The 121896-nt window shown below is 32.2% G+C and overlaps 4 protein-coding genes across 5 annotated transcripts; all 4 read right to left on the reverse strand.

The window, feature by feature from the left end:
• Window positions 1–28020: 28020 nt before the first annotated feature.
• LOC132759867 (neuronal acetylcholine receptor subunit beta-2-like) lies at window positions 28021–30022 on the reverse strand. The gene has a single exon (XM_060751726.1). The coding sequence runs from the start codon at window positions 29970–29972 to the stop codon at window positions 28710–28712; it is 1263 nt and encodes a 420-aa protein (XP_060607709.1). The 5' UTR covers window positions 29973–30022; the 3' UTR covers window positions 28021–28709.
• Window positions 30023–39640: 9618 nt separating this feature from the next.
• Window positions 39641–42591, reverse strand: LOC132759864 (neuronal acetylcholine receptor subunit alpha-7-like). The gene is made up of 3 exons (XM_060751722.1): window positions 42022–42591; window positions 41524–41583; window positions 39641–39769 (listed from the first exon to the last, which is right to left on the reverse strand). The coding sequence occupies exons 1-3, from the start codon at window positions 42589–42591 to the stop codon at window positions 39641–39643; spliced, it is 759 nt and encodes a 252-aa protein (XP_060607705.1).
• An 11829-nt stretch (window positions 42592–54420) lies between these two features.
• Window positions 54421–61705, reverse strand: LOC132759865 (protein mono-ADP-ribosyltransferase PARP14-like). The gene is made up of 6 exons (XM_060751724.1): window positions 61559–61705; window positions 56863–56977; window positions 56375–56602; window positions 55621–55842; window positions 54882–54933; window positions 54421–54764 (listed from the first exon to the last, which is right to left on the reverse strand). Exons 2-6 carry the CDS (start codon window positions 56935–56937, stop codon window positions 54421–54423), a joined length of 921 nt encoding a protein of 306 aa, XP_060607707.1. The 5' UTR covers window positions 56938–56977; window positions 61559–61705.
• Window positions 61706–63777: 2072 nt separating this feature from the next.
• Window positions 63778–111018, reverse strand: LOC132759856 (transcription termination factor 2-like). Of its 2 annotated transcripts, none has more exons than XM_060751715.1 (23): window positions 110953–111018; window positions 109385–109477; window positions 107579–108664; window positions 106853–106976; window positions 106206–106325; window positions 105252–105335; window positions 104397–104495; window positions 102291–102390; window positions 101320–101459; window positions 98840–98968; window positions 97853–98006; window positions 95025–95163; window positions 94345–94544; window positions 93187–93251; window positions 81016–81104; window positions 79299–79390; window positions 77685–77937; window positions 75897–76046; window positions 75500–75567; window positions 74680–74916; window positions 68546–68620; window positions 67940–68023; window positions 63778–67069 (listed from the first exon to the last, which is right to left on the reverse strand). In XM_060751715.1, the coding sequence occupies exons 2-23, from the start codon at window positions 109427–109429 to the stop codon at window positions 67009–67011; spliced, it is 3594 nt and encodes a 1197-aa protein (XP_060607698.1). In that variant the 5' UTR covers window positions 109430–109477; window positions 110953–111018; the 3' UTR covers window positions 63778–67008. The 2 variants fall into 2 exon arrangements, with proteins under 2 accessions (XP_060607698.1, XP_060607699.1); XM_060751716.1 differs by lacking the exon at window positions 110953–111018 and adding an exon at window positions 110524–110668.
• Window positions 111019–121896: the final 10878 nt, after the last annotated feature.

Below are 121896 nucleotides of genomic sequence, written 5' to 3' on the forward strand. Positions count from 1 at the left end.
TTATAGAGGGAAACAATGGTAGAGCTTTGTGGATCGTCATTTATGTGTATCGCCCTTACTAATAAAATAGATACGGATGTTATCACCACGGCAATTGTCAGTTGATAGCTTATATAAATTTGAAGATATGAAATATGTTTAGGAACTCTTGGCATGGACTCACTGAACAAATTCAGCAGCACAACAAAGGTGAGGAGCAAAGACATACTGTAACTTATTCGTTCTCCACTCCCTACTGGTAACTTGAAACACAACACGATCATAAACGACAACAGGAAAACGGGAACTATAATGTTAAGAACATAAAACAACGAGTGACGTTTAAGAGTCAAAGTTATATCAAGAAATGTTATATATATATGAATCACTCTTTTCTCAATAATTGATTTTTCCAAAGCCCATTCACCATTTTCCTTATATAAAACTCTTATAACTTGATCACGTAAAGCATCAATGAGAACTTCAGTGTCCGGAGTAGTTTTTGAAATCACGATTGTACAATGTTGAACGTCAAATGGGTATTTGGTGATGTCAATATCACAAGATGTACGGATATTTCCTCCTGTATACCATAGTGCATCACCGTTACTTTCAACTTTAATATGTGACATGTCCGCGCGATTTTCTGTCAGGACGTATAATGAGTCAATACTATTACCTGCAATAACATCGGGTATCCATGCATCTACAGGTGATATATACATTGTTTTAATATCACTAAATTCTGATTCATTCCAAACCAAAGTTTCATATTTCCAGTTACACGTTAGAACAATGGTAGACAGTAACACCTGTTCCTTTTCATCTAATTCTTGAATTGCCTGTAAGTTAACATCGATCCCTACAATAACTGACTTAGACTGATTAATAACTGGTCTAATGGTTTTGTCAAAGTTTTCCTCTAGATGTCCATAAAGTCTTTTATATTCCCAAAATGTATTACCCTGGCCATTTTCTATCATTATATGACAAACTACACAGAAGAAAATATATCCAACTTCCATGTTTTCACCAAAAGTAAGAAGCAGTTATAAATATTTGCTTTTAAAAAACATATAACATATTTCCTCTCCGTAAAATTTACTTTCCTTCTGACATTATTGTATAATGTTAATGGATATTCTACGTCACTTTTTCAAAGGATCCGCTTTTAATTATAACACTTTGATTTTCTGTTTTTCAAGAGTCCCCGCTGTGTATTTAATATTATCATCGACAATATAGCTAGTAAACGCTTTTAAAATGCTTTTAATCATACTTTAAATTTTATATTTTATTTTACTTCTGTCATCATCAGTCATTTTTATAAACAAGTCATGAAATTAAAGCATATATGTACATGTATAACCTTTCCGTTTTTGAAGATAATTATTGCTTTTACAATAAAAATCCTTTTCTGGTTTCTTTGGTGGCAAAGAGGTGACATTTGATATTATCTTATGGCCACAACTTACTGTTTGAAGCCGCGACTTGTTTTAGCCAATGAAAATGGTTGTATTATCTTTGGCGGAGACATCGACATAAACTAAGTTATATATTAGTGAAATGTTATTTATTTAGAAATAATCATATTAATTGACATTTTTCATATTCTAAACCTGCCAGAGCAATAAAGGTATATTTGGCAGATAACTGACTTGATTTCCATTAAAGAAAACCATGTTAAACAAAAGTAATTGGGTGTGGTCAATGATGACGTACAAAGGTTGTGATTTATTATAATGGTGTATTTTGTGCCGCGTGGCGGACATGGTTTTTATCATTGCATTCCTTTGACTTAAATTATGTATACATGTACTCATTTAAGATATCAGACTTGAAATATAAATAACCATGCTTTAAAAGTCATCTTAATTATTTTTTTTTAATTCTTTACACACACACACACACGCGCGCGCATGCACTCACGCAAGCACGCATGCACAAACAGGCAATCACGCGCACTCACACACAGACAAACACACATACTTTGAAACAAACGAGCGTTAGATTAAGTAATTAAGGCGACAACGGACACGTTTCGTTGTACTACCATAAATGTCATTTAAACCAACTTATTTTTGAGTAAAAATTGTTATTTATTTAAATTTTGTGCATTAAATATCTTTGATCTTCATAAAAAATATCATATTTGAAAAATGCCTTTGTAAATTATTGATAAAAATTAAATTCTATAATTTTAAATCGTCATATCAAAGTCATTTTTTATTTATTTATTTTTTTATCATCAAACTCTTGGAGTATAAACATAATTATTACAATATCTGGGGAACCCGTGTCCCAGGTTTTTTTTATTTTTTCTCAAAAAATATAACGTTACGTCAATTAATTTATGCGACTTTTTTCACCATACATACGAAAATTAAAGATAATTAAGTCGCTGATTGGGCGAACAAAATTCCCTGAGACGGTTCCCTCCGTAATTGAATTCCCTTTCATGTGCTTTAAACTGCATGTACATTGCTTGTTTATTAAAAAAAAGTTGTGCTGATTCAAAGTTAGTCCGACGCGCATCAAACGAAGTGTCATAAATCGGCTGTTCTCTCTCAGACCCCTACGTTTTCCGTTAAATTATTGTATAATTTAATCATCAAGTATGTATGTAATATTTCTTACTTTTATGTAAATATTACATACTTAACGATTAACGCAAATAAAAACATTTGTCGTGCTTTGAGGGTACCGATGTGTTCAAAAATGATAGGGTACCTGTGATATGAAAATTCAAATGAAGAGAGGTAGCCCGTGCCGCTGCAAAACCGAAAGTAGGGTGTTTTAATGAATTTTACATTTATTTTTGACACTATACTGCCATTTGTCCGAAGATGATATGTATATGAACATATTAAATATGTATGATGCATATATAATCAAGCCACAGGTTCATTTCAGCCCGAAACAATATGTCGAGGTGATGGGCGAGACAAGACATGTCGATTTTTGTAGCTATTGTGAAGTTGCGGTGCATGAAAATCGGGCACATGACAAATCAGCACATAAATAAAATATTCTAGTGTTCCGTGGTATACATCTTTTCTATGTGTCATACCTTGTTTCCTTTTTACAATGAAATTTTACTGTATTGTTATCCATCGCTGGTTTGTTTTTAGCAGAGAATAACCTGTGCATGTTCAAAGAGGGTACCGTTTGAGCAGATTTCGCAAAGAGGGTACCGATATGGATATGCACCGTGTATAAATGCTTGACATAATTTAATAGAAATAAAAGGTATTTTTATCGATCAATATGATCTGACGTTCTTGACTTTTATTATTCAAAATTCTATCTATGCAAGACATACATAGATTCAGTTTCTTCTTGGACATACAATAAATTGTGTTCGATTTACTAGTGAACAATATATTCAAACCGTTCACTGAAAATATATTTTCTTATCTTTTTCATTGATTCATAAAGAATAAATCATCCGAAGACTATCGTAATTTTTTTTTAGAAATTTGTAAGGGACACCTAATCACCTGTCATATATAGGCGTTCACATAAAAGTTTGACATTGTTAGAAAAAACGAGGTTGCATGCAAAGCAAGCTCTTGAATCCGTAGTTAAGTTCATAAACTCAATATAATGTCTCTCAGATTACGAGATAAATACATTTCATACATTATGGATAAAGGCAGCTACATTGTTTTAACCATCCCCATGGGCGTGCGATTTACGGCTATGCTAAATTATTTGTGACATCTTGGCCGACAATTTCTTAATTTATAAAATGACTACTTAAATGGTAGACGATACAATGTTGAAATATTCACGTTATTGATAATGGACAGGTTACGTGCATAGCGGATAAAAATGGTATAGGTATCGTTTTAAAACGTTTAAAAACATATTTTCTGGACTAACTGCTTCCAAAATTAAATCACGAAATTCAATGTATTCAGAAAAAGTTAATAAATCTACTTAGCAAAAAATCTCAGTTTAGGTATTTTTAGTGATAATTGACTCCGTTTTCACCTTAAGGTGACAACGGAGTCAATTATCACTGAAAATACCTAAAATGAGATTTTTTGCTTACTAGATTTATCAATCTTTTCTGAACACATTCGTGATTTAATTTTGGAAGCAGTTAGTCCAAAAAATGTGTTTTTAAACATTTAAAAACGGTACATGTACCATTTTTATCTGCTATTCGCGTAACCTGTCAATTATCGATAACGCTCCGCCCCCTGTTGAGGCATCAATGAGGGAAATCGGTAGTTCCATATATCCGTAAATTTCCGGTCCATACTGGTCCATACTACTCGTAATTCATGTATTGTACAAATACCGTACATCTTTTATGAATATCGTCTACCTTTTATTTAGCATTTTTTATAAAATAAGAAATTGTCGACCAATGTACGTAACAAAATGTATGAAACATAAATAATTAAGCATAGCGGCAAATCGCACGACCACGGGGTTGATTAAAAATATAGTTGCTAAAATATCCATAATGTGTGAAAATAATTTGTCTGTCCCGTTAATCTGATAGATATTACATTGAGTTTATGGACTTTTGTACGGATTCAACGGCATGCTTTACATTCAACCCCGTTTTCTAACAATGTCAAGTAAAACAACAACAAAAACAGACAAACATTTTTTATGTGAACGCCTATATGACTTGTTGTAAGGTGTCCCTGACAAATTTCTAAACCATTTTAGATTGTGTAAGGATGATTATTTCTCTATGAATCAATAAAAAAAGATATTAATATATATTATCAGTGAATGCTTTGAATAAATTGTTCGCCAGTAAATCGAACACAGTACTAATAAACCTGGGACAAAGTATGGGATTTATTGTATATCCCAGTAGAAACTGGATGTAGATGATTTTCATGATAATAGAAGTCAAGAAGGTCAGATCATAATGATCGAGTGATACCTTTTATATCTATTAAAATATGTCAAGCATTTATATCAATTTGGAAATAAAATATATAATATCTCGTTCTTATTTGTACATCTACCATGGACTTTAAAAAGACCGTCTGAAGCTCAGTTTTTTGTTATTTTAATTTATATTTTAACGGAATTTCATACACGAATACACAGACAGAGTGACACTGTTATAATATAATAATAATGCTGATGATAATAATAATAAACTTCAAAAGTGAAACAATTAAATACCCCGCTAGCGGTGCGCAAATACGTTCCATTTCCCCCCCACCGAGTGCCTCAAATTTTACCGAAAGTCACGTGACATGTGCGACCGATACCAGACGGACAGTAAATCACGTTAAGATTTGAATAAATTTCTGTTATAAACTGATATTAATCAGCAACTTTTAATTGGTCAGATGTCACTGGGTCATAAAATGTTGTTAGAGTAAGTTACCGCAACTTGTGACCCTCTCTGTTGCGATATTTGTGTATTATGCAATTATTAAGCCTGAAACGTAGGGGTCCGAGAGAGAACAGCCGATTTATGACACTTCGTTTGATGCGGGTCGGACTAACTTTGAATCGGCATAACTTTTTTAATAATCAAACAATTAACATGCGGTTTAAAGCACATGAAAGGGAATTTATTTACGGAGGGAACCGTGTCAGGGATTTTTGTTTGCTCAATCAGCGACTTAATTATCTTTAATTACGTAATATGTATGGTGAAAAAAGTCGCACAAAATGTTTGACGTTACGTAATATTTTTTTTAGAAAAGATAGAAAAAAATTTGAGACACGGTTCCCCAGATATTATAAGTATGTTTATTTTCCAAAAGTTTGATGACAAAAAAAATAAAAAATGACTTTGATATGACGATTTAAAATTTTAGGATTTTTATTAAAAACCAATCATTTACAAAGGCATTTTTTCAAATATGTTATTTTTTATGATGATCAACGACATTTAATGCACAAAGATTAAATAAATAACAATTACTACTAAAATAAGTTGGTTTAAATGACATTTATGTGAGTACCACGGAAAGTGTCTGTTGTCACCTTAAGTAATTTAATGCTCATTTTATTCCGATTAAACTATAGCATGATTCTATAGCACCATTCTTGATGCCTTTCATTATGTACCATGTAATGAAAAAACAACGTCATTTGTCCTGGAAAAATGAATATCTTCCTGTACGAGGATTGATCAAAAAGTTCTCGGGCCGATGTACTTCCGGTAGTCAGAAAACCCACCTTATTGTCTTACTTTCAATATAATCGCCCTCTAGATCAATGCACTTTGCCTACCAGTACTCCAAATTGTTTAACCTTTCAAAATAGAACTCTCTATTTGGGTCCTCAAAGAACTCATTGACTGCCTCTATGACACGTTCATTGCTTAAAAACGTATACCACGAAGCATGGTTTTCAGTTTCGGAAACAGGTCAGAGAGTGCCAAATCCGGAGAATATGGGGGAAGGGGAATAACTCTTTTGTTCACGAATCGTTATCACTGAAAAAACTTCATATCGTATAAATATTTTTTTCTTCAGAAACTTTATTATCAAGCAAAGTGGCAAACCTTGACTGAATTCACACAAAATATAACTAAAACATGGTAACTAATATCGTACAGCTCCAATGACTCAAATTTGGCCCACTTTCTAATGGGTTGTTGTTCATGTCCTATCATTTGAAAAAATTAAGCTGATAAAGCTGTTATATTGTTATGATGGCTCAAGTAAATCTTGTGTTCTCTGCAAGTCAATAGCATCCCTTTATTATCCCCTCCAATTCGAATTGTTCCATGAGCGGTTCGTGCATGGTACTGTATTATTGTTTTGTGGGCACCTCTCTTTCCCCGTCTTAGTCGATTTTTCTAGATTTATTTTCAGTTATCTTGTCTGACTGAACGTTATTTTAGGATGAGTTCCGAAAACTATGCAGTGATTTGTTGTATTCTGCACAATTACCGGTATTAGATTGGAAATGAACTTAAAGTGACAATAGGCCAATGTATTCAGTTATTCATATATTTGTAAATTTACATTACTTTACATAAAATAAGATTTAATTTCCTTGCATGTTGTATATAAAACTGTGCATTATTATATTTATTAAAGAGAACATTTCTCATAACAATGTCAGCCGGAATCTCAAAGAAGAAAACTTGCGAAAGAATCACATCAGCAGTACTCAATTATATATCCATGTTAAAACTATGATAAACGTTTTACAGAATACTTTTATTATTAAGCTTAATTTGCTTACAAGAAAACTAAGTGCAATATTGGTAATTGTGGGTTCTATTTCCCGTGGTAAATTTTGAAATAATGTATATAATTTTCTGATACAAATGAATGAAAGCTGGCCATTTAGTGCTAACATCAATCTAATGGCAGTATCAAAATAAATTGATATCGTATTCGACGTATTAGAACAAGAATATATCGTATTTCATATCTCATTAACAGTACAAACTTCGTCAGTGTTGTTTAGAATGATAATTGAAATGTAGTAATTCTGTAATACTGCATGTATTTAACGTTGCTTTTAATTGTATAAGCGTAGCGTTTATATAAACTCTATAAACGACTGCTGTCAATTTATGAAGAAATTGCATTTTGATAATCCATAAAAGTTTGAAGTATTAAAGATCCTTTATTAAGATTCTAGATAGGTTATATAGTCGTGTATAAACATTTATATTCAATATGTTCATATAAGGTCATATAACTTGTCAATAAAAACAACAACTTTGTAACTAATACAGCATTCGGTTTGAAATGCTAAATGAACTATAATTGATTATGTAACCAAATTCGATCGGTGTTGTTTAAACTGGTGATGAAATACAGTAAAATACATAACCACGTCGTTCAGTGTTGCTGAAAATGCTTATTGAAATATGAACAAATATATAACTACATAAGGTCAGTTTTTTAAAAAAAACAATTAATGAAATGAAATTAAGTACCTTATATGGCCACGTAGGTTAGTGTTGTTTAAAATGCATAATGACAACTTACTCAATACATAACAGTAAATTATAGTCAGCTAAATTATGTTTTGTTGAAAATGTTGATACATGTATGTGACTAATAATTTGATCCTACGTTTAATTTAAGGTACTTCGCAGCAACAGTGGGTCATTGCATGCTATGTAACACTAACAATTAGATTGATACAAAAAATAGCTGAGATCTTTTAGATACAAAGCGTGTCAGATTCGCGTCATAGTTTCTCCGAATGTGAAAGCCACCAGTGAAGAGAAAGTAAAAAAAAGATTTAAAAAAAATAAAACGCGTGTCTCAATCGACTTACTCAGGAATTAGAAATATATTTGGTTTTTTTCCCAGGTAATCCGTAGGTACAAACAAACTTTAAAAGTTAAGCTCAACAGGTTAAGTAATCTATTGTGACCGATAGTGCATTGTAAAGCTGTATCGGTAAAAGTTTGTTTGTTCTGGGGCATTAGCAAGGGAAAAAAACCTAAGTTGCCGAGTTTAGGATAATATCTACTGATGATTACGAATAATCATGATCATACTTTATTTTTACATATCAAACATTAAAATACAGTGCACACTGTCTTATGAGAGCTAGTCATTTGTCTGTCGTGCAGTATCAAAGTTCATAGGTAACGTATAAACATTAAGAACATATTTCATATAGTGTACATCATTAACTGTACAATCTGAAGTGATTTCTTTAAGGTGATCTGTTTCTAAGAAGTGATTTCTTTAAGGTGATCTTTTTCTAAGAAAAAAAATCGTATTATGACAAAGGCTTATATAGCTTTTTCTGAAAACATTGCATTTTGTTGGGTCGTTGATCGGTCAAGTGAAAATTGACAAGTATAGATATATTTCTATTTATCGAACAATGCCAGTCAGCTAATCTTATTTCATTGAAGCAGTTGATTGAACAAATATGAACAGCTTTGTCATGGAAAAACCATGGTTATCGACACCCAAAAAAATCGGCTAAATTTATCCAGTCATCACACAATCTAAAACTCTTGTCAACTTTTTTTATTTATATAAAATTTATTCACTTACAATGATTAGTAAATATTTTAAGGGGATTTAACTGTTAAATATTTTACGACTCAAAGAAGTGATAAATTAGATATCACAAGCTTTAACTTTAGACATGTGACTAAATTTATAAATTTGTGATACATCAATCATGTATACTAAAGTGTAAGGTTATCATATATCAATCATATTGATTTTGTTTATCACATGTAGCATTACTACCAACCTAATAATATACTAAGAATAAAACAAAAAGGAGTTGTGATAATTGTCTCAAAGTATTCAATATCCTGACAATAATACAAAGTAGTTAATTTTAATGCATTTTAGAAGGGAACGCCCTTATAACACGTTTAAAGAGAAATGCAAGAAATAGGAACACATCGCTGACATGAAATCTAATGAATGATTACAATACATTATAGTATTAAATATCATGTTAATAATTGGAATTTATATCACTTTTTCATATAAAAGCTGATCTAAATTAGCAACAAACTGGTAAAAACTTTCATTCTCGGGCTTTTAGTGCTGGAAAGCTTATTTGAATGTGCATGTGTTTTGTTTTTATTATTTTGAGTAGCACGTAGTATTAAAATCACGTTAGTTAATTTGTTTTATGAATGCAAAGAATTTCACTGATTCAAACTGATATTACTCTTTTTAATAGTATGGACGGATTGGCACCAGATAAAATGTCGTTGTTAAAGCGACGTTTTTGCTAAAGATAAAAACAATCAGATGATGTATTGGGATTTTTGGTTTCATAGAAATGAAATAGCACTGTTATGAGGAAACGATAAAATACCAAAGATTATAAAATGAAGTTTTTGGTAAAAGTTTGACAAAGAGGATACATGTTATGGCCTTTTTCACAAATCTTATTACAATGTATAGGATAAATATTTTATTTTCTATACTTTTTGATGATTAATTAGATGATTAATTTAAATATGTTCTATATGTGTGTATATTAACAGAATGATTAAAAGGTCTTTTTCGCGAAAAGAAAGTAGAGATGTAATTACAATGCATAAATTTATCACACATTTTTTCTGTTCTGATATACATAGTGCATTGTTATAAAAATTTAAATAATATATTTGATTATGTACATGTATGGATTTTGTCTTATAAATTTCAAATATTGTATTACCTTTATGTAATATGGCATACGTTTCATGGATATGTAATACTTTCCAAACTTTATCGACTTAACATATGGAACAAAAGTCCCCATTGATTTTTTTTTTTTTTTTTTGCTTTGAATAAGAAATCACTTCTTTCTCCATTTGACTTTAAAGCAAAGATAATGCCATATGAATGAGTTATGTTTCAATGTCTGAAAACAACATCCAAGCTCTAATAACAAACGACAAATCTTAGATAAATTTATTGAAACTCTACGCAACCATCAAATAAAAATAAGATTTAAATTTAAAATGCCAGTATCATTGGGAATAACGAAAACAAAACATTAGTGGCTAAAATCAGTCGTATGACTTCATGTACATGTTGCGTAAACTCAGTTTGCATTGTTAAAAGCTTAACAAGAAGGTTAAAACAGACTTACGGTACATGAAGGTTTTTCTAGTCAAAATGAGGCATAAAGGTTTTACAAGCATAACATTTGTATGGAAAACTGTAAAGGTAATACATTTAAGTTCAGCGGTGAGCAACATAATGAAGCATATACATGTATAAGGGCATAACACACACGGTTTTATTGTATGAAAGATAAAGACGATTAAATCATTTCACAACACATATCACTGGTTTAAGCAGTTACATGTAGTTCAATGAAGAGATTCAATGTTCCTCACTAATGTAACAAAACCGAATTAACGCAAGTGACGATCTTTACAGAGTAAGTTCTGCTGTTGTGAGCAGAGACTGTATAGAGAGCTTTATCCCATAATAACTTTTTTTTATCTTACGCCCCATACCACCGCCTTTTATCTCATTCCCCATATCACCGACTTAAATATCATACCCCATACTTCCGATTTCATTTTATGCCTCATACCACATACATGTACTTCTATCTCATTTCCCATACCACCGGCTTTTATCTCATGCCATATACCATCGACTTTATCTCATGCCATATACCACCGACTTTATGTCATGCCCTATACCACCGACTTTATCTCATGCCCCATACCATCGACTTTATATCATGCAATATACCACCGTCTTTATATCATGCCATATACCACCGACTTTATCTGCCATATACCACCGACTTCATCTCATGCCCCATAACATCAACTTTCTCTCATGCCCCATAACACCGACAATGCATTGAAATCACAAGCTTTATTATATAAGTGATGACAGTATTGAAGTTTGTTAAAAGTATGGTTAAAAGCATTTTAAAAGCATTTGTGTTTCTATTTGTATTGTAATTTGCTATGAAAGGCATACACTAGATAACGGATGTTCATAACAAGGACCATCGTCACACTATTAACTATATCAGTAATTTTAATTGCCCACCATTTATAGTTAGTCTTAAACATTCAAACAGACAAAAAATCGATCTATTTGCATTGCTTTTGAAAAGAATGAAAATACAATCTGATTATGTAAGTTACTTTAAAAGAAAGAAAATCAATTGTGTTACATGTTTTATCTATGAATATCTTAATAACTGCTTCTAAAAAGTTTGAATATTTAAGTGTATGTAGTTTGTCATAAAATGATGGGAAAGGGCCAGGGTAATACATTTTGGGAATATAAAAAAACTTTATAGACATCTAGAGGTAAACTTTGACAAAACAATTAGACCAGTCATTTATCAGTCTTAGTCAATTATTGTAGGAATCGACTTTAGCCTACAGGCAATTCAAGGATTAGATGAAAAGGAACAGGTATTACAGTCTACCATTGCTCTAACGTGTTACTGGAAATATGAAACTTAGGTTTGGAATGAATCAGAATTTAGTGAGATTAAAACAATGTATGTATCACCTGTTGATGCATGGATACCCGATTTTATAGCGAGAAATAGTATTAACTCTTTTTTTTTTGACAGAAAATCGGGCGGAAATGTTACAAGTAACGGGGATGCACTATGGTATACAGGAGGAAATATCCGTACATCCTGTAACATTGAAATCAAGTGACCAAATGGAAGGACTTTTATATAGGGAAAATGGTGATTGGGTTTTGGAAAATACAATTATTGAGAAAAGAGTAATATATAGATATGTTACATTTCTTGATATAACTTTGACTCTTAAACGTCGCTCGTTGCTTAATGTTCTTAACATTATAATTCCTGTTTTCCTTTCGTCGTTTATGATCGTGTTGTGTTTCAATATACCAGTAGCGAGTGGGGAACGAATAAGTTACAGTATGTCTTTGCTCCTCACCTTTGTTGTGCTGCTGAATTTGGTCAGTGAGTCCATGCCTAGAGTTCCTAAATATATATCATATCTTCAAATATATATATAAAACTTTTTAATCAATGTTATAACCTTAGAAAAAGAAGGAATCATAATGAGTCTACACCTCTTCAAGAACAGGAAGTAAATGAAAACGAACGACAAAACGATATCCGAAATCATGAGCACTCTAATACACAGTCAAAGTCCGACATAAAACCTGGTTTCCCGACACGGCGACCATCTGTAGCTGGTTCCCGACACGGCGACCAGCTTTAGCTTTTTATTGGTAAGATAATCAAGTTCCTTTATATTTCAACTGGCTTGAATGTTAAAGTGTTGTTTCTCTCTATGAAGAATATATGTTTAAAACTCATTTGTTTTTGTTTCCTGTAGTCAGTCAATTAATCAATTAATTAATCAATCAAATATTCATCAATTTATCAACTAAAGGATGTGTAACAAATACAAACTATACAATTGATGATTTGTTTGACACGCCTTAAGTTTTTTTAAGCTTAATATCAATCTGCAAATACATTAGTGGTTATATGATAACCTTTTAGTTGACTGTAAAGTTGAAAGATATGTAAATTTTAAGCTCAAATACTTTATGCAATTGTTTTAAAAGTTACAAAGGTCTGAACTCCATAGGATTTAGAACCGTTTTTGCATAAGCTAATTTGATAAATATAACTTTTCTTTCAATAAAATGGTTAATAATTGTGTAAAACATACAACTTTGGTTTCAAATGTTTTTTTATTAATAATATTACTTATTAGTGAATTAATTTTAAAATATTTAAATTAAAACTAAAATTTCATAAAATATTCCTTTTTCTCAAGATAATGTTAAATAACGTTAGGAACCATCTTGCACTAACCCCTTCATTATTATCTATAAATACATGCATTTGAATGTTTTACATATAAGATAAAATTGGAGCATTATACCTTTTTTAAGAAATTGTTACAATTGTAATAGTGTGTGTTTAGTTAAGACTTGTATTTTTGACTAAATTACGCATTGGGGATTTTCTGTGCGCAAATGGCACAAATTTTTCTCAAGTTTGATATTCTTCAAACTTTGTGGTTGGAGGCATGCCGATTTAAATACAGTTTATTCCAATCAAATGGTATAAAGTTTTTTAATGTAAATCTGGGACTTAAAATTGTTTGATTAACATACTTATTGCCTGTTTTGAAAAATCTTTGTTCCAGAAGAAATTGTACTTACCAGAACATTCACCAAAAATTTTTCATCATTGAATTTTATAAGGAACTTAAATTTTGATACTACTTTTTAATATATAACATTTATTTTAAATTTAGTTAGATAACATATTATAAATTGTTCCCTTGGTAGAGAAAGTATCCCTGATGTGCCAAAAAATGTCCATTTTTCCGGCATAAAATCTTTTAAAGCATAAAATTGATTTATAAACATTCATTGTGCTTTTATGCAAATATATCTCCAAATATTTTCGAATGAAACAAATCTCCCACAGCTCGCATGATTCTTTTTAAAGAAGCAAACTTGTTTTATACACAGATCAGGTTTATATCAGAATCAAAATATCCCTTACTCATCTCAACTCGATTCATATTTTACACAGACCACACTTTCTTAACACGTCCATTTATATATATTGATAATTGAAACATACATTTACATACCACAAAGCCATGCCTTAATTGGAACTACAGAATACTACTTCATATCTTAAAATTATACATGATTAGTAAAAAGTTAACTCATATTCAGTTACTTTAGCCAAGATAATAAGAATAACTTATAAATCATTGCAAGAAATTTGATATTGGAAAATAAATCATACATGTCTTTGCTTTGCTCAATATAGTTTCTAAAGGAAAACTTATTCCCCTTGCAATCAAAGGCATATTAATTTCATGCATAGAAAATTATGGTAAATGAATTTAACCGGAGAGGTTGTATTCAATCATACAACTTCAACGTTATCTACCCAAGTTTTAAAGATGATACATGTATGTCTATCAAATGCACGGTTCGACTCAATTTTATGCGTATTATCTATTCTGTCGACCTTTTGTTCTAGATTTTGATATTAACCATTAATGTTTTCATTTTATTTACTTTCTGATCAGTTGCCGATAAACTTTTTAATATCTTTATCCGTTGTTGGATATTACTTACGTACCTTCCACGTATTGCTTGAACGACGCTTGCATTTGCATAATTATTGTACAAGACTTGAAATTATATAGAAGTGATAACATCTTAGATATTTTACTTCTGTTTACCTAGTTTCTTCAAATAACATATGTTACACTGGTTTTTCTAGCGAATAGATCACTGTACGATAAAATCTATTTAGTTATAAATGACTTAAACGGTTATTAAAAGAGGTTATGACCCAATTATTCTAAGGCATACCGCATGCTTGGTGTTCAACCCTTTTACAGTTGGACGCTACGCTTTCCTCTTTTAAATACATCTGACGGACTAAGTGGGAGAATCTATGATGGGCAGTTCAGTTCAGCCCTTTGGGACTGAATTGTCTTAATGTTCGTCTTCTATCTTGCTTCGTCGGGCCCTTGTAGGTGATTTTCTTGTTGCTCTGCCTTCCTTTAAGGCATCGAGTACTTTGGTAATGGTCATTAGGCTGTACCTTTTTCTACATATTTACACTGTTTTATGTGTTTTATAAATTTCGTCTTATGTAACCATGACAATTGTTAGAATTTCACTTGGCGGGGATTAATTTCATTTACATTTTCGTGTCATTCAGGAACATATTGGGGCTAAAAGTGAGGTTCGGCGCGCCTTAAACCGGTTTAAACTCCCCAGTGGTTTAACTACCACTGACCGTTCCAAGGCGGTACCCCTCTGTGTTTTTCATGTCTGTATTGTTACCTGTTTTGGATGTTTACATTTTTTGTGATGTCTGTCTTGTTGGATTGTCGTTGACGATAGGTATTTTCTCACACACACCTTCTCCCATTTTTACCCCCCCCCCCCCCTTTCACCCGTACAGCCCTTATCCCTTTAATTCCCGTTTTAGTTAATATTATTTCACATGACATGCCCCACTCCTTTCTCCCTTATGTCTACTCCAGGTTTATGTTTGGTGCCTTCTGGGTGCCCTCCTTGGGTGTGTCTGGGGGCTGCGTCCTGTGAACGTTGCCTTTGCCTTGTTGATCCTTTTTTTGTTTTTTATTATAATTATGTAAGAAAACACTTCCAGCAGCGTTCACAATCATCATAACCCACGTGCATGAAAATACCGAAAGAACTTTTCTTGTACCCTCAGTAGACTGTTCTCTAACTCTCAGTAGATTATCATGTAAAACGCACTTCTAGTTAAATAATATCTTATTGTAAAAATATACACACAATGTACAGTTTTTTTCTGTATTTTTCTATTTTATAACTTTACAGACATAATGAAGTGTACATACAAAAGGGTTGGGCCAAAAGTTCTAACAACATTATCGTAGGCCCTTCCTTGCATTCCTTCTCTTCCGAACGTCTTTCAGTATTTCAATTCTAAATATATCGGCAAAACGTTATCTACATACTATTTAAAAACGAATTATGTTACATGTGTACCATCTGATTTGGCATTCATCATCTAAAACAATAAACATTAAGGTTAAAATGAATTCAAGCAAGTACGAATTATATTTGGTACGTGTTGGCGATTTCGTTATTCGCTACATAGGCTTTTATTCATAGAATTGTACTGATAACCTTATTTTCAGATACGTAAATAAATCAAATCCATTCATTGATAATACAGATTTTAGCCAATTTTGTAAAAATTCAATGACTTTACTCTAAAGGTCAATGTTCTTCAAAGGTCATTATCAAACCTGAAAACTTCCTCCACTTGAAATTTTATCCTATGTTTAGTAAGTTCAAATACGAATCAAGTAAGTCAGTCTGGCAAATTTAGTAAAATTAAATACTATCAAGGGCATTTAATGTTGAAACTATACATGACAATATGAGTTTTTCCAAGTACTATTGTAACCCGTAATTGTTGATTTTAGAAAAGTTTAAACGATTTTTACGATTTTTATTTTAGCCAATGATCATACTAGCCATAGCTTTTGTAGAGTCGATAAGTCAAACGCTACAGCAGTGGAGCATTCGTCAAAAAAGCAGTGGAAAAAACTAGCATTAGCTTTTGTAGAGTCGATGAGTCAAACGCTACACCGAACGTCTTTCAGTATTTCAGTTCTAAATATATTGGCAAAACGTTATCTACATACTATTTAAAAACGAATTATGTTACCATCTTATTTGGCATTCATCATCTAAAACAATAAACATTAAGGTTAAAATGAATTCAAGCAAGTACGAATTATTTTTGGTACGTGTTGGCGATTTCGTTATTCGCTACATAGGCTTTTATTCATAGAATTGTACTGATAACCTTATTTTCAGATACGTAAATAAATCAAATCCATTCATTGATAATACAGATTTGGCCAATTTTGTAAAAATTCAATGACTTTACTCTAAAGGTCAATGTTCTTCAAAGGTCATTATCAAACCTGAAAACTTCCTCCACTTGAAATTTTATCCTAGGTATAGTAAGTTCAAATACGAATCAAGTAAGTACAAAGTCTGGCAAATTTAGTAAAATTAAATACTATCAAGGGCATTTAATGTTGAAACTATACATGACAATATGAGTTTTTCCAAGTACTATTGTAACCCGTAATTGTTGATTTTAGAAAAGTTTAAACGATTTTTACCAGATGTAAATGTCAATGTCAGCTTATTTTAGCCAATGATCATACTAGCCATAGCTTTTGTAGAGTCGATAAGTCAAACGCTACAGCAGTGGAGCATTCGTCAAAAAAGCAGTGGAAAAAACTAGCCATAGCTTTTGTAGAGTCGATGAGTCAAACGCTACAGCAGTGGAGCATTCGTCAAAAAAAGCAGTGGAAAAATATAGCTTCCAGTTCAATCCGTTAGTGTCTGAAGATAATTATTATTGAAGATATATAATGATGTCACACTGACGGATACCTGATTCAAAGACAACTGTCCATTCTTTAAAGATATTTTATTCTTTGATTCTGTTTGTTAATACTCCAGAAGTACAGCTGTGACCTCTTGTAAAGTAAGATAAAGATGAAATATGAAGAAGTTTTGCGCGCGCGTGTGTGTATGTAAGTGTGCACGCGCGAGTGCGTGCGTGCGCGCGCGTGTGTGTGTGTGTATTTGTGCGTGTGTGTGTGTGGGTGTGCGTGTGCGTATGCGTGATTGGGTTTTACGTCGCACCAACACAGTATAGGTCATATGGCGACTTTCAAGCTTTACTGATGGAGGAAAACCTCTGGTCTCGTTTCGTGCATTATTTTGCACCAAACAGCCTTATCATATACGGGAAAATGGACGTTTTTAATAGATTTTTTTTAATTAATCCACTAAATTGAGAGTTAGATTATAAGCAAGAGACTGTACGGCAAATTGCTGGAAATTATGGAGGTATTTTTGTCAATTGTGACATCTAAATAAATCATTTGATACGGAAAAAGATCCATCTTGTTCATGTTGTTTGTGATTATCATTGTTCTAAATTGTCAAACAAATTACTAGCTACGTCTTTGCCAATGTAATGCTGTGTGAAACATTTGAACATTTGCTGGGGATTTCTGTAGAATAATTGACCCAATACGTACATTGAATGTATTTTTTACCTCAATCTGCTTTACCAAAAAATAACAAGAATAAAGATCAACAAGGCAAAGGCAACGTTCACAGGACGCTGACCCCAGACACACCCAAGTAGGGCATCCAGAAGGCACCAAACAAAAACCTGGAGTTGACACAAGGGCGAATGGAGTGTGATAAAGTTCGATAGAGTGTGTCCATGTTTTAATCTTAGCACATTTCCGCCTCTTATAGTTCCTTTTTATTTATAGTTGTCGGAGATTTTTTTTTCATATATCTTTCTTTTGTTCCATTAGTATGACCGATTTAGAAATAAAATGTGATTTGTTTTGCTTAGCTCATGCTGATAGTAAAACGAAGAATCCACAATGGTGAAAGAATGAAAGTACGACGGTGAAAACAAGAAATTATAGCTATATTTAAATGCTGCAGAAATTATAATCATAAGAATAAGAGTAATGCACAAAGATTTATAATTGCGTATTTCTTTTGAATTTGGAAATACGTCTTACACACAATCGTTTTTAATTTGATAATTACAATTTATAAGTTAATTATTCGAAGTGTATTTTAAAATTAATTGGTCATTTAAATAATTTCCGTATGATTAGCCTACATTAAATATAATTTGAACGTACCAGTCATGTGAGTCGTTAGACTGAAAACAAATGACATAACTAGAATACAAGAACAGTATCACATACGGGTTGTTCCAGACCAAGATTTTTTAGGCTATAGAGGACTGCTCATTTTAACCGATTGTTTATCTGTTGTAAAAGTAAGAGCGGCATTAACAGATTCTGTGAAATATTTGTAGAACAGATAAAAAGTGTGTGCATTATGTGTTTTATTCAAAATATAATTTGTAATAATTAAAGATATTTAGCAGATTTTTGTGCCCCAAAATATGTATAATAATAGAAGTTTTTGCATCAGTATCTTCTCAGTAAACTAATTGCAACTACTGTACAACTAAAATAGATAAATACAGAATCCCTAAAGAAAGCCCAACACGGCAAAATTGAAAATGTTGCAGGCTCGGTTTGATTGAGCCTGTTCATGGACGGTACTGGAAAGTGCAAGTTACCGTCCACGCCCCCTAGCACCGGCTAAAGCAGAATTCAACATTTAAACATGAAATAGTAATTTTGAATTTAGAAACATCCGCACATCGACTTCACGATTGCTACGAGTGCTACGTACATGTTCGGTTTGTTAATAATTTGCTACATGAACTCTATTACTTTGAATTGACTTCAGATTTTTATTTTAATTGTTATTATTTTCTAAGGATAGGGCGGTATTTAATGGATCAGATACCCAGATCAAATTCAGTGATCATTTTTCAGTTCAGGTAAAGTGTTGGCATTTTGCTGATTTGTTTCTTTCTTGTGGTGCGGGGGTATTGTGATCAGGAACCGAAATATTCTATATCTCAGAGATTAGAGGTCCCATAAAGTTATTCTATACTTTACATAACTCTTTCTTTATCTTTATAACTGTCCATTGGCCTTTAAATAAAAACATTATATCCACGATGACGTAAGCAAGCACTATTACGTTTTTGTCAAAACGCTCAAATTTAGCGGCTTTAACCGCTAGGAATATTTTACATTATCTGGAAGCATTAAAGACAGCAAAATTACATGAAAATTGTATTACTTCCAATTGTGGTACTCAATTCTCAACACTTAAAAGTGCTGAAGTCAGTACATTTTGTTATTTAAACAATCTGAATTCCTTCCTCGTTAAACGTTTACTGATATCGTGTGGTATGATACAAAAAATATCACAAAGTGCTTCGGACATCAGTGACGTTACAGTCAGCCTCGAACTTACATTTAATACCTAAGCATTAGGTATCTGTCTATTCAATGTTTGCGTGCTGACTGATCGTTCACTATAATATTACATCAAATGTATCAATTTAAACAAAAAAAATAGCATTATAAACAATAAAATGTTAATTGTGACAATCACAGGAGATGACAATATATAAGATAGATAACTTAAACATCGAATAAAATAGAAAACCCTTTAATACAATAAAAGTTGAAAATAAAGAGATGTTAAATTCATTAATAATGTATTCTCAAAGGATTATATCAAACAGAAACAAATAATCATTTACACAATGAAATTGAAAAATGATCAATGGCTTAAGTTGTGTCGGGGGCTTGCGTTCTGTAAACGTTGCTGTGCCTTATTGATATTTGTTTTTGTTTTTTTATCTTAGGTTGAATAGAGAATGAAATATGAAAAAAGGAATTGAATTTTTGAAAAAGCAAAGAAATATTCACTTAAGGAAGTTATCAAACGGAACAAAAGGCAATCCATTGAGAACTTGAATAAGAACATTTTTAGCGAAGAAACAATACAAGTATCTCAGGAATTAATAATTGTATAATAAAAATAAACAGTAGTAAATTTGTGTTTAGAGGTTACAAACAAACATTTATATGAACTTTTTATTCATATTTCCAGGAAAAACTTTATTTCACGAATAACAAGAAACAAACATTCAAACCTTCTAAGCATTAAAAAAGGCTGAAATCTTTGCGAACGAGAATTTATCATGTCCATGGAAGGTATTGGAATGTGAAAATTAAAGTCCACGTTCTCTAGCACTGGCTTAAGCAGTATTCAACATTTTATGATTTAAATATGTAAATGATGATATTTTGTATTTAAAACATCCGCAGATGTTAAGTTTGATCCGGAGGGATGGGCGGTCATCTAGCAGGTTCGGCGTATGGTTATCTTTGAACTTTATGTTGCATAATTTAACATAATCCAGTTTCCATTAAAAATGATGACATAAAGGTACATGCAGTTATCGCATGTTTTTTATTCTAGATGGGTAGAAAGTACAGAAATAGAAACATGTATTTCTATTTTATCTACCTACTAAGCAACCTAGTTATTTTTGGCAATCTAAATTAATCGATTTACGAGTCGTTCTCCGATTTTTGGTAGGACACTAAATTGAATCATTTCATTCATCTGTATGAAGGAAATTGTGCTCTTTATCATGCAACTGCTATGGTAACTGCCCGATAACACTTGCCTGATAATTATTTTTGATATAAGGTCAGTAACCTGATATCAAAAATAAGCCCCGCCCATTTTAACGGACTTTTTTCAACTGCTTATAATCTCATTTTTATCAGCATGTGAATTCTACAATTTTATCTCATATCCTTACACGTCTTGAATCAAGGTGCGATATTTATTTATTGTTTATTTCTATTTCGATTTCAATTACGAATAAATTAGATAGCTAGATAGTTAAGTACCAACTAAATAAAGTGACGTCATAATTTATATTGCAAATCACATCATCGATGTCCAGGCCATATTATACATGTCAACATAACAAACTGGCTGGACGATTTTCTTTGAGAACTTGTAATTAATGTTTTCTTTATTTCGCCGGATTATTATTTCATACGTAAAAAAATTGTTTCGTTAAAAAAATAAGCCGCATGTTTGTGTAGCTTGTATTTGATTACCGATTCGGCCGGAAAAAAAACCCTATTCTCACACCGGTTAACATGTAGCAAGTAGGACAGCCTGATGCAGGTAGAACTAACTATAGAAATGTCAGTTTTAATTCAGTTTAAACTGGATAACCGAGAATTTTATAGAAAGAATTGTCTATGATATATTGTGCAGCAATTGATTGCAAGATAAAAAAAACTTTCCAAGCGCACAATTGTACGGATCAACTTGCAACAAGTTAACTCGGTGTATTTTATTAGCAGTATTACTTCCACTCTAGCAAGGATCTTGACAGGCTTTGCTCTTTTATGATAAAGATCAACAATGGAGAGCTAAAATCAGTCTCTAACCAGAATTGAGGATATATCACCATATACCAAAATATACTAAATAAAAATTGTCTTTAATCCTATGCTAAGGATAAAGGGATGTGTGATGATATCATACCAACAATATTTCTATAAATATACACGAGTGTGGACGATTATTGTAGCGATGGAGGAAGTTTATTTAAAGTGTTTCTCCGTACATGTCCACGTATTCTGCGGTTTCTCTTACATAAAAAAATTAATGAGTTGTTTTTACATAGACGGGACATTATCCCTTAGAAAAAGTTACGATCGAGTCTGTTACAAAATAAGTTTTTGTCTCATCCTTTATTTTGAAATGTCTTGGACATTGGATGACTGTTTTGATCGTTTAATGCTTCATACATATTAATAATGTTTATGTATGTTTATTGTTATGAATCATAATTTATCTCGTAATAAAAATTCTGCTAAAATATACCGCGTATTTGTTCTTGTTTATTATAAGTTTTTAGAAAGACTTATTTACAATTTTTAATCAACCGTACAACACAAACATAAATACAACACAAGCATGAATATTTTACTCAAAAATATTTATTTCTTTGTTATTGTCGCGTTCGTATGCGAGATAACGTTCTTGAGGCATTCATTTTTGAACAGTCCGTTATACAATTGATTACAGTTATATCTTACACATTGTACATACCAATCATGTGAGCAACAAGCACACTTTTAAAAGTAAAATAGTGACCTTTTCTATTTCTCTCCGTTCTATTGTTTTTCTATTAGTAGATAAGTGTTATTATTTATTGAAAGTCCAGCAATTATGATCAACTCTGAACTATTTATATCGACTTTTATCGTTTTACTGTGTCAGATGAGATCGTTTTTATTTCAATGCAAATGTCAAGCATAGCGCGTGCCTTTATTTGAACTAGACTGAATATCCAAAACAAAATTTGATAGCCGATATGTACGAGGGGTGATCCAAAAATTCGTGGACAATGTGTATATCTCCATAACGTGACGTCCTACCGAGGTGAACACATGTAAAACCAGTGCAAACAAAGAAAATTGCGGGAAACGTTATAATAACGTTGTTTTGATGTGTATGATGTCATTCTGTCAGTATCAGAAGACATTTTAAAGTTGCGGTTATTTTACACTCATGCTTTAAAGAACATGTGCCTAAAACAGCTTAACCAAAAATGAACGTCACGGATCCAGCAAAACTTCGGACAGTTATATAGTTCTGTGTAAATTTTGGGAAGACGCCTGGCGAGACAAAGACCTGCTCATCGTGTCCGGGACACACAGCTGACCATTCAAATCCAGCTTGGAGCAGAAGTACTCAGTCATCCACCATATTCGCCTGATCTTTCCCCGTGTGACTTCGCCTTGTTTCAGAGTTAATAGGGAGACGTTTTGACAATCTGGAAGAGTTGAGAGGAGCCATCCAATGCATACTGTCATCATTCAGCCAGGAATGGTATGCAAATACATTTAGAGACTGGGTCCGCCGCCTTGAAAATGTGTGCGGGTTATAGGGGAATACTTTGAAAAGTTATAAGGCAAAACGGTAACGTAGATTACTTCCTATGATAGCATAACGTCGTTTGTGACGTCGTGAGCTGCGCTGCGTTTTGTCATGTCTATGTGTATAAACTGGTGCAGAATCGTTAATTCTTGTACAATTTTTACAATATTTTGAGAATTTGCCGACATATGCGCACTTAATAAGATACTAGAATTTCATGTGATTTGCTTTATTACTTTTTGTTTTATGCACGGTGTCCACGAATTTTTGGATCACCCCTCGTATTTCTTAATTATTTGTAGATTTGAATGGAATAAAATCTCAAAAGTACACAAGTAACAAAAATATTTGATTACTTTAGTTGCAAATCAAATTAATTGATGTTATAGGTAAATTTGTTTAATATATTCTATTATTTAATTTATTATTAAATGAATAGTCTCTGTCGGTTGAAATGAAATAATCTACGGTGTACAATACAGAAATACTTTGACAAATAACATATAACATTAACACATCAAAATGACCTTGCAACATCCTCCCCCTCATAGGGAAAATGTCGTCCACCAATTCCAAGAAATCTTACAATGTAAATGCTTCTGTTAGATAGGCACTTACACATAGAGTTCATGAAAGATTTATAAAACATTAATCAAAACAGACATGTATGGAAAGCCACAGCTGTCTTTTGTTCACGCATTTCGTGGTAACTTGTCAGTGGGACATGTGAACATTTTTCAGCATGTTAACATGTCAAGACATAATGTTGACTCGTCTAGCTACCATTTGAATATGTCAATGTGCCATGTGATATCGTTAAATAACGACTTATTATGTAAAAAGAACATGCGAATTTCTCAGGACTCCCTATTAATATGTTAAACGGCAATGTTGACTTGTCTAACTACCATTTCAATGTGTCATGTGATATTGTTAAAATAACTTCTTATTATGTTAAAAGAACATGCGAACTTCTCAGGACTCCGTATTAATATGTTAAATGGCAATGCTTATTTGTCTAACTTCCATTTGAATATGTCAATGTGTCATGTGATATTGTTAAAATAACGTCTTATTATGTTAAAAGAACATGTGAACTTCTCAGGACTCCTTATTAATATGTTAAACGGCAATGCTTATTTGTCTAACTTCCATTTGAATATGTCAATATGCAATGAGATATTGTTAAAATAACGTCTTATTATGTTAAAAGAACATGTGAACTTCTCAAGATTTCGTAATAATATGTTTAAGGACAATGCTGATTTGTTTAACTTCCATTTAAATATGTCAATGTGCCATATGATATTGTTTACGTATCGTTTTGTTATGTTTAAAGAACAAGTGAACTTCTCAGGACTTCATATTAATATGTTAAATGACACTTTTGACGCTTTTGACGTGTCTAACTACGTATGATTATGTTAAAAGAACAAGTGGATTTCTCAAGGCTTCGTATTAATATGTTAAATGACAATGTTAACTTGTTAAAATATAATTTGAATATGTTTTTAAGTCATGAGATATTGTTTAAATGACGGCTTATTATGTTAAAAGTACAAGTGAACTTCTTACGACTTCCAGGGCGAATGAGGTCATCGTCTCGCATTGATTCAATTATGGCTGCGTCTTTTTTTCAGATTTAAATCTCGACAATAATGTTGACATGTCTACCCTTACTAAAATTGCCTCTAGGTTATCCGAAGAGGAGATGTCCTCCATGATTTAAAATAAGCACGCGCAGCGAAAAACTAACGTTATACGTCAGACAAGTACGGAATCCTATTATGGACCTCACGCCCTCGCCCCACGCCCTTTTGAAACACCGTTGGAAAACAAAACGCGAGATTCGTTGGTCACATTCAGTTTTTTAAAACAAGGCGCGGGGCGAGGACACGAGGTCCCTAGTAGGATTCCGTAGACAAGTACTTGCAGACAACAACACACTTACATGTTGAGAAGTTCACATGCCTTATCGACATAATAAAACCATGTTAACAGAATTGCACGCTATTGTGAGAAGTTAAGATGGCCTTTTAACACAATAAAATGGTATTTAACAATTCAACGAGTCATGTAGACATCATCAGTGAAGTTTTAACAATTTAACAATGCTGTTTCACATATAAACCGAAAATTTGAGAATCTCATATATTCATGTAACATATTAATACGAAGTCTGGGGAAGTTCACATGTTTATTTAACATAATTAGACATAATGTAAACAATATCATATGAATAGACATATTCAAACTGTAGTTAAAAAAATCAGCATTGTCGTTTAACATATAAATAGGAAGTATTGAGAAGTTCACATGTTCTTTTAACATGATAAGATGTTATGTTAACAATATAACATGGCAAAAGACATGTTCAAACTGTAGTTTGACAAGTCAACAGTGTCGTTTAACATATTAATACGGAGTCTTGCGAAGTTCTAATGTTATTTAAACATAATAAGATGTTATGTTAACTATATCACATGGCAAAAAGACATGGTCAAACTGTAATTTGACAAGTCAACATTGTCGTTTAAGGTATTAGGACCCTAATGGGCACTATCAGGAACTAAAAAAAATGACATCATAGGTCAGATGTTTACCTTAAGGTACACCTGTTTTCAAAATTTAAACAAAGTTTACCGTACGGAAATCAAGTTATGGCCACTTTTCTGAACTCAAGCTAGGATGTTATGAGGGCCCTTTTTTAGAAATGAGGAACCTTTCAATAATCTGCAATAACATTCTTATGAAAAATGTTTTCCCATTAATTTTTGGTAAGAAACAAATAGTACCATACAGCTAACAATCAACATAAGCAAAATTATGGTTTCTACTTAAAATTTATGAAATCTGTATAAAAATGTTACCCTACCCCACCCATTTTTACCACGTGTCTGACCATTTTTCTACTTAGGGAGCCTAATTTAAAAAATTCTTAAAATTTACCCAAGTGAGTGCCTGTTTTCAAAGTTTCCCTAAATTTTTAAAAAAAAGTATATTCGTTGATCTTGTAAAATATGAAATACTTTTACCGTCTAGTTTTGATTATATTACACTTTGAAAATACCAGGTACCATATTTATTACTAGATTTAGCATAATTTAGCCAATAAATACCTATATAAATTTAAATATCAAAATTAAACACATTTTTCTTTCCAAATGGGACATGAGAGATATATAAATAATGTTTAAAGAAAAAAAGAAAGAAAAAAAAAGTTGACCCTTCTGGGGATTGAACCCATGGCCCACATTTTCAATGTAGTTAACAGTAGTTCTAGCCTATTTGAATACTCTTCAAAGCGTAGGTAATGCATTAGGATGCTAATACCTTTACATATCAATACGGAGTCTTGAGAAGTTCACATGTTCTTTTTACATAATGAAACATAGTGTTAACAACATCACATGACACATAGTCATTTACCAATGGTAGTTAGGCAAGTCAACATTGTCGTTTAACATATAGGTATGAAGCATTGAGAACTTTCGTTTAACATATAGGTATGAAGCATTGAGAATTTATCTTCTTCTTTTAACATAATAAGACATTATGTTAACAATATCATATGAAACTTAGACCTTTTCAAATTGAACCTAAACACGTCAACATTGTCATTTAACATATAAATGTGAAGTCTTGAGAAGTTCATTTGTTCTCTAAACACAATAAAACGATACGTTGACAATATCACATGACACACAATAAGACGTTATTTTAACAATATCACATGGCACATTGACATATTGAAATGGTAGCTAAACAAGTCAACATTGCCGTTTAACATATCATTACGGAGACCTGAGAAGTTGACATGTTCTTTTAACATAATAAGACATTATTTTAACAATAACACATGGCTGTGGCGTTCCATAGACATGGCATTCTAAACGTGTTCAGCATAACATTAAATCATTATATTAGTGAGTCCAATTTTGTTTGCTTTGTTTTTCAATTCATTGTATATCTTAATGGTGGAAATGATATAAGAGGTATCCAAGTCTTTCCTGATATTGTTGAAGTATTTTTACTTATGTTTGCATAGATACTATTGTCAGTCTACAGAAACAATTAAACTTGCTACAAAAATGTTGTATTAATAGTAAACTTTGGAAAAAAAACTGAGGTGCTTGCATTTAAAAGAAGTGGTCATTTATCTAGAAGAGGAACATGGAAGTATAATGGTAACCGAGTAGAATTTGTAAGCGGTTTCACATATGTTGGTAAATATTTTGGTGACATATTATCTTCATACATAATGGCTGAGGCTATGATCACTAAAGCGTAAAAGGTACTTATGTGTGTTACATGTGCTTAAATTTTTATAGATAATATAAATAAAATCCTGAAGCAGTATTTTGACTTGCATTTGATTTTCTCCTCCAATATATCATTCAATCATTAAAGCATCTTTGAAGCTGTAATTAGACTATGTAGCTGTAGGCCGTAGCATAGTATATAGGATGCCGTTTCAGGTAACATTCTATTTATCTATCTCTCTAACTCTGCACTTTACACCATATTCTCGTGTTATACTAAATAAATTTGACTGTATCGGCTAATCGAAGTGTACAATACCGATGAGACTACAATGTAATCATTGAAGTGTATATTCGATTGGGAATACATTTGAATAATTGCAAAATATAAATTGTTTTATATGTATGTCGCAGTCCACTCTAATTATAAGGGAAAGGTGCTGCTAAGAGGTTCTTGGCTTGAGGGTTGCTGTAAAAAAATAGAGACGCGCTCTCAGAAAATATTTATTATCAAACAATATGAAGTCTGGCTCGCGTCATGAAAATCTTCAGTACAAGTGCGCATGCGTGAAGGTAATACAATATTTAGATTTGAGGCCCGTACCAGTGTTCAGTACATATTTGGTAATAAATGAATGAATGAAGAAATGAATGGATGAGTAAATGAATAAAAGGATGAGTGGATGAAATATAGGAAAAGGGACACAAATATTAGGATTTCACAAGATATATATATACAGTAACAGATACAACAGCTTTGATATGGATATGTAAATAACATAATCTACGGTCTACAATACGGACATACATGGACAAATAGCATATAACATTAACACATCAATATGACCCTGTGACATGTATTTTCTAGGTAATTTTTATAGCCACGTGTTTGATAAACATGTTTCGACAATATTGTATGTTAATATATTAATCTGCTTTGTAAACAATGCATTTGAAGATGTTTTTCTATTATTCTTTGTGCATACTATATATGTCGTTAAAGTTATATAATAAATCATGCCATTTTATCTGATCATTTCACTATAATGTTGTCATTGGTTTAGAAAACATATTTCAAAAGTCTCTTTCAATTAATTATTAGTTATAGTAAGACAAGAACCATAAACAAAAGCGTGGAGATTACAAACAAAGACACGAAAACAAAGAATAGAAGATTATCGATATGGTGAACAAAAAACTTCCTACGCTCGGGGGAACCAGGTCTTGTGACCGTCTTTGACTTTGTATCAGTGTTGCTATGTTTTGGGCTTTCGGTTTTTCGTATGTCTTCATTTACCTCTATTGCTTCAACAGGTCTAGAGGTAACAAGTTTTCGCCTCTTGCTAAGATTATAGCACTGGCTGTAGACAGAAACAAGGCTAGAGCTTAGTGAATCGTCGTGAATATGTGTCGCCCTTATTAGTAAAATAGATACGGATGTTATTACCACGGCAACTGTCAGTTGATAGCTTATATATATTTGAAGATAAGATATATGCTTAGGAACCCGAGGCATGGAGTCACTGACCAAATTCAGCAGCACAACAAAGGTGAGGAGCAAAGAGATACTGTAACTTATTCGTTCCCCACTCGCTACTGGTATCTTGAAACACAATACGATCATAAATGACAAAAGGAAAACGGGAACTATAATGTTAAGAACATAAAACAACGAGTGACGTTTAAGAGTCAAAGTTATATCAAGAAATGTTGTATATCCAAAAATCACTCTTTTCTCAATAATTGATTTTTCCAAAGCCCATTCACCATTTTCCTTATATAAAACTCTTATTACTTGATCACGTAAAGCATCAATGTGAACTTCAGTGTCCGGAGTTGTTTTTGAAATCACAATTGTACAATGTTGAACATCAAATGGGTATTTGGTGATGCCAACATTACAAGATGTACGGATATTTCCTCCTGTATACCATTGTGCGTCACCGTTACTTTCAACTTTAATTTGTAACATGTCCGCGCGATTTTCTGTCAGGACGTATAATGAGTCAATACTATTGCCTGCAATAAGATCGGGTATCCATGCGTCTACAGGTGATATATACATTGTTTTAATCTCACTAAATTCTGATTCATTCCAAACTAAAGTTTCATATTTCCAGTTACACGTTAGAGCAATTGAAGACTGTAAGACCTGTTCCTTTTCATCTAATCCTTGAATTGCCTGTAAGTTAAAGTCGATTCCTACAATAATTGATTTAGACTGATTAATGACTGGTCTAATTGTTTTGTCAAAGTTTTCCTCTAGATGTCTATAAAGTCTTTTATATTCCCAAAATGTATTACCCTGGCCATTTTCTATCATTAAAAGACAAACTACACAGAATAAGATATATGTCACTTCCATGTTTTCACCAAACGTAAGAAGCAGTTATAAATATCTGCTTTTATCAAACATATAACAGATATCCTTTCCGTAACATTTACTTTTATACAGACATTATAATCATATAACGTTAATGGATATTCTACGTCATTCTTTCAAAGATAACACTTTGATTTTCTGTTTTTCAATGTTCATACGTTACTGATATTTTCAATTTACTGATATTTTCAATTAACATGATTATGTCAGGATAGCTTTTATTGTGATGCCCGTACATTTGTAAAGAGTCCCCGCTGTGTATTTGATATCATCGTCGAAAGAAGTACTTTATATAGCTAGTAATTAAAAGGTAAAATGCTTTTAAAATGCCTTTAATCATACTTTTTTTACTTTTGTCATCATCAGTAATTCTACGATGTGATTTTGTTAACAGACATTTAATGGAAGCATGTATGAACATATATTACCTTTGCGTATTTTTTCTAAAATCACAATTACGGATTACATTAGTACTTGGATAAACTCAAATTGTCATGTATAGTCTCAATATGAAATACCCTTGATAGATAATGCCAAATTATTGAATTTTACTTAATTTGACAATGACCTTTCTTTGACTAAAGTCATTGAATTTTCATAAAATTGGCCAAATTTGTATTATAAATGAATGGATTTGATTTATTTACGCATCCGAAAATAAGGTTATCTGAACATTTTTTTAATAAAAGCCTGTGTAGCGAATAACGCAATCCCCAGCACGTACCAAAAAAAAATGATTCGTACTTGCTTCAATTCGTTTTTTCCCTAAATGTTTATTGTTTTAGATGATGAATGCCAAATAAGATGAAAACAGAATTCGTGTTTTCAATAGTATATAATAACGTTTTGCGATATATATTAGGTAGACGTTTAACATCATCTACCGAGAACAGTCTACTGAGGGTAGTAGAAAAGTTCTTTCGGTATTTTCATGCACAAGGGTTATAGGGATTGTGAACGCTGCTGGAAGTTTCGTTATGTTTTTTTTGATATACTTATAATCAGTCATTTATAACTAAGAACATTTTAATATAGAGTGGTCTATTCACTAGAAAATCTAAGAAAGTTCTAAAACAATTGTAACATATTTCTATAGGAGAAAGCTAGGTAAACAGAAGTAAAGTATCTAATGATGTTATAATTACTACATAATGTTAAGTCTTGAACAATATGCAAATGCAAACTTCGTTCAAGCAATACGTGGGAGAAACGTAAGAAATCTCCAACAACGAACTGAATAACATTTGTAAGTTGTTCAGAAAGTAAATGTAATGAGCACATTAATAGTTAATATCCAAAATCTAGAGCAAAAGGTAGAAAGACTTGATAATACATGTAAAATTGAGTCGAAAAAAACATTAATTGCATTTGATAGAATAAACATCTTTAAACATTTAATAATCATTCGAAACAGATATCGTTGAAATATTAAATACAACTATAACGGCTATAAATTCCTGAACATGTACTTTAATGTGTCTTTGATTTCATGAGGAAACTATATGAGCAAAGCAAGGGCATGTATGTAAAATATCAAATGCCTCAGTGATCTTAATAATCTAGGCTAAAGTAACTGAATATGAGTTAACTTTTTACTAATCATTTATAATTTTAAGATGTTAAGTTATTATCCTATATATAAATTGACATGTTAACAAATTGTGAACCTTGATAAACTACTATTCGAGTTGATTGAGAAGATCTATTTTAATTCTGATATAACTTTGATCTGTGTATAAAATAACGTCCGACATATTATAAGAAACTACGAGTTAGTATTATTACTCATTGTATAACACATTGTAGAGATTTTTAGGTTTTATAAACTTGATGAAAAACATATATTTCATAGAATGTAAAAATTATAATAGACTTTATAAGGGACAATTGATTTATCTATTAGTGTGAAATATTAATTAATTTAGAAATAATAATATTCATATTAATTTACAATTTTCATATGTGAACTTCCCAGAGCAATAAAGGTATATATGGCAGATAACAGACTTGACTAAGACTTTTTGAGAAGAAAAAAATGATTTCCATTGAAAATATCATGTTAAACGAAAGTAATTGGTTATGGTCAATGATGACGTACAAAAGTTGTGATTTAATGTACAATGGTGTATTTTGTGGCGCATGGCGGTAATGGCTCACATCATTGCATTCCTCTGATTAAAATTATGTATACATGTACTCATTTAAGATATCCGACTTGAAATATAAATAACAATGCTTTAAAAGTCATCTTAATCATTTAACTTAAATTCGTCACACACACACACACGCGCGCGCGCGCGTGCGCGCACACACATACGCTCACACATACCAACACACACTAGCACACACTCACGCACGCGCAAAACTTCTTCATATTTCATCTTAATCTTTAACTTTACAAGAGGACACAGCTGTACTTTTGGAGTATTAACAAAAAGAATCAAATAATTAAATATCTTTAAGAATTGACAGGTGTCTTTGAATTAGGTATCCGTCAGTGTGACATCGTAATATATCTTCAATAATAATTATCTACAGACCCAAGTCTCTAATGAGAGGGATGTCGGTATTGAACTGGAAGCTATATTTTTCCACTGCTTTTGTGACGAATGCTCCGCTGTAAGAAAACTTCAACTTGAAGACCCTTGTATCAGTGTCATTTTATTGGCCAAGGAAAATGATAGCATCCCTACTAAAGATGATATTAAGAATTTTGATTCAGAAACTAAAACATTTTGTTTACATTGGGAATTGTTAACCCTACATGATGGAGTTCTTTATAAACAAATATTTTCTGATTTTAGTGCATATCATGCTTTAATATTACCACAAGTTCTAAGAAAAGATGTTTTTGATCAATTACATGTTAAAAGAATCTAGGGACATTTTGGTAGAGATCGCACGTTAGAGGCTGTTAAAAAACGTTTCTATTGGCCGAATATGTCCGATAGTATAAAAAGATGGTGCGTAGAATGTGACCTATGTGCAAGATGTAAACCTGGTCCTGGGTTCGGAAAATGCCCGCTGCAACAATTTTCAGTTTGTAGACGATTTCAGGTAGTAGCTATTGACATTTGCTTTCCTTTGCCAATTTCAGATAACAATAACGAGTATATCATGGTTGTCGGTGATTACTTCATAAAATGGAAAGAAGCGTTTGCAATACCTGATCAAACGGCATTTACAGTAGCAGATAAGCTAGTTACTGAAGTAATATGCCGATTTGGTTGTCAGGAACAAATACATACTGACCGAGGTCGAAATTTTACTTCCAAATTATTTACGGAGGTATGTAAGTTCTTAGAAATAGACAAAACCAGAACCTGTCCTTACAGACCCCAAAGTGATGGCCTTATAGAGCGATTCATGCGTACGCTTAAACAAATGTTGTCCACATTTTGCTATGAGAACCAGAACAATTGGGACGAATATTTACCTTACCACATGATGGCATATAGGGCAACAGAGCACTCTAGTACCAAATGTACTCCAAATATGTTAATGTTTGGTCAAGAAACCAAGATGCCCCTTGATTTGATGTATGGTTCTCCACCAAATCAACCAGAATTTGTATGTTCAGTACGTTATGTAGAGTGGTTACAGGCTGCAAACATTAAAGCTTATGAAACGGCTCATAGAAATATATTAGGTGCTGCAAAACATCAAAGAAATGACCATGATAAAACCTCCAAAATAAGAGAGTTCAAAAAAGGTGAGTATGTATGGCGCTGGTACCCACCTCATAACAACCAAAAGCTGGAATTAGGTTGGATCGGTCTATATAAGATAATCATCAGGAGATCAACTGTAGTTTATGCTATACAAGAAGATCCAAACTCTAGAATTATACATGTACATGTGGATCATTTGAAGCTGTATTCAGGAGCCGAAGCACCCAGTACTTGGCAAATTGAGAATTGCTCAGCTACTAATAGTGATGAAAACCATATTGATAACATTGAGAGTGATGCTGAGGACATTGCTCCCCTAACTCCTGTGAAATCTCGTTTTGGTCGCTTGATTAGACCTAGACAGATTTACAGTCCTTAAATAAGTAGTATAGTGCAGGCACAGATAGTAACCAAATTGCACTATTGTTCATTACAACATAACATTTTTGTTGTTATGATGCTTTTACTCAATTTTTTATAGATACCATATAGATACTGTATATATATTTTAAGAGATACCTTATGTAGGTATAAATGTGATTTTGAGTTAATGTTCGTCCACGCTTGACTGATGTCTGGATGCTTGCGTGACGTGGCCATAATGAATGTATATTACTATATATGTGTATACATATATGTGATTATATATAATGGGTAAAATAAGACATAAAAATGTCTAGGTACAATGTATTTGTAATTATTTTTATATCCATAATAAGGAAAAAATAGTGATATTATATTTCTAAATCATTCTTTTTATATGATTTGTATATCCAACTTACTTTAACGTTGTTTTAACGTATTAATATAACAAAGTGACTTCAAATATGGTAGTGGTTAAACATGCTATATGTCAAACATGTCTATTTATGTATTTATGTATGCATACTGTTCATGTAATTTCTACTGAACTTATCATCAGTTGTTTGTTTTTTGTTAGATATAAACATGGACGAAATAGTCTTAGATGAAGACACGTCAATTCCTGGAACTCCATTCCCAAAGCTAGGAATGTGCTGTGAGGTTGCAGCATGCAACAATCTGAAAGTATTTTGAACATTTTGCCAGTACAGGAACCATTTTAATGCATATCATGTGCCTCTAGTGAAATTATGGATATGTCCAGGATGTAAAAAACCTTTGCTTATAAACGTAATCTACAGGCTCACACAAGCCATAAACAGACAAATTGTTTCAAAAAGCCTATTACTATTAAGTCTGTAAGAAATGAAAAAATATATCTTGAGGGAATTTCCATGCCAGCTTACAACACTTATGACAATTCCAGGGTAACTAAGCAAGAAAGAATCGACCACGACAAAAAGTGTGGAAAGCTCAAAAGGGATGCCTGTAAAGAATATGCAGAAAATAAAACAAAATGGCAAAGACTTGCAAGACAAATTGGCCACTGTTGACAGTAATGTTGATCAATATATGCAATTTAATATGTTGCATACATTTGAGACTTATTAATTGATGTTGGTTATAATTGTATATTGTGAGGGCATTTACATTTTTGTTATAAAAAAAAAATTAATATCATTTTTTTTATTTTTCATAAGGGGGGAGGTGTGTAATAGTTTTGTAGTTTGATATTTCTTAACATGTAAAATATATAAAGGGAAATAATAACTTCAAAATATAATTGTTGAGTATTTACATTGTACATTAAAATAAAGGGCAATAATAATAAACGTTTCATTTTAAAATTAAACATAGCTTTGGGGGTTGCGTTCATTGAACGCCGCCTTTCCTTGTTGATCTTGTTTTTCATATTTGATATTAAATTGTTTTTGTAATTGTTAAAACAGTATGTTATTATGAAATTCTGATAATTGGTTAAAAATTTGGTACACTTTGAGAAATTTTAAAACCATGTTAAACATTATATTGTGAGTTAAATATAAACTCTTGTTTGCATTGCTGTAATGGGTGGATTTCTAATCGGATTGGACATAAGTATATTGTTACTGGTCCTAAGTTTGTGGTAAGGTAATGGTAAGAAGCCTGAGGAAAGTTAATAGTAACACCTCAATAGGCTACACTGCCACTGGTGAAGTTGTGCTAATTAACACTTCAGACATTATATTTGATGAAATCATATTGAGATAAATTAAACATTGGGAATATTTTTGTATTAAGAATGAAATTTAATCTTATTGCACAAAATTAAATGTCATCAATTTGATCTGTTTTGTTGTTACTGTTGCTAAATTAGGCCCAGTGCTCGAACCATTTGGGGCTGTAGTCACCCCGCAAATTAATCCGGCTACAAATGCAAAAGTACTATGAATTATATATATGACATACTACACAGGATAAAAATCATTATTTCCGGTATATCTAAATTATTCGATATTACAACAAAACTGCCTTTATATCCCAATTCACTTGCATCTAATGTAAAATTAAAAAAAAATAATGAAAGAAAAAAAGTGTGACAACTTGTGAGACTCGAACTCATGATAAAAATTTAAATTGTATGGCATCCTATTAACTTTACCAACTTTGCCATCGAGACATTTCAAATTGTTTTTCTTATCTTGAATGATATTCGCTTCTAAATACCCTGTTTTACCTATTCAGACAAAGGTTGTAAACTTTTGTGTACACAAAAAATGCAACGTCACTCTCACATTATCATAGCGGCACGGTACATATAAATAATATATGTATGTTTATTGTTATAAATCATCATTTATCTCGTAATAAAAATCCTGCTTAAATATATAACGTATTTGTGTGTTTATTGTAAGTTTTAGAAAGATTTATTTACAATTGAAAATTCACCCTACAACACAAGCATAAAAAACAACATAAGCATGAACATTTTACTCAATCTATATTTTTCGTTATTTTCGCGTTCTTACGCGAGATGATGTTCTTGGGGCATTCATTTGTGAATAGTCCGTTATACAACTGACTAAAGTTATATTAATCACGTGAGAAACAAGCAACTTCTAACGGTAAAATGGGGACCCCGTTCTATAGTTATTCTGTCAGTAGATTAACTGTTATTATTTATTGAAACTACAGCAATTGTGATCAACTCTGAACTATTTATATCGACTTTTAGTCAGACGTGTTATCAAATCAAAAGACGATGTACATCTGTATAAGTCTGTAAATAAAATTCTGTTCTGTTCTGTGTCAAATGAGATCGTTTTTATTTCAATGGAAATGTCAAGAATAGCAAGTGCCTTTGTTTAAATTAGACAGAATATCCAAAACAAGTTTAATAGCCAATATGTATTTCTTGATAATTTGTAGATGTGAATGGAATAAAATCTCAAAAGTGCGCAAGTAACAAAAATATTTAATTACTTTACTTGCAAATCAAATTAATTGATGTTATAGGTATTGTAAATTTGTTTTATATATTCTATTCTTTAATGCATTAAAAAGATCATGAAAGATTTATAAAGCATTAAGGGGATTCCGCTTTGTCAGCCATGTTTGTTTTCACCAAGTCTGTCCAAAGTGAAAGTAGGCCAAAATTCATATAATAACAAAGCTTACAATGTAAAATGATGAGCCATTTGCATGTACACTTCCAGTTCTATGATTTATAGACTATTTTAAACAAAAATAAAAATGATAACAATAAGAAAATTTACCTTGAATGTGCTAAATTTCTGAAAACCAAGTACAATATGTTGTTAAGTTTTATGCACATTTCATGAATGGCAAAATCCAGTTTAAAGTCAGTTTTAGTGCAGACAAATGCTATTTTTTGCAGAAAACACAAAAAAAAACTTGCAAAAACTTAAATCTTAGGAAAGTAGATCATCTGACCTTGAAAAAACATGGCCTCCATGCCATGCGTAAAAAGTAGAACCATGAAAATAAACATCATTTACCTATTTCTTGTGTACATGACAAACAGACACACTTCACTGTTACACGATATAAAGGTTAGATTTGAAAGTCTGATTGTGTTTTCATTTTAATTGTAGTTCATAAGGCTATAAACGGTGATTGTCTTCTTGCACTACTTTTTTACAAAAAATAATGGAGATCATGTGCTTAGAAGGACATGAGATACTGATTTATTTGGAATTAAGTTTTGAACGATTTTTGTATTTGCTGCAAAAAAATAGCAATTGTTGGCACTAAAACAGACTTTAAAATGGATTTTGCCATTCATGAAATGTGTATAAAACTTTGCAACATAATGTTCTTGGTCTTCAGAAATGTAGCACTTTCAAGGTAAATATTCTTATTGTTATCATTTTTATTTTGGTTTAACTGTGCTTAAAACATAAACCTGGAAATGTTCTTTCAAATGGTTCATCATTTTACATCGTGAGCTTTGTTATTGTTTGAATTTTGTCCTACTTTCACTTTGGACAGACTTAGTGAAAACAAACATGGCTGACAAAGCGGAATCACCTTAATCAGAACTGACATGGTATACTAAACGTGTTCAGCATACCATGAAATCATTAAATCATTGAGTCCAATTTTGTTTGTTTTGTTTATAAATGAATTGTATATTTTAATGGTGGAAATGATATAAGAGGTATCCAACTTTGTCCTGATATTGTTGAAGTATTTTACTTATGTTTGCAGATGATATAGCATTACTGTAGAGACATAGAGACTATTGTCGTCATACAGAAACAATTAAACTTTTTTTACAAAAAATTTGCATTAGTAGTAAACTTGTTGTTGATATTGAAAAAAAACTAAAGTACTTGTATTTAAAAAGTGGTCATTTATCTAGAAGTGAAACACGGAAGTATAATGGTAACAAACAGGAAATTGAAGAATCCTAAATAATTTATAGTGTTATATGAACAGTGTCTAACAGACCAGTTAGAAAATGTAATATTAAATCATTATAATTATTATGTATAAGACTACCTTTAAAACGGAACAATATATTTCTGTTACAGATATTGACAAGTACAGAAAGTGCTTTGCTAGTTTTAGAAGCTCATTACTTTGTTATGGTTGAAAAGGGTAGACATATATTGATAGAGAACACGTTGATTGTATCTACTATGAATCAATGTTAGAAGATGAATATCACTTTCTTATCGTATGTTCTTTATATGTAAATTTACGTTGAAAAGTTCTATTCTTTGATGGCTACTAAAGACGAGTCATTGATAATAATGTTGCTATGTATATTTATTATGCATTTAAAGAAAGAGATAATTTCCTCAAATGTTTTGAATAATGTAAATTCAGATTGTACTGTATAATTATATTAGAAATTTAACCATTACTATATATCCAGTAATGCTAATTTGTATTGTATATTGTATGTACTGTGTATGGGCCGGAGGCCTCTTTTACAATGAAGCTATTGAATTGAATTAAATCTCTGATTCATTTAATGGTCTATAGTAAACTTGTTTTATAATTTGGGGACATTTCTGTTAAAAAATTGTCAAAGTTATATCGTATACATAAACATGCAAAATGCGTTATCTGGAGTGCAGGTATTAGTTACCCGCACTCCAATGCATACCCATTGATTGGCTCATATTTTCTGTTTACTTACTGTGACGTCAGAGAAAGGGATAGCGATAGAAATATTATATTCAGATACTCGTTTATTGGTAACTTTTTTTCTGGGGTTTCATAAAAACACCCGACAATGTGATTTATACTCGGGGGCTACGCCCCCTCGTACAAATCAGATAGCCTCGTTTTTCGATGCTCTTTCTATTACTTTACGTTGAAAGAAAATTTTATTACAGTATATTATGGTGTATAAAAAACGTTATGTCGGACTCGAATTTAAATAAGGTAATGTAATAAATTTTGGTAAATTTGGCACGCTACTGGCAGACATGTTTCGTAAGACTTTTAATTCAGGGCCTTGAGGGATGTTGCACTTATTCATTATCCCTCATGTACAGACTCAATTAAATCGAGTCTGCAATTCTCTTGTAATTTTGCTGTGATTAATGCTTCCGAGGGATCACTTTGTTTCCAGAATGTTATAATTTTTCTGGTCATTCGAGATCAGATGTCATTGATTTCATTGATTGTAGCACTGGGAAGCTGAAATTCAGATATAGCATCATTTACTAGAACACAGCTTTTAATGTCTGAATATCTGACAACTATTGTTCTGACAAAGTGCTCATTAGCCTATAAGTCGAAAAGCTTAACAAACATATCTGAAAAGCTTATCTTTTCTCTTCTTTTTTCTTTTATCGTTATAACACTATGGGACTCCCATACATAAAGAATAAGAAATTAAAATGTATGATATAGTTTATTGCTTTTATATTAATGACATAATGTCTAAATATAATCACATTTGTGTAAGAATCTCATTACATTTGAATAATTTTAATAACACATGAAATTTACCATCTAACCGATGACTACTTACAAATTTAGGGTCTGCACATTTCATGGTGAACGGGTAAATTTTCGTACGCTTTTTTCAGTAAGGCTGACTACAATTATCTCTTTAAGTAAAGGATTTTAAAATCGATAAGGATAAGCTTAAACAAAGCGGGACAATTTTCAAACTTATCAGTCAAATCAATGGTGTATGATAAGTGAATGAATTCGAATTTAATAGTATAATTAAGTCTATGAATTGTACATGAAATGAATGTGAGTTAGACGTTTTGCAATTGAGCAGTGTAGCCTATTGAAAAAATGTATTATATTTAAAACAAGCAAATAACATATCGCGTAGTAGCATTTATCCCAGTATGATAATTATAAAACTTTTATCAAAACTCTCTTATCCCATCTAGTATCCGTTCTTGGAACACACTCCCTCAGAATACCAAATAATCAGATTCTGTACAACAATTTAAGCGAATTCTTTCTAATCTACGTAAACCCTCTAATTACTATAACATAGGACCACGAAAACTTCAAATCTTGCACACTCGCTTAACACTTGGATGTGTTTCCTGAAATGATGATAGTTTCCGGAAAATACATTTCCAAATCAAATATTTGCGCTTGTGGTCCAACAGAGACAGTATTATCCTTTGTATCAGCACCTCTATAGGAACATAATACAGCTGGATAGATCCCTGATCATAACTCACACTCTGCTTTTGCATGGTTCTAATTGTCTTTCAAATAACCAAAAACGAAGAGCTTTTCAAGATTGTTCACTTTTATATTGATTCTACGTAAAGATTTATATAATGTCTGACTGGCACTGTTATGCTGCATGTATACATCTTTGTTTGTTTTGTTTTGGGTCTTTTGGTGTTATTCTTATTTAATTTTTTTTCTTCATCAAAACTTTCTAAAATTGTCCTTAATATTTTTGTTTTCAATTTTGCATAATCAAATGTGATTTTCTCCTGGTAACTTGTTAATTACAACCACCACTGACATTAAAGACTGTTATTGTTTCAGTCAAAATCTATCATTATTGTAAGGTTGGTACTTACATATGTACAAATATTCTGAATACAAATATGTTTAAACCAATACTTAAACTAAATATGTGTAATATCGAAAATGGTTGCGACTCTGATAGACGTTTAAATATACCATAGTTGTTAAGTTACCCTAACATCTTAAAAGAAATGCACACCATTTCCAGTAAATTATCAAACAATCTTTAAAGTTATATAATTAATCATCCCAATTTATCTGATCATTTCACTATAATGTTATAATTGGTTTAGAAAACCTATTTCAAATTTTTTCTTTCAATTAATTATTAGTTATAATGAGACAAGAACCAAAAACAAAAGTGTGGAGATAACAAACAAAGACACGAAAACAAAAAATAGAAGATCATCGATATTGTGAACAATAAACTTCCTTCGCTCGGGGGAATCAGGTCTTGTGACGGTTTTTGACTTTGTATCAGTGTTGCTATGTTGTGGGCTTTCGGTTTTTCGTATGTCTTCATTTACCTCAATTTCTTCAACAGGTCTAGAGGTAACACGTTTTCCTCTCTTACTACGATTAAAGCACTGGTTATAGAGGGAAACAATGCTAGAGCTTAGTGAATCGTCGTGAATGTGTGTCGCCCTTATTAGTAAAATAGATACGGATGTTATCACCACGGCAATTGTCAGTTGATAGCTTATATATATTTGAAGATATGATATATGTTTAGGAACTCTTGGCATGGACTCACTGACCAAATTCAGTAGCACAACAAAGGTGAGGAGCAAAGAGATACTGTAACTTATTCGTTCTCCACTCGCTACTGGTATCTTGAAACACAACACGATCATAAACGACAAAAGGAAAACAGGTATTATAATGTTAAGAACATAAAGCAACGAGTGACGTTTAAGAGTCAAAGTTATATCAAGAAATGTTATATATCTATGAATCAATCTTTTCTCAATAATTGATTTTTCCAAAGACCATTCACTATTTTCCTCATATAAAACTCTTATTACTTGATCACGTAAAACATCAATGAGTACTTCAGTGTCCGGGGTTGTTTTTGAAATCACAATTGTACAATGTTGTACGTCAAATGGGTATTTGGTGATATCAATATTACAAGATGTACGGATATTTCCTCCAGTATACCATTGTGCGTCACCGTTACTTTCAACTTTAATTTGTAACATGTCCGCGCGATTTTCTGTCAGGACGTATAATGAGTCAATACTATTAATTGCAATAAGATCGGGTATCCATGCGTCTACAGGTGGTATATACATTGTTTTGATCTCACTAAATTCTGATTCATTCCAAACCAAAGTTTCATATTTCCAGTTACACGTTAGAGCAATGGAAGACTGTAAGACCTGTTCCTTTTCATCTAATCCTTGAATTGCCTGTAGGTTAAAGTCGATTCCTACAATAACTGACTTAGACTGATTAATAACTGGTCTAATGGTTTTGTCAAAGTTTTCCTCTAGATGTCTATAAAGCTTTTTATATTCCCAAAATGTATTACCATGACCTTTTTCAATCATTATATGACAAACTACACAGAATAAAATATATGTCACTTCCATGTTTAACCAAACGTAAGAAGCAACTTTAAATATCTACTTTTATCAAACATAATTTTTTATAACAGATTTCCTTTCCGTAAAATTTACTTTCATACTGACATTATTGTATAATGTTAATGGATATTCTACGTCACTCTTTCAAAGAATCCGCCGTTCATGATAACACTTTGATTTTCTGTTTTTCAATGTTCATAAAAACTGATATTTTCAATTGACAGAATGTTATCGATTAACATGATAATGTGAAGATAGCTTTTATTGTGATGTCCGTACATTTGTAAAGAGTCCCCGCTGTGCATTTGATATCATCATCGACAATATAGCTAGTAAACGCTTTTAAAATGCTTTTAATCATACTTAAAAGTTATTCTTTACTTCTGTCAACATCAGTGATTGAACGATGTAATTTTTATAAACATGTCATTGAATAAAAGCATATGTGTACATGTATAACCTTTCAGTTTTTAAAGGTAATTGTTGATTTTACAATTAAAATCCTTTTTTGGTTTCTTTGGTGGCAAAGAGGTGACATTTGATATTATCTTATGGTCCCAATTTATTTCTTGAAGCCGCGACTTGTTTTAGCCAATGAAAGTGGTTGTTTTATCTTCGGCGGAGACATCGACATAAACTAAGTTATATAATAGTGAAATTAATTTAGAAATAACATTTTTCATCTTCTAAACTTGCCAGAGCAAAATAAAAGTATATTTGGCAGCTAACAGACTTAAGACTTTTTGAGAAGGAAACAATGATTTCCATTAAAGAAAACCATGTTAAACAAAAGTAATTGGTTATGGTCAATGATGACGTACAAAAGTTGTGATTTAATGTATAATGGTGTATTTTGTGGCGCATGGCGATCATGGTTCACATCATTGCATTCCTTTGACTTAAATTATGTATCCATGTACTCATCTAAAATATCAGACTTGAAATATAAATAACCATGTTTTAAAAGTCATCTTAATCATTTAACTTAAATTCTTCACATACACACACACGCGCGCGCGCACACACACACACGCGCGCGCGCGCGCTCACACACACTAACACACACACGCGCGCGCGCGCAAAACTTCTTAATATTTCATCTTTATCTAACTTTACAAGAGGACACAGCTGTAATTTTTAAAGTATTAACAAACAGAATCACAGAATTGACAGGTGTCTTTGAATCAGGTATCTGTCAGTGTTACATCGTTATATATCTTCAATAATAATTATCTACAGACACAAGTCTCTAACGAGAGGGATGTTGGGATTGAACTGGAAGCTATATTTTTCCACTGCTTTTGTGACGAATGCTCCACTGCTGTAGCGTTTGACTCATCGACTCTACAAAAGCTATGGCTAAAATGATCATTGGCTGACATTGACCTTTACATGTCATCGACATTTCTGGTAAAAATCGTTTGAACTTTTCTAAAATCAACAATTACGGGTTACAATAGTACTTGGGTAAACTCATTTTGTCATGTATAGTTTCAACATTAAACATAAGGTAAGGCCAAATTATTGAATTTTACTAAATTTGCCAGACTTTTGTAAATTTATAGACTTACTTGATTCTTATTTGAACTAAGAACCACCTAAGATAAAATTTCAAGTGGAGGAAGTTTTAAGGTTTGACAATGGTCTTGAAAGGACCTTGACCTTTAAAGTAAAGTCATTAAATTTTCATAAAATTGGCCAAATCTGTATTATTAATAAATGGATTTGAGTTATTTACGTATCCGAAAATACGATTATCTGTACAATTCTATTAATAAAAATCTGTGTAGCGAATAACGAAATCGCCAACACGTACCAAAAATAATTCGTTATCGCTTGAATTCATTTTAACCTTAATGTTTATTGTTTTAGATGATGAATGCCAAATAACATGAAAACAGAATTCGTTTTAAATAGTATATAGATAACGTTTTGCCGGTATATTTAACTGAAATACCGAAGGACGTTTGGAATGTAAGGAAGACAGGGAAGGGCCCACGATAATGTTGTTTGAACTTTTGGCCCAACCCTTTTGTATGTACACTTCATTATGTCTGTAAAGTTATGAAACTGTACATTGTGTGTATATTTATACAATAAAATATCATTAAACTTGAAGGACGTTTTACATGATAATCTACCGAGAGTTCGAGAACAGTATACTTAGAGTATACGAAAAGTTATTTCGGTATTTTGATGCACATAGGTTATAGTGATAGTGAACGCTGCTGGTAGTTTCGGGGGTTTTACATACTTATGTTCAGAAAGTAAATGTAATGAACACATTTATAGTAAATATCCAAATCTAGAGCAAAAAAGGTAGACAGAATAGATAATACGCGTAAGATTGTGTCGAAAAAAAAACAATATATTGCATTTGATAGAATTATCATCTTTAAAACATGGGTAATCATTCGAGGGAGATATCGTTGAAATATTGAATGCAGCTATTACGGTTAAATTTCTTGACTATAAATTCCGGAACATGTAATTTTATGTGTCTTTGATTTCCTGAGAAAACTATATGAGCAAAGCAAGGGCATGTATGATTTATTTTACAATATCAAATTCCTCAGTGATCTTAATTATCTAGGCTAACGTAACTGAATATGAGTTAACTTTTTACTAATCATTTATACTCGTAATTTTAAGATGTTAAGTTAGTATCCTAATATATAAATTGACATGTTAACAAATTGTGACCTTGATAAACTACGATTCGAGTTGAGTTGAGAAGATCTATTTTAATTCTGATATAACTTTGATCTGTGTATAAAATAACGTACGACATATAATAAGAAACTACGAGTTAGTATTGTTTCTCATTGTATAACAAATTGTAGATATTTTTATGTTTAATAAACTTAATGAAAAAATATATTTCATAGAATGTAAAAATTATAATAGACTTTACAAGGGACAATTGTTTTATCTATTTCATTTTTGATTTTCCTTTTCAAATTTCTATTTATATCATTAACGATATCGTTAGATCTGCATTGCGATTTCTCATAGCAAACCACATGGCGATTTCTCATTGCCAACAATTTGTTTACATATAACGGATGAATATTAAACATCTGAATAACCGAAGGTTTATCGCTGTTTGTTTTTCCTGGAAGATATTTAGCGGTATTAACTAAAACATATAAATTCGTTTAACGAAATGATGTTATAAATAATTATTAGTAAGTAACATGACAAATCCTTCATCTATCTGTATGTTATTTTAGAATAAAGTGTTGATGTATACATGTGTACTTATACTATTTCTTTAGGGGCCAGTTACACTGACGGTCAGTCCCCAATCGGTCATATATTTTTAAATTTACTCGCTGTTATGATCGGTTGTCATGCGTGATTTTATTTCTGGTTTTCTGTGTAAACGGCCATCGGTGACAGAAAGCAAACTCAAGCGGGAATGGGTCGATGATTAAATGCTGAAATACTTTTGGTTTTTTATCTTTTGTAAATCGGAGCTAAATCGGGCGTAATGCTGATTGATCGGTGTTTGATAGCTAGTCATCAGTGGTTAAACACTTTCCGTCAGATATGGCCGGTGATTCATATTTGGTTATCTTTGTCTGATCGGCGATATCGGTGATTAAGAGCTTGCATATCTCGTGATATAGGTTGCCGTCGGTTATTTTTAAAATATTTTCACCGATCGAGAATTTTAAACGTGTTTAAAAATCCCAATCGGTAATTTTTCACCGATGAAACTTATCTTTCCCCAATAGCAGTTGATAGGTGGAAAACAGGTGATCAATAGGTGATATCGGTGTTAAATACGTTGTCATCGGTTCACTCCATAATTTGGCTAAAAAAACTACCGATCAATCACCGATGGCTCTGTGTAACTGGGGTGTTACTTATATTATTTCAGAAGTACAGGCATACCCGAAAGTTTATTCTCATGAATTTCAAAAAGTAAAGATTTTAGCCGAAAAAGTTCATCTAACAAAGTGTTGTTTTTTCAAAAATTGTGAGACCCTGTTTTAGTTACAATATAATTCTATATATTAATTTACACTAAAACAAGGGGAATGTAACATGAACTCGGGATAGACCGTGGCAGAATAATACTAATCTTTTTATTATACGTTACCTGAATTATATCTTTTGTTGACCACAAAACAATAAATTAAGAAATATAAATGTTAATGCAGTTACTATATTGGTAAATGTTAAGTATATTGGTTTAACTTTTTACCAAAGCTACAAAGTAAATAAATAATATACATACATTGCGCATTAACAATCACACATTGACATTAAGTCCATTCGTACTGTTAGATGTTTTGTTCATTTAGTAAAAACCTATATATTCATAACATATAGAAGATATACCGATATCTAAACTTGTCACCGTAACCGAGAAATAATCAATGCACTAAAATGCATAAAAGGTGACATTAAAGCACACAATGTCACATGTCAAAAGGATTAAACAATAGCAACATACGAGCCTTAACTAAACACACACTATTACAATTGTAACAATTTCTTATAAAAAGGAATAATGTTCCAATTCTATCTTATATGTATAACATTCAAATACATGTTTTTATAGATTATTTTATAATAAATTCATTAGACAATTTTATGTCATCATAGAATGAAGCAAAGATATCTTAGGTTACATTTGTCTCAAATGTTGTTTAAAAGGAGTATCTTATATTGCAATAAGAACCAGTAATAAAAATGTCGAAATAAGAAACAAAAACATGAATACTATGAAAAGAAAATCATCAATCTGCTGCACAACAGCTGGTCGCCGTGTCGGGAAACCAGCTACAGATGGTCGCCGTGTCGGGGAACCAGCTTCAGATGGGCGCCGTGTCGGGGAACCAGCTACAGATGGTATCCGTGTCGGGGAACCAGCTACAGCTGGTCGCCGTGTCGGGAAACCAGCTACAGATGGTCGCCTTGTCGGGGAACCAGCTTCAGATTGGCGCCGTGTCGGGGAACCAGCTACAGATGGTGCCCGTGTCGGGGAACCAGCTACAGATGGTCTCCGTGTCGGGGAACCAGCTACAGATGGTCGCCGTGTCGGGGAACCAGCTACAGATGGTCGCCGTGTCGGGGAACCAGCTACAGATGGTCGCCGTGTCGGGGAACCAGCTACAGATGGTCGCTGTGTCGGGAAACCAGCTACAGATGGACGCCGTGTCGGGGAACCAGGTTTTATGTCGGACTTTAACTGTGTATTGGAGTGCTCATGATGTCGGATATCGTTTTGTCGTTCGTTTTCATTTACTTCCTGTACTTGGAGAGGTGTAGACCTATTATGATTCCTCCTTTTTCTAAGGTTATAACATTGATTAAAAAATTTTATAACATTGGAGCTTTTTGACTCGTGACAAGACTTTGCTCTTACCAATAAAATAGATACGGATGTTATCACCACGGCAACTGTCAGTTGATAGCTTACATATATTTGAAGATATGATATATGTTTAGGAACTCTAGGCATGGACTCACTGACCAAATTCAGTAGCACAACAAAGGTGAGGAGCAAAGACATACTGTAACTTATTCGTTCTCCACTCGCTACTGGTATCTTGAAACACAACACGATCATAAACGACAAAAGGAAAACAGGAATTATAATGTTAAGAACATAAAACAACGAGTGACGTTTAAGAGACAAAGTTATATCAAGAAATGTTATATATCCATAAATCACTCTTTTCTCAATAATTGAGTTTTCCAAAGACCATTCACCATTTTCCCTATATACAACTCTTCTAACTTGATCACGTATAGTATCAATGAGTACTTCAGTGTCCGGGGTTGATTTTGAAATCACAATTGTACAATGTTGAACGTCAAATGGGTATTTCGTGATGTCAATTTTACAAGATGTACGGATATTTCCTCCTGTATACCATATTGCATTCCCGTTACTTTCAACTTTTATTTGTAACATGTCCGCGCGATTTTCTGTCAGGACGTATAATGAGTCAATACTATTACTTGCAATAAGATCGGGTATCCATGCATCTACAGGTGATACGTACATTGTTTTAATCTCATTAAATTCTGATTCATTCCAAACCAAAGTTTCATATTTCCAGTTACACGTTAGAGCAATGTTAGACTGTAAGACCTGTTCCTTTTCATCTAATCCTTGAATTGCCTGTAAGTTAACGTCGATTCCTACAATAACTGACTTAGACTGATTAATAACTGGTCTAATTGTTTTGTCAAAGTTTTCTTCTAGATGTCTATAAAGCTTTTTATATTCCCAAAATGTATTACCATGGCCTTTTTCTATCATTATATGACAAACTACACAGACTAAAATATATGCAGCTTCCATGTTTTTACCAATTTTTTAGAAGCAGTTATAAAGATATTTTATAGATAAAACATGTACAGTGTAACACAATTGATTTTTTTCTATTAAAATCACTTACAAATATACTGATACAAAAATATATTGCATAGTAGTTCTAGATTTTCATTCTTTTCAAAAGCAGTGCAAATACTTCGATTCGTTGTCTGTTAGAATGTTTAAGACTAACTATAAATGGTGGGCACTTAAAATTACTGATATAGTTAATAGTGTGACGATGGTCCATGTTATGAACATTCGTTATCTAGTGTAATGCCTTTCATAGCAAATTACAATACAAATAGAAACACAAAATGCTTTTAAAAATGCTTTTAACCATACTTTTAACAAACTTCAATACTGTCATCACTTATATAATAAATCTTGTGATTTCAATGCATTCAAACGAATCAATGTTAACATGTTGCTGTGTCAGTGACTATTCATAGGTTATGTTTCATCTTGTAATGGTTAATCTAACAAAATACATTATTTTCTCTTTTCACTATAAAGTCTTTCATGTTTTTATGTACAATGTAATTTAATCGAGACGCAAACTTTTAAAGATCTTGAATTAACTCTTTACATTGAAAAGTAACTTTGTGTTGGTGAGAACGTGTTTAAATTTTTTTTGGTGTTTCTTTCTTATAACATTTAAATTAGTTTACAATAAAAAGACGTACATTTCACAATCACACCAAGTCGATAGTATGGGACATGACATAAAGCCGGTGGTATGGGGCATGACATAAAGTCGGTGGTATGGGGCAGGAGATAAGATTAGGTGTAATAGGACGTCACATAAAAGTAGGTGTTACGGGGCATGAGATGAAACCAGTAGTATGGGGCATGAGATAAAACTATGTGGAATGGGGCATGATATTAAATTCAGTGGTATGGGGCATGAAATAAAAGCCGATGGTATGGGTCGTAAGATAAAAGTAGTTGTTTTGGGATATAACTCTGTTCACAATCTCTGCTCTCAGCAGGGATTAATCTGTCAATATCACCACTTGCTTTGTTTTATAATATAACAAAGCAAGTGGTGATCTTGACAGATTAAGATGAGAAGCATCGTAATGAGCTAACCGCTTAAGCTGATGATAGGTGTTGTGAAATGATTTTATGGTCTTTATCTTTCATGAACAAACACAATATAACCGTGTTTGCAATTACCTACTACATGTATATGCTTCTTTTTGTTGCTCCCCAGTGATCTTACGTTTAAAGATTTCCATATTTATAACAATGCACTGTTTTTAATGGAACAGAAAAAAATATGTAATAACTTTATGCATTGTAATAAGTTAAAAATAAATAGAATAACGGCATGAAATTCTTTAAAACTGGCTTTGTTTGGTATACCAGAAAAACATTTTAAACTAACAAACGTTCTACTCATCAAGAGATTACACGAAGAGACACGATTTATAGCTTAAAATCACACTCAACTTTAACATTCATGAATGTGCAGCTAAAAATATGAATGTTTCCAAATAAATATCTGATTTCTGAAGAACACATTCTACAAATAGTTCACTTTTATTTATTATACATGTACTTTAATGTCATTGATGGTGTAACGTTTTTAAGGCACACAAACCCTGTCGGTGAAAAGCTAGCTCACCACCGAGAGTGGTCTGTGTCCTTATATACGGGAACTATTCCCTTCTGTTAATTCAACAACTTATGTATTTGCATATTATCGTGCTCATTATGACGTTCTACCAACGTCGTTACATTACTTTCCCCTCCGAGAAGTCTCGTCCCGAGACTTGGCCTGGGAAATCTGTGGGTAGGGCAACTCCGGTCTGGCAGTTGTCTACATCCCCCCACACTGGCCACCAAATGTAACGTTTTTAAGGCACACAAACCCTGTCGGTGAAAAGCTAGCTCACCACCGAGAGTGGTCTGTGTCCTTATATACGGGAACTATTCCCTTCTGTTAATTCAACAACTTAAGTATTTGCATATTATCGTGCTCATTATGACGTTCTACCAACGTCGTTACAATGGCAGCAAGAAGTTCACAGGTATGGGTTAGTTATTTGCATTGGGAACAAGTCATGAAGGTAGTGGTTAAGTTATGTGGTTTATAGGCGGTATTCTACGCGCATCATCTAAATTCATTAACACACCCACATTATCATCATCACTTAATTATGAATATGAAGATAGTTGCGGTATTTATAATTTATTGTGGCTAAAATAAAGCACACTTTATCATTTCATACACAGAACGTTGTAAAGGTGACCTATGATAGGATGAAAATAAAAACAAACATACAATATAACATACTCTCCTATGAAAAATTTGCCATTTGGCACAAGTTAATATGTATCGAAAGCCATTTCCTATCTGAACGTTTTTGTTTGGAAAACGCTTAATGTTGATATATGGCATGTGCAGGCGATTATTATTATTTTCAAGATATTGAACAAGTTGATGACTGATAACATTTGTAGATATTTGTGTAACACTGATGTAAATGAAATTACGAGGTTGTCTTATACCGGTATGTATTGAAAACTTGAGAATAAGAATGTTCAAAGCCAACTTATTTGTAGAACGTCTACCAAAACTTGTATCCCAAGTTTTTATGACAATTCAGGAAAATTAGGGCCTCCACATTCTATAAGAAAACAATATAATGAATATATACTCGTATAATAAATTTTCAATCATCCCAAGGAATATTTCTAATTATTTTTATGTCAAATCTGTTTCGTATTCATCGATCGGAGAGCTGCTTTACCGGCTAACTCGGGCCCTTCATGCAAATATTTACTTGAATACGCTTCTAATTGTTATTAGCAAAACTGAAACAAATATTATAGTTTATTATAAATAATTTTATTTTTATATTAGAAACTATAAAATGGTTTTTACAAACCAAATTTAACCCGCACGGAAAACGATGATTTCCCTTACAGTTTTTCCCAAAAAATTTTTTACAAATTTAACCCAAATAAAAGACAAACATTTATACAGTCTGTCATTTGTTAGGGCATTAATTTTTTTATTATTTATTTAAAGGTTTATTATTTTATTTTTATTAAATTTTTCCTTTTTATTTTTAAACCCTTTTAATTTTTTTTTAAAAATTTTTTTTCCCCACTGGTAACTTTCTTTTTGGGGGGTGGTACTGGAAATTTTTTTTCGAAAATTTTTCTCATAAAAATTTTTTTAAAAAAATCTTTAAAACTTTTAAAAAAATTAATTGACAATCAACGTTAAATGGCGATGATTATTTATTTCATTTTATTAAAAAAATTATGAATGATCGCTTGTTTTAATAATAAAAACAAACAATTATAGTAGGAGAAAAGTCCCAACCCATCCATCCATATTTCTGTTACTTACTTCGAATTTTTATTTTAAATTAAGCGGCCAGCCATTTATAAAGGTGTTGTATTTCCACGGGGAGGAAAATAAATTGGTGTTCGAAATTTAAGAGGGATATCATTTGGATTTGTTAGTCATACACCTTTTTTAAAAAGAAAGAAAACTCATTTGAGGATTGTAACATACACAGAAGTGTGAACATTCTAAAAAACGGCTAGGAAATTGGAAAAATCTTGGTAAAAGTTGAAAGGCTGCCTAAGCGAAAACGCTGGGTTGTTTTTTCTTATTCTTCGGGCTGACGGCTGTCATTGCTTTTCACGTTTTCATAAAGCATATGCAGTTATTGCTCGTAGGATACTTAAATATGCCCAAATGTCATCAAGAGCAGTTTTGCATGTGGAAGGAATGTATTTTTTTCAGACTGTTAAAATGAAACAAACAAAAAATAGAGACGCTATTAGGTGATTGGTAATTTGAATGCATAGAAATAAGTTTTCTTCTTTTTATTACTTTTGACATTTAAGTTATTTATCAATTTCAGCTTTGCTTTTCTCTGAACAGCCTGACATTGTCAGAATTGTCAGCAAAAATGAAATTGAGGTACCACATGGGGAAAATCTTAAGAAAGTAGTTTCGGCATTGAAACGTATGAAATTATATCTTGATAATTTCCACTGTGAAATTATCAAATATAATTTTCACGGATAAATCAGTAATCCACTGAAAAGCATACAATAAATGCAAATATTGCCATTTTAAAACGAAACTATTGAAACTAGGTTGGATATTATATAAATTATTAATTCAAATTAGCAACATTTGAGTCTTGTATCTTATGAACAATGGCATTGTGTCAGGATTTGATTTAATCAAGATGGCGGCATATTAATATCAGCACACATTTTACATAAGGTATAAGAAGTGGTTTTCTGATGAATTATGTCACTCTCATTTATTTTATTTTGTACCTCTACTGTCATGAGTGTTGTATGCGACAATTTTAAACGGTTTAAAAAAATATGTAGTTATTATATTCTTAGTTAAAATGATACAACCAATACGTATGTTACCGAAATTACTATTAAGAGTCATATCAGATTTACAGCTGGTTAATGTCTTAGAAAAATAATGAAATGTACCTTATTTGAATTATTCACGTTACTTAAAAAAACATGAAAATTACAATAACATTATTAATTTCTTACACAATTTTTTACTTTGACATTACATGTAAGTAAAACTAATATATATAAATACATTTTTGGGTTAACTAAAACCCAAAAAAAGGGTTTTTTAATAATTAAATTTATAGTTTTTGGCATTTTGGAAAACTTTTCCATATTTTAATTTTTTTTGTGTATATTTTAGTTTGTTTTCATTTGGTTTTAAATTTTTTTTTGATATTTTTTTAATAAGGTACTCCCGGATAAAACTTAGGGGCTGTTTAAATTTTTGACAAATTTTTTTAAAATTTCCAGTAAGGGGATTGCAACCCATTGAATCACCCCCTATGGGTTTTACCCCCGCAAAAAAACAGCCCTTTTTTTGGGCACTCTGTGGACGGGGGATCCCCGCAAACTTTTCCCCGCAGCTTTTGGGTAGGGTTTTTAAATTTCCCCAGACAAACAAAGAAAAAAGAAACCCTTTTTTTTTTCTCCTTTTATTTTTTTCGTTTTTTTTTTGGGAAACTTGGAAAAAAATTTAAAATTGAAAATTACTTTTTTTTAATTATTTAAAGTTTTAAAGAAAAATTTTTTAAGCATTATTTTAAAATTTAAAATAAAAGTGCTGAAAGGGCTGGGGGATTTAATATCAATTTTAGTACGGGAAAAGCTTAGAAAAATTATAAGTCATTATAATTTGGAGGGAGAAAACGAAGACATACCAGCATATTGGTCTGCTTTAGTTGAACTTTCAGCAGTATAAATACCTCTACCAAACATTGATGTTGCATTGCCCACTCTCAATCCATTCTTAATAAAGGGGAATTTAACATTTTCCATTTTTGGGTTTCCGGGGAAACAAATAGTTTTTTTAATATCTTTTGCATATATTCCCACTGGGTTTAAAACTGGGAAACATTATTTTTGTTTCATTTTACGGGCTTTTTTAGGGTTCTTTCCCCCCATCCTGCAAAGTTCTTAACACTTCAAGCGGGTGCTCGTTTTATTTCCTTTTGTTTTCCCTTTGCAACACTTGTTTTTTTCCTAGCGTAATTTTTTATACAGATGTATTTTTTTTCTTTTTTCTTTTCAACATTTTGGGCAACCCTTTTTTCTGACTGGGAATTTTCATAGACCTTTTCTCCCTCAGAAACCCTGCCCCACAAATTGGGCTTAAACCCCGTAAGCCAAATGTTTGGGAAAGTCAAATTTTTAAGGTTTTTTTGTCCAAAGTAAACACGAAGAGAACCTCTTGAATTAGATCTTTGTGACCAGTAGCTAGGTGCATCACTGTTGTTGTCGCATTCCAATGTTCTTGGTACCGAAAATACTGAAAGTAAACACTGGAATTACTTTGTTATATATCTTCAATATCCAATGAAAAGGAGGCAAGTATTCACAATACTTAACTTACGAGCAAAATACAAAACTGCCAAAATGAACTTACGTCTTGCTCTTCTCCTGTCGGGGGCTCTTGATTTAGCTTCTCTCTCGAAACACTAAAATAATGTATACATGAGACACTTTAAACAAAATGAATTATTTACCAGTAGTTTAAAATACAATAAAGACAATCTTAATGAAAATTATAGTTATATTATGGAATAATTTCGTTGACAAATTGTATAAAACAAATAAAATGGTCTAAAAGCACCATTCAATACAAAGACTTTCAACTAGTTTTTTTTAGATTTTTGTTGGGGAAAGTGAACAAGTTAAACTGAAAATAAAGATATGAATACGAGATGTGGTTCCGTTAAAGATATATCATGCTCAAATTTGATATTTGAAAAACTGATAATTACTATGCAGTCCCTATTGAAATGTTAAATAAACATCTTTTGAATATACACATAGAAAATATGTTATGTTTAAAGTCTTCACACTACAGGTAATCACAATATGATTTAAAAAAAACTGGCCTTTTTTAAATGAATAGACCAAATGAATTTGACAAATAATAGGGCGTGCAACTTTCCAAACATAGTTTATACATTCACTTATTCAAATTAGACATATTCAGGAACAATTAAGTAGAATTCAATAATTTTTTTGGAATAAAAGTATTTTACCCAAAGATGAGCATAGTATATCTTTAAGCAAATGTTAAGAAATAAAGTTTTAGGTACTAGTATATGTAAGTCAAACATAATTATGTAATGTTGTAAATGATGTGAAAGACTTACTGAATATGTACGATGATCCTTATAGTATATTATAATGTTTACAAACTTCAAAGATGTAGATGTGTTTCGATTACTAAAGTCTTCAATGCATTGGAATGTGGTTTGTGCCACATTAACGGCGGGATATTTCAACAACCCAGTACCTAGTGCAGGGAACGCTATCGAACTATATCCTCTATCACAAGCCAACTGTAAACACTTCTCAATAATCGTCTCCAGATCCTTCAATACATTTATATTCAGTCACTCAGATCGCATTTATAGGTGTACAATATTATAGTTTTCAGATTGGTAACGGAAATTGTTATCTTAAGAGACGATGCCGACAGGAAAGAATCAGTCATTGAAATCTGTTAACAATTTAATATGAAAATAGGCAAAACCAATGAACGGCGAAGTCGGTTAAAAATCGTTCATTTTTCCGTATTAAAGGAGTCATTCGGTAATTCATACACCACTTCCGTTTTCACTCGGAACACTCGAAGATTATTATTCTTCCGGAAAGTTGCGACTGTTCTGTTATCAGAATAGCCCGCCTATCATCATTGAGTTGAATTGAAAATGGCGGCGCCCGAATAGAACAGACACTGAAAATTGATAGGTATAGAATTCTTTATATTCCTTAATTGCTTTTTATTTGATTTCCTTTAAATGTACACGTGTACTCTATAGCCGGGCAAGCCAAAGTCCGGGCCCGCTTCGCGGACCCGGCCATTGACTTCCCCGTATAAAGATTTATTCATATTATACTCACCTGTAAAGGATTTCCCTTTCCCCATGGTTGAAGAGCAACAAAGACAAGTTGTTGACATGGAAGTTGTCCCGCGTTCACAACGGCTATATCATTATGTTGTATACCATCAGGATAATCATCGTTACAATCTTGCTGAACCTGACTCCCTGCAGCTCTCATTAAGTCACGTGCCACTCTTCCTTTTGAAAGGTTAAGGTCAGGACTTGCAGCGCATACTATAATATCAGACTGAAATATAAAAGTGTCTCTTATGTAATAATTAGCGGCATGGCATAAATTTGACTAAAATACATGAGATAATATGCTCGCTATGTATTGTAAATCAGCTTGAGGAAAGTCACTTGTAACAGAACGACCTTTATGTATTATTACTGTTGTTATAGCAATTATTATCCTTTAGATCAAAAGATGTTTTATGTGTTGTTGCCAACAAGTTATTTAAACAGAACTTCGTTTATCTATTATAAATCAAACAGAACTGTTTTTACCTTCTCTAATTTTAGATCTCCTTTAAGCACACATGCATTTATTTCTAACCTTCCGAGAGGCACCTTTTTACGCATGTTTCTATATTTCTTTATTGTTTTGCTCTAGTTGATGTGTCTGAAAATATTAAGATTATGTATCTAATCGTGGAATTTCGAAAAAGACCAATATACAAATGACCCCCTAACATAAATGTACCATATACCACGCATGCAAAGTAAATCAGACATCACTGCGTACATGTGTGCACCATACACCCGTGACTTTACTTCAAACATTGCGAATATCAATATTCAAGAAAATTGCTAGCCGGTGTGCTTTGCCAATCGCATCTTCTCGGCCCTTTCCGTCAAACTTCGGATAAGATCGACCACAGGACAAAGCACCATACGGCGCGTTGCCGGACTTTCGTCTTGTCGTCCTGTCGCTAACGATTGACGCTAATGGAGCGTCGTCGTGCGGCGTGTTGTCGCGGGGTCACATTGTCGCTCGGTTCAAATCGAAGGATTGGCTTATAAGCCAAGCAACACGGCGACATCGCAACAACGCGTCGCGCGACAATGCGCCGTTTGGCGTGCCTCGCTAGAGACAGGACGAAAAGGCGATAACGATATAGGAAGCGTTGTCGCTATCGACAACGCAACGCGCAGTGTACCAAATCAGCCACCATACAGAACAACCTACGCTTAGAAACTGAAGGGCCCTATCGGGTATATTTAACCTTTAGAAAAGCTGAAATAATATTATTATAAGTATTTTATGTAAGAACACTGCTTTAAATAATTTAAAAGTTATTTACCATTTGAAAAACAAAACATAGTCAGGTATCTCTATTGTAATCAAGATGTTTAACTTTTTCAGCAAGAGATTAAATCAAGGAAATTTATCACTTTATCTGTATGACGATAAAACAAACGCAATAATAAGTCTACACCCAAAATTTAGTATTGCACGATCATTTAGGTCCCTTAAAATATAATAATTTTTGAAGTGCGCTTTATGTCAATATTAGAGAATATTTTTTTTTACAATAATGAATTATTCCTGAACTTTACTCTTTCAAATTGAATCCGATTTATTTAAGTTATATCATTAAACAGTTAGAATAATGCCTTACAAGTCCGGCTCGATTTGACTAGCATAGAAAATGTTTTTAGTGTTTAAGTAGATGAAATGATGTAGAAATGATGACTGGTGGATTTCACCATGTTGCCCATGAACAAAGTCCGAGAAAACAAGATGGCGCCCAAGATGGCGGAAGTTGGTGAAAATAGCTTAAGATTTTGAGGCTAAACATTGTGTTTACTAAGTTTTAAAGGTTTATCCTTAATAAAATCCACATGTGGTGGTTTTAATTGAAATTTTAAGGTAATTCAAACCTTGACTTTTTAAAAAAAAATGAAGATCGTAAGATCTTTTTTGAAAATGTCTGCAGGTCAAGATACTCATAATTTATGATAAATCTATTTAAATTCACATTAAATAAAATGTAAAATGTGAACTTCCGGCGTTTGCAGCATGTGATCTCCCAATTTAAGGCATTATTGGATACAATTTTATCACTCTTTCAGTTGAAAAAAAACAACATATAAAATCGCTGTAATTAAACTCCATCTAGCCTCGTTTCATTTTTCGAATACAAAAAAATCCATATCAATTTCCTATAGTGCTCTTTATGTTCAGCGTCCAAAAATTCCATATCAAATCTTTTTTGTACTCAAAGTAACAAAGTTCTGTCTAGATGTCAAAAAATGGTGTTGTGAAATCTTATGTATGACATTTTGTAGCCAAAATTTTAATAATGTCATCTCTTGACATTGTTTTCAATCACATCATATTTGAAATACCCGGGGTGTGCTCAACTTATTTCCAGGTGTGTACATGAATAGAAATAATTGTCATGATAAATACGACTACTCAATCAGGCCTCGACACTATCTTTTTTATCAGGTGGTAAGCCGGACCACTAGATTTGAAATTAAGGTGGTCCTTCCAGAAGTCAAGTGGTCAATTATTATTATTATTATATCAGTTTAAAAAAGTATGCTTAAAATTGATGACAAAGATGTATTATTAACCTTTAAAGAAAACAGACATTTTAGATATAATATTTTTATCTAAAAAATTAAGGACAGCAAGTTAGTAAGTATTCTGTCGTGAAGTTATTTTTTTTTTCATAGCTCATTCAAAAATACACAACAGGGCTCTTATTCGAGTTAACTTTTCTCCCTCAACTCAAGTTAGGGAATAGTGAAACCATTTGTGTCTGGGTTTTTTTCTTACTGATATTCAATTATTCATTATGATATCATACGTGGTATGTCTTATAATCATGATAATTACATGTATCTTTTATAGATTAACATTTTTAATAAAAACTAATAAATTAATATGTAAATGATAAAAAATAAAAACAACTTTATATATAACTATAGTTTAGCTTATTTTTCTCACAGATTTATTATGAATACAGTATTTTTACCGCCCTGTTGCTTGTTGGTTGATATTTAATTTTTACAATGAGTATTTTTAACCTTTAATTTAAAAAAAAAGTAATTTTAACTCTGAAAGAAATGGATCTCTTATCGTTAAACAGTTAAAATGAAGATAACTTAAGCAAAGAATTACTAGATGTATTTTTTCCAGTTCCTTTAGTTTGCTGCCATTATTCATGTATATTCGACAATCAAATTAATCCGATTTTAAAATTTATTACACCAATGAAAAGCTTTGGATCTTAGCTTCATTACAGTATATACTTAAACATATTTTTGGCACAATTAACTAAAACCTACCGTATGTCAGATCATTTTACATACGATTTATACAGTGAGATACACAACCGGTTATCTACTGTGGTCTGCTATTTTGGAAAGTGCTTGTAGGTGTATTTCAAATCCATGAGAAAAATTGTTGTACCCTTGTTTGTTCACTTAAAATATTTATAAATTTGATACTCGTACTTGTGATGCATGTACCTTGACGCCATATTTGTATATATGTATATGTTTTGCAACATGGGTAAACTTGTAAAACTTGTATGAAATTTAAAGTTCATACGGTATCCCATACAATATCATAATTACCATCGTCGGATACCCACGTGTGATTAACATGTAACATAACATAAATGTTAAAGGTTCCACCGTGGTAATCCGACGATGCATCATTACTAGCATTATTTGAATGCAATTTGTACCTAGCTTAATTATCACAAATTCTTAACTCTTTTAACTTGCAAAGACAAAATTTAAGCGATTTAAAATGAAAGTTATTGATGATTTAAGACCTTCTAATCAGATTAATCTATTAATGAACCATATACATGTTCATAGGACAAATGGTTTTAAACAAAATGTATATAACATGTTTTGACCAAATCGCCATTCTCCCAAATGAGCCTTGCACAAACCAGAAAATTCAAGTGGTCCGACGGACCAGTGCATTTTAAAATTAGGTGGTCCTTGCCAAAATCAACGGACCACCGCTAATGTCGAGGTCTGTCAATGTGGTTACACCTTTTCACAAGTTTGATTATCTAGAAAATGTTTGATTTAATCAATGAAATTTCAATTTTACTGAAGAGATATAAATCTATCTAAATTATAACATGTCTATGTACATATCATATTATGAATATTACCTAAATAAAAATATTGAGAATAAACTAAACAACATTTTTATATATGAGCCGTGTCACGACAAAACCAACATAATGGGTTTGCGACCAGCATGGATCCAGACCAGCCTGCGCGGAAGCCTGCGCGGATGGTCTGATCAGGATCCATGCTGTTCGCTATCAGTTTCTCTACGTGTGATAGTGTTGGTAAGCGAACAGCATGGATCCTGATCAGACTGCCCGGATGCGCAGGCTGGTCTGGTTCCATGCTGGTCGCCAACGCACTATGTTGGTTTTGTCGTGACGCGGCTCATATAATCTATAATGTTATTTATGTCAACATTTCAATTTGTTGCATCTTTGCCTGAAGAAGTTTTCTCTGTTTGATAATTTTCAAGAATAACAACTACACTTTGAAATTGAAATGGCCATTTAATAATAAATGACGGAAAAACATATAATACAATGTTGATATGAAAGTGACCATAAAAACATTTATTTTGCAATAAATTAAATTTTATGTTGAATTGTTGAAATACCTGTTGTACGTGTAAAGTGACTTCGTTTTCGGGAAATATGCTCAATATTATTCTCCGTTATAGAATTGTGGAGTTTTATAAGTACACCTTCTATAATATAGTTATCTAAGTTATCTAATAATCAAGTCTTCACATCCTTCTATGGAAATGCTGAAAAAATATACTCACACGAGAAATATCCTTTTTATGTCAATGTATTACTTGTTTCTATATATAGCAACAGGTTTCCCCGTGACAATTGCATCATAAATGGTGAAAGGGAATTCCAGAAAACGCCAGGACCGGTCGATACTTATACATCTTTAATGAGTTTAGCGAGACACGTATTAGTGGAAAAGAATTTAAAATAGCGATTATAAATACATTATATTTTTAATTAGGTGTCGTCTTTTGTCACATGTTTAAATGTGGAGTGTTTAAACTTAGTAAATCATATATTCGAAACATTCAACACATTTTCTATATAAATTGAACGCCATGCTCGCTATTTCTTTTTTGTTGTTGTTGTTAATTATATATGTACAAAAGTAGAATATATACCTCAATATATACATCCGACTTTGCAATAAATCGTACTGTAGGGATTATGGTATTTTCACAGGGAAGTTTAAAACCAGTCATGTGATAACCTAGTATATCTTATATCATCATATATACATGTATATGTCAATGTTGATCTTCTCATGTGTATAGTGCAACAGCTTTCATTTCATTGTTAAACAAGCTAGCTTCTGAAACTATTGCTATGACAATGTAAATGTCATTTTTAACTCTGTAGTTGTTGAGGCTGCTAAAAATGACGGCGAGGTCGGCAATTTTTTTATTATTAAGTGACTCCATCGCAGGGACCTTTCACGTGGCCTGCTTCCCAATTTTGAAAAGGTAAGTTATGACTTATACCGGTATTTTGACGTCAGTTGGTACTAGCTTTCTCCTGTTACCGGTACGTTGAACCTGATGTTCATTTCTTCCCTCCCATATACCTTTTGTATATCAGTATAGTCCTAATAGAAATAAATGAAAGTGACATTATGCCTATCTAGGTGTAAATATGAAAATAAAAGTAACTTTGCATTTTGACATTTTATGATTTACTTACAAAGAATAACACACATGACAAACGGACAGTTATACTCGTATAATTATAGTTCAGAATGTATACGTAACGTTCAAAGGGAGGGGCAGTCTTTTCATAACATGGGTTGTTTTATATTGTATCATAAACATGTTTCATTATCAATTATTTGTCAATTATTAAAATATTTATTAAAATTATAACTAATACAACTCACAATGACAGCGAAAAATAATGAGCATAATGTCACTTTAACTCATTTTCTTCTTTTTTTATCAAATGCAAACTACACGTAAATATATTTAATCATGTTTAAATTTAATCTACTAGTAATACGATCATAACATGAAACGTCGTCTAATGGGTAGTACTTTTGTTTTATCATTGACCTTATAATTACTACGACACATATTATGATGGTTATTATGATAATATACATATTTAATACAATTATATAACAGTTATGTATTGTATGTTATTTATCTCTACATGTAGATCAGTGACAGTTTTTAAACTTTATCATGTAGATTATCTATGAGGTAAATTGATATAGAGCGTTTAATGGGTGATAATATTTTCATTTAAACTGTCAAGTTGTCATCAGATTCAAATGTCAGGGACATTATCTTAGAAAATAAACTCTCTTAATCTGAAGTAAATCCAGTCATCGAAAATAAATTCTAATTGTGTGTTTATGTAATAACTTAAGTACTTATTCTGATTATAACCCATGGTCCGATCACTTCACTTCTAACTTAACAAATCTAGTTTTGTAACATCCGCTACACCGCAAACTATTCAGCTCCACAAAACTGCTAAAAACTAGTATTAGATGATATCTAAAATTAGTTAATCAAACTGACAGTAACTTCTCTCGTACATTTAACTGACAATCAGCGTGTGTAATTTCTCCCATGGAGCATTTAACGCACATCCACAGCTAACTGAAACAAGGGTGTGTATTCACTCCTATGGAGAGCACAAAGCTATACAGTCGCATCTCCAAATCATTTAACTGAAACCAGGATGGGCTTTCTCTCCATGGAGCATTTAGCGCACAGCCAAAGCTATACGGTCAGCGTTGGACTGTGAAACAGACGGCCCAGGTTCGATTCCCGGTCGGTTCAGGTCATTTACGTTGTGATTGATCATGAAATCCTTTCAACGGTCATTCGCATTGTACCTCAGCTCTAGCATGTGCAGAAGTTATCCATGCGAAAGTGAAGGCAACAAGTACTGGTAAACTGATTGACAATCTTCCCAGGAATGATGCACTTACTGAACTGTATTCTGTCAAATTCAAATCTTTTTATACAACTCGACTTTTGCTAAGCATCGATAGTTGCTCACTGTTTTATGAAAGTATAAAATGGATTCAATACTATAGAAGTTGGATTCAGCAAGGGTTTGCAACCTGAATGCAAGATGTTTTGTCATCATGTGGCCACAGAAAGTATGCACTCCTTGTTTTCTTTAAGAGATTACTGTTATTATAAACAGATATATCAAATGTTTGATCATTCAAGTCAGACTTTTTTCCCCTTTTTAACAAGCAGAGATTGGTGGGTTGTAGGAGCAGGGGAGCACACAATATGAGGATGGTGAGACGCTTGGTGTACACTTCACCAGTAGTAATTCATCTACACTCCCTTCAAACAATACCATACATGAAATAAGTTATACATGTAGTTTGTTGTGCTGTACAAACAACACCGTTTATTTCACTAGATATATACATGATATAAATATATAAATAATGATATAAAAATTTCACCAAACATATACACATGTAGACAAATAGACAACATAATTTTTGCATAAGCCATATCAACACTGACATCAACATTGTTATTTTATGTGGTTTATTATATCAGGCATGGGCTAACGTGTCAACATTGTTGTGCTGCATTTCTTATTGGACACCTGCATGCAAAACAAAATTTGCCGTGCGGTTTTTGACTTATGAACACTATTTTGAATATAAAAATAAAACATTACATGAGCCCTTTTTCAGAAATAAGAAAACTTTAAAATAATCTTTAATATCATCCTTATAAAACATGTTATTCCTATTCAATGTTGTAACAAAAGCTAACAAGAGCACCGCTAGGCAGAGAATTATATGCCCGAAAGTGTGTAATTTTTTTTAGTAAGGATGAAGTAATTTTAAGACATGGGAATTAAATAAAGTATTACCTCCTTCAAATAGCAATCCTCCTATGAAGTTTGAATATTGTGGGCCAAATGGAACATAAGTTATGCTCTGGAAACTGTTTTCAGTTTTAAGGTAACAGTGACCTTGACCTTTGACTCCAAAATCAATAGAGGTGTTCTACCCAATATGGACAATCATCCTATGAAGTTTGAAAACTGTGGGCCAAATGGAACTTAAGTTATGCTCCGGCAATTGTTTTCAGCTTTAAAGTAGTGACCTTGACCTTTGACCTTGTGACCCCAAAATCAATAGGGGTGTTCTACTCAATATGGACAATCATCCTATGAAGTTTGAACACTGTTGGCCAAATGGAACTTAAGCTATGCTCCGGAAACTGTTTTCAGTTTTAAGGTAATAGTGACCCCAAAATCAATAGGGGTCTTCTACCCAAAATGGACAAACATCCTATGAAGTTTGAACTCTGTGGGCCAAATGGAACTTAAGTTATGCTCCAGAAACCAAATTGCTAACAGACGGACGCCAGGGGGTATAACATAATATGCCCGAAATTCTTTCAGGCATATAAAAATATGAAATTCGAAATTCTTGCATAGATAAAGAGATTCACTTAAAAATTGGAAAACCTTCAAACATTATAATATACTCAGAGTTAAAATTGATATTTTGCACAATTTTTAACCTGGTCCTGATTGGGTAAAAGTGATGCAATGCTTTCATGTTTTGGACATTTTGCACAATATGAATACATTGTAATTATTCTGTGAAAACTATGATATGAAATTTTGCACAAAAGTTATTATACCAGAGTGAGACCTAAATCAAATGATACACTAGTGTCAAAAAATATTTCCATTCCCTTTAAGAAAAACAAAATAAAGCTAAGTCAACAAACCACATAAGCTAAATGATTGTTTCTAGTCATAATGTTTGAAACCTGTATAATACAGTAACACACATTTTAAACGCTTGGTTTAAAATTTTCTTGCTAACATTGCCTCATTAAAAATGTCCCTTAATTGAAATCTATAGGCTGAAAAAATAAAGAAAATAAGTTGGCCCTACTCGGGTTTGAGCCTAATACCCTTAGTTTCAATGCAGTTGACAGTTATTGTAGTGTTTCTAAAAACCCTTCAAAGTATAGGCAGTGCATTAAAAGAATGCTTCCTAAATAGTATAATGTCCATTGTGGGATTTAAACTAACAACTTATAAGATCAAAGTGATTCACTCAGCCTGGGTACAAACACATACTTCAACATTGTTAAAATAAAGTTGCAAACTTCATTACAAAATCTTGAACTATATAACTAATGACTTGTTACTGTACACATGTGTTGTTCAACAAATACTGGCATACAATGATTATACAATAACATGAAATAGTTGTTAACAACTCTATCAATCAAAATGATATCTTTAAGATTGGTATCAAGAAAGTGTCACCAATATCACATCTATGTTTAAATATTAAACATTACATGATACAATAGATGATACAATACATTATCACATAAACGGTGCGCGGGAGTGTAATAAAGCCATGTAATAAAAACGATATTAGACTATAGTGTAATAACATTTTGATGTGACGTCATTTGCGCTATATATAAACATAGCGTTAAATAAAGCGCGCTAATGTTAGCATTATACTATAAGCATGTCAATGAAAAATGACTCTTTTTAACAGTTTACCGTTCTTATCTTATATATGTGATAAATAGAATATTATCTTCGTGTCAATTCAATACTAAATTTATTGAACTCGAATTAAACAATATTATGCTCGCCAGAGGCTCACATAATATGATTTTATTCAACTTGTTCAATACATTTAGTATTAAACCTACACTCATTGAATATCTTCTATTTATGTTGATTAAAATCACATTTTTGTTATCAACATCATAGTAACATATGACATATGTAATCTAGATCTCTATTAAAGGTGCATGCCTCCAGACGAGCCAAAATATTTCAAGAAAAACAAACTCAAGAAAAATGAACTGAGCTTTAAAGAAAAGTAAAAAGATTCAAGATAAAAGTAAAAAATTTCCATATTTTTCACCATATTTCTACTGCAAAAGGGCTATTTTTGCACATTTTGACTAATTTTTTTTGGTAATTTACATTGGTTGTAAGTGCCATTTGCAATGTGCAAATTATTTTTATGTTCACTACACAATATTTTATTTTTTAAATATATTTTCAAAATTTTAATGAAAATTAGCATGAATCTGGAAGCGCGCTCCTTTAACAATAACATTAAATATTTATTGATTTCTTCAAATTCATGGTTTGAAATCAATTGCAATAATCTTTTACAATGAGTATGGAAAGTTCACTGATATATCAAAAACACATCACAACATAGTTTACAACAAGACATGTATATATTATATGAGCCGTGCCATGACAAAACCAACATAGTGCGTTTGCCACCAGCATGGATCCAGACCAGACTGCGCATCCGCACAGTCTGATCAGGATCCATGCTGTTCGCTTACAAACTCTATAACAAGTAGAGAAACTGATAGCGAACAGCATGGATCCTGATCAGACTGCACGGATGCGCAGTCTGGTCTGGATCCATGCTGGTCGCAAATGCATTATGTTGGTTTTGTCATGATGCAGCTCAAATTAGGACTGAATAAACGCTGGTCTAATTTCATTTTTATATTGTCAATATAAGAGAAGATAATTTCACTCTGTGGTTATCCAATACAGTTGATTTGTTGTTGAATCAAACTCCAAATAACATCCTCAGATCTGCTAATGTAAGTTTGTTCTTGTTCATTGCTCCCCTGAAAACAACACCAATAGATATGTATAGGGTAAATGATAAACTGGTTTATGTATATATGTTTGTTAAAGGAAAGTGTTTGTTTTGTTGGGTATTAAAGTCACAGTGACACTGTTAAAGCCACATGCCTCTAGATGAGTCAAATATTTCAATAAAATCAATATTGAGAAAAATGTACTCAGATGTAAGGAAAAATAAAAAGATGCAAGTAATATTTTACATATAATTTGCGATTAATGACTGATTTTTGCAGTATTTATAACTATATGTCTACTGCGTAATCAACGCAGTAAAGACTTTTTATGAATATTTTGACCACTTTTTGGTAATTTATTTCGTTTGTAAGTGCCATTGATGATTGTGACTTCCTTCCTTTTGGGGACTTCACAATATTACACATGCAAATGCATTTTCAAAATTTTAATGAAAATTAGCATGAATCTGGAGGCGTGCTGCTTTTAGGTGTTATAGTGACTTTCTGGCTTTACTGGTAGAGGAAGACCTCAGGTATCCCTGCCTGTTTTATATCAGACACAAACTAGCAACTGAGTAGAATCATCAATCTGTTGTAAGTGTCTAAATAGCTTCCTTACAGGAAAGAATCCTAATTCCTAAATGTGACAGACGGACAGACAGACAGAGTATCCAATTGTGATCTTTATAAGTCGTGGCTACTTTGTAGCATGTATCAGCTATTGTGTAGCAGGCGTCACAAAAATCCTTTGTTACTAATCATTCCTGTAAAGTTTGGATGAAATTGCACCAGTAGTTTCTGAGTAGTATCGATAAATCTTAAGAGAGACAGAAATATAACAGACATATGACGCAGGCAACACAAAAATCAAGTTTAAGAAAAGTAAGTTATGTATACCCAGTAAGAACACTTTTAGCTAAATCTGTTTTCCTTTTCTGTAATTGCTGTATCTTTTCTTCCACAGTTTCTTTACATAAAAATCTTTAAATAGATAAACATATAAAAATCTTCAAATAGATAGATAAACACATAAAAATCTTAGCAACAGATGAACACATTATTTTTGTAAAGTGACTTTACTCGTGTAGTGTTAAATTGTGTGTTACTATGGTAACAGTAACTGTCCCAGCTGTGATAATGACCGTATAGTTAGATATTGTTGTATATCACCAGATAAACAACAGAATAATAGCTTTATATAATTACAGAGACAATCTAAAACTCTTACTCTATTACAATTAGCTAATTTCAATTTAGAAAACTCCATTTTTTTGTAGATATTGACATTCAGCATGTGTATCAGCGGGAGAATATTTATTTTCTAGTTAATTGCCTTTATCACATTAACCAAACATTGCCCTATATTCTCTACAGAACACACCTTGTTTTGTTATTTCACTGAAACATATTTATTTATTTCAGATTTGGTATAACAATTACAACAGCTATTTTCAGATCTATGGTATTGTATTTGTATTGTTACATGAAGTGTATGTATTTTACCTGTGAATGTAGACATTTTTCTTTTGTCCTACTCGATAGATTCTGTCACAGGCCTGGTCCTCCAGAGCCGGGTTCCTGTAAAATATAAGGTCTAATATATAATATATCACAATATATAACAGCATTAATAACAATTAAATATCATACAATAATAATAATAACAATAATAAATAATCAACACAAAGAAATACTAGAAATGTGTCCATAGGACACGGATGCCCCCACTCTTCACTGTTTTTTCAATCTTATGACTCTAGGTCAAATATTTTTTGGGCTACATGTGCCACAAGTTGAAAAATAATATTTTACCAAGTCAAGGGCAGCAAATTTAGAAATACTAGATAAATCCCAGGTGCACAACTACACATGCTGACCCACATCCAACATTCCTATTAAGTTTCATGACTCTATGTTAAATACATTTTGAGCTCATACAACACTAATTGAAAATTGCAAAATTTTCACTAAGTCAAGGGCAGAAACTCTTACAAAACAGAAAAAATCATCAAGTGAAACCCAGGTGCACAACTTCACATGCTGAGCAACATTCCTGTAAAGTTTCATGACTCTAGGTCAAATACTTTTCGAGCTACATGCGACACAAAATGAGAATTTTTGCAACAGAGCTATTTCATGTTTGGAGGCAAAGACTTATTTTTTGTTTGTTTTTTTTTATTAATTTTACCGAGGATGCTGAAGGCATTGCATTTTCTTACTAACTACTAGCATATTTTTTTGTTGTTGCTAATTTGCTAAACAGCCTGCTTATAAATTTTGTCAAAAACCACATTAAATAACAGGAAAATAATGTGAGTGTTCCAATAGTGCTGTCTCTTGATATTCAAATGTGAATTTAATTAACTTACTAACATTAATTTAATAAATTATATATTTAAAATAAAAATTCTACAAAAAAACATTCAAGTTTTAACTTGCTCAACGTCTGGTCATTTCTGTGAATTTGATTTTTTTTCTGTTTGTATAATTATTCATTAAAAAAAATAATGCCATATTTGAAATTGAAAATCATAATTCATTTTTTTGTTTTTTTAAATGACTCAGAATATGTTTTAAATTGATTCAAGAGAAATCTGCACGTAAAAATGTACATGGCTGTTTAAATCTAACATGATTTTACAAGCTAAAATTATGTTTTTTACACATTTATTTTTTGTGATATCCCAACAAAAATATATAACAAGATGTTTGAAAGTAAATCTCTATTCCTGTTTACAAGTATTACATTTCTTACATTACTTTTATCTGTATCACAGTATGTCCCAAAAGGTAACAACCAAACTATCATAGAGCTGTCATTGATTCATAGCAAAGCATATTGACGATACATCGATATCAGATGATAAATATCACCAATACACGATATATCGATATATACTCAAATTTCTTGAATTACTTGTTTAAATGATTTTAGTAAAATATATGTTCATAATATTGTTGTATAGTATGTTGTGTCCTGTTTATAAATGTCCTTGGAATGATTTTTACCTAACCATTTTTTGTCATTACTTGTATGAAATGTGTCCATTATGTTTAGTGTTTCACATGGCCTACTACTTTTGTATATGTTTAAGGTGAATTTTCATAATTCATTGACATTATAATAATTAATCAAAATTATCGATTTTTAAAAACGTGTATGGATTATTGATCGACAGAAAAATATCAACGATGCATTGATATCGTCTCAATCGATGACAGCTCTTAACTATCATTTTGTAGGGGTCCTGCAGGATTTTTTGGTCTGATAAATCTCACCAGTGTAACAATAAAAGTTTTACTTTTTATGACAAGAAATAGCTAAAAGAGATATTGATGTATTAAAGATATTATGTTAAAACTTGCTAGTTACCAATAAAACATTTTACATTGATTGATCAATATATGACAACAAAGAATCAAATTTACATGAAATGGTTGTTAGGCTTCAACAACACCTATGTTAGTGGGTGATTGCAGCATTTTTACGTATTTTATTCAAAAACATCAACAGTCCTATATTTGATTATCTAGTTTTAAAATATGTGTCAACTTTGTAGATATCTATCAGTTCATTGAACTGCTATAAGTTATTTAGTTATTGATGTAGGCCAGTGTAACTATGCTAATTTCAGTGATCATATCACATAGTATAGATTAATAGCTGCTATAAATTTGAACCAGTTTTCAATTTTCAACAATACAATACAATAATTTAGTAGTAAATTAAGTTTCACTATCTAAATAGTGGTATATCAATTAAACAATCTAAATGTACAGCATATTTGTCTATTATCTTGACTATAACAGTCAATCAAGTACCTGATTCATCTCCAATATGACTTTCCCCGTTCTATTCTAGATAAAATTTATTTCAATGTTTGCCATATAAATACTTTTAGAGATTGTACTTTAATGATAATGTTGCATGTAAAACACAATAAAAGTGATTTAGAGAACTGGTAACATTGACAGATGAGTAATGTTAGTGTATTTTAGAAGTTAATATTCCAACTTGAAAACCACAAAAATCTAAATGCCTTCGTATCACATGAAAGTATGAGCCCTCTGTTTGTAATAAAACTGACAATAAAACCAGTCAACATTGAACTTCACCTCCAATATCTGCTGAAATCATTTCCTAAACTAGATGGAAAAAACCTCCTGAAACTCACTAATCATCAAATTAGATACATGTAATTGTAATTTTGCTGCAGTAATTATGCCCAGTTGTGTTATTAACTGAATAATTTATCTAACATAGCATGATAGTTCACAATAAATCACGTTAAAATTCTCAGCATGGAATTACATCTTATTCTGCTATGTGTTTTAATCTAGAACATTTCTCTTTCTTTCCCCTAACGTTTATAACATTATATAATTGTTAATACAATAATGTTACAGATAAGGTGTTTTTATTGGCTTTCCGCTCATTCTCAATAAAACACAGCATTTCATGTTCCACTGGGTAGCTCTTATACAAAGGTTTTTCTTGAGGTCAAAATGTCGTTAGAAAGGTGGCTGCCACTTTGTCTAATAGGGACACTCTCAGTTTTACATATCTATCTGTTATTTTTCTTTTACAAGTACCATTAATGCCCTAAAGTGTAACATACGTTACTGTCGCCACCTAGAATTTTCAACTTTGAAATTGTGTTTTAGAAAATAATATCCAGAATAAACGAAACATGTGCAATTAGTCATTGCTGTGTGTATATGAACTTTGATTATTGGTAAAAATTATATTTGACTGTTAAAATCTCATTGATATAATGGATGATCAAATGTCGCCAAATGCATATAAATAAATAGTGACAAACCTAAAACAATAATAAGTGGAACCGAAATTACATAATTGAATCGATGCATGCTTAATAATATAGCATATATATAATTAAAAGTAAAAATAAGCTTGCAGCCTCTAAAATATCATTATATTTTCGGAGATTTTCATTTTTTATTCAAATTTTTTCAACAGCATTTTAAAAAGAAACATACGTTACCATTATTTAAGAGCCAATCCATTCAAAGAAGAATCCAAACAAGAAAGAAAACAAGAAACATGGCAATGCCATGAAACCAGGTTTTCAATTATCACCATTGTAGATAAATATGTTGTATTTGAAATACAAATACAAGCAACAAACAATGTAACTATGTGCAATGTAATACATGAATAATGTAGGAGGAATTGCCACAGAGGAAGTGTTCACTATAATTATATTCTGTATAAGGAAAAAAAAACAAAGGGCCATAATTAAATAAAAAATTATTCAATCACAAAACCCCGACAATATGCACCAGGGCACTGGATGACAAAGCCTTTGTGAAAGTTTGGTCAAAATCTGTTGAGAAATGTAGAAGAAGTTGCGCATAGTAAAAATTGTTCACTATATAATCTGTATAAGGAAAAAAAACAAAGGGCCATAATTAGGTCAAATATTATACAATGACAAAACCCTGACAATATGCCCTAAGGCACTTGATGACAAAGCCTCTGTGAAAGTTTGGTCAAATTCCGTTGAGAAATGTAGGAGGAGTTGCGCACAGAAAATTGTTCACTATATATCCTATATTGGGAAAAAAAACAAAGGGCCATAATTAGGTCAAATATTATTCAATCACAAAACCCCGACATTATGCACCAGGCCACTAGATGACAAAGCCTCTGTGAAAGTTTGGTCAAAATCCATTGATAAATGTAGGAACAGTTGGGCACAGAAGAAATTATTCACTATATATTCTATATAAGGAAAAAAAAACAAAGGGCCATAATTAGGTCAAATTTTATCCAATCACAAAACCCCGACAATATGCGCCAGGTCACTTGATGACAAAGCTTCTGTGAAAGTTTGGTCAAAATCCGTTGAAAAATGTAGGAGGAGTTGCGCACAGAAGAAATTGTTTACGTCCGCCCGTCCGCCCGCCCGCCGACATACCTCAATCTAATAACCAGTTTTTTCCTTCGGAAAACCTGGTTAATTAACATGTGTGTAACTCTGATATATTAACCACAAATTATGGCGGGTTAAACGGTCTTGCGTCATTTATTAACCCACTTTCAATGTAAAAATGAAACATACGTTACAGAAACATACGTTATTCAACTTTTAAAGTAAGTTTATCAAAAAGGAAATTGAAGTCAGAAAGCACGTTATAACAGCAACATTAACTTCTATTTGACATTATTTAGTAAATTTTTGATAACTTTGGTCGAGTTTAACTTGTTTAAGTAACCACAGTGAAACAACGTTACTTTTATCAAACAGCCTTTATATTGTTTACACATGCATATATAAAAACATAAAATCACATTTTTATGACAATAGAATGATGTACATTTGATTCCTAAATAAAAAAGTCGATTTTACATGTAAGTTTCAATTCAGTGATCAAGTTCATAAATAAGCGAGTGTGAAACATACGTTACTCCAACTTACAATTCAACAATTTTTGAAAATTAAAGATAAAGTTGGGATTATCATGCTTGTTATTAACGGTTACCTTGTATTAGATGTAAGAATATACAAAATTGTTTTTACAAAGGAAAGCTATTTAATAATATGTTGATGTTCCAGCTGAAATGTTAAAAATATTTTACAAGAGATTGATGTTCTCAGCAACAACTAATTCGTTTCTGCAAAGAGCTTACTGGCCGTATTTCATTCTATATATAATAATGTTAAAATAATATCCATAAATATAATTTATTTTACAAAAAATAAAATTGTTTTCTCAACCTTTACTTGCATTTGAATAAAATGAAACATACGTGACATTCTGTATGGGGTTGAATATAGAACTGCGTAGCAATAAATTTTCCAAATATTAAGAAAGTTGAAAAGTTGAATGCTTTGAAAAAAAAAAATGCTACTACAAACATTTGTGTATGCATTCGACCTCTCATATATTATATATGATATATATCCTTTGAATGAAAGACATAAAATAATCATTTCCAAAATTGACTATTTTTGCTTTCTACGAAATATTTTTAACTTTGAAGAAATTAAACTGAAAATTAGCAAGGTACCCCAACTTCCTTGAATTTTCCTGGGTTAGAAAGTCCCTCTAGATAGAGAATTTTCAGATTTTGATATATTGTACAGACATTTGTTGTTAATATGCAGCCAATATGTTAAATTATTAGATCTGAAATCTACGTTACCGAAGCAATACAGTGTTATTACCGAAATAAATGCCATCCTGTTATATCATAGTTTCTTGTTCAAAATATTTCTGGCAAACTTGCATAATACCATAAACTTTTACTTCAGCGATAAAAAATGACACAATGACAACATCAAATTTTTAATATTTTTCAACCTCAAATGCTTTATTTTATTGAGAATGGGCGTTTCAAGGGCAGCAGTATGTATTTAGATACTAAGTATATGTGTTAATGAAACATTGTGTATATGTTTATGATACTATGTTTTTATGTGTTCATGTTGATGATAATATGTTTATGTGTTCATAACACTAGGTTTATATGTGTTCATGGTACTATATTTATATGTGTTCTTAATATTATGTTTGTATGTGTTCACAATACTTTGTATGTGTTTATTTGTACCTATGAAACATTGTTTAAAAACAAGATACATCATATATAACATATATATTTTAATTACCAGTGACTATCTAACAGAAAGAGATGATTTCCACCAATCAGGTTAAGACCACACCCTCCAGCACGTAGCGACACGAGCATCACCTCGGGACCGTCCGCATCATTGTTGAACCGATCTACAGCCTCCATTCTTTTCTTGGCTGGTATATTACCTTGTATAACTGAACATCGTATCTTTAGTTTCTGTAGATGAACAGCTACAATATCCAACATCTTTGTCCATTGTGATACCACCACACTGTAATGTATATAATCTGTTTGTGTTGATTACAGCCAATTAAACCTTACATTATAGACAAATTCTATAACATAATTAGATAGCAACTCAATTATTGCTTATAATGGTTGATATGTACCTATCAGAGTAGATATGGATGTATTTGTAAGATCACATAAGATAATACCTAAACTGTTGATATATTATTTCAATGTTCGCTACTTTCCAGGATTCTAATTGAAATATTTTTACATGTAATCTGTAATAATTATCCTGCTACAATGTATGTTAATATATTTCCAGTGAGAGTGAAGAACAAATTATAACAAGCACGGAGATACTGATAAAATATCAACATATTTAACTTCACGGCCCTCATTTTTATGATTTTTGGGGACAAAATCATGCCCCTTCCAATTAACATATATATCTCCTACCTAAGGGACTGATTCACCTTGAGTTAATTAGGGACCTGAACATTGAAATAGAAAATACTTTAATTTTTTAGCTTAAGTCATTTAATGCTGACTTTCTTTGTTCCCTGGTTGCCATAGTTACAGGAAATTCACTTGAAAAAAGTTCATAAATGATTGAAGCTATTCACCTTTTACATTTATCTTTTGACTTTGTTGGTCTGTGAATTTCCTTCAGCTCGTTCATCAATGCCTGCATCTAATGAAATATTGAAAATATCAAAATAAAACAACAGTCACTACATCAATGCCTGCAGTAAGTGAAATATAGAAAATATTACAATAAAAATAAAACAGTCAAAAGATCAATGTTCATTGATATTTTGTTAAGATGGTTCCTTCAAGAAATCTATATTTACAAATATATTAGAACAATGATGCAGTTTGGTGATTATATTTGTCATAACAAACTGTAAATCCAACAGCATTCATGAGAAATCTCAAGCTGCCATTAAATTTAGACACACAAAAATACAAAAATTCTAAGGTGAGACATACAGATAAATGTAAAATTGCAAGTGATTATACCTTAGTACTGAGTGCCTCTTTTTCAAATAATTGTGATGATTTTTTCACAGTTGGTTGTTTGTCTGTATCATCATTCAGCATTAGGTCCATCATTTGTTCCTCTAATGTCATCTCTAGTCCCTCATTCTCCTGTGTCTCTTCATCTACAGCCTTATATATAATAAACACATGCTATATAGAGGATATTTGTTTAGTTCAGAATAAGATCGCAATATATTTCACCTAGTGAGCACCAAAAGGTATATTTCATGAGTGGCGCAGCCTTGAGTGAAATATGAACTTTTAGTGTTCACAAGGTGAAATATATTCCAAATAATAATACAATGTGAAGTCAATTACGATGTCACATCATTAAGTTGGTTTCCAGGACTGTGCACACTGGTATTTTACTGAAACAACGTAAGGGGCTTAAATTCAAAACAGTGAAATTATCAAATTGATAACTTCACTGTTTCAAACTGTGAAATTATCAGTTTTATATTTCACTGATATATTTCTATAAACCACCGGAAAACATGTAATAAAGATACAGTTTAATATACACAGCCTATACATAATATACACATTGCTAAACACATGGTATGAAGTCAGCAAACTTTAACAAATTTCTTTCTTAAACAGAAAGTTCTGTATTTAAAAGAATTTCTGTCAATATTAAACATCATGCCCATGGATTAATAAAAGTTAAATGACACTATAATATACACATTGTTCTAATTTTAAACACAGAATTTCACATGAAATACCACCACTGTGTAAGACAAAAAACAAATGTTGAAATCAGCTGAAATTTGTGCATGATGGATCAGGGGGCAAAGCACATGTATACTCTGAAAGTTTAACTGTTTTAAAAGGGCTCAACTTCATTTCTTTTAATATCTGGATATCATTTGTTAAATTCCTATTGAAATTTGAGAAATACCAGCAAGTTTAGTTTGCAAATATAAAATAGTAGCCACTTACATGTTTACATTACTATTAATATAAGTACACTTATTATATTGGGCACAGTATAAAGTTGCTCAACTTTTTATAGGTAGGTCACTGTTCACTAAATTAATTTTTCATCAGATTAACATTGATCTTAACAACTGTCCCCAAAATCATCAAACCTTCAGATGTTACACAAATCTACAGTAAATTTTAATGCATTATATAAAAAGTAACATCTGTTATATTGGGCAAATAAGAAACAAAATATCGGGAATTTAAATTTTTGACCCCGCTATAGTGAAATCATGTATATGCAAAAAAATTAGGGAATGCGGTTTTCGTGAAATAAAGATTTCACGAATATGAAGTGATTTACAGTAATGTGTATAGTATAATGTGGTATATAAATTGTTAACAGATTACAATGAAGGTATGAAATATGAACATGTATCAAAATGTACAGTATTTTTTTTTTACTTCTGCATCTTACGTTCTGAGTGAAATTAATTTGCCGTGGACACAAAGTTGCAAAAAATATATGTATTGTGGACAAATGCCTTCTCTTAGTTTGTAGTCCTGTCTCACAGGATAGAGGCCAAAAATACCAAACTGTGCGCAAAGTTTGTAGTTTACATAGGGCAGTCATTCTACTGACAGTTTTTTGCTGATTTTTTACACTGTAGATTGTTAGGAAATTGTCGAAAACATTTTTATAATTTTATACTTTCTGCATTAAAGAAAAAGACTTAATAAGTCTTAGGACCTGTTATGACAATTTTTTTTTAAAAATCACTGTATATTATATGTTAATAGATTACAATGAAATATTCAAGTTATCAAGTTATATTTACTTACATCTTTCATAAGACTAAGATGACAACAACACTGTCGTAACCGTAGCAACATGACTAGAATATGCTGTGCTGTTGGCTTGACACCAGTACTGGTTTCCCCAACAACTGACTGGGTTCCTGACGTACTAGAACCAGGTACCAGGCTAGATGGAGATTTCTTATCCATAAAAGGATTTGAAGATTTTGGTGAGACATAATCATCCTTTAACATTTCCTTATCTTCATGTCTCTTTAAATATTCCTTCAAAACAGACCTGGAAAAATATAGTTTATATAGTTTACAATAACAACATTTATCACATAAACCATGAAGCTAGATTGTAATAAAGCAATTTTCTAAAAAGGATATTACACTAGTGTAATAACACTTTGACGTGACATCATTTGCTTTATATACAAACATAGTATTAAAGCGTGCTAATGTTAGCTTTATCCTATAGGCATGTCAATGAAAAATGACTCTTTTTAACTGTGAATCATTCTTATTTTGGATATGTGATATAAAGAATATTATATTCGTGTAGATTCAATACTAAATCTATTGAACTCAATGAATTAAACAATATTATGCTCGCAGATAATTTTATTCAACTCGTTCAATAAATATAGTATTAAATCTACACTCATTCAATATGTTCTATATACAGGCATTCTCACTGATAATTGATATCAATGTATATGAAAGGGGAGTCTGTGGCTACATGGACTTCAAACCACTAGCCTAAATATAGATGCTTCTTAATAACCTACAGTCATGGCTATAAAGAAATTTAGGAAGATTCAAATGCTTTTTAGTGATTCAAAACTTACAAGGGCCACAAATTGAACAAGATGAAATATAACAAGTTATGAGACATAATTCTGTCTGTAAGTATAATCATTATAAATTAACAATATGATGTTTGAATCTTATAGATAAATTGTTTATTAAAATATAGCCCTGCCAGTCCTAACATGCAAAACATTAGTGAAAATTCTGAAATATCAAAACCAACTACATCAGGCCTGGTAGAATAGCCTTCAATATACTTTCATAAGTCAAGCAAAGAAAACACATTTTCAATAAAGTTGTAAAATTTTATTACAAAAAATTGATACTTAAGCTAAATTAAAAGGAATAAAATATTAATAACATCATTTTTACAGTTCAATATCACAAATTTCCACACACTTTAATCAGAACCAGTAACTGTATAATGGTATAAGAAACATAAACTGTGCAACAAGATACATTATATGTCCTGATTATTAGAATATACTGGTATATAAACTGTATCATTTACTGGTATTAACCCTTTACCTCAAATATATGTAAAATATACATACAACACACTTTGGATAACCCCCCAGGACTCAATTAGTGACCAAGTGTCCTATTAAGGCCCCAAACACTTTTCTTTGAGAAATGTTGTAAAAAAGTAATAACTTTTTTCGTCGCCAACCCTATCAGGAAATGTAAGATTGAGCATGCTGTTATAAAGGCTATGGTCTACTTAACATTAAATTTGTGCCAAGTTTCCTGACTACTGAAGCATCTTTATAGTTTCATCGCAATTTGAACTTGTAACAGGAGGCTTTTCAATGAAATGGGTTAAAATATACTGGTATAAGTTACCTTGACTGTGCAAACACTTTATCATATACTTGTCTCTCCTGCTCGGATAATTCTAGTTCATGTATTGTAGACATCTTCTCTGGTAAGGGAACCTACAATTGTATCATATTATATATGTTCCATTCATTCTATCATAATTAAATGCTTAATTTTTGCTACAATATCAATATACAGTATCATGTGAGTAACCAAGCACTTGCATGTGTGTTTGTAAAGGTTTGACATTTTAAACTATTTTTTATTTTGGTTGGGATTTACCACCATATTATTATAGTATGTCAACTTTCCAGCTTTACTGGTGGAGGAAGTCCTTTTGGTATCTATATAAAGAGGATATTTGTTTGTTTGTGTGTAAGATGAAATTTTATTTCATCAAGTGGGCTTTAAAAACAGTATTCTGTTTTTAAACTTCACGAGATGAAATAAAATTATATCTTACACAACAAACAAACAAATTTTCTTTTTATTTTATGCTAAAAAACAAGTTAAAACGAAATTTCCATAATATTAATGTAAATATTAAAATCTGTTTTCCCCATTGAGAGCCCCATTTAGTCGGAATTTCTCATTAAAAACAAGAAGTCTTGAGCTGAAAAATAAGTCCCACAATCAACGTTAAATGACAGTGATATTATTTATTTTGTTAAAAAAATATGAATGATCATTTGTTTTAATAATAAAAACAAACAATCCTTGTAGGAGAAAAATTCCAACCATCCATCCATATTTCTGTTACTTACTGCGAATTTATATTAGACCTGGCTTTGTTAAATGTAAGCGGCAGCCATTTTTTAAAGTTGTGTATTTTACGGGAGGAAAATAATTGTGTTTGATTCAGAGGGATATCATTTGGATTTGTCAGTCATACACCTTTTTAAAAGAAAGAAAAGATATTTGAGGATTGAAACAGACAAAAAATAAGTGTTGACATATGTGAAAACATGAAAAAAGCAGCTATGAAAATGAAAAACTAGGAACTTGCTCGGAAGTCTGGGTGGTTTACTTGTTCTACGAGCTGATAGCTGTCATTGCTTTTCAATTTTTCATAAAGCATACGGCAGTTATTGCTCGTAGGATACTTTAATATGCTCAAATGTCATCAAGAGCAGTTTGCATGTGGAAGGAATGTATTTTTCAGACTGTAAAAATGAAACAAACAATTTAGAGATGAAACTTGGTGATTGGAATTTGAATGAATAGAAGTAAGTTTTCTTCTTTTTATTACTTTTGAATTTAAGTTATTTATCAATTTCAGCTTTGCGTTTTCTTCAAACAGCCTGACATTGTCAGAATTGTTAACAAAAATAAAATTGAGGTACCCCATGGGAAAAATCTTAAAAAAAGTAGTTTCGGCATTGAAAAGTGTGAAATTATATTTTGATAATTTTCACTGTGAAATTATCAAATATAATTTTCACGGATAAATCAGTAATCCACTGAAAAGCATAATATAAAAAAGTTTATCTTCCATGTGTCATAACTCTAGAAATACTGATCACTTAGTTATGTCCCTTGTCCTACAGATGTGCCACAACAGCTCAACTTTTTCTTTGAAATGGAGCAGCTAAGCTAAAGTATTTTAAGTTGAAAAATATATATAACATTATTTGGATAATGGACATCGTATTTGATATCAAAATAAGGTTAACACTTGATTACTTTTCTTTAAACAATTACCAAATTAATATGATGTTAAGAATATATAAATATGACTAACCAGTGGTTTACCCTCGGCACAAGTTTGAGCTTTTGTCCTTCTCAGTAATAAACTTTTCACCAGTACATTCAGTCTGTTCTGTCCTGTAGCTGAAAGTTGTTAATAAGTAGAGTTAGTTACTACCGACACAAATTGAAATGAGTTTTATTAGCTACTAATTGTCTGAAGTTATGAAAACAGCTATATGTTGATAAAGACAAATAATACTGAATAAATTAAAATGTTAACCACCAGTCTGAAGTTTGTATTAATACGCTTGTTACTATATATAGTAACAAAATTGCCTATGATTTCAACTGATTATGAGTGTCACGTGACCTATAATGAGTTTGCGGCCCGGGGCCGAGAACTAGTTATCACCCCGCAGAATATGTGTATGTGCACAAACTGAAACAATGACGTCATATTTTACGTCATGAAACAGTTAACTGAAAAAGTGAAAGTAGGTTGACAGCACATCGTATTTAGTACAAACGCATTTTTGTTACTGTTGAAATTTGAAGAAATAATACGACAAATTCAATCCGAAAAAAAAATGAAAATAAAACTTGCTTCTTTCAACACACAAACAGTAAACATCTCCGTACAGAACACAAGAATTTCAACCAAAGAACTTCAAAGTAGATTTCTATTTGTTGTTGTTGTTGTTTTTTTGTTTTTTTTTTAAAAATGCTACTATTAGATCTACCAAGTGTATTAAAGACATTAATAACACGTCAGAGTAGGGCCGGAAGGTGATAATCGGCCCCTGAATGAATAATGGCCCTCGGGTCCATTATTCATTTTGCTGGCCGATTATCACCTTCCGGCCCTCTCCTGCGGTGTATTAACCTCTTATTATAATGATGCTGAAAATGTGAATCAAAGTTTTTTTGACAATTTGATCTTGTATCAATTTTGTTTTAGGTTGTTACTTTGACTTTGCATCCAAAATACCCACTTTCTAATCACATGTGTCAAAGTAGATTGGTACATAACAAAAATCAAATTTGCTAATCCCATACTACAAGCTATCTTATTAATTTCTCCTTATTACTTAAAACAAGAGGGCCATGATGGCCCTGAGTCGCTCACCAGAAACAACTGCTTTTCAGAGTTGGAAATTATCCATTGTCAATATTTTCTGATATTTAATTTGAGCATAGAACAAGTTTAAACAATAATTTGAAGAAATGCCATGACCTGGGGCATTTAATATGGAGGGGTGCATTTTATGCCAAAATTACATCTTGCTTTTCTTACGTTACATCGTGCTTTCTAAACTTGTAATTGTTGACTTTTCTAACTTTGTACATTATGCAATTTCTGACATATACATCTTGCATTTCTGACTTTTAACATGTTTGCTTTCTTACATGGCAACATTATGCTTTTGCTGTGGTGCGACTTTTGTTAAAATTTTATGTTGATTGTCGTTTTTAACGATCAATTATTTTTCATTTGGTTGATCTGGTTATATTATTCAATAAATTAACCTTGCAACTGTTTGTATTTGGGTCTATTTTACTCAGCTTGAATGACGAAATGTCATTTAAGCAAGAATGCGCTAGCCGAAAAGCCGAATGCAGCAAGCATTTAATACAACGCGACATCTGGGTGTAATTAATATGTTGACACCCAAATTATTGCTAACAGGTTTGGCCGCTACGTTATATTTTTCTTTTTTGGCGGGTTAGAAAAATTTTTGGGGAAAAGAATTTGTGATTTATTCCTCTTGCTTTTTAAAATTTGGGGCTTTTCTAACTTCTTTTGTGTGGTTTTGTGTTTTGCCTTATTTTACTGAAGCACTTTATGTAATTGCAACCCTTTTGTGTTTTAAAATCCCCCAAAATTTTTGTATTAAAGTTTAATTTTATCTTTTTAAAGATCAACGTTTTTTTTTGTTTTGTAATTTTTTTTTCTTTGATTTAAATTAATTTACCAAAGGTTAGTTTTTGTGTACCCCTTTAATTTTCCTTAAATTTTTACATTATGTCCAAAAAAATTTTTTTTTAAAATTAATTTTTGTTTCGATTTTATGCTTCAATAAAATTCACTGATTACAAAAATAATGCTTTTTTGGCTTGATAAAAAAGTTTAAACCCAACGATATTTTGCATGGGGGATCTTGGAGTAAGCAAAAAGCAGTTGCAATAAATTTTGTTCTATTTATGACAGCAGTTTTCGCTTTATCCGGGGAAATTCCCCTTTTTTCCGGTGTCCCCTATTTTTGGGCCTTTGGAGGAAAAAAAAGTTACGTCCCCTTTTACAGGGGCGTTTTTCAAAAACCCGTGTTTAAATTTTGGGGGACCGAAATGTTTAAAAAAAAATTTGGAAAACCCAAGGGAAAAAGATCCCACAGACAAAAAAATGCGTGTTTTTTTAAATTCCCCCCACTGTTTTAAAAAAAATTTTTGATTTCTCTAATTAAAAATCCCACAAGTGGGGGAAAATCAACCCCTTTTATTTAAAATTTTTTACATTTCTTTTTGGGGGGATGTGTAGGGCGTATGAGAAAAAGCGAAAATTTAATTTTAAGTACATTTTGCTTTAAAATTCGGGGGGCAAAGGTCTGCGTTTGTTTTTTTATTTTTTCTCATGTGACGAGGTATCATGTCCCTGGCCGGGGGTTTCTTTAAATTCCCTGACCCCGAGATAGTTAAACGTTGGGAACGAGATATATATTTGGCCCCGGTTTCTTAAATCGTGGCCCCGGTTAAATTTTAAATCGTGGGAAGAGATACTAAATCTGGGGGACGAGAGGTAAACGTTTGGAAAAAAGTTCCCATTGTCGTGGCCACGAAAAAATTTAGCGGTGGCCACGGAAAATTTAAACGTGCGGACGAATATTTGATAATTAATCAAAATTCACTATATTTAATTTTTTTTAAAAAGGATGCCCCCCTTTTTTTGTCCGTAAAAAATGTTTTATACAAGTTATTGATTTGTCAAAGATTTAGCGTCATGTGATGATTTCTGAACAATTATTAAAAAATTATTTAGATGTCATCTACGATCTTTTTAGGTTATATAAACTACAGCTTATTCTTTCTAAATCATTTCATCGATCAGACAATGATTTTACATGGAGTGTCATGTTTGTCTGACCCGTGACCTCTAACATCCTCATAGGATATCTACTGTCCATGGGCAATGTCCCCTACCCCAATAAAATAAACCAGGACTAAGTCCCTCTCAAATGTTAACAGGCCGTTGTACGTACAAAATGACCAATTCTATCATAGAATTATTCAACAAAGGGCTATAACTAAGTCAAAATTAATGTATGGTTTATTTGGCCTGATGATGCCTTAAGACATGTATCAAGTTCAAAGTGAACAACTTCAGTATTTTCAAAAAATTAATGTTGCACGTAAATCTTTAAACAGAAATTTTCTAAGTTTAGAAAATCATGGTGTAATCTGATTTAATTATTTCGTCTGCATGACACAGTAATCTCGTTCCCACGACTTAAACGATCTAGTAACTCGTTGCCACGACTTAGTAGTTAGTACAGTACAAACTTGATTTTTTTCTGTACAATAAAATAAATATAATTTGGCTTCATACAAATATTGTGCTTTCAATCCTTTACACTGTAAGTGGGCAGTATGAATATACATTCGTAAACGTATAGTGTTATTACAAAAAAATATATATTATGGAAGTTTCTTTTAAAGACAGACACAACTTTACTTGACCCGTAATAAGGAAAGCAGATTCCTATACATTATGTGTATGTGTTTTTGTATTTTCTGATCGCAAGATCAGTAAATACATAGCTAACATCCACGGTCTAACACAAAATTTCCTCACAGACCTAACAACGCAAAGTAGTTCTCACTCAAAACTGCTTAAAAACCAGCAATTTAAAGAAATAATAATTTTTAATGTAGGCATTGAACGAATTACAGTGCATTAAAAGTTTACATTAGTCAATAGAAATATTAAGTTACAATCACAAATTTCGCGGATGAATATCTCTTTTACCCAATGAAAAATGTTCCACTATTTCCGTAAAGCTTAATCAATGAAAATGCTATTTTTAGCTATGTCGATTACCGAATACTCCAGAGCGTAGCACACAAATAAATCTGACTGTCGAGTAATGGAATATATACATGTCGGACTGTTTTGGCAAGAAGATTTTCGCTAAATTATTTTCATCAGTGTTTAACAAACAGGTTTATCGTGAACAAAATACCTCGAAATAAATAAGGATTACAAATACGAAATGAAAATTCTCAATTTTAGAATTACAATATATTTGTTTTTATTCACGCTACATACGTATTACTTCACTGTGGTGCAGAGGTAGCGCGCTCATTTAGGGTGTGAGAGGCCTGAGGTTAAAATCCTTGTCGAGGCAACATTTTTTTTGAAGTGGCTTTTTTAAGGAAGTTGCCACAATATGCAAGGATAAAGTGTGGCTGTAATAAAAAATGAAAAATGATTTTTGATGCAACTCTAAGCATGCAAAATTCCATATGAATCAATCACAAACTGCATGTTAAACGCAGTCCCTGCGTAAGATGAATAATAGTATATGAAATAAACTTATACAGGAAAGATCAGAAAATACCACAGAGCATGCAGCCCTTTGATTATTTAAAAAAAACATATTTAGTAAGAATTTTATAGATTTCAATAAATTTCTGTGATAAAATATGTTACTGAAAGATGTGCATAGTATATCATTAAGCTCAAATGTATGTGAATGTGGTGGTGTGTGCGGGATGTCTGATCTATAATCAGACACACATATGCCCCAACATTTGAGCCGCGTCACGACAAAACCAACAGAATGGGTTTGCGACCAACATGGATCCAGACCAGCATGCGCGTCCGCACAGTCTGATCAGGATCCATGATGTTCGCTTTCCAACTCATTTACAAGTAGAAGAACTGGTAGCGAACAGCCTGGATCCTGATCAGACTGCGCGGACGTGCAGGCTGGTCTGGATCCAATGCTGGTCGCAAACCCATTATGTTGGTTTTGTTGTGACGCGACTCATTTGTAATTGACTATGCACATGTTACAAAATAAACAAACTTCCTTCTTTCCTTATTATACATGTATATTTTAATGCGTTACATAACCTTTTTCGCCACTACTAGTGACTCTGAGACATTAATTAAGTTAAAAGGCCAAATAATTTTTGCTTTTAATGTCCAAGTCATTAGATAAGACCTTCGCAGTACCTAGGAGGTGCTAGACAACTGGATGACAGCATAATATGTTTTGGTAAGGGAGTTACACTAAGAAAGACTATTGCATGAAAACTGACACGTATATATTCCACGTATATTTGGGGGTAGGGTGCAGCCCTTAAGCCAGGGCCTGAAACCGCCACTGACTGTACGTGTAACTGTCCCATTGCATCACTTTTACGAGCATTTTTTTTTCTATTAGACTGTATACATATATAAAATTATATTGCATAATCCTTTACTACTTGTATTTATATTCTTTCAACTGCAATGTATGTATTAAACGCTTAGTACGTATTTATATATACATGTACGCAGTATCTATACGGAAAAATTCCGATGATAGGCGAATCGTGAAAAAAATTCCGTTGACATCGATAACAGAGTTCTTGCCCCTTAACTGTACATAGTTTAAAAAATTTAATTGTTTATCATAATGTAAGATGATCAAACATTATCCACAAAGCCTCAGACACCGAGCTTTATTAAGCACAAACACTGCATAATGGATATAAGCGAAAAGCTAATAGTAATCACGCCATGCGAGCTATAAGTCATATTTTAAAAAATCCATCAGGGAACATTGAATAGTTAATTTTGAATGACTTATACATAAAAGTAATACAAAAAAACTAAACCGTAAATGGTTTGTATAGAGCATGAAGAAAGGTAGCTTATGCATAAAGGTATATGACGTTAACATTTTAGTATTCCAAATGGCCTGTTCCAGTTTATTAGTTATCACTCAATGGAAGAATTGGTGACTACGAAATGTTTGAATGAAATAACGAAAAATGGAAACCAGCATAATGCAAAGTTTAAATATCATAAAGCAAGATGGAATCAAGCATAATGCAAGTTCTAATGTCATGTAGCAAGATAGAATTGAGCATAATGCAAAAGTTCCAATGTCATCAAGCAAGATGGAATCAAGCATAATGCAAGTTCCAATGTCATCAAGCAAGTGGAATTTTAAGCAATAAAATGCAAGTTCCAATGTCATAAGCAAGATTAGAATAAATGTCCATTAATTTCTGTTCCATACCAAGTTTACGTTCCCTTTGTTTTAAAAATTTCCATTTTGCACTCATGGAGAAAATATAACAAAACGATTAACCAATTTTATATTTATTAATGAAACTCTGTAGGTCAAATTATATTTCCAGCTGACAATGACAAGTTTGCACATTTTCCCAAATCAATGGTTTTTAGAATTTAAATTTTTTCATTCAACAATTATAAAAATAGAAAAGTTGTTCAACATTGTTTCAAAGTGCTTGGGCCATAATCAATAATGAATCAGTGAGAAAAGTAAGCTAAAACTATAGTTATATTGACATGGCTTATTTCCAATACCTGTGACCATCCACAACATTTTTAATGTGTTTTTATTAATTAGGACATTTTCTTGCCTATTTTCAAACTAATTTTGTACACACGTTAGATTTTTTAAATTCAACTTAATTGTCCAAAAAATGTCTTTTTTCGCTAAGTTGAAATTATTCACTAAGATGCTTTATGAATACAGCCCAGGTTCTTGTTCACAGTGTCAGCTTAAAACTGAAGAGACTGCTGCCAAAATCAGCTGATTCTGAGAAAAAAAATAAAATAAAATGTCAAAACTGTCTAGTCTGTCAGACTAGACAGTTTTGCCTTTTTTTCTTTTGCAGCGGCACGGGCTACCTCTCTTCATTTGAATTTTTATATCACAGGTACCCTCTCATTTTTTTAACACATACGTACCCACAAGGCACGACATATGCTTTTATTTGCGTTAATCGTTAAAGGCCCATTATGCCTCAGAAATGCTTTCATTTATTTTTTTCAAAAGCTTTTTAATTTTGGTGTCCTTTTTAGTATCCAAAAAGTTACTTATTGGCTAATTACCTAAACTATATTTTTCACCTGTTGTTTTTTGGCATTAAGTACAGTTATAGTGAATTGGTATTTTGTATGGAAGTCAAAATACTACAATGTACATTGTTTACATATTACTACTTTTATGACGAATTATTTCGCATTTAGGTTTACTTTCATTAGGGAACAAGTAGCGAACATTCTCTAAAACTTTTATTTAAACATTATAAAATGCATGTTTTCTCTTTCTAAGGAAATAAAATTTATTCGTGTCTGAGGCATAATGTGCCTTTAAGTATGTAATATTTACATAAAAGTAAGAAATATTACATACCTATTTAACAACAACGCAAATAAAAGCGTATGTTGTGCCACGAGGGTACGCTGCAAAACCGAAAAGTAGGGTGTTTTTATGAATTTTACATTTATTTTTGACAATATACTGGCATTTGTCCGAATATGATATGTAAATGAACATATTAAATATGTATAATGCATATATAATCAAGCCCACGGTTCATTGCAGCCCGAAAAGTATGTCGAGGGTGATGGGCGAGGCAAGACATGTCGATTTTTTGTAGCTTATTGTGAAGTTGCAGTACATGAAAAACGGGCACATGACAAATCAGCACATAAATAAAACATTTTAGTGTTCCGTGGTATATATCTTTTGTACGTGTCAAACCCCCTTTCCTTATTACATTGAAATTTTACTGGATTGTTATCCATCGCTGGTTTGTTTTTTAGCAGAGAATGACCTGTGCATGTGTAAAGAGGGTACCGTTTTGAGCAGATTTCGCAAAGAGGGTACCGATATAGATATGCACCGTGGTGTAGCTTTAGGACGAATGATTTCATAATATTAATTGATGAGTACATAAATAAAAAAAAATGTACAAAAATGGTCCCAAGAAATGGTTATAAAATGAATATTGCATGTTTGGCTGAAGATGCCTTTTTAGTAGTTTTCTTTAATTATGGGCGTTCATGATATTGGGAATGTTATAGCAGATCTTACTCATTTAAAACAAAAAAGTTTTATACCTTAAGGCAATAGTATTTGCAATACAAACACCACTGAGAATGTAGGAAAAAAATGTTTATTAATATCTTCTATGACAAACAATTCATTTGATTTTATAACCATTTCTTGGGACATTTTTTGTACATTTTGTGTTTATGTACTCATCAATTAACATTATGAAATCATTCGTCCTAAAGCTAAACTCTCACAGATTGACAGACTAGACAGTTTTGCCTTTTTTCCTTCTTTTTTTCTCAGAATCAGCTGATTTTGGCAGCAGTTTATGTGTTAAAAATGAGAGGGTGCCTGTGATATAAAAATTCAAATGAAGAGAGGTAGCCCGTGCCGCAGCAAAAGAAAAAAAGGCAAAACTGTCTAGTCTGACAGACTAGACAGTTTTGACATTTTTTTTTTTTTTCTCAGAATCAGCTGATTTTGGCAGCAGTTTCTTCAGTTTTAAGCTGACACTGTGAACAAGAACCTTGGCCGTATTCATAAAGCATCTTAGTGAATAATTTCAACTTAGTGAAAAAAGACATTTTTTGGACAAGTTGAATTTAAAAAATCTAACGTGTGTACAAAATTAGTTTGAAAATAGGCAAGAAAATGTCCTAATTAATAAAAACACATTAAAAATGTTGTGGATGGTCACAGGTATTGGAAATAAGCCATGTCAATATAACTATAGTTTAGCTTACTTTTCTCACTGATTCATTATTGATTATGGCCCAAGCACTTTGAACAATGTTGAACAACTGTTCTATTTTATAATTGTTGATGAAAAAATAAATTCTAAAACCATTGATTTGGAAATGTGCAACTTGTCATTGTCAGCTGGAAATATAATTTGACCTACAGAGTTTCATTAATAAATATAATCAAAGTGCTGCAGCACTGAATGCGACGGACATGCAACCGGAGAGACATTAAGGCTTCTTTTAGAAAAAAAAAAACAAAAACAAAACACAAAATATATAACAGAGAAAATTTGTTCCATACAAGTTCGAGATTTGTAGAGCAATATATATTGTGTCCCAAATTGATATAATTCAGATTTTCGATTTCAAGCACTTAAATACAGAATGAAATTTATGCCTAAAAACTCTGGTCAAACTTGTAAATCAGTGTCCTTATCGATTTATTCTAAGAAATGATATGTAAATAGAAAAAAAAACTATCAACGAAATATTTCTAGAATAAATCCAGGCAAATAAACTTCAAACATAATACATTATACATTTGAGAATGCTATTTAGAATTGCTTCGTGTTATATCATAGTGGGCATACAGACAATAAAATATAAGTCATTTGTATTTTTATTTCTCTTGGATATGTCTCATTAAAAAAAAATTGGTTAAAATCATCAGCAATTAATAGTGTATTTCTTAGATTTTTTTTATTTACAAGGTAAAGATGTAGAGGCCAGAGCACATCGTTTTTATTTTAATTTAAATGTCACTTAAGCACTACAGTGTTTAGTTGTCCTTTTCAACTTCACACTAAATTCCATTTTCAACTAGTTTGCTTCTTACAATTGTATAGCATTTCTAAAAGTATTGCATTACAATCCGCTGGTTTATTAATTACATGTTTAATGTGTACTTCCTAATCGCCTGTCCAAAAATCAGAACAGGTGAAGCAGAATCTATTTTTAGAATAGCGAAGGTTAACTCATATCATGACCTAGTAAAATATGTAAACAAACCACAAGAATCGGAAGTAGAACTGATATTATAACTTCCTTACCATGAAAGACTACATGGCGGTAAAGTGTCTTACATGCATTTTCAAAAATAGATATTTATATTTACCATTGTACTGTATCTAATATATTAATAACTGCTGAATATTCAGCTAAACCCGCGGTATGAGTCACGAAAATAGTTCTTCTTTTATTAATGCGCGAGTTATCCTAGAGTCACGAAAAACTTTTGATTTGTTAATAATAATGTTTTGTATAATGTAGAAATATTTATTTCCTACTAATAATGTCTTGGAACTCAGAGGTTACACCTTTATTGTAGTATAATTTGCTGTCCTACTTTTTCGACAGCGGTAAATCGTTTCAGCAGTAATTTGCATATTGCGCAATAATACTACGGGACTACAACGTTTTTATCAATAATATACGTTCATATTTTAACTTGGATAACTTAATTTGAAATTGAAAAGGCTTAATATGGAAGACATTAAGATATCCAGACAAAGTATGGGAGTTTTGAAGGATCAAATTCATGTACTATTTCTTGGGCTGTTAATTGGTTTAGGACACATTGCGCGATAGTAGCCAACGAAATCCCATGTGTAGATGACTTAGCTCTGAACGCGCCTGAGGGCGCGTCCGTCGCAAAAATTGGTTAAATCGTTTTGTATATTTTCTCCATGAGTGCAAATGGAAATTTTAAAACAAAGGGACGTAACTTGGTAAAACTGAATCCGAACCGCAATACGGACTTTACCGAGAATATAACTGTAGCGCCACCTGTTAGCATAATTTGGGTGTCACATATTATTACACCAGATGTCGCGTTGTATTATGCTTGCTGCATTCGGCTTTCGGCTATGCGCATTCTACCTTATGACATTCGTCATTCAAGCTGAGTAAATAGACCCAAATACAAACAGTTGCAGGTTAATTTATTGAATTAATATACCAGATCAACAAATGAATAATAATTGATCGTTAAATAACGACATCAACATAAAATTAAGCAAGTCGCACACAGCAGAAAGCATAATGTGCATGTAAGAAAGCAACATGTAAAAGTCAGAATGCAAGATGTATATGTCAAAATGTATAATGTACAAGTTAGAAAGCACAATGTACAAGTTAGAAAGCACGATGTAACGTAAGAAAGCAATATGTAATTTTGGCATAAATCACCCTCCATAATTTAAGCTTTAGCTTAAACTATTAAGCTAGATCAAATTAATATGAGCAAACTTGATAAGACTACCTTATAATGCTACAAAGTTTGGTGATCATCTATCAATTATTTCAGTAGGAAATGTTCAAAGGTTTTTCTATTTTTGGCTTTAGTGGCCCCTAAAAGGGGCCACTCAAATTAATATGAGCAAACTTGATAAAAGCGTACCTAAGAATGCTACAGACAAAGTTTGGTGATAATCCATCAATTAGTTCTGTAGAAAAAGATGTTTAAAGGTATTTCTATTTTTAGCTTTAGCTGCCCCTTAAAGGGGCCAATCACGTTAATATGAGCAAACTTGATATCAGACTACCCAAGAATGCTACTGACAAAGTTTGGTGATCATCCATCAATTAGTTCTGTAGAAGAAGACATTTAAAGGTTTTTCTATTTTTAGCCCTAGAGACCCCTAAAAGGGGCCAATCAAATTAATATGAGCAAATTTGATAAAAGACTACCCCAAGAATGCTACAGACAAAGTTTGGTGATAATCCATCAATTAGTTCTGTAGAAAAAGACGTTTAAAGGTATTTCTATTTTTAGCTTTAGCTGCCCCTTAAAGGGGCCAATCACGTTAATATGAGCAAACTTGATATCAGACTACCCAAGAATGCTACAGACAAAGTTTCGTGATCATCCATCAATTAGTTCTGTAGAAGAAGACATTTAAAGGTTTTTTCTATTTTTAGCCCTAGAGACCCCTAAAAGGGGCCAATAAAATTAATATGAGCAAATTTGATAAAGGACTACAGACAAAGTTTGGTGATTATCCATCAATTAGTTCTGTAGAAGAAGATGTTTAAAGGTTTTTCTATTTTCAGCTCTGTTGACCCCTAAAAGGGGCCAATTGAAATGACATGAGCAAATTCAAGTGTGACTGTCACAAGGATGCTACAGACCAAATTTGAAGTAAATCTGCCCAGCGGTTTCAGAGAAGAAGACGATTGTTGATGCATGACGCCGGACGCCGGAGTATCCCCCTTTGATACTAATAGCTCACCCTGAGCCTTCGGCTCTGGTGAGCTAAAAAAACATCACTTAATAACACCACTTAATAAAACACATTTTAATTGATCCATTTTCAGAATAAGTAACATATACATGTATGTATGATACAGTGATGTAACATTGTATTTTATTAACTTTGAATACTGTTATAAATATTAACTTACAACTTCCGGTGTCTACTTGACGTTTCCAGACTTTATATTCATCAAATGGTGAACATCTTAAAAACCTACAATATCAAATATGTCACACGGTGAGAAAAATGTTCAGCTTGACCAGGAATCAAACCTGGGACCCTCCAAATATATGGCGTCTCTACCAAATGAGGTATCAGGCCACTCACATTTTTTCGCAAATATGTTACTAGACAAGTAAGTTTGTTTGTTTGTTTGGGTTTTACGTCACACCGACACATTAAGGTCATATGGCCACGTTTCAGCTTTACTGGTGGAGGAAGACCTCAGGTGCTCTTCCGTGCATTATTTCAGGCACAATCGGGTACCTGAGTAGAACACCCGACGCTCTGTAAGCTAGCTGGATAGCTTCCTCACATGAAAGAATCCAAAGTCCCTATCGGGATAAGAACCAACAGCGGTGAGGGGCAAGTGGTTTGAAGTCAACAACCTTAACCACTCGACCATGGAGGCCCTTTATGACAAGTAAGTTAAACACTTCATTCCTATTTTAATGACTGAACAACATAATTTTTTTTACTGCTGTAAATTTTCATAATTATTTTAAACCTGCAAATTGACTATTTAAGCCACTAGATGGCGCTGGGGCAGGTTTTCATGGTATTTTTGACATGCTTCACATTTAACAGCCCTTTTTTGAAATAGTGAAATAACCAAGCAGTATTTTGCCTAAAAACTTTTTGTATAACTTCTTTGCAACATTTGAAATAAAATGGAAGAAAATTTCATGAAAAATTCACTTAAATGTACTTCATGAGAAAATTATCAGTTAAGTGTCAAAAATTTGAAAATCCCAGGACGGAGTAAATGGAGATATGAACTGCAGATTGTAAACAAATACACATGAAAATGTTTACTTTGCTGTAGAAGCTTGAAATATCACTCCAGGCATCTGTTTGTGAAGGGAGCTGATCAGTAATAACAAATGTTATTGTCTGCTATAGTGTTTGTTTACATCAGCTAAATTTAGCACAGGTATAGCATCTAAAGCATTGATTGATGGTTAGTTTATCTAATAAGCATGCCTACAAAATTCTCCCTACCAGGGCAGGGATTTTTGTGGCTTTAAAATCATAACTTTACATGAAATATCTTTGAAGTTTAACAAGAGTAAAATTAGAGTTATACCTCAGTAACGAGTACATATCTAGCAGATCATTCTGTATAGGTGTTCCTGTTAGAGCCCATCTGAAGCCTGCTCTCAGTCTACATACAGCACGTGACTGTAAACTTTTATGATTTTTGATGTTATGTCCCTCGTCTAAAATAATTCTCTCCCAGGCTATCCTCATTACATTAGGCATTAACTTCCTAGTCTTATCTTCATCCTATAATATACAAGTGTGATATATGTAACTCAATAATCACATTTCTTAGTACAAGTATTTAAAGCACAGAAAATGTGAGTGTCATAATGTTGAATATCAAAAATCACACTGCAATTTAAGAAATATGGCCTTTACTTTAACAAAAGACAGTGGCTTTCAAAGAGAGCAAACAACTGTGCAATTAACACCTGCCCTGCAAGTTGATCTTAAATTGTGGTTAGAAAAGGGGTGAATATTATCTTGTGACAGAAAGTGTCAAATAAATTGAAGGGCTTTGACTTTGATTATGAGAGCTTGACAAACAGAAATTCAACAGTATATTGACGGGCAATATGAGCAAATAAATTATAATTCAATTATGCTACAGAAGTATTAAATCTAGAGTTGATATATTACATTTAAATGATAATCCTAATATACGATAATTTCAAAAAACAAAGAGTGAGACAATGCAATCCATTCTGTTCAGTAACTACGTACAAGTTTGTTTTCCTCTCCCTCAGGCTTATCGTCAGTATCATCTTTTACAGGCTGTTCACCATTTTTATCATTGTCATCTACCTCCACTTCTTTAGCTATTATATTGTATGTTGTTAACACTACATCATAACTTGCCAACCTATATTTTGATAAAATAATACATTCATGTAATAAACTATGTAGTAATACATTCATGTAATAAACTATGTAGTAATACATCCATGTAATAAACTATGTAGTAATACATTCATGTAATAAACTGTGTAGTAATACATTCATGTAATAAACTGTGTAGTAATACATTCATGTAATAAACTGTGTAGTAATACATCCATGTAATAAACTGTGTAGTAATACATCCATGTAATAAACTATGTAGTAATACATTCATGTCATAAACTATGTAGTAATACATTCATGTAATAAACTGTGTAGTAATACATTCATGTCATAAACTATGTAGTAATACATTCATGTCATAAACTATGTAGTAATACATTCATGTCATAAACTGTGTAGTAATACATTCATGTCATAAACTATGTAGTAATACATTCATGTAATAAACTGTGTAGTAATACATCCATGTCATAAACTATGTAGTAGTACATCCATGTCATAAACTATGTAGTAATACATCCATGTCATAAACTATGTAGTAATACATCCATGTCATAAACTATGTAGTCATACATTCATGTCATAAACTATGTAGTAATACATCCATGTCATAAACTATGTAGTAATACATCCATGTCATAAACTATGTAGTAATACATCCATGTCATAAACTATGTAGTAGTACATCCATGACATAAACTATGTAGTTATACATTTATGTAATAAACTATGTAGTAGTACATTAATATAATAAACTATGTAGTAATGCATTAATGTCATAAACTATGTAGTAATACATTCATGTAATAAACTATGTAGTAGTACATCCATGACATAAACTATGTAGTTATACATTCATGTAATAAACTATGCAGTAATACATTCATGTCATAAACTATGTAGTCATACATTCATGTCATAAACTATGTAGTAATACATCCATGTAATAAACTATGTAGTAGTACATCCATGACATAAACTATGTAGTTATACATTCATGTAATAAACTATGTAGTAATACATTCATGTCATAAACTATGTAGTCATACATTCAAGTCATAAACTATGTAGTAATACATCCATGTCATAAACTATGTAGTAATACATCCATGTCATAAACTATGTAGTAGTACATCCATGACATAAACTATGTAGTTATACATTCATGTAATAAACTATGTAGTAATACATTTATGTCATAAACTATGTAGTAATACATCCATGTCATAAACTATGTAGTAGTACATCCATGACATAAACTATGTAGTTATACATTCATGTAATAAACTATGTAGTAGTACATTAATATAATAAACTATGTAGTAATGCATTAATGTCATAAACTATGTAGTAATACATTCATGTAATAAACTATGTAGTAGTACATCCATGACATAAACTATGTAGTTATACATTCATGTAATAAACTATGTAGTAGTACATTAATATAATAAACTATGTAGTAGTACATTAATATAATAAACTATGTAGTAATACATTCATGTCATAAACTATGTAGTAATACATTCATGTAATAAACTATGTAGTAATACATTCATGTAATAAACTATGTAGTAGTACATTCATGTAATAAACTATGTAGTAGTACATTCATGTAATAAACTATGTAGTGATACATTCATGTAATAAACTATGTAGTAATACATTCATGTAATAAACTATGTAGTATTACATTCATGTATTTTTTTGTTTGTTTTATTGGGTTTTATGCCACATGACACAGGTCATATGGCGATGTTCAAGCTATACTGGTGGAGGAAGACCTCAGGTGCCCTTAAGTGCATTATTTCAGGTACAAACTGGCACCTGAATAGAAACACCAACGTAAGCTAGCTAGCTGGATAGCTTCCTCACATGAAAGAATCTAAAGTCCCTGTTAGGATTCGAACCCACAGCCGTGAGGGGTAAGTGAACATTCATGTTATAAACTGTGTAGTAGTGCTACTTTTCAGAATCCGTCTCATATTTTACATGTTATAAAATGTGAAGTTTATACATTTATAATATATTTCAAGTTATGAACATCATTTTTTACAGACAAAACATTCAACAGATTCAACAATAAAAATACTAAGAATAACAACTATAATAATTATAAACTTCATTCTATGTGGACTATTATTGCTTTATAAAAGGGTACTTTTAAAATAACAAATAAACTGTCTATATCACTTGCCCTCAATTGTTGATTCCTGCCATGAATATCAATTTATGAATAATCACTATCAGCTGAATGCTGACATTAAATTTGGCTGCCAGGGAGCTATTTTTATCAAAATGTACAATTTAATTTAATTAATGGCATTTATATATTAAGACAAGCTTGAATGTAACAAACACCCAGTATGACACTTTTTATAGACTTATTCAATATAATTATATTGGAACCATGGTAATTTATTTGAGTACATTAGATTACCTGTTAGGACCATGTTAACTTACAGCGGTGCATGGTAACTTACTTGAGTACATTAGATTCCCTGTTAGGACTGACCATGGTAACTTACTTGAGTACATTAGATTCCCAGGTAGGACTGATAATGGCAACTTACTTGAGTACATTAGATTCTCTGTTAGGACTGACAATGACAACTTACTTGAGTACATTAGATTCCCAGGTAGGACTGATAATGGCAACTTACTTGAGTACATTAGATTCCCTGTTAGGACTGACCATGGTAACTTACTTGAGTACATTAGATTCCCTGTTAGGACCATGGTAGAGACAGACGCGTAGAAGACCTGGCTTACATCGTCTCTCTATTTCTGTCCTCCATTGATGTATTAATGATGCTGGACATATCACAAGAGTTGCATTCGATTTCACAACTGATTTACCCACTGAAATTAACAACCAGTATAAATTAGATTTTATTCCTTATCTTACCAATGGGTGACTTAGCTTATATGTCATGGTTTGGAAGTGTTCAATATTTTGGGGAGATGATTAAGCAGCCTGAAAGCTCAGTTTGAAGAGCCACAGAACTGTATTCCAAGGGTCCCAGGTTTGAGCCAAGGTAAGGCTGCACATTTATCTCAACCTGTGACATTGATACTCAAAGGAAGACTGTGAATGCATATCGCTCAGAATTAAACTCTTTTTGCTCTGTAACCCTGAGAAATTTGAATATAGTAGGAGAGTATGTCACAGTTAGAGCTGTTCACTATTTTGGGGATAAGATGTTAAAGTAGCTGTAAAGCTTAGTTGGAAAAGCCACGGAACGGTATTCGTACGGTCCCAGGTTCATGTTCCAGCCTGGCTGCTTATTTTTCTTATCCTGTGACATATGTATGTAATGTGTTGTTTTTTTTTATTTGGGTTTTACGTCACACCAACACAGTATAGGTCATTTGGCGACGTTCCAGCTTTACTGGTGGAGGAAGACCTCAGGTGCCCCTAAGTGCATTTTTCAGGCACGAACGGGCACCTGAGTAGAACCACTGACGTTCCGTAAGCTAGCTGGATAGCTTCCTCACATGAAAGAATCCAAAGTCCCTATCGGGATTCGAACCCACTTCGATGAGGCGCAAGTGGTATGTATGTAATGTACAGAATTTTCAATAAGACATCTCATTCTACCTTAGTGAACAGAGTAAAGCTCCTTGGCTAGTACTAACTTTAATTAGTGCTTACAAATATAAAGAACATAAACATGAACTTATCATGTACATACATTTTTCCAGCTGTTTATCTCTATTCAACCACACTTGTTTATCTTCCTCACTACCACCTTTCCGTAACTCCTTCTGTTTTATTATCAGTGAAATCATAGTCAGTGTTTTACCTAGACCCATATCATCAGCTGTAATAATATATAAAACAGGAATGTTTATGTCTTCAACTGTTACTCTTTCATGACAATAGCTCAGTAAGAGGGTCAGTTACCTTATATATAAAATATGCATTACTGAATAAAATCTCTTCAATGTGTACCATTGTTACATATATCTCACCAAATCTCATTAAAGGACATACTTTCTTTTTGTGATGTGTAAATGTAACTAATTTGTCTCTCTTCATGATGTAATTGGTGGTACACTGCCACCATGTAATAACACACCCTGTTATAACCTTAATCTTAGTACAACTCTCATAGACATTATCTCCAAAAAATAAAATGCACTTTTCGCTGATCATAATCCCCCCCCCCCCCCCAATAAATATTGATCATGCACCATGTCAGCTATAACACTTATTCAATAAGACAGTTTAATACAATAAACAATTGTAATAAGGACACTCATGAGTGCAAAAGGTTTGAAAAACATGCACAGGTTAGCATTAAACCTCTCTTTGTTTTAACAGGTATCAAATGTTATAACAATCTCAAATTCCTAGCTGTGATACGCAAACACCGATGAATTGAGTAAACCACACAAGCTGAAAATCAATTAAGAACCGAAAGTTATACATGGCGTTTGATTACCTAAGGGACACAACTAAAGCTGGAAGATTTTACTACAACTATACTAGCTTTATTTCATGCTATCCAGTGTTTTATTGAAATATATCAGATGATTATATTTTGATAAACCACTAGTGAAATTTATAAAATATAATTTTCACTGTAGCCGGACTATATCTGAATGCGGATGAAACGAAAATCAGAACTAAATGGAATGAAAGGCAGATAAATGCTGTTGTACGTAATTTTGCTTCTCTAGGAAAAGAAAATCGATCTCAACATACATCATGTTAAAAATGTATCAAAATTAGATCAATTTAACAGCACTACATTTCAAAATTGATGATGTGACGTCATGATGTGGTGACGTCACAAAGGAGAATGCACGACATTATGCGGCAAAATCAGTAAGAAAATACTTAAAATCACTTAAAAAGCATGAAATAAAAAGAACATTTATTTGATTTGTATATAAGATTGAAATATATTTCATTCGTGAACACCAGCTATTCTATTTTCACTTGTGGCTACACCACTCATAAAAATATTGCATCTGGTGTTCACTCAGTGAAATTATATTTCAATCTTACATGCAAAACAAACAAATATCCTCTATATCTGTGTTTTCATTTGTGATTTATATTTTTCTTTAAAAAATATTTCTGTTTCTTTTAAACATATTATTAAGTAATATTTTACAAAATAATATATGTTTACACTATTAAATTGTTTTAGAAAGCAAATTTGCCGATATTCATTGACTGGAATATAAAGTCATTAGCATTGTATGTATTAGCATCGGTGGGTTAATGTGGTAATTTGCAATGAGCATTGTATATCAGAACCAGTTATAATACGGTGTTGAGACCTTGGACCCCAACATTATTTGCAGTGCATAATTTAAAAATTTAACATATAATTCCCTATATGTTAACTGATGTAGTTAAGAGAATATATAGAGGATATTTGTTTAGTTCAGTGTAAGATCGGAATATATTTCACCGAGTGAGCACCAAAAGGTATATTTCACGAGTGGCGCAGCCACGAGTGAAATATGAACTTTTGGTGTTCACAAGGTGAAATATATTTCGATCTTACACTAAACTAAACAAATTTTCTTTTTATTATATGCAAAGAAACGTTTTAAAAGACATTTAACCTAATACTGAATGATAAGCGCGCCAAATAATAATACAACGTGACGTCATTTACGACGTCACGTCATTAAGTTGGTACCCAGTTCTGTGCACGCTGGTATTTCACTGAAACAACGTAAGGGGCTTAAATTCAAAACAGTGAAATTATCAAAGTGGTAATTTCACTGTTTCAAACAGTGAAATTACCAGTTTTATATCACTGATATATTTCTATAAACCACCGAAAAGCATGTAATAAAAGATAATGTCTCTGTAGAACATATTTTTCTTATATAAATTCCTATCAAAAGGGATAAAACATTCAAGTGAAATCAGAATACCATAAAACTTTAAGAGTAGAAGTATTTTCTGATGATGAATTAAATAAAACAATGAATATAAATTATAATGTACAGTATGGGATACATATGAACAGATTTTATCAAATAATTTCTACATTTTTTGTCTATAACTGAACAATTAAAGAATTGTATACATGTTATTAAACTAGAAAGTCTAGAAGGGAGCTGGTCAAGAATTTTCTATTTTTAGCTCTAGCGGCCATTTTGTGCATCAAAACGAGATGTAAATGTAAAGACAGGTGCTAGTTACCAAGTATACCACCAGAGGGAGTTTGTCTTTCTCTCCACACTAACCACATCAATGCCTGTCTCTGGTGAGTCATTAATGGTACAACTACACCTCGAGGATCTTCTAACTCTTCTGTTGATTTAGGACAAGTCTCCAACTGTCTGTAATAATGTCATCAGTAATATTATAATACTATCATAGCAGTTAAACTGTCAGAATTGATGAAATGAGGGAAATGTAATAAGTAACTAATGTGTAATATTATTACTAATATATCAATCAAAAGTTTTCCCAATTCTGTCTCAGAAGGATAAGGATATAAGTCAAAAGTAAGAAAAATAACCTGTATATAACGTGAAATCAATGTGCTTACAACGTCTATTTATATACAGATGGACAATAGTCTACTATTATAAAGACTTTTAAAGTGATATGATGCCCATTGAAGTGTAAATAATGTGAGTACAGGTAAAATTTTAAATTTGCTGTAATTGTTTTAGATTTTGTATTCTGCTTCACAAAATATCATTTGTTATTATTAATTTTTGGTCAATGACCATTTTAATAGTCAATCTTTTGAAATGTATAACTAATTAAGCTCCACTTAACAAAGAAAATAATGAGCATGTCACTACTAAAATTTGATCAAACATGAAACTTGCTTCTAATACAATATTCTGATCATAATTGGGAAAATTTCCTCAAACATAAACTACAATATTCTAATGATAAGATCACATTGTAGTTGTTGATAACTATCACATTTCAATTGAAGTACCTTGTGGTCATACTTTTATGATTCATAAAAAAACAACATAAAATGTGTTGATGATTTTTTATCATTTTATAGATGTATGTAAAGTCAGACATACAAACTGACAAATTTTTAAGTTAATATAGTTTCTAGTTAGTTTTCACAACAAATCAATTTTATATTTTTGTAATATTCTCAATGTTTTTTGTTATGGTTAAGTATAAAAGTGAAGTCCTACTTGTGCAATCTTTCAATAGCTTCCTTTGTTACACTGCCAACTTCTCTCAACCTAGCTGCTGTCATCCTACCCCCATATAACTGCATTGCCTGGGGATTAGCTAAAATATAAACCATATAACTGCATTGCCTGGGGATTAGCTGAAATATAAACTGTATAACTGCATTGCCTGGGGATAAGCTGAAATATAAACCATATAACTGCATTACCTGGGGAGAAGCTGAAATATAAACCATATAACTGCATTACCTGGGGATTAGCTGAAATATAAACCATATAACTGCATTACCTGGGATAAGCTGAAATATAAACTGTACAACTGCATTGCCTGGGGATTAGCTGAAATATAAACCATATAACTGCATTGCCTGGGGAGAAGCTGAAATATAAACTGTACAACTGCAATACCTGGGGATTAGCTGAAATATAAATCAAATAACTGATTACCTGGGGATTAGCTGAAATATAAACCATATAACTGCATTACCTGGGGATAAGCTGAAATATAAACTGTATAACTGCATTGCCTGGGGATTAGCTGAAATATAAACTGTAAAACTGCATTGCCTGGGGATTAGCTGAAATATAAACCATATAACAGCATTGCCTGGGGATTAGCTGAAATATAAATCATATAACTGCATTGCCTGGGGATTAGCTGAAATATAAATCAAATAACTGCATTGCCTGGGGATTAGCTGAAATATAAACCATATAACTGCATTGCCTGGGGAGAAGCTGAAATATAAACTGTACAACTGCATTACCTGGGGATTAGCTGAAATATAAATCAAATAACTGCATTACCTGGGGATTAGCTGAAATATAAACCATATAACTGCATTGCCTGGGGATAAGCTGAAATATAAACTGTACAACTGCATTGCCTGGGATTAGCTGAAATATAAACCATATAACTGCATTGCCTGGGGAGAAGCTAAAATATAAACTGTACAATTACATTACCTCGGGATTAGCTGAGATATAAACCATATAACTGCATTACCTGGGGATTAGCTGAAATATAAATCAAATAACTGCATTACCTGGGGATTAGCTGAAATATAAACCATATAACTGCATTACCTGGGGATAAGCTGAAATATAAATCATACAACTGCATTGCCTGGGGATTAGCTGAAATATAAACCATATAACTGCATTGCCTGGGGATTAGCTGAAATATAAATCATATAACTGCATTACCTGGGGATAAGCTGAAATATAAACTGTACAACTGCATTGCCTGGGGATTAGCTGAAATATAAACCATATAACTGCATTACCTGGGGATAAGCTGAAATATAAACCATATAACTGCATTACCTGGGGATTAGCTGAAATATAAACTGTACAACTGCATTACCTGGGGATTAGCTGAAATATAAATCAAATAACTGCATTGCCTGGGGATTAGCTGAAATATAAACCATATAACAGCATTGCCGGGGGATTAGCTGAAATATAAACCATATAACAGCATTGCCTTGGGATTAGCTGAAATATAAATCATATAACTGCATTGCCTGAGGATTAGCTGAAATATAAATCTCACATTGTATATATTCTGTACTTACAATCTTGATTTATGGAAAAAAATAAAAATTGGGCTCTTCCAGTAAAATCCATGCATTTGTGTTTGTTTGTTTGATAAATAAAACTTTGAATTGAATTTAACTGAAATACATGTACATGGGGACTTGCTGACAAAATGGAAACTGTATTAGGATAAACTTATCATGTTAGATACACATTAATTCAAGTAATCAGATTTACAAGGAGAAATTTACCTTATCAGTAATTCTTTATATACAAATAATTGCCTGATACCTAACCCTCTAAATAAATAACTTTATTAAAATTATTAACAGTGAAGGGTTGAGAAATTTAGACATAATGCCCTTGACTATAAGTTACCTCAAAACATGTGACTATCGTATCATAAGTTTCAAAACCTCCTACAAATAACTAAACACTTCAAAAACTAGAAGCCATTCCCGTAAAGCCTGCTAGAATATTGTTATGAATACATATTACTTACATGATGGCATGTTAACAAGTTAACCTCATTATGTTTATATGAACAGAACAGAATTATATTCTCACCTGCATACATCTGTTGTAAAATATGAGGTGGTATTTGAGCTACATGTGGTAACAAACTTGTCTGTTTCAGGTTGTCAGGATTGTGTGCTTGGTAGTTTCCTGTAATAATGTTAAACAATATATGTAATTATAAATGTACGGCAAAATCTCATATCATAATGATATTGTAAATTAATATATTGTTATTCTACACTATTTGGATATACATGAATAACCAAACCGCACCATAACAAAACCAACATAATGATTTTGCGACCAGCATGGATCCAGACCAGCCTGCGCATACCCGCAGTCTGATCAGGATCCATGCTGTTCGCTTACAAACCCTATAACAAGTAAAGAAACTGATAGCGAACAACATGGATCCTGATCAGACTGCGCGGAGACGCAGACTGGTCTGTCTCCATGCTGGTTGCAAACCCATTATGTTAGTTTTGTCATGGCGCAGCTCAGTCATTCATTATGATACTGCATGTTTATAACATTGCTTTACATCGGATTATCATGACATTTATATAGTTTAATATATACGGCTGCTGTCAATTTATGAAGAAATCTCACTTTTTTCTTTAAAAAAGAAGTTTGCAGTATTATAGATTTGTTACATTCTCAATAATGTATATAGGGCCATAGAACCTGTCAAAAATTTTATAACTAATATAGTCAAATTGTTCTCTAGAACTCCCTTACAGATTAACATATACAGAGCAGCATCAATGGTTTATATAATGTAGACCTACATTTCAGTGACTAACAGCAAATTTTTTCATATTTCCTAAATATCTAGAAACAATATGACAAATGTATCTTAACCTTAATCAATGTTCCCACACAGAATATGTTTACAGTTAATACCTTGTTGTTGAACAACTGATGAACCATTGGGAAATATTTTGATCACTTGAGGCTGGCTTGATGGTTGGGAATGACTCACCTGCTCTGAAGAAATATTATGTGTCTTATATATTTATACTGGTAACTGTTAATATCTTTCTTTATGTTCTTATTCTTGTTCTCAAACCATGGCAGCACAATTATGGAGGCAGTATTACCTAAAATTGCATCACTGGGGATCTGTGCCACCAATTCAGCCTTTATTTTCTCACTCTGTTTTAGATGATTTTCCTACTTTAGCTTTATAAGCTAGATAACATTTTCTTTACGGTACACATTATGCATGTTAGAAAAATGGGTATCAATTAACAAAATTGTTAAGACTAAAGTGCATGACAGAGTTAATTTGATTTCATTATAGGAAATTACAGATACAAACAAAACTTTTAAATGGTAATATATCTGCAAAATCTATATCTTGAGTCCTAGTGGTATTAGTAGTAAGGAAAAACAAAAATATCCTCATCTTCCCCAGCGTTTTTTTTCTCTACTTTAGGAATGGTGCCGGTACTGCACTTTTTCAGCTACAAATAAGATTAGTCATCATGGATAAGGATAGCTAACAGCTTCTACTGTCCAGATAGAACTATTGAGTGGTGATTTATATGAATATGTTGGATTTAAATGATTTTAGAAAAATCACTGGCATTGTGGGAATTTTGAACAGCCATTTTGGGAATTTAATAAACACCGGAAATTGGGAATTTAGTGTCTATTTTCTATTGGGAACAGTACCGTTTTAGGGTAGTAGTTATATAAAGGAAAAAAACACTGTTCCTAGATATCCCCATCTTCCTCAAGTAGTAGTGGTACTAGATACAAGCTATTTTATGTCATTATGTGTTAAACTGTCAAAGGCAAATCTTAACTTTAATATTATTTGTTTCCCTTAATTTTTTACAAATAAGTTGTTACCTTGTTTAATTACAGTACCATCTGGACGGATCATGATAACTTTTGGTTGAGATACACCCTGTGTGTGGGCAATTTGTTGCCGACTTGTACTCTGTTGTTCAGTCTGCTTTCTGTTTAATACTACAAAATAATGTTATATATATGTTACATAGTGTGAATGATGGAGGTCAATTTTCCTTGAAAAAGAAAAGAATTCAAACATTAAACGTTTATTGAAAAAAAAAAAACATTTATTGAAAAGAATATTAAACCCATATGCGAAAAGCAGGATGCCTTTAGTCTCAGTAAGTATACAATTTCTATATAATTATTACACAAGATGAATTGCTTTCCTGAAGAAGCAAGAAGTATGGCCTTACAGTGAGGGCTTTTTCTCTCTAGCAAATAAATTGCACAGGCAACATTGAGTGTTTTACTACATCATGTTATATCAAAGATAATTTTCACAATTATTTTCTGATTTCTTATATCTCACAAGATCTCTGTCATAGGAACCATTAAAATAGATAACAAGTTATCTGTTCTCAATGGAACATTCCCCCTCGCCCCCCTATGACTACACAGAGATATCTGTATGTAACATATAATGGAGATACATACCGGGATTCATATACTAGTGACATTAATCTTATAAGTTATATACTTACTCTCTACATTCTGTTTGATCTTTATTGTCAAATCTGCAATATTCCTCGTTATGCTGTTTACATTTTCACGTAATTTTTCTCCTCTGTCTGGTAACTGGGACATATTCACTGTAGCTATTATAGTCTGAAATATATATCCTTCTTGTTTATTTTTGTAATTTACATGTATTGATTTGTCCTCACTGTTAATGAGTTTAAATTTACAGGAAATTATCCTGGTATGAGAAACAACAGAAAATTCTTTTCTAGTTTTTACACTTTCACTAGCTACAAGTCCTGCCTCACTGATAGTGCGACTTATTTGCCAACAAAATGGGTATACATGTTATTGGGCTATCCTGAATTTAATATTCTATAAATAGATTTACAAAGTAAAAAGAGACTTTAAAGAAAATGAGAAAGTTAAAATCTTTGAAAACTTTTGCCCATTCATCCATATGTTATAACAACAGTTCCTATATATATTTTTTAATCTCTGGCTTTAAGGTTCTGGCAATGAAAAGGTGAAAATATAATTGATCAATTATCTACCTGTATTATGGACATTCTCTCATGAAGTTTTTCACTATGACCTAGTCACTTGTAATTCATAGTAAGTTTTTTTGTTGATGCCAGTTTTGTTTTTATAAAAGTTATTAAAACTGTAATTAAGAACCTGTAAATGACAATAAATCTTGTACAGAAAAATGAAAAATAAAATGTCTTCCTATAAATATAATTCTTCACCTTTTGTTTTTCTAGAAGTCTGGACAGTTCATTCCTTCTTGCAATATCAGCTTTAACTTGTTGTTCTAACTGTGCAGTTCCTGGCTTGAAGCCATGTGATTGAGCTGAATCTCTTGCCTGAGTCCACTGCTGGGAGTTCTGTGGTACAGATATAACATCTGGTGCCGGTTGTTTGTTAAGAGCTTGAAATGATTGTAGCTGCTGCTTCATTCCCATACCAAACATTTCACCAACATTATCTGGTTTCTTTTTGTCTTGATTCTTTGTTTCTGTATGTACTAAGCCATGAGTTGCAGATTTGACTGGTACTGGACTTTCCTCGTCAGAGGTAAGATCAATAATTTCTGGGGAACCAGTCACAACTTTCTCCTTACTTACTGGTTTTATAGTACCAGGCTGGTTAATTTTTTCAGATATACCAGATTTTATATCTTTCTCTGTCACAGTTTGAGGACCACCAGACTTTATTCTTACTCGCTCTGACAATGATAAATCAAATTTTCCATTATTGTCATTAACATGTGGAGCATTTGATTTATTTTCAGCTTTCAATGTTAAAGAACTGTCAGATTTTTCAGATCTCATCTTTCTAACATCATTTTCAGTAGCTTTGGTCAAACTTACAGATTTTTTCAACTTTAATTTATTGGTTGGCTTTTGAGAGCCTTGTTCTTCAACAACTCCAATTTCTTTTTCTTTTTTATTACCAACAAGCTCTCCAGATTTTTCATCAAGAAAGAAATCTGTCTGATCAATACTCATATTAGCCAGGTCTATACTAACATCAGCTACCTCATCTATACTCATTGCCCTCTCATCTCTAATACTAGCATTAGCTAACATAGCAATCTCAGATACTTGTTTATCACCTCTACTCTCTAGTCCCTTTTCAATTGCTTTACTAAGATCATCCTCTGGTTTCCCAGGGCTTTTAGACTTGGAACGTTCACGATATTCTTTTAGCGTAAGTTTCTGTTTTGGTTTTTCTGATTCCATTGTTGATTTGAAATCTTTGTTGCTAGTATTATATCTAGAGTTAGATGACTGCATATAATTTAAATCTTTCAACGGCTGATGATTCTTTGACTGAAAACATAAATTTATTCATAACATTAAACATGTATATATCAAATAGTTTAAAACAAGTAATCAAACATGGAACTTTCAATACAAGAAATTTAACTTAGACATGTGACCATAGGACATGTACTAGCAGATGTGCACCCTTGCAAGTCCTAACTGTTGAACATGGGCTTTAAGTTGGCTTATATTAACTTTTTTTTCCTGGTATTTTGAAGTTTTGTCACAATTCTATCATGTACTACTGAATTTGGCTCAACTATGTACAGGATGAGTACTGATAATTATGTGAGAAATGGAAAATAAACTTCATTAATACTTGTTTGTTTGATTTGGTTTTAAGTCACACCAACACAGAATAGGTCAAATGGCGACGTTCAAGCTTTACTGGTGGAGGAAGACGCCCTTCAGTGGATTATTTCAGGCATGAACGGGCACCTGAGTAGAACCACTGTTTCGTAAGCTAGCTGGATAGCTTCCTCACATGAACGAATCCAGTCCTGTTGGAATTTGAACCCACAGCGGTGAGGGCCAAGTGGTTTGAAGTCAACGACCTTAACCACTCGGCAACGGACACCCCCATTAATTATTAAATTAATAATATATAAGAAATACACTAAGTTGAAGTAAGTTCTATTCGAGGCTGTGACCTTTGATATAATTATAACGGTGTGGGTTTTTTTTATAAATAATTTTAAGCATTTAAGTGGAATTTTATTTAATCACCCTTATCAGCTGTTCTGGTACTTTAGTTCTTCTTTCTGAATCCATTACTGTCAATCAAAATTCTCAACACAGGTCTACCAGATCGCATTCCAGCTGAAAAAATAATAGCAATATGTTATTAAATATCAGTGTACAAAGGTTTCTACGAAATAAGAAGACTTGCACTAAAATGATTAGAATTTCCCTCATCCCTTGACAATCACCACAATAAAGGCAAAATGCCCAAACCATTTTAAATTAATATGTTGTTATGATCATAAGGGTAGGGACCCTACAAAAAAATATGCACAGCCATACCATTTTTTAGGTCAGTCAAAAAAAATTGTTGCACTTCGCCAAAGATGTCATTTGAAGAGGTAGAAATGATGTTCTTGTGCCATCCAGTGACATTATCAAAGGTTTTCATGTCAATATTTCTGTCATCAAATTTAGCACTGGCCCGGAGGCCCATGACCAATGAAAATTAGTTTGGGCCAGTGAATATTTCAAGAAAATTTACTTAAATATAACTAGTAAAATAAATTCAAAACTTGAATTCTGGCTAGTATATATATTCAAAACATTAAATTCATTGACTGATATCTGACAAGGGCCCTTGGACGATTCTCAACGAGGACAATTTGTATGATGTTCCGATACTTCAAACCTTGAAGAAATATTCTGGTTTCACATATTTTAGAATTTATAAGGTATAATAATTTTTTTGTGTCAAATCAACCCTTTCTGGCAATTTGTTCCATGATTGAACAATTTTAATGGAGAAAAGGTTTCTACATTGTTTAAGTCCCTTGTTTAGCAGTGTCTATTCTATGAGGGGGATTGGGGGACGGTTCAGCTTCCAGAAAAATCTTTCCGAATTAATTCAGGGATTGAAAATTCCACTTGTCCGCTCGTATTTACGAGTAGACAAGAACAAAATCATTGTATGCTCGTCCAACAGGGTGAGTGGAAATTCAAAGAGAGCTACAATTCTCAAAATGAATTTGTTTACATTTAACGACAGAAAACCTGAAACACAGCTTGTGTTTGAAAAGAATTTTCGATTGCTGTTAATTGAATATTTTCCATTTATTATTAAGCTTTAACGGCCAATTTGTGGCCAAATGGGTGAACTGATGATGAGTAAAGATAAATTATACCTAATACAACCAATGCCATATTGAAAAGTACCATTCTGCAGAAATTATTGAAAAGTGTTTGTGAACCTTATTAAAACTAGCAAATTTAGCTGACGTCACAGTCACACAATCACTTAAATGAAAGTGAAAGTAGGGCTGTAGAAATTGTTTAATTGTCGGAAGTAATTTCATGTTTTGGGTATTTAATTGTAAAGCATAGAATCTTTTGAATTAAATGCAGAATGAATATCAGTCTAGTATCTAAAAACGGTAGCACTGCGAGATTTTTACAAACACATCGCGAAAACTGCAAACTATTTGCATGCAAAATAATCTTCGACGAATATTTTTACACCTTTATATATAAAAAAAGAAGACATGTTTAGTTCTACAGGAAAACATGCATTTTTAATAATTTACGCTCAAACATCTTATGTTTTTAAAAATTACCCTAATTCAACAAATTTGAATATCGCGGCCACAGCCAAAGAGTCCAAAGAAACCTAAAGATAATCAATCACGCGTTATTGCTTCAAAAAGCGGCAAGTACAAAAGGGGTGAGGTATGGTGAACTTGGAGTTACTCCGATATCTTTGCAAATAAAAAGTAGAATTATTAACTTCTGGTGTAAGCTTTTGAATGGTAAAGGTGATAATATATAGAGGATATTTGTTTGTTTGTGTGTAAGATGAAATTTTATTTCATCGAGTGGGCTTTAAAAACAACATTCTCACGTGTGGCGTTGTTGTACTGTACACAACAAACATATTTTCTTTTTATTTTATGCTTAAAAACAAGTTAAAACGAAATTTCCAGAATATTAGCGTTATTATAAAAATCTGTTTTCCCCATTGAGAGCCTCATTTAGTCAGTATTTCTCACAAAATAGTGAGCTGAAAAATAAGTTCGACAATCAACATTAAATAACGGCGATATTATTCATTTTATTAAAAAAATATGAATGGTCGCTTGTTATAATAATATTTAAAAACAAACTATTCAATCCAACCATCCATCCATATATTTCTGTTACTTACTGCGAATTTATATTAGACCAGGCTTTGTTAAATGTATAAGCGGCAGCCATTTTTTAAATAAAGCATCCATCCATCCATATATTTCTGTTACTTACTGCGAATTTATATTAGACCAGGCTTTGTTAAATGTATAAGCGGCAGCCATTTTTTAAATAAAGCATACAGTACGGCAGTTATTGCTCGTAGGTTACTTTAATATGCCCAAATGTCATCAAGAGCAGTTTTGCATGTGGAAGGAATGCCTTTTTCAGACTGTAAAAATGAAACAAAAAATTAGAGACGAAATTTTGTGATTGGAATTTGATTTATGAATAGATTTAAGTTGTCTCCTTTTTATTACTTTTGACATTTAAGTTGTTTATCAATTTCAGCTTTGCCTTTTCTTTAAACAGCCTGACATTGTCAAAATTGTCAGCAAAAATAAAATTGAGGTACCATATGGGGAAAATCTTAAAAAATTATTTTCGTCTTTGAAAAGTGTGAAATTATATTTTGATAATTTTCACTGTGAAATTATCAAATGTAATTTTCACGGATAAATCAGTAATCCACTGAAAAGCATAAAATAAATTTGTAATAATTTATAAAAAAAAAATATATAATAAACAAGGAAAGGCGGCGTTCAAGACTGCATACTCAGTATAGAACTGAATTACCGTGGCTTTCTTTAATTTGTTAAGGATTCTTTTATCAATTATCTTGAAATCTTGGTATAAAACCCGGCGCCTCTCAATAAAACTGAAGAAAAACACGACGCCCCATCTAACTTTTTTTCATTTCTTAATCATTTTAATAAAGTTTGGTAATAAATAAAAGATTACTTAATATTTTACTTATATTAACAAATATCTTTCTTAAAATAAGTGGTATTTTACAAATTAAAGAAATCTCCCTATTTTTGATGTCAGAGTTAATTTCCTTCTTTGCTTATTGCAAATTCTAAAATCTCCCTTTCTTTGTAGAGACATCTCCTACTTGATCATCAAAAAGGTTTACATGTATGTGTTACAAGTTCAGAATTTGTACTTTATGTCATATGCTTTTAAGGAGCATGGCAGTATTGAATAAATCGTATAAAATCTAATAAATCTTACAAAAATCTTATAAATCAAATCCCAGACACTTAACCGTCAAATTTTGAAAACAATTCACTCTTCAAGACACTTCTCTGTACCACCGCTCATGCAACAGAACCTTTAAATGTCAGTGATTTGATGTTGATCGTATAGTGTAGTTACTGTACTGTGATGTTTATCCCTTTTTTGACCTTTTGCGCAACATTGTAATCTCTCGTCATATCTTAGAGTGCCAGTTGAACTATTCTTTATCAGCTGCATTTGCATTTGGTTTATTTAACTTGTTTTGATGATATTTATAGTTCCACGGTTGCTTCTCATCTTGTTACATTTCGAAGTCGTCTGTTTTTATTTCTTCCCTTTTCTACTTGCTTCACAGTACCGTGAGAAATTTAGTTTCAATTCACCCTTTTAGGTTGTGTTTTAATAACTTTCTTTCCTATCTTATTTTAATTGTTTTCTATTTGCATGCATTTGCAAGCCGGTGTATATCCTATAGCTACGTACTCAACGACTGCCACATTTTTATCAATGTAGTCAATATATCCTGCCTTAGTTCCACTAGCTCTAACACATCGACAACTGAGGTCCATGTGCCGGAGTCGTTTCAACAAAGTAGAAGAGAATAAGAGTTGTAAATGCAATTTCAATCACCACACCATGGACGTGCAACGAGTTAAGACATGTGATAATCGGTATTGATGGCATCTACTAAACGGTCTGGTTAGCATGTAGACAATAAACTTTGTCAGTAAAATTTCTTGGTGTACTCCCGATCCAAGGTAATCAATGTTACAGCTGGCGACTTTTTCCAGGCATTTTAACTGTGCGTGATAGGGACTCCACTGAGTTTTTTTGACATGATGGGACTGAAAATATTTTTTCCAGATAAATGTACCATTTGATGTAGGTTTAGACCACTAATCTTTGTGCAAAATTTCAGTTCATTCTGGCACTTCATTTTTCAAGAATAATTATTCAAATTGTAAAAAATGACCCAAAATGAAAAGCGTTTAAACGCTTTTCACTCAAATCGGGCTAAGAAAAGCATAAAAATACGATTTTGATTTATTTCAAAGAATATTTCTTAACTATCTTTGCATATATTTCTGTTTAAAGTGCCCCAGCTCAATTATGTAAGAAATTCAATTATTATATGATCTTAATATAGCTGCAAGCCCATTGGTCCAAACAGTAGTCAACAGAACTTTTTATAAAATCATATTTACTGGGTGTAGTATCATATTCACTGGCTGAATTGGATTTTCCTAGTCTAAAAATAGATTGAGACTCATATTCAATGATCATACACCGTATGCTGTTAATTACGCGTGTTAATAAAAAAAACAATTGTTGCTTTTTGTTCTTTATGGCATATTTCTCGATTAAAATATCAATACTTTACTATTATACTTAAAAGTTAAACCGCAATGATGAGTATAAACTTGAATTATTTTTGTATGCGCAGCGTTCGAGTAGTCGTTGCACGCCTAACACGTGCGTCTTTTTTTCCGCGCTTCAACGAGGCAAAATTTGTACATGTATAATTATAAGGTTGTACTTTTGTGATTTTTTTAATTTTATAAGCCTATTCATATAATAAAACAATTATTGACTAGTGAACCATTGAATATGATGTGATATTCACCGGCAGAAAGTCATATTGACCTCGGCTATCGCCTCGGTCAATATGTCATCTGCCGGTGAATATCACATCATATTCAATGGCTCACTAGTCAATAATTGTATAATGTTATGTTTTTAGGCTTTTAAACTTCAGCGGAGTCCCTAAGTCCTTGAATTTAAAACAATAACTTCTGGTCTGCCTTTCCGAAGTTATCACACTAGAAGTGAATCCTGCGACTGCAATTCTGAAACACATATTTTATTCAAAATGCACCTTATACAATGTACATGTATAGTTAAACACATGCTAGTTAGCTACAAGAAAACATGTTTAAAGTCACGTTCACCGGCCGTATTAATTAATTATTACAAACAGTTTGTGTTAATTATTTACTGCCGATATTCACTTAAATAATAATGCCGTCAAATTCGATATTATTTCTAAATGTATGCATTATATACAACGTCTGCCGGGTAACACCCTTTGGTGTTTCGTCCCAAAACCAACGGAAATCTAAAGACACAGTTATAAATTCCTTCAGACATAAGCTAATTAGCATGTGTAAAGAACATGATTTATTAATTGCAAACGGACGGTTAGAAAAGGGAGACTTTACATACCACTGTGTAAACAGGAATAGACCTGGTGCAAGTGTTGTTGACTATTTAATTACAAAATATAATAATTTCGAATATATATCAGACATGGCTGTTTTAGACATGACCGAGTTCTCGGATCATTGTCCAATTTCATTTAAAATTGTCTGTCAAAATAATGTACATAAACCATTGATGCAAAATACGAAATATGATAAATTGTTTTGGGATTCTACTAAGGCCCCCACGATTACACGTTTAAACGGGTTCGTTTCGATTTTCATTCATAAACGTTTACGATATTGTTTACCGTTTTATCGAAATGACCATATTGTCTTACAAAATTTCTTAACCATTGCCTGTAATCATGGATATTATCAATTCTAGTGGTTTATTCCAAAGTAAACAAACGGAAAATATGTGTTTACAACCCTCCACACAGCATTACGGTGCAAAATTGCTCGTGACATAATACATTTTTGGTAAAAAGGGGGTTACAATGCAACAAATGTGTGCTGACTCAATCGTGATGAGACCTGAATATTCTTTATTTGTACATGTATTAAAAATAGAAAGAAAGAAATCATTTGGCGACTTAAATACATGGTGGGTATATAGTGCATAGAGGTACCACCGTTTAAACGGTATCGTTCCGGTTCTTAGCAATCGTGTAAACGTTTACAAAAAATTGTAAACGTGGGAGCCTTAGATTCTACTAGATCACGTGACTTATTAGATGTATTAGAATCTAAGAGATCTATGTTTGTTAAAAAAAAACTAACGATATATTAAACAACCAAGGTGATTTAGATTCAAACATAACAGGTTTTTCAGAAATTATGTATGAGTGCTCTTTTTCTGTATTTGGAAAAACAGTGTCAGTGAAAAATAATGTCAAAAAGCGAAAAAAATCCCTGGTTTGATGACGCATGTAGAACTGCAAAAGCTAGATTTTTTTATGAAAAACGAAAATTTAACCAAAACCCTTGTATAGAGAATAGAATGTCATTTTTAGAGAGTAGAAGGCATTTTTGTAATATTAAACGTAGGACTAAATTCAAATATTTCAATAAGGAGAAACAAAGCTTATTTGAATTGAGTCAGATATCACCTAAACAATTCTGGAGGAAAATTAATAGGTATAGGAGAACTAAAAGTACAAATAGTAGTCATATCGATGAAGCTCAGTTTTCTGCATATTTTGCTGATATTTTAAATAAGCCAGCACATGATGATGCAATATGTTAAATGACTTATCCCATGATGAATTTTCTAATATTGTAATAGATAGTTTAGATAAACCTTTCGATGAAAATGAGATTGGTAATTGCATTTCCTCGTTATCTCGAAATAAGGCGCCTGGCATAGATTTGGTAGTTTCAGATTTTTTCATTGATGCCAAGACATTTATCACTCCATTTTTAGTACAAATTTTTAACAAAATACATAGCGAAGGTGTTTATCCTTTAAGTTGGACAAAGGGTATCATCGTTCCTATTCATAAAAAGGGGGATAAGAGTGATCCCAATAATTATCGAGGAATTTCACTTATCTGTACCATGGCTAAATATTTTCTTTATGTTTAAGAAATCGATTAGACAAGTGGTGTGAAAATACATCAGTTTTTAATGATATGCAATTCAGATTTCGTTGCAACAGAAGCACAGTAGATTGCGTTTATATTCTACATAGCTTAATTCAAAAATTGCTGTCAGAAAATAAATCTCTTTATTGTGCTTTTATTGATTACGAAAAAGCATTCGATACGGTTGTTCGAGATGCACTGTGGTACAAGTTATTTGAAATTGGTGTTAGCAGCAAAATGGTGAATATGTTAAAGGCTATATATTACAGAGTCTCAGCTTGTGTTAAGACACATACAAACTTATCTGATTTTTTTTATGTTTCGCTTGGATTAAAGCAAGGGGAACCCCTCTCGCCCATACTTTTTATATTGTTCGTGAATGATGTTACCGTAAACCTTGATTTTAATGCGCTGTCAGAAGCAGATTTAAATTATCTGAATATTTATATGTTACTATTTGCAGACGATATGGTGGTATTTACTACACATGCACAAAGTCTCCAAGCGCAGCTAGATAGTTTATACGTATATTCTGTTAAGAAAACAAATTTGTGTATTTAGAAAAAGAAAAACTAAAATTGATAATAATTGGTTTATTAATGGTGAGAAAATAGAAGTTGTAGAAACATTTTGTTACCTTGGAGTTAACTTTAAGTATAATTGGTCTATGAATGATGCTATGAAATCTTTATCAGAGCACGCATTAAAAGCTGTAAACAGCCTGTATTCAATTTTCTCAAGTATAAAGTTTGATGTTAAGACTAAACTGTTGCTCTTTGACAGGATGGTAGAACCAATACTACTATATTGTGCTGAAGTTTTTGGTATTTACAATACAGATGTTCTAGATAGAATTCAAATGAAGTTCTGTAAAAAGATTCTAGGTGTTAAAATGTCTACACCAAATATGGCTGTACTTGGAGAATTGGGAAGATATCCGATATCTATCTTATGTAAAGAGAGAGTTTTGAACTATTGGGTGAAAATAAACAGAAATAAATGTTCGCTTATTTATAACATTTTTCAACTGCAATATCAAGAAATATACAATCAAAATTGCACATTATGGGCAAAACATGTTAAATTCTCTTCTAGATTCTCTCGGGTACGGCTATATTTGGTACAATTTCAACGATGATATTTCTATGAGTATCTTTAAATGCAGATTAAGAGATCAGTTTAAGCAAGAATGGAGTGGTTCTATTCGTAGTATGTCTACAAGTTTAAAATGCATTTTTGGAACATTTTTGGTATTACTGTGGATATAAACATATAATGAGTTCAAAATCGACCAAAAAACATAAAAAGCGTAAAAACAGAAGCAGTAATGAGGAGGAATTTGTCAATCTGAGAAAAATATATAGGGCGCGAGGCCCGTCAGAGGAGTCCGTTTCGGATAATCAGACCAAACCGGTGAGCGAACTTTTGTTTGAAACAAACAGTGTATTGTTTGACATTTCGAATAACGTATTTGAAGATATTATTTTTGACAATTTGGACAACGACGTAAACCTCGCTACTCAGCCCGGAGGGGAAAGGGGTCGCACGATGGCGTCCGCCCCAGGGTCTACACCAGTAGGGTCGCCTGCTGAACCCACACCTTCAAATAGTGACATTATGAAATTCTTGAAATGTCTGGAAACTAAGTTGAACGCGATGGAAACACGTTTGAATAAATTGGATTCGCTAGAGGAAAAGGTGCTCTCTTTTGATAAAGACATGAAACTTTTGAGCGTCCGTGTACACGATCAAAACAAAGCATTGGATCATACATTGAGCAAGATCGACGAGCGCATTGAGCGAGTTGAATTTATCTCTGCGGAGTACCAATCACGCATAGACTTTCTCGAAAAAGAAAACACAAACCTCAAAGATAAAATTACATACTTAGAATCTCAAAAGCATGCGGAACAATCTAGTGCTAGGTGGGCTCAAGGAGGAGCCTGGTGAAAATTTGGATTTAAAATTTCGTGATTTCTTAGTGAACAAACTCAAAATGGCCCAGTCAATAGTGGAGTCCATGAAACTTGAGCGCATACATCGTATGGGAGCGCCCGGCTCTCGTCGGGACCGCAACGTTGTTATAAAAGTTGCGTTTTTCTCAGACAGGGAGATTGTTCGTTGGCAAAAGCGTTTGTTGAGAGGATCGGATTATTACCTTTATGAACAATTCCCGCCGGAAATAGCAGCCCGACGAAGGAGGTTAGTACCAAAACTACAGGAGGCAATTAAGGCCAACAAAAAGGCATGGATGGTATATGATACCCTTTATATCGATGGACAGCCAGTTAAGTGTCAATAGGAACGGACGGAGAATGGGCTAAGTGTTCTTGCCTGGAACTGTAACGGTTTAACAGACAGCAAACTATCAGACCCAGAATTTGTTTTTTTTTGACGAAATATGACATTATTATTATTAGTGAATCATGGACCGATGATAAGTCTGTTGTTGATATTGAAAATTTTACTACATATAACTTTTTCAGGAAATTTAAGCATAAGAAAGCTAAGCGTAATAGTGGAGGAATTACCATATATGTTAGAAATACTTGTAATGAGGGAGTGTCCGTAGTAAAAAATCACTTTGATACTATTATTTGGTTAAAGCTAAATGCAATATTTTTCAATTTTGATAGAGATATTTACTAATGTGGTCTATATTTATGGTCCGATGAGTCGCCGGCTGCTAATGTAATTGATGCGGTTCTGTTCGAACTATTAATGCAAGACATCTATTACTTTGATCAAAATCGGATGTATTTTATTGGCGGGGGACTGGAATTGTAGAGTAGGGAATAGGCCAGATTATATACTTTGTGATTCAAATATAAATTTTACGGACGATTTGAATTATATACCGATGAGACCCTTCCCAGAACCTCATGCGATATCGTATGCAATAGCCGGGGATTAAAAATGTTAGATCTGTGTAAAGCAACAGGTTTGCGAATTGCTAACGGGCGTTATATAAACACGGACTCCTTTACATTTTTTAACCGTAATTCAAGCAGTACAATCGACTATCTTTTGTTGAAAGAGTTTCACGCACTTAATTCTTTTGAAATATTACCTTTCAACACATTTAGCGACCACGCAGCGTTGTCGTTTAATATAACTGGAATTGAGCCGTGTCGTACAGATACAGATGTACATTCTTCCGAATCACATATTTACCTATAAATGGGAAGCTGATAAAAAGGCATCATTTAGAAGCAATATTATTGGAAATTTAAATATTTTCAATAATACTGTTTTTGATGACACTCTTGACGTAGATTCAGCAGTAACTGTCTCGCGAGCTATTTTAGACGCGGCGGATTCATTATTTAAAAAAGAATATAAGGGTAATTCAAATAATAGGAACACGCCGCGTGATAATAGTTCTCCATGGTTCGATGATGAATGTTTAATGCTTAAAACTGAATATAAAAACACGCTAATTTTATTTAATAAACTGCAAGTCTGATTATAATAGAGCGCAGTTGTGCGACGCAAGGAAGCGTTTCAAATATATTTCACGCAAAATGAAACGTGCACATAAAAATAAAGAAATCAAGGGAATTGACCGATCTAAAAAAATAAAAAGCCTCGTGACTTCTGGAAACATTTTAAGGCAAAATATAATAATTCAAATGGTAATATATCGCCGGATGAGTTTAAGACATATTTCTCTGAATTATTTAGTAATATTAGGACAACTTCCATTGATAATGTTTGAAACTTTCAACGAAACTTCTGATTTTTAATGTGAATGATTCAACATTCAGTGAACTTAATGGCCCTATATCGTTACAAGAGGTTATCACAGCAGTAAAAAGTCTTAAGCGCAACAAATCATCGTGTCCTAGTGATCACTTAATTAACGAATATTTAATAGAAACAATTGATATACTTGGTAGCCATATTACTGATTTATTCAACAAAGTGTTCAATTCTGGACAATTCCCAGAATCCTGGTCTCAAGGATTTATAGTGCCTATCTTTAAAAAGGGGGATAAAAATTTGCCAAATAATTATCGTGGGATCACTTTATTAAGCAATCTGGGAAAATTATATACAAGTATACTGACAGGTAGAATTGAAAAATGGTTCGAAAAAAACAATTATATTTCAGACGCTCAGTTTGGTTTTAGAAAGGGTAGGAGTACGGTTGATGCGGCCTTTTGTATTACATAACTTAATAGAACACGTTTTATCACAAAAGTTGAGACTGCACTGCGCATTCATTGATCTGCAGAAAGCCTTCGACTCCGTCTACCGCAATGCACTGTGGTTCAAACTTTTCAATATGGGCATCGATGGCAAAATTCTACAAACGTTTAGGGCAATGTATGTTGTAGTAAAATCATGCGTTAAAAATTGTAATAAGTACTCAGACTTCTTCGAAATATCAATCGGTCTAAGACAAGGTCTTAATAATTCTCCTGCCTTGTTCGCGTTATTTCTAGAGGATTTAGAACTATTTTTGCAAGATTCGAACACGTCTGGTTTAACAATGTATGATATTTGTGTAATATTACTAATGTTTGCAGACGATATGGTTTTAATTGGTAATTCTGTTCAGGACTTACAGACTAGTTTAAACAAATTATATGATTATTGCAATTACTGGGGACTTCAAGTTAATAAGAAAAAACCAAAATCGTAGTGTTCCGTAAAAGGGGTCCTGTTAAGCAAGAAGAGCGCTGGTATTATAACAACCAACCTCTTGAAGTTGTAAATGATTTTAATTACTTGGGGGTCGTGTTTAATTATACCGGTTCATTCGTTTTGCATAATCAGTACGTTATTGGAAAGGCGATTAAAGCTTCAAACATACTTTTAAACAATATCAATAAATATGAATTAAACCCATCGTTATCTATGAAACTTTTTGATGCATTTGTCGGTGCGATCTTAAACTATGCCTGTCCGATTTGGGGTTTCTCGAAAACAAAGGAAATAGAACGCGTGCACTTGAGGTTTTGCAAGTCAATCTTGGGAGTCAAACAAAGTACTAGTAATGCAGCCGTATATGGGGAACTAGCGCGGTATCCGCTGCATATTACAAGATATTATCAGATTATTAAGTATTGGTTACAAATTCTTACGACGGATAACATTATAATTAAACGTGTATATGACGAATCGTTGAAAAGATGCCTAAATAGTAATACAGTAAGTTTGGGCCGGTAGAGTTAAGATATTACTCGATCAGTATGGGTTTTCTGACGTTTGGGAAAAATCAAGATAACGTAGATGCCAAACTCTTCTTACCTTTATTTAGACAACGGCTATTTGACTGTTACGTACAGAGCTGGCGAGCTGATTTGCAGGCAAATAATGTTCTGAACACTTTATATGTATACCTTAATGATGAGTTCGTCACGAGTGACTATCTTAATGTAATAAACTCTAAGTATTTACGTCAGTCTTTGACAAGAATACGCGTATCGGCACATAGGCTGCGCATTGAAACTGGTAGGCACGGTCG

The sequence above is a fragment of the Ruditapes philippinarum genome, unplaced genomic scaffold (assembly GCF_026571515.1).
Source record: "Ruditapes philippinarum isolate M1 unplaced genomic scaffold, ASM2657151v2 ctg350_1_1_1_1, whole genome shotgun sequence".
Lineage (NCBI taxonomy): Eukaryota > Metazoa > Mollusca > Bivalvia > Venerida > Veneridae > Ruditapes > Ruditapes philippinarum.

Bases quoted from the DNA above. Each gene is read 5' to 3' on its own strand.
- LOC132759865 (XM_060751724.1), bottom strand. From the start codon at position 56,937: ATGCGTAAAAAGGTGCCTCTCGGAAGGTTAGAAATAAATGCATGTGTG. The intron at 54,934-55,620 runs GTAAGTCTTTCA...ACATTATTTTAG, and splicing joins AGGATCATCGTACATATTCA to TGTTTCGAGAGAGAAGCTAA. The intron at 54,765-54,881 runs GTAAGTTCATTT...GTTTACTTTCAG, and splicing joins CGACAGGAGAAGAGCAAGAC to TATTTTCGGTACCAAGAACA.
- LOC132759864 (XM_060751722.1), bottom strand. From the start codon at position 42,591: ATGGAAGTGACATATATTTTATTCTGTGTAGTTTGTCATATAATGATT. The intron at 41,584-42,021 runs GTAATAAGAGTT...CTCTATAACCAG, and splicing joins TTGATGTTTTACGTGATCAA to TGCTTTAATCGTAGTAAGAG. The intron at 39,770-41,523 runs GTAAATGAAGAC...TTCGACTTATAG, and splicing joins GACCTGTTGAAGAAATTGAG to GCTAATGAGCACTTTGTCAG.
- LOC132759867 (XM_060751726.1), bottom strand. From the start codon at position 29,972: ATGGAAGTGACATATATCTTATTCTGTGTAGTTTGTCTTTTAATGATA.
- LOC132759856 (XM_060751715.1), bottom strand. From the start codon at position 109,429: ATGGATTCAGAAAGAAGAACTAAAGTACCAGAACAGCTGATAAGG. The intron at 75,568-75,896 runs GTATAATCACTT...ATATTTCATTAG, and splicing joins AAGAGGCACTCAGTACTAAG to ATGCAGGCATTGATGAACGA. The intron at 74,917-75,499 runs GTGAATAGCTTC...TATACATTACAG, and splicing joins TCAAAAGATAAATGTAAAAG to TGTGGTGGTATCACAATGGA.